The sequence below is a fragment of the Colossoma macropomum genome, unplaced genomic scaffold (assembly GCF_904425465.1).
Source record: "Colossoma macropomum unplaced genomic scaffold, Colossoma_macropomum, whole genome shotgun sequence".
Taxonomy (NCBI): domain Eukaryota; kingdom Metazoa; phylum Chordata; class Actinopteri; order Characiformes; family Serrasalmidae; genus Colossoma; species Colossoma macropomum.
The window spans coordinates 18513007-18657185 of record NW_023494805.1 but is presented as its reverse complement, the minus strand read 5'-3'; the positions used below and the strand labels follow the sequence as shown (position 1 = coordinate 18657185).

At 38.4% G+C, this 144179-nt stretch overlaps 7 protein-coding genes and 2 non-coding genes across 11 annotated transcripts in view; 5 read left to right on the top strand and 4 right to left on the bottom strand.

Moving 5' to 3' along the window:
• Positions 1–4511, bottom strand: part of ranbp9 (RAN binding protein 9) — a 21228-nt gene extending 16717 nt beyond the window's left edge. For both annotated transcript variants that reach the window (XM_036596169.1, XM_036596170.1), the window contains exons 1-3: positions 3883–4511; positions 1390–1501; positions 1163–1215 (exon numbers count right to left, since the gene is read on the bottom strand). In XM_036596169.1, the coding sequence (XP_036452062.1) occupies positions 1163–1215; positions 1390–1501; positions 3883–4099 (382 nt within the window). In that variant the 5' untranslated portion in view covers positions 4100–4511. The remainder of the gene's footprint in view (positions 1–1162; positions 1216–1389; positions 1502–3882) is intronic.
• Positions 4512–8906: 4395 nt separating this feature from the next.
• Positions 8907–10069, bottom strand: rnf182 (ring finger protein 182). The gene has a single exon (XM_036597460.1). The coding sequence runs from the start codon at positions 9944–9946 to the stop codon at positions 9194–9196; it is 753 nt and encodes a 250-aa protein (XP_036453353.1). The 5' UTR covers positions 9947–10069; the 3' UTR covers positions 8907–9193.
• Positions 10070–15906: 5837 nt separating this feature from the next.
• retreg1 (reticulophagy regulator 1) lies at positions 15907–32894 on the top strand. The gene is made up of 9 exons (XM_036596783.1): positions 15907–16105; positions 17814–17920; positions 19185–19215; positions 29142–29268; positions 29359–29443; positions 29772–29894; positions 30721–30791; positions 30898–31021; positions 32424–32894. The coding sequence occupies exons 1-9, from the start codon at positions 15936–15938 to the stop codon at positions 32852–32854; spliced, it is 1269 nt and encodes a 422-aa protein (XP_036452676.1). The 5' UTR covers positions 15907–15935; the 3' UTR covers positions 32855–32894.
• Positions 32895–49809: 16915 nt separating this feature from the next.
• Positions 49810–56959, top strand: and2 (actinodin2). Its single transcript, XM_036596628.1, has 5 exons — positions 49810–49909; positions 51097–51180; positions 53112–53156; positions 53903–54054; positions 55115–56959. The coding sequence occupies exons 2-5, from the start codon at positions 51117–51119 to the stop codon at positions 56432–56434; spliced, it is 1581 nt and encodes a 526-aa protein (XP_036452521.1). The 5' UTR covers positions 49810–49909; positions 51097–51116; the 3' UTR covers positions 56435–56959.
• A 7521-nt stretch (positions 56960–64480) lies between these two features.
• On the top strand, positions 64481–102751 carry LOC118825875 (RNA-binding Raly-like protein). Its single transcript, XM_036596726.1, has 9 exons — positions 64481–64547; positions 78284–78557; positions 93498–93573; positions 95830–95877; positions 98282–98457; positions 99578–99691; positions 101367–101524; positions 101655–101692; positions 102184–102751. Exons 2-8 carry the CDS (start codon positions 78302–78304, stop codon positions 101685–101687), a joined length of 861 nt encoding a protein of 286 aa, XP_036452619.1. The 5' UTR covers positions 64481–64547; positions 78284–78301; the 3' UTR covers positions 101688–101692; positions 102184–102751.
• Positions 102752–103881: 1130 nt separating this feature from the next.
• On the bottom strand, positions 103882–103953 carry trnad-guc. The gene has a single exon. It is a non-coding gene; the product is annotated as a tRNA-Asp (tRNA).
• Positions 103954–104626: 673 nt separating this feature from the next.
• trnad-guc lies at positions 104627–104698 on the bottom strand. The gene has a single exon. It is a non-coding gene; the product is annotated as a tRNA-Asp (tRNA).
• Positions 104699–104762: 64 nt separating this feature from the next.
• lrrcc1 (leucine rich repeat and coiled-coil centrosomal protein 1) lies at positions 104763–124756 on the top strand. 2 transcript variants are annotated; one of them, XM_036597391.1, is made up of 20 exons: positions 104763–104874; positions 106061–106116; positions 106522–106727; positions 106813–106878; positions 107066–107233; positions 108713–108882; positions 109587–109799; positions 111530–111726; positions 112327–112501; positions 112597–112745; positions 114825–115029; positions 115964–116103; positions 116939–117140; positions 118998–119150; positions 119284–119458; positions 120477–120640; positions 120731–120939; positions 123122–123259; positions 123346–123481; positions 124303–124756. In XM_036597391.1, the coding sequence occupies exons 2-20, from the start codon at positions 106073–106075 to the stop codon at positions 124411–124413; spliced, it is 3021 nt and encodes a 1006-aa protein (XP_036453284.1). In that variant the 5' UTR covers positions 104763–104874; positions 106061–106072; the 3' UTR covers positions 124414–124756. The 2 variants fall into 2 exon arrangements, with proteins under 2 accessions (XP_036453284.1, XP_036453283.1); XM_036597390.1 differs by having other exon boundaries at positions 118965–119150.
• A 146-nt stretch (positions 124757–124902) lies between these two features.
• Positions 124903–133445, top strand: e2f5 (E2F transcription factor 5). The gene is made up of 8 exons (XM_036596707.1): positions 124903–125209; positions 126300–126409; positions 126614–126775; positions 127614–127722; positions 127833–128118; positions 129927–130103; positions 130228–130266; positions 132275–133445. Exons 1-8 carry the CDS (start codon positions 125021–125023, stop codon positions 132382–132384), a joined length of 1182 nt encoding a protein of 393 aa, XP_036452600.1. The 5' UTR covers positions 124903–125020; the 3' UTR covers positions 132385–133445.
• Positions 133446–144179: the final 10734 nt, after the last annotated feature.

Below are 144179 nucleotides of genomic sequence, written 5' to 3'. Positions count from 1 at the left end.
AAAATGGTTCCATTTTTCATTTTGCAATACAAACAAGGAGCCTTCATAGGAAAGTCCTCCCAAGAACCCACCTTTCTTGACTGTAGCCTAGTTTTTGGAACACAGCTGTAGGATGCTATACTGCCAAAGCCACTGGACTACCCCACCTGACAATGTTTGCTGGTTTGTGTGGGGCATTTTGGTGAGGTTGCCAGTCTTATGATTTCAATTACATGTGCAGGAGTTCTAGCTTAGGTAGCATATGTAGAGGTGGGCGATGGCAAAAATCTCATATCGCGATACTTCAAGAAATGTTCACAATACACAATATGTCAGTATATGACAGTATTAATTTTTTTAGACATATGATCAGTTGGAACAGAGAAAAAGGAACCAATAGTGCTGCATTTTAAAAATTACTATCAAGAACTGTGAACGCAGTGATACTTATTCAGTACTAAAAGGGACCAATTTTGCTCAATTTATAATAAAAAAAAGTTGGTCAGTGTTCTACGAGTACTGATGATGTACACGATACATTCAGAACTAGTTACCTCTTAAGCAGGATTTACAAATGTTGTATTTATTGTATTGATATTATTGGTTAATATTTTTCTATATCTGCTGGCACATGGTGACAAACAAAAATCAGAAGGCACTTCAGAGATGGGACAAAAGTTACTACACTTCAATCAAAGATTATGAGAAAAATTTTGAGAAGAGATTATAAGAAGAATTCTGAATTAACGAATACCGACACAAATATCCCATTTTAGCTACTTCTCGTATCTCATATTTCAAATAACACAGTAATGTTTGAGGGAACTGTCCATAGTATAAAACATACAGTCTTGAGAACTTGTCAGATAACTGCAAAGCATGATGCAAGTGATTTCCAAACACAACCAGACAAAAACAGCCTAGAACCTGTACTCACCCTAATGCTTATGTCAAACTTTAAAATGACAGCACGTCCTCAGAGGCAGGCCACAGAATAGGACGTTAAACATAACAAGAATGCAAAGGAAATATGCAGTCTTGCTCCCTTGGTCTTAAAACAAAAACTGCATTTCTGGCCCTTTGGGAATTAAAGAATCCAATACAACTGACTATGTTTCAGCTAGACAGAGGCAACTATCCTGTTCAACCAGACAAAAGTTCCAAATACAAAAACCTGTTTTACCTGGAAGTCTGTTCATGTTGACCCCCTGGGCAGAGAGACCAATTCCCATGTACCTGAAAATGAGAGACAGACAGACATTATAAATCTACAAGAGCGGTAAAATGAGTGATAATCACAAAAAGGCTGCATTAGACAAAATACACTAATGTACTGTGACCGTTACATATTCTTGTGTCTTGGTGCATTCCAGGTCAGGATGTGCCCAATAAACAAACAAACTTCCTTACCCATCTCGTCCTTTACTGATGATTTTCACCTCAAAGTAGTAGACCCCACAAGCAGCCGGAATAGGGTGTGTTGCACGAACAGATGCAGCATCTTTAGGGGTCTTTCCATGACCTACAAATTAGCAGAACAAAGACAATCAAAACCACAGCAGATGAATTTTACTGCTGACCAGAAGATGGCTTAACTGTTAAAAAAAACCTTATATGGGTATCAGCTTGATATGCATAAAAATTTTGATGCCGTGTTACTGATCACATGTTCAGTAGACATGTTTCTTGTTTTGGCCAACAAGTTGAAGTGCTGATGATAATTTTTATATATGACAAGGTCTGTTTTTATCAATCCAGTAGCAGCTCGGGGTTACGTTTGGATATTAAGCACTTAGATGGAGACAGAGGAAATATTATGAATACTATATGTTTATTTGTGCTTACCCCTGATGGGTATATAAAGGGAGTCTAAACTATAGATACTAGTACCTAAATGCACATTTACGTCTGTGTAATGGCTATGTGAGATTAATTGTAGACCTTATCAACATGTGGGAGAACCCCAAAGAAAGCTAAGCATCTAAGTGACTACACTATTATTTAATAATAATAATAATGATCATTTTTTATTCATATAGCACCTCTCTTATACCCAAATGTGCTTTGCAAACGGCTGACAGTTTCAAAATACAGAAACGTACAAAGTCAACAAGTAAAATATAACCAAAGACACAGAAACAAAGAAACTAATATAACACAGATGCAAATGAATGCAAGGTATTTTATCACACAGTAAGTGGAAAATCAATTAAATCAATTAAATCAATGAGAAACAAGAAAACTGAGAAAAAAAAATACAAGTACATATAATCATAAACAGAGAAGAAATATAAGGGAAGATTAGGATTAGGAGAACATTAGGAGAACAAAAAACAGGGAAAGTACTGGGTGAACAGGGACCTATTGGGCTGAATTCTGAAGGCAGAGAAGAAAGAAGCAGCAGTGAGGAGATACTGATCCAGAGAAAACTGTTTTATAATTGAGGGCCAATGACACTGAAAGATCTGCCCCAAACGTGGACAGTGTAAAGGTAGGCGACCACAAAGAGGTCAGCCTCTTGCTCGAATGTCTGTTTTCATTACTCCGTTTTACTGTTTAATATCTTGCCGCGCCACAAAAACAACTAACCTGTGGTCAATTTAAACCTGTATGCCAACAAAATGTTCACTGCCTCAGCCTTAATGGCCTTTACTGTATATAGCTATTTTTGGATGCAAACAATGGGATAGCATTTACCAAGTGGTCAGAGCTCAACTACTTAGAATTAGTGAAGTAGTGTCAAACCTGTTTACAGTAGCCTGTAGCAAAAGGCAAAAAGGTCATTGGTCGCCCAATATATGAGTCTCCCCTGAGGCAAAAATATCTTACCAAAATGAATAAACATAGACTTCATGTAATTACTACTGAGTAGCTAAATAAATTGCCTCAGCTAACATTTTGCGGCCTCCCTTGCTGACTGACTGAGTTGAGGAAAATGGCTACAGCCCATTTGGCACTTGAGCGAGTTGAGTACACTGAAAACTTGTTTAGCTGGTTACCTTGTTAACCTAGCGTCTAACCATAACGCCTTTAACCCGAGAGGGCCCACATAAACCACCACCACCATGTCCGTTTCTTTATACCTCTTCAACACATAATAATAAAACAACATGAGCGAGTGACAGTCAGAGCCAGAGCAGGGCCCTGCTGAGCTGGTGGGCTACTGTGTTCAGTCAGGCAGCTACAGCGGATCATCCGCGACTTTGACTGACTGACAAGCTGTTATTATGAGCAACGACTCTCAAGTCAAGAAAAAGTGCAGGAAATTGACCTAGAAATCGGCAGCTAACAGAGGTGGAATGACTCATTTAGCTTAGTGCTACTTCCGGAATTCATTGAAGACTCTGCTTAGCTGAAGTTAGCAGGCTGGCTAACTCTGAAAACTTGGCTGAAGCTCCTGTCCAGCCAGAGACTGCTGTCGTAGCGTTAGCTAACCTAGCTAGTAATCTCAAATAATCTTCACCTTGATCAGTTACATTGACACAACGTAGGCTGTACCTCCCTGACCAGACATACTAACAGATTCGTTAGCCAAACGAACCGTTTACTACATAGTTAATGTTGTCTTGTCTGTTTTCTACCAAGGTAGCCTAATATGACAACGCTGTAGAGGCAGTAATACCTCATAAGTTACCTATAGTAGCAACGCTAAGCTAATTTTGTGCTTTACTTCCACTGACTTGGTAGCTAATTTAGAGGCAAACTAAGACTCGGTCATGTCGCAGTACTAGTTATCCAAGCTTAAGAGGCTAGCGTTAGCGAGTAAACATTGTGACTAGCTGGCTAACGTTACTTGAACGCTGGCGAGGAACTTGGTTTAGCTCCACTGCTAGCTAAGTTAGCCATCCAGCTAACCAGCTCTGTTGTTGTTGTTGTTGGTGTTGATGATGCGCCGGAGTTTACCTTTGTAATGCACCCGGAGATTGTTCTGAGAGAGGCCGATGTAGCTGAATTTGTCCTTCGGGCTCCACGATCTTGGCAGCGGCGTCTCTTGTTCGTTGACGGCCGGATAGAGGCGCCTGAGCCGCTGGTTTAGCTCTTTCTCCTGCTCGTTTAGAGCCGAGTCCCCGTGAACAACGACCGACATCAGAAAGCCGCAGCCCGATGACGGTCCGGACATCGCGATCGGATTCCTCCCTTCAACACCAACCGCGCACCAGCTACTCTTAGCTGGACAGCTCTCCAGCAGTAGCCAGCGATTAGCTGCGTCTACTGTCAGCCGCCACAAGACACGAACAGACTGAGGGTTTCTTTGCCTTTTTATTTCTCTATCCGGTCCGCTAGCTCGCTAGCTGTGAGAGCTAGCAGCAAAGCAAACAGCTCCCTGGCAGAGACTGGCGAAGCGAAGAGGCTCCTCGGTCCGTTACGGCGGAATGTCGATGCTACGAAGGCGACAAAATCCAATCCAGAAAGTTGAATCCAGCTGTCTAGGACGACATCCAGCTAATCGATGAGTGTCATTTAGAGAAAGACATGGAGAAAGCGCAGTGGACGTCTGAGCCCGATCTTTTGTTTGTTGTTGGTGAGAAATCCGCTCATCTGATTGGCTCTCGCAGAGTCCAGTCACACTTCTGGAGGAGTTGATAGAGGAGCAGCCTGTCAGTAATATTATGTGCTAGCGGTGGGCGATGTGGCAAAATTAATCACGATACTTCAAGACATTTTCTCGATACACGATATGAATCACGATATTCACTGACAGGATGATATATGATATGATAGATACGATATTTTTCCTGAGCTGGTAAGTTGTAACAGACTAAAAAGGTGTGTACTCACATTTTAAAATACTATTAAAAACTATTCAGTACAATTATTTTCATTCAGCATTTCACATACTATACTGAAATCAACATAAAAATCACATTAAATCAAATTAGGTAGGACTAATAATGCTCTCTTCAATCGTATTAAATCAGATTGTCTATTTTCTTTAAAAATACTGTACAGTACATACACAACGTCACGAGTAAAGCCATCTGTGGCAGGGAGTCCAGAAGAGCACAACTGGCCTCGCTCTCTCTGGATGGGTAGGATCAAGGTGTGAAATTCAGGGGCTCATTGTTTATCCTGCTCCACCCACAATCGAGAAACATCCGTCTGTTCTTAACTAACTACAGATGCAGCTCTGGTCTGCCTCAGGGTGGTGTTGTAGCAAATTTGTTCCCCCAGTTGGTCTTTCATAGCCCAGCAACTGTAACAATATGCTTGAGATTCCTCTGAAAAATTGTACAATATGCCGCAGCACGTTGAGTTTTCAGCAAATCTGAAAACTCACCCAATTTCTCAAGAGACTGGTGTAAGTGTTATTCATTTCTCAAACCCAAGACATTACAGGAGATGAGTGTAACTAATTTGAGAAAGAGCGCATTTCCAAAAGAAGAATTGTTAAACCAAGCGTTTTGTTGCCGCTGAAGCTAGCATCAGCACCACTATGGTGAGTGAGTTAGCAGCTAGCCAACACTGGAGTAGCCAGCCAAAGTGGGAACATGGGAACCCCCAAATAGCAGGGGGTATTCCGCAAACTGGATGGCCACTGTAAAAGCTGGTAGTAACACACACAGACACTCTAGTACCCAGGATTGTATTCCTGTCTTTGTGAGGTATTTATTGTATTACTGTATTACTGCAGCTAAACGGCTCTTTACTTCTAAAGCCAATCCAGACATTAAGCTCTGAAAATGATGCTTCTTTTACTTCTTACGAAATAAAATAAAAACATAAAGAAACTGTTCTCATGGTGAGCAACAAAATGTCCTTGCAGCAGCATTTTTATGGTTTCCTATCACCCTGTGGACATGCCAGATATGCTGCTAATAAAATATTATCTTATAAAAGTTATCCAATGTGTCCATTTTTTTTAAGTAAAAAATTTGTAATAGTTTGCTGCAATGTAAAGTTAGTTATTACTTAGCAACTGAAGCTCATTTGTTATCACTAAAAACAGCACAGGTAGATACTTGGCACAAAGATGATTAGTTAGGCGGTAGAGCGAGATCACTCCGGACAGTCTCTCTACAAATTAGGATAATCTTGACACTAAAACGCTTTCAGAAACTGAGCCCCGATTGTTTTGGCAGAAATAATGTTATATAATTAACAACAACAATAACTAGAAAAGTGCATTTCCTGAAGAAAATGCAGAGTGATGGTGCAGCTTAAGCAGTTTCCTTGCAGTTGCTAGGGTGTTGCCAAATGGTTACTATGGTATGTTAGGTGTTTGCTATGGTATCCCAGGTGGTTGCTAAGGCAGGGGTGCCCAATCCTTGTCCTGGAGATCTACCACACCTTGCTCTAATATTTGAATGCCCTTGATGGGCTTCATCAACTAGAGCAGGTGTGTTAAATTTTAGATGGAGCTAAACTCTGCATGGTGGTGGTTGCTGTGGTATCCTAGATGGGTTGCTAGGGTGTTCCAGGTGGTTGCTAAGGTGTTACAAGATGGTTGCTGTGATATTCCAGGTAGTCACTATGGTATTGCTTGGTGGTTGCTAGACTGTTGTTAGGTGGTTGCAGTTGTTTTGGTTGCTAAGGTGTTGCTAGGTGGTTGCTATGGTGTTTCAGGTGGTTGCTATGGTGTTGCTAAGTGGTCGCTATGGTATCACAGGTGGTTGCTAGGGTGTTGCTAAGTGGTTGCTTTGGTATCCCAGGTGGTTGCTAGGGTGTTACTAGGTGGTTGCTGTAGTGTCCCAGAAGGTTGCTAGGGTGGTATGGTATCCTATGCTAGGGTGTTACTAGGTGGTTGCTATGGTGTACCTGATGGTCACTAGGCTGTTGCTAGGTGGTTGCTATAGAATTCCAGGTGGTTATTAGGGATGTTACTAGGTGGTTGCTATGGTGTCCCAGATGGTTACTGGGGTGTTGTTTGTTGGTTGCTAGGGTGTTGCTATGTAGACACTATTGTCTTCCGTGTGGTTGCTATGGTGCTATGATATCCCAGGTGGTTGCTACAGTGTTGCAAGATGGTTGCGATGGTACCCCAGGTGGTTGCTAGGTGTTGCTAAGTGGTTGCTATTGTGCCTGAAATGGTCATTAGGGTGTTTCTAGATGTTTTCTACAGTGTTGCTATGTGGTTGCTATGGTGCTTCGGTATCCCAGGTGGTTGCTATGGTCTTGTTAGGTGGTTGATATCACCATGTCCCAGGTGGTTGATATGGTGTTCCAGGTGGTCACTAGGTTGTTGCTAGGTGTATGCTATGGTCTTCCGAGTGGTTGCTAGGTGGTTGCTAGAGTGTTGCTAAGTGGTTGCTATGGCATCCCAGGCGGTTTCTAAGGTGGTACTAGGTGGTTGGAAAGATGTCCCAGATGGTCACTAGGGTGTTTCTAGGTGGTTGGTATGGAATTCTAGGAAGAATGGATCATTATGTGAGAATGAATCTAGGCAGTTTCTGTTGCTAGTGCTCTTATATTATTGTAATATAAGTGGAGTGCACAAACATTTACCCACCCAATTATTTTATTCATTCCTGTGGGGGAAAAAATGTAATAGCTGTTTGCAATTCACTATTCCTGATCAGATCGAGTTGGAACGGTGCCAATATCTTGAAAACTGACAGATGAGTTAGAGAAAAAAATCTGGCAGAAAAATGGCGATAATAATAATAAGAAGAATATACTGTCATATAACTATAGTGTTGTGCATTGCTTTGCTAAGCGCAATCACCAGTAATACCTTCTCTGTTTCAGCTGTTTATGCTTTTTCATTTTTATCCCCACTTATTTGTAGCCTGAGTTGGTCTCCTCTGTATTCTGGCTAATGCAGAACAGACCACTCTATAGGCTGAACTGTACAAGAGACATTTCACTCCTGGGTCAAGTAGGTTTTACATTCCAGCTTTTATTTATCTCTGAACATTTAAAACATTAATATAAATGCCATGGAGCCTTCATCTTGCTTCCACTTATCTGATTCTTTTAGATATTTTATTTAGAAAATACGAACAAGTGAACATTTTCTATTTATGGAAAAAGCGAACAATGCCTGCATTTAACTTTGGTGTGGCAACCAAACCAGGATTTTTTATAAAGTGCAACCATACATCTTATCTTTTTTTTTCTTTTTGCACACACACACAAACTTTTTTATTTTATCCCATTGCTCTTTCACATGTTTTGAGAACAGGTGGTATTATTTGCATGGTAATCGTGATTTTACAATCAACACTTAACAACAACCAGGATGTTACCAGAAACTACAAGACAATCTATACAACTATAAAAATGTATCCCTTCAACCAAAACCAATAGTAAAATTCTCTTTACAAGAAGACTGAAAGACTCAAATAGAGGTGGAGTGTCCTTTTTATGACATTGACTATTTCTATTTCCTCTAACAACTCAATGTTGTAATAATAAGGTTCAATAAAGTAAAATCAACTCATAAGTCCCATTTTTTGTACAATAAATGCTTAATTTGTTAGTTCATTACATTTTTTATACTAAAAAGAGGCATAGTATGTTTATGAGTTCTAAGCCTGGTAAGTTAAGGATAAATACTTTATTACCAGAATGTTCTTGACCAGCATGTGATGTCCCTTCCTCAGTGATACAGCTGAGTGACTCAGACTAATTGTTCTAGTGCACATAAGGTAAAGTCACTGTCTAAATGATTTACATTGCTAAATTATTTATCTTTCATGACACTAAAGGGAACACAGGACAATGAAAACACACAGACATTCTTGCATTTATATTTGGTGAATCATTTTGATAAAGTTACATATTAGCAAGAGAACAAATGAAGTGGTTCTGTTGAAATTAGGCTCTGTAATAATTTGGACTGCACCATATATCATTTGTTAATTGTCATTGCAATACCAGCCTTTGCAAGACACTAAAAAAATTGCCAATATTTTACTGTGCTGTGGGTTTCTGTGGGCATTTACATGAATGAAGGCACTAATTTTGGTCAAAATAATGCAGGCAGATTGTTAACCATGCTAAATCAAGGGTTCACTGGTGTGCAGCGATCAGGGCATCTCGCAATTGCAAGCAACATAATTACAATATGGAATTTCTCAGATCTTTGTATTTTTTATGAAATCTATTGCTTTTCTTCTCAGTCATTTATGTACACGCTTCCTTAAAACCCAGAACGAACCGTGAAAGTGTCCATAACTTTCCACAAACCTGTCGGACCACTGACACATCCAGACTGCGGTCAAGTCACCCGATCATGTAACATTTGGGCAAATGGCCCTCCTCCCTTTGGTTGTTAAGGTGGCACACAGTTCCAGAACTCGTGGCACATGCACTGGCAGAGCCCATACGCCATGATCACAAGCAGACTGACGGGCACCAGGCTGACGAGCAGCACACCCGCCATGGTATTCTGCATGATGAGCAGGTAAACACCAAGTGGCAGGGAGCTGAAGTACAAAAGCCCGAGGAGCCACAGCAGGGCCCGGGCTGAAGTCTGGCAAAGCAGGGCTGCGCAGTTCCACACCGTCCACCGACGAGTGACCGAGGCCATGGAGTCCAGACTGGATGAGCGGTGATTCCTTCCAGCCCGGCCGGTGACCGCTACAGGCTGCTGTGGGGGCTGCATGATGGTGATGACCACGTAGTTAGAGCGTATAGATGAAGGCGAGGCAGATGCAGAGTGAGCCACCAGAGAGCTCAAGCGCCTCGGGCTTAGCAAGATCTCACCCTGGTGGTTCTCGCGAAGGTTTGGATGATGACGGGTCCGGATGGATAATGCAGCCACCAGGTTGTAATCGTCCGGCAGGCTGGCCACGGCCTCTCCAGGTAGTGCAGTAACATAGCGGCAGAAAGGACAGACTACTGCGTTGGGAGGTGACTCACCTAGGTCGAGGATTTTAGCCAGGCACTTGGCACACAAGCGATGGCAGCACTCAAGCACTTTAGGTCGTCGTCCAGACAGGTTGTAGGGGCAGTAGCAGATCTTACACTCCAGCTCTTCGGCCCCAAAGCCATCCAAAACTTCCTCTGGAAGCTGACCCATCATGCCTTTCTCCTCTTAGTGCTGTCGCAGGGGATTGTTGTAGTGAGGAACATGGTTGAGAGATTCCTGCTACACCACAGATAGGGTCCAGAGACAGAGTGCCATGCAGGCCAGGGCAAAAGGGAGCAGCGGCTGCATGGTGCCGGACTCATTCGTGCTGGGCACTCTTTCCCGCACTGTGTGGAAGGGTGGGGAGAGGCAGACAGAGAAAAGATAACTGTTAACACAGCACTAGAGAACAAACGCGGCAACAACAAAGCAGGCCCTGTGAAACCAGGGCTGGAATTTTCTAGCCAGGCCTTTTTGTTGCCAGTCAGATTCAGTCCAATTAGTGCCTCCACTCCGCTTTTTCTGGTACAAGGGTTTTTATTTACTTGTTGCAGGGCCGAGAAAAAAAGAACCCACTACATATATTTTCAGTTAAAAATATTTTAATTGAAGGATGTTAGCATGTCCAATGCTAGCATAAAAACATCACAGTTTTGGTTTTGAACTCGGTAGGTAGAGCTGGATTCCACATTGGAAAATGCCCTTGACATTCAGCCAATTCATCAGTGTCCGCTCACTGCACAGGAGAAAATGGGTTATGGCTTTCTCCCTCTGTCTTCCGCTCTGACTCTACAAGACAGCTATTATTCAGAATCTTCCATGTGTGATGGTTTGAGGTCCTGGTTGTAGGCATAAAATGATCACAAATTCCCCTTCGCATATGTGGCCCCTGGCACAAGTCATCCTTTTAGGAAAATTTGCTTTTAACAATGCTTCTTCCTTTTCTATGCTTCTATAGTCTGTATGTATTTTCTTTTTGTTTTTTAGTTAAGTTTTGCTATCTGAGTGTTAGCAAAGTGAAGGATGAGTTCATAAAATCCAGTTTCACACATCTTAGTGCAACTAGGCTGGATAACATTAGCAAGAGGCAGACAAAGAAGAAATATATGATGAATGGCTTTTATCACTGAGCCTTTTTTATACTGTACTTTCTTAGACTAAACTACTAATGTAGGATCAAGGTGACAATTCATTGTGAAATTATGAGGATATCTTATTGGAAAGAAGCCAATTGCATTAGAAAAGATCACTTTTCAAATTCAACGGCTTGAAAATGTTAATAGCAAATGAAGAAAAATGGATTTCATATCACAGGAATGAAGAAGTTTGCGCCATTGTGTCAGCTTTACAGTCATATAACACTGATATAAAGCATGCCTCCTCCCTCAGCACATACAATCTAGTTTAGTGTAGCCTTAAATGGCTTTCAGATAAAGTGGATATAAATAGTCTGCTCACCTTCATTGAAATTGCAGGCTTTTGTGATGTAAAGCCAGAAATTAAGGTACATGATCAAATTAATGATCATTATTAGGGAAAATAATTAAAGGCAAATTACATTACCCTGGTGGAATAAGTGTGCACAACCCTGCAATGAATGAGTACTTTTTGCATTTACTTAAGCAGTGATTTTTTGGAAATGAGTCTTTTCACCTGGGCTTAGCAATTTTATCCCACTCTTCCTTGCAAAAAAGCTCAAGCTCCCTCAAATCTCTGTGAAATTCTAATTTGGGTCATTGTACACATATTCTGACTGGGCTTTTCTAAGACATTAATCTTCCTTTTTGAAACCAGTTCCTTGGTTGACTTCATTAGCACATTGGGAGGGGAAATTCCTCTTCATCTTCAGCTTTCTGACAGAGGCCAGCAGATTTTGTGCCAAATTGTCTGGATGTTTTGATCTAATCACTATCCCATCTATCTTGAATAAAGCCCCTGTCCCAACTGAAGAGAAGCAGCCCCAAAATATGATGTTGCCACCACTATGCTTCACACTAGGTATGATGTTCTTTGGTTGAGCTGTGTTGTCGTTGCACAAACATCTTTTAGGATTCAGACCAAAAATGTCAACCTCTGTTGCATCAGTTGATACTGAGTGATTTAGAACATGGAGGGTTGATGTCACATCCAAGGAGTGGCCATTACCTGCCAGATATTCCTACAGCTTTTTTAATGTTGCCGTAGGCCTCTTGATAGCACCCCTGATAAGTTTTCTGTTTGTCCTGTCATCAACTTTTGAGGATTTTCTGAACTTGACAATTATGCTGCGCTAGTGTCGGAAACTTGGAAATACCATTTTTCCTTCCTGTAAATTGCACACAAACAGCCAACATAGTCTTATTTACAACTAGTAAACTCAAGATTCTGGATCATACATGGGTTTACAAGATATAACGTGACCTTACACATTGCAGTGAATGTGAAAAAATATAAACCCAATGCACTTCTATTAGATCTATGTGCTTTTTCATACAGCAAAGAAAAAACAGAATATGTTTTCTCTGGACCTCCATGCTGTTTTTCTATGTGTTGTGGGTGTATCTGTGAAGAAGCACCTCAACTCATATTTACTAGTTTGCCATCTGGTATGTACAACCTTCTGATAAACACCCGAACAGAGCATTATTCCAATGTGCTTGTGGTGCCACATTTTTCCACCTGTTGTCTTTGGTCTATCAAATGCATCTGATATTCTTTCATATCATTCTCCTGATCAGTGCCTTTTTACAGATAACCATCTGTAGATTGTTTGACAGCTCTTGATTGGCCATTGTTATCCTTGAAGGGTGTAATAGTGAAATTATCAGGAGCAGCTACAGGAACGTCTGTTTTTTCTTTTTGGGGGGGGATCAACCAGAATTACTTTCGCTGATGGCAGGTGTATGCTGCTTATCTGTGGACATCATTTTGATAGTGATTTGTATACTTTGAACTGCACTATATACTCTACCATTAGTTTTTATAAAAGGGAGTATTGGAGTATTGTAAATAATCTTTCCTAATAATCATCTATTTCTTTTTCTCTTTAAATTTGTAGGTTGGAAGGTCACATTATTGATGAAGAAATGTCTGACATGATTTATCTTCATATCTGGCTGTATATAACAACAACCAGCAATTTCAATCAGGGTGTATACACTATTTTGACATCATAAGTCAATTTTCCATCCAAAAACGCATGGCAAAATAATAAATATGACAAATGTACATATAAAATAACAAAAGAGCTTATCACCTACACAGACTCTGAAGGACTGAACCAATCAAATGTCAGCATTCCTTCATGAATTATGCAAATACGTTTCCTTTTTCACAACAGCAACAATGTATGTAATTAACGTGGACATGTAAGTAAATAAGAAACTGACAGTCTGAGTGTGTATGAGGGGCTTAAGTGTGTGATCATCTAAAAATTAACTTGACATGAAAAATCTTGTTCCTCCCTGTGGATATAATGTGCCAGTGAGGCCTAAGGACAGCTTTTATGTGGCAAATACTGTACAAAGATACATTTTGCTGTTGTTAGCCAATCTTCTAACCAACAGGATTGGATTTGATTAAACTGTTTTGGGCCACTCAGATGTTCCCTTTACTTGACATACTGTGATCCCATCAGTAGGGAAATCCTGGTTTCACCTGTTTTTAAACCTTCTAAATAAATCACATTCCTGCACCCCAAGTTCAATTATCAGCAATAAACCAGCCATCTGTGGTTGGAAATCCATGTGAACACAGATTTAAGGAGCAGGGGGGATTTAACCAATCACAGGTGTCTGTTTGGGAGATTTTTGGTTTGTTACATAATCTTCTCAGCTGTTTTGTCTCTCGGTTTACAAGCTCATTTGGATGGGAAAACATCTCTCTTCTTCTGATTTGATGTTCTTTTTGGGAGCTAACGCTGACACTCCGCATTTTCTACCAGAAAACTTCTGGACACTGGTGTAGTTTATAGTTGGTTTCTGAGAATGACATGTTGAACAAGTTTCTGCAAGGGTCCTGAGTTTATCCTTTTAATGTGCTTAAACATAGCCATGTCCAGAGGGGTTAATACTTCACTGCTGGGTTGCGAATAATCCTAAACCCAAATTATATCTGATCTACAATGGGTCTGTGGTCAGAAACTGACCAGTGAAGAATGGAGTAGAGGGTGATATATTGTGCATGATAAAAGATAACAGATGGGTTATAATCCATCGGTATACACTGATATAGTGGAGCTATGCAGTAAGGATTTCTAATGAAGTGGATGGTGAGTGTAGTGCTTCAGTACTCCTTTATAAATTCAAGAGGGGTTACAGTTTTTCAGATTATGACTCATAATGACTTCCTGCTCCACTGCAGCACTTTTGGTTCATTTAAGTTGAACATCTTAATTGTTGAACATTTTAATCTGTTTTATTGTTACACCTTTAATGAAATGCAAAATAAAAAATGTAATCAATGAAAAAAAAAGAATAAAAATACACTAGAAGTGTATTAACTTTGTATTAGAATCATGTGGTACATATACCTTCAAGAAAATTGTTTTTATGTTATTAAGGATAATTAAAGACAATATTAAAGGCAAAATTTTGAAAAAAAAAATCTTTTTATATTTACTTTATGTTCATCAAATGTTTAAATGTGTCTCCATATTATTATTATTATTACTATTATTATTATTATTAGTAGTAGTAGTATGCTATGGTATAGTAAAAAATGTATATCATGGTATAATTCACATTTCTGAGAGATTTGGTGTATATCATCGTGTATGTACATATTTCTAAAAACATGGTGCTAAATGTTGTTTCACATCTGAATGTAAAACTTCGCTTCTTATTCGTCAGCTTTTTGTTCTGACTTTCTGATCCACCTTAAATGAAGCAGCACTTACAGTCTTGCACCTATAGAGGTGTTTCAATGTAACAAATTCAAATAAGAAGCCAATTTCAGCTTTGTTGACTTTTCAAGTAATTTCTCAAACTGTGCATCCCACTCATTCCTCCGACCATCACACACTGCTGGAATACAAGAAATATTTGTCATTCACGCTTCAGTACAAGCTGGTCCACAGCTCGTTGTGGCACGGACAAGGGCCTGACCCCGGCCTCGTCTGGTGCAGCTGACCAAGTCAAGCGGCTTATCAAACGGTACAAGAGGAAACAGAAGAAGACAATCACTCTAGTGTCTATGTTAGAGTAAGGCTAACCCCAAAAGACTGCCCATCTTTTATGTCTGCTGCCTTGAAAACAAAATGGACTACCGCAGCAGGAGGTGATCGAGGGTCTGCTGTGTGCTCATTTCTGTTTGAAATGTGACTGAAACGGCCATGTCTGTGTCTAAATGTAATAAAGCAGGAAGCAGGAAAGCATGCAGTCATTTGTTTGCATAAAACGCGGTCTGCTGTAGTTACTACGTTCAACCATTTTTGAAGGATCCTTCACTACCTTACGTATCCCATAATCCTTTGTGTCTGTGAAAACACCAGCACTGACAGATTGGATAGCACTGCCTTCAAAAGACAGCACAGGCAGCAAGGCATTGAGATGACTGCCTTCAGTTTCGCATGACTCTGCCATTCAGCTAAACGGAACAACATTAGCACGGTTTGCCTGTACCAGCCATCATCTGTGCTTATTTGTGGCACTTGTATCCCCTCCACTACTAAATATTATGTTATTATAGCAATACTATTATTAGCAATGATACAACAATATTTTAAATAATATTTGATTTTTTCACATTATCTTTTTAAATTTGGTATTAGTATTAATATTGATAATATAGTTTATTATTATATTTGAATTATAAAGTAAAGTAAAAAAGAAAAAAAATAGACAATACATAGAAATATTCAACAGGCAGGATGTCAATGATTACAGAGTCTTAACATAGCTAATGGCATCAGTCCAAAAACAGACAGTTATTTACATATACATTTACATATATTTTTTCATTTAGTTTATTTTTCAGAGCTTAAATCCTCCACTCAGCTCATTCCTACCTTCATTACAGTCAGAATCGTGATGACGTGGGCGTTCCCATGGAGCCACCGCGGGCAGTCACCGGATGACGTCGCCGCACAACAACAACAACACCAGCAGCAGCAACGACAGCTCCAGCAGCAGGAGCCACCGGCCGGCGCTGTGGAGAGGGCGAGGCGGAGCGCGGTGCTTTGGCCATGGCAGCAGCGGCGGAGCCTGTACAGGAGAGCCGGAGCTCAGACACAGAGCGAGGGGCTGCAGAGAGCGGGCAGCGGGCTGGAGGAGGAGGCGGTGTCCGAGCGCTGGTGGACTGGAGGAAACCGTTCAGGACCACCGCGCTGTTCACAGCCACCAACGCCGTGTTCTGGTGAGAGACATGACGCAGCGTTTTCCTTTCACTTCTCCTCCTGATGTAGGAGAGACGACTTTAATTTGCCCGAGTGCACAACATGCAGCTCACACCTCGTTTTATCACTGAGCTCCAGTCAGCTGAGTTGTGCGCTAATTTAGCACAACTGTAGTTTATCTGTTAACCAGGGGAGGTGTCTCACAAAGCTGTAGGTAGTTAATTTCTCAGTATAGCTGGGCAAGTTAAGCCAAAAGTCAACACTATACAGCAGAAGCATCCCTTACTTCTTCTGCTATTTGATAGGCTCAAGTTATCTGGCTAAGCGGGAAATCCTGCTTTGTGAAATTCCTCACAGGTCAAGCAGGCTGGGGCGTTGATGTATAAGAAGCAGGCCTTTCTCTAGGTCATGTTTGCCTGCCATCACACCTGCTGTAGCACAGAGCTTGAACATGACCTGAAAAGATTAGATAAGGCATTTACAGCTCACTTTTTTAATATTGCTAAATCTAGTTCACTGGCTGTGTTGGTGCACATATAATAGGCATGCAAGGGAAGTATGACTGTGCAAACTCTGGATTTAGGTTAAGAAACAGAGCGTCCCCCCTTTGGAATTATATAAATACCCTTCACAGGTTATTCCTCCTTGTAAGTAAGCTGTGGCCTGGATTTAAAATGCTGGAGATTATGCACTCCCGCCTTCTGCTGAGAGCCAACTGTGCTGGACAGTAGCAGCCAAGTGCACACGAAGGCTTTCCTGCTTTTCCTACACTCTTTAAAAAGATGGTTCTGCAAGGGTTCTTTAGTAAAGGCAATAGTTCTATTTAGAACCATGAGTTCTGTATAGAACCATTTCGTGCTTAAATTATTCTTTGCATGGTGGAATGGTTCTTCAGATTGATGGAAAATGTGTTGTGTATGGCTCTATATAGCACCAAAAAGGGTTCTTCTATTGTTACGATGTAAAGCTTGTAACTATAGAAGAACGCTTTTTGGTGCTATACAGAACCATATACAACACATTCACTCATGGTTCTAAGTAGAGCCATTGCCTTTATTAAACAAAAAGAATCATCTTTTTTAAGTGCGTCCCGGCAGACTTCAAGAGGTTTTGACGTAGATGGAATTTTTACTGACTGTTCAATGACATCCAGAAGTCTGAGACCACATTGAAATTTAGTTTTTTTGACATTAAAACCTCGAAAGTAAACAACCAGAAGTTTGAGAAAGTTTAAGGTTCTGCACTATTTTTAGGTCAGTATTCAAATGTAAGATACTTTGTTACATTGACCATGTGATGGCCTTTATACAAAAAGGTCAGAGTCTTATCTCTGCCATGGCAGCACGTGTTCAGGTGTCTCTTAGGTGGATTTGATCTACTCATCAGAGGCTTTTGTACAAACTTGTGGAGTCTATGCCAACTTCAATGCATGCTGTCTTTGAAACAAAGGAGGGAACAAATCCAAATTTCAGAAGAAATTCTGAAATTCATGGAAATATTTAAAAGGTTGTACTTCTTACTGAAATGTTTATGCTTATAATATTATTTGCAACGGAATACGTTCAGATAGAAGCGTTTTCAGGAGTGGATGCAGATTTTAGGACCCTAATGTATGTGTGTGGTTTGGAAAGTGCTGTGCTTTCCTTCTCATGTTGGTTTGCAGTTGAGGCTGCTTTCTCCCTGTTGAATTCAATGGAAAACAGCTTTGTTGTTATTTTCCCCATCCAGGTTTGTGTCCCTGAGCCCCTGTAGAGTGGTTTGTCTTCTCGGCTTGTGTCTGGCTCTCTTGATGCTGGTACAGCTGCTGAGGGATGTCGTGCTTCCCAGGTCAAGAGGTGTGGATCACTGTCTAATGCACTTAACCACCATATCATTACTGAAAAATATCAATCTAATATTAGAATGAGCTTTGCAACTCACATGAATCATGTGTATCACCATAGCCATACATTATCATTCAATAGTTTGGAATCACTTGTCTTGTTAATACTGTATAGACTGAAATACTAAAAGCTACATATTATAAAGTATTTTAAGATATTGTTTCATTCAATATTGAACTTTTTTTGGACCATAAAGATGTTATTAAATGACAAGATACTGATAAGATACTGATTTCTTCATTTTTAGAGCTTTGTACAAAAACCTGTGAAATTGCAGAGTAGTAGCATCATAATAGAATTGTTTTATCCATGTATCTGCTACAAAATTGGTTTTATATGATCAAAAACAGTGATTTTTAAACTTCTGAACAATAGTGTACGAGTAGACATAGTCAGTAGAGTTACCTGACGAATAATCTACAAGCAAGATATATATCAGAATAATATCTAATTAGTGAAGGATTGTGTGATTTCAATATGTAATAATAATATAATAATACTTTTAATTTATATAGCACCTTTATTCATAACAAGTTTACAAACAAGCTTTAAAAATAAACAAAATACAGAGGAACGAAAAACTGAATTAAAAACAAAAAAAAATAGTAAAATACAACATACAGAGGGAAAAAAACAATAAAATATAGTAAAACACAGAAAACAATACAATAAAAATACACAAAATAAAATGGAAAGGGAAAAAAAGCAATGAATTGCAGATAAAGCAAAATAAAATTGAACTGAAAATTAATAAACAAAAAAGTATAATTCAAGGAAGTTGCACTTTCTTGAGGGCATGATTTATTATGATTTACTGCAGGATTAAAATGGAGGAAATAAAAAAAAAGAAAAATAAAAGGCAATACACACAAACAAAAATACAAAATACAGAGAAGAAAAAAAAAGAAATGTACCTAAAAACAAAAGGCGAAAAGGCTTATAAAGGCAAGACAATTGAACACAACAATAAAAGAAGAGGTTTAATTCCAGGACAGTCCACGTTCTTTTCCTTAAATTAAGCAACTCACTGGAGTAGACTCAAACATAAACATGGTTTATTATAGCTTCATAAGATTTTATGCAGAATAGTGGTAACACATTCATTAGGTCCTTGATGGAATGCAATACATTGAATTTGTTCACATTGTATTAAGATGGAATTGAAAGACTTGAGAGGCTCAGAACTGATGTTTTGTTGGTTGTTTTTCCCCAATAGGTGCCAGTTTATGGCGTAGTATGACCAGCAGGTATGTTTAAGCTCCTTATCTTATCTAGTTCTGTAGAATGTGTTTTGGTTTACATTGTATCACTTTTCTAGTTTGACCTGTTTTTCTCCCCGGAGCCACACTGAACACGTGCAATGTAACATCTCACCACCAGCGGGTGCTTCAGCACCTTCGCTGCATTATTGATAACGTGCTGCAATCCATAAAGTCCATCATGTGCACTGATGGCATTACGCTGCCAGATGTAATGTTCCTGTAGAAGCAGGACAGGATGTTCTGCCAGCAAGGCCACTTTTACATGATAACAGTATAGCCGAACTCAGAAAATAGCAGTCATATTAGTTGGTCATGCGTAAGCACAAGCATACAAACATCTAGTATGGCCATATTTGCTTATAAAGAGCTTGTACTCATACATGCAAGAAGATGCTTAAGTTTGTTAAGATATTTGATTACAGTAAGGGCTGATGACTTTATCCAGTGTTACTAATGGTTGGCCTTCAGTTCTCCATTATTTTTGATCTTGTTGCCTGGCCCTGTGCTGTGACCGCTGTTGCGCTGCAATTGTTTATGTACTTATGGTGAAAACAAGCCCAATGGCACCATTGTGCTCTAGTGGGGGGGTGGAGGTTTGGGGGTGTGCCAACGCTGTAATCCTCAACACAGTGTTTATGTGGGGCAGGACTTGTTAAAGCCCGCCCAGTTCCCCCAGCAGCTGCTGCATTACTTCAGCCTACCCATGTTCACAGGCCGCTGTTGATCTAGGTCATGCTCCAGCAGTTGTCTTCACCCTTTCCCAAACCATGACCCTGAGACCCCTATATCCTCATTCTCACATACAGCATACTCTTTCCCATGTTCAGTGAATGTGGTTTTGACAGTGGAGTATACTGCTTTGCAGCCACTGTATCAATCAGTGGTCAACTCTGGTGACGAGGCTTTGTAAGAGCTCACATACATCAGATATTAGGTTTATAGTAAAGCTATTGTTATTAAGGCTTAGTTTACAGAAACTTATATAAATTATAAGTAGATTATATGTAGCATGTACAGTAATAAGTGTGAGTTTATTTCAGGGATATTTTAATAAAAATTTGACATAATTTTTCCACCTTATTCCAAATGTACTTCATCAGCCAAGACATGTTTGGTGTCTGAAGTTTGCTTCTTAAGTTTTGCACTTGAGCTACAAGGCTAATATAGCTAACAAGTAAAAGAAGTTTAGCCACTAGACATGATTTAGCAAACTGTAAGCTTATATCGTCACACAACTGCCTCAAACCATGTTGAGTTGTTAAGTAATCTCGAAAACACTTAATTATCATCGCTGGCATAACACGACCTCATACCTAAGATATGGCAGCTGTCAGTGGAGGAACCCTCAGGACCTTCTACGCCTTCACAGATGGCCTAATGATTTCTGTGAAATAAAATAAGTCTGTTTTTTAGTACATTTTTATTTAATATAATCATCATGCTTGTTGTATTGAAACTCTTCAAATGTTGTAGTAATTCTCTTATTTCATTGTCAAGTTTAGGTTGGAGAAAAAGAGTTAAATTCTTGAAGTACTCAAGGGAAAATTATCCAAGCAGGATTTCTCTCTTCGTGGTATCTAGGTAGATACAGCCAAGCAAGCTCTCCCATTGGTTAGGACTTAAGTAGCTGAACTGAAGACATAATGTTTCAGATCAACCACTTCATAAGGAACTGACAGTGGAAACAAATCATGTTTTGATTTCCAATAAGGGGGACCAATTTTGTGAGAAGAAATGTGACCCTCACGTACATCACTAGATGCATCACTGACTGCAAATATAAGGGTAACCTGACCACTGCGTTTCAGTCAGTTCCATTAGAAATGGAAAACAGCGGCAGCTGAATGCCAGGGCTCTTTACTGAAAGGGTCACTGTCAAATTGCTACAAGGCAAAATATTTATCTTAATATGTCTGTATGATTAAAATTAAACATTCAATGTCTTAACAACTTTAATTTAGAACGGCAAAAGAATGTTCATATGAATTGTCGTTAGCTTAGCGCTAACATACTACTAGAATCCCATAGGGGCATTATAATAGCAATATTAGAAATTAGCGTAATCATAAAGTGTTTTGACATTTATGGCGCAAGGTGAAGGCCTAGTTCTGTTAGTCAGGGTTTGCCACTGATAACTTAAAAGAAGAAAGACAAAACATCCTTAAAGGGGAATTCCACAAAATTCCAAAAAGTCTACATTATCCAGTTGTTAAGATTTAAAAAAAGTTATTCAGAGTGGCTCTAAAATGCTCCAGTCTACTGAGTCAGAATTATTCACAGTGGTTTAGTTTAACAACTTTAAAAACTCAGAAGGAGTAGTACAGGTTCACTGCTCAATCTGAATAGGAAATAAAACGGCTGTATTTGCGTGGAAGACAGTACAACCCCTGGTTCCTATCAACAGCAATGTAGAGAAATCTGAGGTTTCTCTATAGTGCAATATTTCAAAGCACACCACTATAAATGTTTACATTACAACGTTTGAATTATACATAAAGTATTTTAAAAATCAGTGGAATTTCCCTTTAACTGTAATGTAGATAAATGTAAAAAGATTTGATTAAATCTGGGCCATTACTATTGGTCCATTCATTCATCAACAGTTGGTGTTAAAAATTAAAATGGAGTTACCAGATTTTCATACTACAACAATGATAAGAGTTTTAGATGCTAAATTATGTACTCTTATCTGTATTTTAATATATAACCATGGAAAACTAAGTACATTTTAATCTATGTACTACATAAACTATTTAGTAATTTTAACAGGGTGCTGTATTGAAATATAATTGTCAGATTCTGGTACACTGTAAAAAATGATTGGCTGTTTTAACATTAAAAAGAGTAACTTTGCTGCCTTAAAATTTTGAGTCCTCTGAACTTGTAATAGTAAATTAACAAAACAATAATCTGTGTTTTACACTCTGTTAACTTATATTTGAAGTTCAGTGAACTCAAAATTTTAAGACAACCAGGTTACTTACTTTTTTAAATTTAAAACATTGAGTCAGTTTTAACAGTGTGGTATTTCATTGAAATGTCCATTCAGGGCATATAGTTTTATGCAAAAGTTTGGGCACCCTTGGTCAAATAAAGTTTTGTTTATTTTGCAAGTGAAAATAAGTTATATATATATATATGCAAATAAATAGAAATTGTGCTCTAGAATTTTCAGGAACTGTCATATTTATGTTTGTTCTCTGTAGAAGATATGTACTTGCGTTCACTTAGAAAATCAACAAAACGGGGGCCAGGGGCACATAAGATTACGAGTGTGTAGCTGGCCAGGTGTTGTTTGTTTCAGAGTTTTATCTGCAGTGTTATGAAACCTGAGTTTGTGTTCCAGTCTTCACCATGACACTGCCGTTTCTGTCCTGCAGCAGCTACCCACACTTCCTTACTACCCTTACTGGAGAGGATTTACTACCAGCCCTCTAATCACACCAATCAGAAACATGCATACTGATGGTCAGAGGGTGTGCTCATGTAACGTAACCTGCTATTAGTGTGGGGGGTGGGCGATTGAGGACATCTGCTTGGTCATGATCACTCCAGTCATAACTCTACCGTCACAGTCATATGACCAGCATATGTCACTTTGATTAAAATAACAAGGAGGGCGTGTTTTAATACACTCAGTATGTCATGGCAAAATCCTGTGTTGTGGCAAATATTGATAAATTAGGTAATCATAGGCAATACAGCAGATATGCATTAGCTTCAGCCTTATATTAGACAGTGTTACTCAATTTACTTCATGTTTACTCTGAAGGAACAGTTGACTGTGTAATCTTATGAGCCTCAGGCGTCACCTTAACAGACTAGAAAAAGCCAGACTGAGGTCATGTAACTTCTAGGAATAGTTTTCTGCACAGTCCTGACACGTGAGCAAAACATTGGAACAAAATATATATACATATATATATATATATATATATATATATGTGTGTGTGTGTGTGTGTGTGTGTGTATAACAATTAATCGTCATTGTTATACACACATACAAAATATATATATATATATATATGTTTTGCTTAACCCTTTATCTTGCGGCTAACAAGGGATACGCTGTACTCTAAGTAACAAGTGTCAGTAACACAGTCGAGCAAAGCTTACAGAAACTGAAAATGTGAGCCAAAAAACACTTGTTTTGCAAGCCCACATGCTAAAATTTACATTTCCCCAAATGCCTTACAACACACAGTTAAAAATCAGAACTAGTTAATTAGAGATAGAAAACTGATTAATTTTATTTGTATTTATTTGGCTCAAGCCAACTAATGAAAATACATCTGGCTCATATTATACTTGTTGCAAGACAGTGAACGAGTGTGAAATGTTTAGATTTGATCAATATGTCAACTTGAACAGCAGAACATTTAGGTGATGCTGGGCCTCTCTGCTTAGTATTTGGATTTTATTCATTTCACTGCATTTGTAACACTATAAAAATAAATGTTGTATTTGTCTGAAGTGTTAATCCAGAAGAAGTATAAGAAGGCCCTATTTCTGCATTTTATAAGTGGTTGTATATCGGCATTGGCAGATGTACGTCAGATCAGTGGATCCATACTATATTATGATTAAAGCTACCTTTATTAGAGAAATAATAGTGTGTTTTTTGACAAACTGTGTTATATGGCATCCTTTAAACCTTTTTATATCCAAAATATACAGCATTTTGGAACATAACTTTACAAATGTTCACATAATGTAAAGGGTAGGGTTTTCAAATGAAAAGAAAAAAACAATAAAGATACAAGGTTCTGGTCTGACAGTGATGCTATATTGAAAACACAACACAATAACAGTGACAGCTTAGCAGATAAGATGTTCCTACGCTGAAGGTTCCACAGATAGCATATAACACAAAGCCTCACAAAGGCTGCCTCCTGTTTAAAGGGAGTTGTTTAAGAAGCTATACTCAGCTGATGTGTCACACTCCAGCACAGTTTGTGTGTCCCACGCCAACCCCAGCACATCTGATGTCTGCCTGTGGAATGCTGTGTGGCTCTGGTATTTTTAGACCGGACTGGTTGAAATAGTGAAGCTGGGGCCTTGGTCAACATAAACACTGGAGACTGTGGCTCGGTGTGGCATGCTGAGTGGACTGTGAGGGTCACTGAACAACGGATACTGCGGCCAAAACCTAAGCAGATCTTAGCCTTGCCTTGCTGAGAACGTTCTACATGGTAAAAGCCTTTGAGATGGCCTCGGAAGACCAAGGGTCAGGGTTAAGGTAAAACACTCCTTATCAGGGTATGGAAAATGTGTGTTGTCTATGGAAAGTGGACGGTGCTAATAAAGGGTGGAAAGATGGGAAATATGGGCATTATGTTAGGTTTTTTGGAAATTACACAACAATAGTGGAAGATGGTGGATATTGTCTTGATTACTTGTTTTGTTCCAGAATTTAGGTGAATATTTTAGTAAATGTTTAGATCCTTAGCAAAGGTATTGTGTTTCAGATAGTCTGATGGTATTAGTCTTGACTTATTTTTGTTTCCTGTGGACTGTGCTATCTCCATGACAAGCCTGTCATGGAATGCCCCACTTACTTGGCATCAGAGTTCAGGGGTATTGTCACAAGGCCTTTATGAAGGTTCCTACGTGCATGGAAACTACACAGCAATGAAACCCATGAGAGTCTGTACTTGCTTTATCTGGCGTCTTGAAAGCATCACCTATAGCGTTTGAGGAACGTGTGAAAGAGATTCACTGGTGTTTCTCAATTTCTTCCCAGGTTGGGAAGATAGGCAGAAGTGCTAACTTTTTCACCACCATTCCTTAAATTGTTCAGCTGTTGCTTTCAGGCTATTTCTGGATCCTGTCACTAGGCTTGTTAGGTTCTCAGACGTGTTGCTTTAAAGATTAGTATGGGAGTCGAAACAAGCAGCTGTCTGGATTTTGGTCTCTAGGGTCAACAGTTGTTGGCATTAAACAAGACACAGCAGGCCTTCTCACACATTTTAACAAGCCTCCCCATCACATATTATCACTAACTGAACAATGAAAGCTATAATAATAGAGGCAGTTGCAAGACGGGACCTTGAAGTCATTTATTTGACAGATATTAATGTGATGTTATGCAGTGTATCACACTGACATAGTTGGCCTGTTTTGCTATAAGCCACCAGTGTGGACCATATGTGGGTTTTATATTTTTTAAGTATGGAATACCATGTGGTAGCAGGGAATGACCAGCCTTTTCCAGCTGCCATTTCCTTGTCACAGAAGATGACCCCTGCTAACGCTTTTATGAGCCACACGGGATCATGTGGGGATCACAACTCATTGAAGCCCAGCCACCCGCTTGGCTCTGTGTTGGGCAAGCCGCGTTCTCTGGTGCTAACGCTAATCTAGCACCGTATCAGCCTCCCTCCGAATGGTGAAATGCTATGTGAGCCAGGTTGCCTCATCGTCACATGCGCTGTTTCACTCCATGTGATCAGTTTCTCAGGAAACTCTCTTCATTTGGTGGCTCTTGCTTAGAATGTAATAAGTAACAGGCATGTGACCTTTCGTGGAAGTGTCTCCAAGACACTCACCTCAGTGGTTTACTACAAGTTGTAGGCTTGTTTGCACTAGTACTGCTAGCACTCTGAGTGCTACCATGTTAACCTAGTGAGCAGAAGATGAGACAGCTGTAAAAGGACAGCGTAACACCCAGATAAAGGGCATTGCTTGACTGAACGTCTGTTAATAGATACTCATCCTTTGCCAAAGAATCCTAAGATGCCCTCTTCTGAAAGCCGGGCTAATTCATTGAAAGCTAAGCCAGGGTCATCGTATGAAGGTATGACGTGAGGGACGTGTCCTATCCTTCTGAGTGATTAGAGCACCATTCAGACTATCTTGGGTTCAGTGATTAGAATAAAGCTTTTGATGCCACACTGAAGCTCTCAGTTGTATAGTACGGTATAGTGAGGCAGTTTAGAGACAGTCTCTTCATATTTGACCTACTCATATCTTTAGTTTTGGAGCAGAAAGGCTGACAAGCTTTAGAGTTGTAACAGTGGAAGCATGTTTCTTGAACTCAGCTGTCATCACTGAGGGTGTTTAACACTGCCATTACAATCCCATCATAAAAGACTCCACAGTACACCTCACATATGACTGTCAACATACTTTTGGAGACTGGAGGAGAGTTGTACCCTAGAATAGTAGAAGATCTGAAACAACTGATTCTGAGCTAGAATTAGGCTTTGTCATGTTACCAAGTGTAGTTTTGCAGTTTTTGATACCAAAATGATACCAAAAAATACAGTTAAAGTATCTCAAGAGGTTCTAGAGACGCTACAGAGGAAAAACACTTTTCATCTATTTGTGGAGGTAAATTTGGTGGTTTGACTGCTTTGCATTGGAGGAAATAAAACAGGTTTTCTTGTGTTTGTCTGCTGGCTGTCCCCATTAGTAAGGGAGGCAAAATATGTCTAAACCTCACTCTGTGACCATATCCTTTCCACAGTAAACTTCAGGTAGTGCTTCGTTTCTTTTTGATGTAACCATGCTAGACGATGTTTCACAAACTTCACAAGTAGCACCTTTGAATTCCTTGCAAGTGTCTCATCTGAGTGAAATAGGAGTGTGCAGTTTGATTTGCCTATAAAGAGAATAGTAGTGTAAACGTAGGGCCCGTATCATAGAAAATCATGATATTGTATGTAAATATTGTTAAAGTTTCAAAATGTGAAACCAACACAATGGACCTGTTGAAGTGAGAAGGCGTATTTCAGCCTGGACTGGTTATTGATTGAGAAACAGTACAGGGTAGCCAATCAGAACAGAGGTCATTTCATATGTCAGTCTTAAAGGCACAGTAATAAAACAGTTTAATTCTAAGAGATAAAAGAGTTATAAACTCTGTTTTTAGTACACAAAACCACACAAATGTCATAAGTGGACCTTACAAGAAAAAAATACAAGAAAATGTGGGACATTGGCCTTTTAAATAAACAATGGAAATATTACAGTATTTAATTCTTTACCACGTTGTAGTTTTGAAAAAAACATTACACATTTGATGCTTTATGCAACCCTTGCTAGAACGGTACGGTTCTACCTCTTTACATTTTCTTCCTGTTAAGCTAATGTTGTGCTAAGTTAGAAGAATCCTCATCTACATGGCTGTAACTGGATTGCTGCTGAGACTGTAAACTATTTCACACTTCCAGGTTCCAGGACAGCTGGAAAAGCATCAGCCTTCCATTGCGCACATTTTAATATATCAGTCTACAGTATACATGGAGTGTTTCCTTTGTGTATGCTACTGCAACTGCTACAAAGTCAGTGTTAACTACTGGGTGCATTGCACATATGGTACATGACACATGACTTTATTGAACACATGTGCCTATACACAGCACTGCCCTGAAACAAGGTCAATGGGAGAGGCTCATTAGCGTGCCCTCTTTCAACCTCAGGCTTTATGACCTTATTGACCACAGTGACCTTCACTTTTTGCTTTTTATGTGGCAGCCATTCACTAACCTTCTCTTTACAACTGGTGTAGGAGAAGATAGACAGTAATCCACTCTGATTATGGATGGTGCTTCTAACACTGTTTACGGTTCCCACAAACATTTCAAAGGGAGCTTTAGGAAGTTCCTCCTCTCATAGTTGAGAAAAGGTTATGTTTGAGAGACATGTTATATGTGGAGCACTAAATGTTTAAACCATAAATGTGCATCCTGGCCTAGTTTCACACGTGCGTAACTTTCCTCAAAGTGGCATGTTAATGAGTAGTATTAGCTGGATGCTGTTCCAAAAATGCACTTAACTAAGCTGCTCTGGAAGCTACAGCTAAGCTAGCATATAGAGAAAAGTAGCTGAACTAAAACAAGCAAAGAAACTAAAGGTAAAGTAGCCCAAACTACAACGAAATATAACTAAAACATCAGCTTAGTTAGTTGAAATTGAGTGATTCTCGTACAGAGTTTTAATTAGAGAAATTGTGAATTAGCATCACATTAATAGTGACTACTAGCCACCCATTTTAATACTGATTTTAACAAGCCTTCGTCCACTTGGACTTGTCATTTTCTCTCAGGGACATCCTAAGCACGATCTTAAGGGGCTTTATTAGCTCAAGTGAAGGTTGGGGTGGATAGATTAAACACAGTTGTGGACTTTAGCAGCAGATCTTGCCCAGAAATTGTGACGTGACATATTTCCCTGTTCATAAACCACAGCAGTAAACACTTTAAAATGCTTAACATTTCAAAACCATAGCATTTGATTTGCAGCGCTTTATGTAACTACTCCATCTCTTACACATAACTGCTGATACTTCATTACTTTACTCTGCAGTCTGTCTAGCTAGCATGCTAAAGGCTACATAACTAACAAAAACAAAAACAAGGGCACTACAGCACAGATCTACACCATATTTACAGCCAGACAAAGCAAAAGTATTCATAAATTATGTTCAGACTTCTCAAGAAAACATTTTGCATTGCAAAGTTTGTGTGGATAGCCTGAGGCTAATCTGCCGAAGGCCAGTGTATTCTGTTTGAATAATTGACTCCTTGCTGTCTACTCGTCCTCTTCTGCTGTGAGCGGCCATTTGTGTAGTGTAGGTGTGATGCATAGCCAAGTAGTGATTCGAAGTAGATGAGCTGATGTTAAAAAAGAAGATTGTAAATGGAGCCTAGAGGTTGTGAATTAGCATCAGCTAAATGGAAGCTACTAGAAGTCAAGAATTAGCATTACGCTAATGATGACTAATAGAAGTTGTGAATTAGCATCACGCTAATGTTCTGCACTAAGTATGCACTTGGCCAGTGCTGGGCCAGTGCTAGGCTTGTGCTAAGTGCCATGTCAGTGTTTTTGACTCAGGCTTAACATTGATGAGTGTTACTCTGATTTCAGTGATAAGAAGATTAACTCATGGGTTCTTTATCTGTCCGTAGCTGGGAGATGGTTGACTCAGGCCAGGAGGGCAGGTCTGGAGAAGAAGCTCAGTTCACAGACTCCTGGATGAGCTTCAAGCTGTTTCTCGCAGAGACCTCGTCTTTCAAACAACAGAATCCAGGCAAGGTACTGTACAGCCACTGGACTTAAGCTGAACTTACTGAGTCTCTGTTTTGTGCAGTTGTATTTGAAGTCTGTGTTTGTTTCTGGTTGCAGTTCTGTCTGCTGGTATGCAGCTTATGTTCTTTCCTGGCAGTGCTGGGGCGTTACATTCCAGGAATTGTTATTTCATACATTATAGGTAAGTATGCTAGGTCTGACTGATTTCTCTCCAAATTATGTGAAGTTTCAACCTGTTTATTCATCTATTAGAATGTTATGAGATGATTACCGTTGTTATTGGCTAAGAGAGACTTTTCTAACCTGGGTTTCCATCCTGCATCATTCTCAATATCACAGTGAACACCAAAAGGCCTGACATGTGATAGCACATTCCCAGTAGTGTAATCATGACGGCATTCTCACTCATTCTCTGCCTTCTCCAGTTCCTTGCAGTCAGCAGGTTGTGAAACATGCTGGCAGACCCATGACATGTGTGTGTTAATGCTCTGTCCATCTGTTCACTCCAGTGCTAGGCATTTTCCTGTGGCCTCTTGTGTCGTCACATGATTTTGGGATGTGGTTGGATCCAGTTCTGCAGAAACTGGATTTTGGAGTGGGAGAATTCCTTCAGAAGATCAAGGAGAACCATGGTACTGTAATTTATCCTCTTTAAACACCAATACACAATACACACTTTTATGTAGTCATATGTAAAAATTTGAACATCCCTGGTCAATCATTTACTTGATTTTTTTAAGTGAAACTAAGCACGTATCCTCAACAGTGTTAACTAATTTTCATTTAGAAAATCTGTACAACATGTAATTTGACCAGGAGTGTTCTAATTTTTGCATGCGACTGTACGTTGTCAGGATTTTGGTCATACAGTGGGATCCAAAAATCTGAGGCCCATACATCTTATACAATATATATGCCAGACTGTTAAAAAGTTCACTGTTTTCAATAATATTATAATAACCAATTTTATTTCAGATACTTTTATAAAATGTTTCTAATATGATGTTAATATTCTACAGCTTGCAAACAGTTTGTAGGAAGCTATAAAAATAAGACATTTTCTATTATGATCTGTGCTGTAGATGATTTCATAAAATTGTTTAACCCTAACTTTAACCTTAGTAAACAAAAAGAAATCTATTTGTCCATGTAAAGTGAAACATGTAGCCTTTTTTAAAAGCACTTTAGTACTGAAAAACTGTGTTTTTACACGTACATGTAAAAACAATACAATACGTTTATCTAAAATATATTTATCTAAATTCATTTCAGTTTCTGATAGCATGAAGGAGGAAGACATTGAAGACATTTTTTGTGTTTGTTTGTTTTTGTTTTATTTTATTTTAATTAGTAGCCTACCTGTCTTCTTACTTTCTGTTTCTGCTGCAAACTGATTGCCCTCAGGGCTTATAATAAATAAACTTGAACTTGAGTCCTGTCTCCTTTTCTTTTCTCCAGAGAAGAGATTGCTGAAGGCACAGACTGAGAAAGAGAGCATTGAAGCTGATCTTTCCTCACTGTTCCCTAAGGTGAGTGAACATTTCACTTTCTGCTCTCTTGCTGCAGTACAGCCAATGCAAATGTTCGCTTTCAGTGTGAGGTAAGAGGGTAAGTGAAACTGATTCTGTGTTTCAGTTGGACTCCACAGCATGTAGGGAGCTGTCTGTATCAGACACTGAAGTCTCTGAAGTAACGTGGACAGATAACGGCACCTTTAACTTGTCGGAAGGACACACACCTCAGACAGAGAACTCAGAGGGTGAGCTTGTGTCCTTCTGTCTGCTACAGTGTTGAGATATCCAGTGAAATCACTCCATGACAACAAGAAGGGTTGTTAGAATTGAGCTGTACCAGAGCTCCATCCTGCTTCTCTCTGGTTAAATTCACCTCAAAGTCATTGGATTTTTTTAATGGCCAGGTCCCAAAGTTTTATTACAAACTTCTATAACATAAGCCCAACGAGTTTGCACTGAAGTCCGTGTAGTTACTGAATAATAAGCCTCAGTATGTAATAAGCCTGGGATTTTGAGGGGTTAAGAAACTTACCAACTTACCATCTCATATTTTCTTAATACTTTCAGTACTACAGTAGATGATTTTGTAGTCTAACAAAATGTTAGACTGTTTTTTCATTAGTTTCTGAGACATAGATGCTTTAAAAATGGATGTGGCCTTAAAATAAGTTAATTTAGATTTCCAGGCTTTATTCTTTAGTTTAAGGTGAATAACCTCTAAAACAATACATTTTTCTGACAATCGTTTTTTTGTGCACTGGAGTCAAATTGGCCCTCTATGTCTGTTCACTGAAGTTCATCTGATCTTTCAAACTTTGGTATTTATTAACTATGTTACAGCTCACCTTGATACAATAGGTATTTGTCTTAAAGTCATAAAAATTCTAATTTATGATCCTTTAAAAACAAAAACCACATTACATACATAATGCATATAAATAAGTATATATTGTTCATGTATGACAAATAAGTGCAATGGACAAAGGTGCAAGCATTGATTAATCATTACTTTGCAACTTTTTGTGCTAGATTTAAAACATTTTTTGAGCATTATTCTTTGGTTTATGATAACTTACCAGTGCATGATTTATGTATCAGAGCAATTTCTCTGTATTTTCACACTGAAGTATAACAAATCTTTCAAACTTTGGTATACATTATCCATATTACCGTAGACTTTTGGAACCGATTTGTATTTGTATTTGTATTATGGTAGCAAAGGATTCAGATTCATGAACCATTAAAAATGAAAATTTAATTGCACATTGCTCATGACTACCACAAAACATTTTATAGCATTGGAAAGAACACTTTTCACTTAACATATATACCAAATAAGAAGTTCTTGGACCAAGCTGTATTTCTTGAAGTGCCAGATACTCCACGTTTTCCAAAAGACAGAAATTTAAATACAGACACATCACATCTGTACAGCCACAACACTGTATTAGAAATCTTAGAAATTAGACACTTTTATTACTTTGAGAATAACAGTTAATAACATTGACAAAAGGGCAATATGATTTGAGTAATTAATACTAACATTTGAAAGATCTGACGTCCCTCAGAGTCAGTCAGGAGGCCTTTATTATTATTTTTGCGTTATTTTGCATGTATTGACCCCTCCCTTCTCTCTGGTGCTACCAGACTTAGACCGACGCAGTGAAGAGGAAGTCTTCTCCGGTGGGCTCCCTGACTTTCCCTCCCTGGATAACGGTCTGGGGACTAACGGCGATGATGATGATGACCTGAGCATAGGTCTGCCCACACGAGGAGAGCGTGTGGAGGGGGAGGCAGCAGCACAGGCTCTGGGACTGATTCAGAGGATGGCTGGAGATGTGATTACAGCAGCAGTCACCACAGCCATGCAGGAGCGTCTACAGGCAGTTGGGGCACCAGTACTGGCCCAGGCTTTGGCCGAGGACACAGACAGCGAGGCAGAGGACTTTGAGCTGCTAGACCAGTCTGAGCTGGAGCAGCTGGAAGGGGAGCTGGGCCTGGAGAAGGCCAGTGGTGAGGCCCAGCCCAAAGGCACCAAACAACCAGGCTTTTTCTCCAAACTGCTGGGACACCACTGATGCGACTCTTCTCGAGGGCACCTGGTCCTCCCTGCAATTGAGCAGGAGTGCGGGACGGAAATGGTTGGAGGAACTGGGAAAGGTCCAGACTAAAGATGGTATTCCATTGTTTTTTTTTTGTAAATTCACTGAATCACATTGCAATAATCTGCAAATCTGTAGAGGAAGAAGGCATCTTGTGCAATTGTGAAAAAGTGTGGGAACGACAATGTATTTGGAGTTCAGTATGTTTCATATAAAAGTGACGGTTGGCCAGAAATCTAATTTACACAATGTTCTCCTCAGACAAATGTAGTCAATCAACCAAGACATATTTGCTTTGTGTTTTGAGACATGTTAGCGTCATGAGTCTTGAGGCTAATGTAACTAACAAGTAATTAAAACTTACATACACTCTTAAAAAAGATGGTTCTTAAAGTGTTCTTTAGTAAAAATACTCCAAGAATCCTTTGCACGCTTAAAGGTTTTTTTGCGTCATGAAAGAGTTCTTCAAATTGATGGAGAACCATCTGTTTTAGGAGTGTACACCAGTTAGCATAAATCGTCACACAATTGCTTTAGACCTTAATGAATTGCCAAGTAATCTCAAATAGACTCACTGGTTTCTAACACTGTGTGACATATCTATAAACAGTGTTGGGGTACCCTATTAAATACATGCTTTTTCAAGGGTTCTTTAGTAAATTCTGCTAGTCTATTGTGATAAGTTTGACATTTTCAAAAGGTGCTATATAGAACTATCTACAGCACATTCTCCATTATTCTGAAGAACGCTTTCACGATGCAAAGAACTATTTAATCATGCAAAGCCTTCTTTGATTATTCATGGTTCTATATACCATTTTCTTTACTAAAGAACCTTTGAAGAACCATCTTTTTTAAGAGTGTTGTTACTCAAATAAAAGTAATCCATCGCAGATTACTTTTCTCAAACTATAATAGGATTACTTTACCCCTTTCTTCCTGGAAAATGTAATCTCACTACTCATTACTTTACTGCTGTGTTGAAACCTAGACAAAAAATCTAGACAAGTGGAAAGTACAAGAGAAAACCCAGTTGTCCTTTCAGTTCTTTATTTAGAAATACTAATAAAGAAAAGCCAATCACAGTAAACATATAAAAGTCATGTCACTATTCCTGCTTTTACTGTTAACACACTTATACTTCATGAAAGGTATGAACTGCTAATGCTCAAAACAGAACCTTTTTAAATAAAATGTAAAGAAACTACAGAGCTGTTTCTGAATTATAGTGTAGTTTAGCTGAGGTTGGGAATTGATAGACCTTATCCCATCTGATGGGATCTGTATCCATTAGTTGATATATGACTGTGATTAGACCCTTAGTGCTTGTGCTGCACTGCTCACATTCACAAAGCTATGCAGTCAGCTGTCAGGTAGCAACACGTACAGGCACAGATAATATATACCGAGAAAATGTATGTTTTAAATGTGTTGAGTGTAATTAATGCATTTCTCCTAGAGACATATTAGTAAATTAAGTCAGTTGAAACCTGCTACGTAATATTGACATAACAATACCATAAACATGTCATGTGCTGTCATGAATAGAACAGATTTTGTTCAGTAATAAAACAGCGATGTTACCATCACCTGTAATTGTCATGAGAAACACCAAAATGTTTGACATCAAGACTTATCAAGTCTTATCAAGACATCAAGCTTGTATCACATGCTAATTTATATTAATTGTACTCTAGTTAGCCGTCATGACATCAAACATTATGACATATGTTGCAGTAATTAACAGTAATGATAACATTATAACTAAAACACTATATTACGGGACATAATCTGGCATTAGAACTCATGACAGCATTGACATCTGCGATGGCATGTTAATGTTATATAGCAGAGTTTAAGTAATGTTTTACTGTAAAGCATTGCTTTGTGCCGTTTTAACCCCAACACTGTCTGTAAAAATAAATAACTCATCACATAGCTACAACAGTAGAAGTAGCCATTTTGGAAGTCTGAATCTTGTCTGTAATTACTTTTCTATTTTTATTGATAATGGTTGTACTTAATGTGGTTTAAAGTGTAAGATAATTTAGGCATATAGTTTGCACAGTGCTAACTGGTGAGCTGTAAACTTTCATTCCTTGTTAGCTACATTAGCCTCTCATTAGCCTGTCTTGGCCGATTAGCCACATTTGTATTAAGGAGAAAATAGTGTGAATGTAATATTTTGCTCAACTTTCACTTCAACTTGATTTACCAACTGAATACGTAATCACCAGAGGGGTGCGGACCAGGGCAGTAGTTTAGCTATTAGGGGGCTGGGAGATGTACAGGATACTCCCCATGTTGCTGCCAAACTTGCCACTTATAAATGCCACAGAATAGCACGCACACGATCTCCTCTCAGCTCCTTCTTTCCTGATATTTTACAAAGCTAAACGGCCAAAGAGACAAGGCCGTTTTCAAAATGACAATCAATAAGGTTTCCACATGGATGAGTACATCATAACCCAAACGAGAAAGAAAGCAATTTCATCTTTAAGATTATGGTAATTATGGTAATAAAGTATCCACTTTTTATGATGCATATTTTGTTTTCTAATTTTTTCTATTTTTTTCATTAAGCATTTATTGGAAGCTGAATGTACCTAAACACAAGGCTTTGCATGTGTAGTCTTGTTTTAGACTGTTTTATTTGTATTTGCACATTTTTTGGAGTGATACAACTAAGCACTAGAGCACATTGACACCTGCGTTGAGCTGGACTGAGTAAAAGTTGTTCAAACGTCATAAACTCTTGATCTTTTGAAGAAATTATCAGTAATTTTTATGATTTTTCTAAACAAAAAAGGACAGCAAAAGTGATTTGGTGGTCACATATTGCTCTTTACAGCCACTTCAGTTAGAAATGAGGTTAGTAAGAACACAAGTTAGTAGACTTATTAGTAGATTTGTTCTATTCGGAATGACCTCTCTTCACATCTTCAGCATTGAGGGTCTTGCAGGTCTAAAACCGCAGCTGTTTTTATTCTGTGAGGTGCTTGATGTCTTGATGTCTAAAATGAGTGTTTCTACTGATGTATTCTGAATTGTATTATGAACTATTTAAGCAGCCTAACCTCTTCAAGTAACACGGTGGCTTGACATGGGCTTTTCTAATTGGCTCTTTTCTTCTGTTCATTATGAATGTTATCCAGAAAAACAAGAGGTTATTTTCAGCGTCAGTGTGATGCCTTGCGCATTTGAATGTAGTATTTATAACGTTGTTTTCTCTCCTGGTAGATCGACACCACATACATATGATTGCCTTATATGCCTGTCCGAATTGTGTGTCAGAACGGAAGAACATATTACGAATATATAGTCGTATGTAAATAATCTCAAGAATGTGATTAAAAAAACGGATTCAAAGTCAGCTGTGTGAGTGTTGTCTGTCTTCAGAATGATGTCAGCTTACGTTATACTATGATGGTAAAATTCAATATCATATTTTCCAAATATATAATAAAATTCAATGATATTTAAGTTAACATTAATAAAAAAGTTAAATGGGAATATCACTGTTTTTTTTTTTAAATAGTTGAGATGTAAACAAATCATAGAGAGTAGTTTGATGTGAAACGGTTCACTGTAGAGAAACATACAAAGTCTGATTTCCTTACAGAGATGGGAACCAGAGCTCACAATGTCTACACAAACCACTGCAATGAACCCAGGCTTTCTAAGCACTGCTATATATCCTACAAACCTGACAGCGTGACTTGATTGAGCCATTTTGTTCTGTTTTCTTCTCTTTTTCCTGATAGGAACCTCACACAGTGTTGTAAATGTTAACTCCACAGATTACATGCACTTTCCAGAAAGGGAACTTACTATTTATTTCATTTTCATGTATTTAGAACTATTCTTTCAAAACAGTATGCAAAATACATATACAGTCATATGCCAAAGTTTGAACACCCTGGCCAAATTATATGTTTAAATTTTACTACACAATTTCTATTTATTTGTTGAGTTTAACATATTGGAAAAAATATATGTAAGAAAAGTGCCAGAACTTTTGCACAGGCCACATTTAATGTTTTACTTATTTCTCCATCATGTTAAATTCAGCAAATAAACAGTAATTGTGCATTAAATGTGCAGAAGTGTGTTCTCTGTAGAGGATGTGTAACTTATTTTCACTTAGAAAATTAACTCGTCATTTGACCAGAGGTGCTCAGACTTTTGCACACGACAGTTTTATGGCTAGTTATCAGGCGTAAAGTGCACAAAACTGAGTTTAAAAAGTCCTTCAGACTACTTGACAGGAGGCTTGCTCTGAGAGTCCTTTTTGCACATTTAGCTGTGTTGTGTAGAGGATGTTAAAAGATTAAAAAATAAATACATAAATAATTAAACACTCCCTGGTCAAAATGGAAGTTATGTTGATTTACTAAATGAAAACAAGCTACACATCCTCTACAGAGAACACACTAAATATGGTGTTTTTCCTTCAGATTTTGCTGCTCAATTTCTATCTATTTGCAGAGTTTAACAAAAAATGAGAAACATAAAATACAAAATGTGCCATAACATTTTGACTTTACTTATGTTAATGCACTCCAGTCTGTTAAATTCAGCAAACAAACATTAATTGTGCATTAAAATGTGCAGAACTGTGTGCTCTGTAGAGGATGTGTAACTTACTTTCATTTAGAAAAGCAACAAAGCATGATTTGACCGGGGCGCCCAAACTTTTGCATACGACTGTATTATGGCCAGTTATCAGGTGACTTAATAACAGGCACATCACTATTTTATGAAATAGAATGTTGTCATAGATATAATCTCTGTTATCTTGTTAAACTATCAACACTGCAAAAGCTGACGATCAGTGTTTCTGTGTGAACACCAGTGCACTGTAGGTGATGGATCACCCAGCACTATTTAGCAGCGAAAAAATAATAAAAACTGTCTGTCAGAGTCAGTGGAAGTCAGAAGATCATGGGATACTGATTCTGCTCGCAGTTCTTTAATGCAATTAACTGTTTTTTTTTCTTGCTGTAATGTGATTGAGATGAAAGGCTGCTATATGAAGGCTACTTTGTTGCTGTTCTGCTGTTTGGCCAGCAGGGGGAGCTGCAGGCTTCTGGATCTGAATTGACACAGAGCTATTGACACAGAGAGCCTTCATCTTCTTCCTCTCTAAAAGACCACAAGCACACTCACGCTCCAGCAGCTGACTGTCAGAGTGTGATTACAACCATCATCATCTACAGAGAACAAACTTTAATAGGATGTTTATCTGCATATTTTAGTGCATAACTTTTATTTATATGCTGAATTTAACATATTGGAAAAAAAACAAAATATAGAACATAAAATGTGCCATAACTTTCGCACAGAATACATTTTATGCTTTTTTCCTCAGTAAGTTAAATTTAGCAAATAAACAGTAGTGGTGCATTAAAATGTGCAGAAGTGTGTTCTCTGTAGAGGACGTGTAAGTTATTTTCACTTCACTTCAGACAATCAGCAAGACATGTCATTCGACCAGGGGTACCCAAACTTGTGCATGACTCTGGTTCAGAATATAAAAAACATAAATATCTGCATTTAGACCAAATATTGAAACGCTTTTTAAAATGTGATAATTCAAGCCACAAGCTGAAGTTAAAAACCTTAGCTGGTAAAACTGATGTCACATTTAATGTCTTGTGATTTCAAGATAATATTTACTTTATATGGACTTTAGAGGACTTTATCATGTAAAAGATCAGCGATGGATAAAATGTGTTTTTATGAAGTTGCGTTTTAACACATTTTAACAAAACAAAGATTCAGTTCAGTGAAATAATGACTGTAACATTTCTGAGAAACAACTTGAATTAGCCTAATAGGACATCTAAAATCTACTTAAGTTAAGTGAATAAATTACAGAACTGCAGTGGAACTTCTAACACATCCAGCCTCGATTAGCAATGGAGGTTTGCTGGAAAGTTTTCTATTATTCTCTTTTTCAAGCATTCTTGGTCCAAAATTTAATACTAATGCTTGAATATCAGTGTGTGACCAATCACAAAGCACACTTCTAAGAGTATATTTGAGTGGACGTCAAAAGTGTAAACATTTAAAAATCTCCAAGTAAGTACAAATCCAAAAATGAATCTAATTAATTGCTACCCACCTTTAATAATACAAGCTTGAGGAAAGTTAATACTGTTGAAAAATGCTGTTGAGGGAAATTTTCAGCTGAGATTTAAAAGATGAAACGGACGTGCGCTCTATCGTCTGCTGTTTAAAAAAAGCATAAAGACATTAAAGTATAAAACTAAATATTGACCCTTCCTTTGAAAATCGAGGTTTAGTGAAACCGTCTACACAACTCAGGTATTGAAATTCAGCTGAATTTACTGAACTTGCATGAACACTATAGGTGCTAATTCAGCACGGGGGATTTTGCCATGTACTGTGTGTGGTGGATTGTTTATGGCTGGTACAGTAGAAGAATGCAAGTAAGCACGTACCACATTGGATCAATTAACTGAGAGTGAAAAGGCCCTTGCAGACACCCTGCTGTTGCCTCCACTTGCCTCCACATTCTGCTGCTGCAGCAGCGGGAGATGGTTTACTGTGCCCCAAAACCCTTCCATCTCTCTGTTAAAGGGGATCCATAATGTAGTGTGATAACTGTCCCGAGGCCAAAACCACACCAGCCTAACACCAGCACGCCACACAAATTCAGGAACCCCTCCCCGTTTAACTTCTAACTCTGAGTGTGATTCTGTTTGTAAAATGAGGCTGATTACAGCACTGATAGGGCAGTCGTAGTGTGTTTGTTTTGGGAAAAGTTTCTGGATTCCAGGGTCACGAGGGTGTACTAAAATGTATGCTATACAGATTAGCTGTTAAAAATATAACCTGTAACATAATCCAATTACAATTTCAACAACTTTCAGGAAATCTGGAGAAATGTCTGTGCATGTACAAGGCTGAAAACCACACATGATTGCATGTGATCTTCCTTCCTCCTCTCAGACAGCTTCAGCATTAAAAATGGGCATGCTTCTGTGATAGATATCACCACATCGGCTCAGGAATGCTTTGAGAAAGCATTGTAAATAAAAACGGTTCATTGCTGCATCCACAAATGCAATTCAAGATTGTACTATGCACAGCAGAAGCCATATATCAATTAGATAAAAAAACACCTCCAACTTCTCTGGGCTCAAGCTCATCTGAAATGGACTGTGATCTGCTGAGTCAATCTTTCAAATTGTTAGGGAAGTAATGAATGTAGTGATCTCTAGACCAAAGAAAAAAAGGACCATCCAGTCTGTTACTAGCATAAATTTTAAAAGCCAGCAACTTTCATGATAACGGGGGGTGTATTAGTGCCCATGGCATGAGAAATGTGCACCATAAATAATGAATGATATAACCTAAACATGTTTTTAAGCATGATGCTGCCTTATAGATCTTTCTCAGGGACATCTATACTTATTTTAATACGAGAATGCCAAGCCACATTCTGCATTGTTACAACAGTATGGCTGGGTAAAGAGTGCGGGTGCTAAACTGGCTAGACTTATCTCCCATTAAAAGCGTGTGATGTGCAAAATATGACAACAAGGGCTGCGCAGTTAAAGAGCTATAATATAAAAGAATGGCAAAAAAATGATTTCATTCCCAGATTAATTGATGTCTTGGGTCCCCAAAAGATGATTCATTAAGTGATGTTGGTCTAACACACTGGTAAACATGCTCCTGTCCCAACTATTTAAAAACTAAATAATAATAAGCATATATTTACCAAAGAAACTCAAGGTAAAACATTAATAACGGTCAAACAGCGTTTACTAATCCAGACTTTCTGTTTTTGTTAGCGTTTCACATGCTGTCCTAACTTTTTTGGAATTGAGATTTGTAAGATACAATGGTGCAAGTGTTTGCAGTCACCTGCTCATCCAACGTTTCTTCTGAAATCAAGGGTATTAGCTGGAGTTTGTTCTGCTGTGCTACAGTAACAGCCTCTACTCTTCTGGAAAGGCTTTACACTAGATGTTGGAAGATTGCTCTGAGGATATAATTGCGTTTAGCCACAAGAGCATTAGTGAGGTCATCAGCAAATGACAGCTCCTGTTAAAACCCTTGATTTCAGAAGAAACGTTGGATGAGCTGGTGTCTACAAATTCCTGCATCATCATACCCAAAGGTATTAGATGGAGCACCATCACACAAGAGAGTACAGTTCCACAGTGCTGGAACAGTGCTGGGGGGCTTTGTACAAGCTGTGTGCAGTTGAGCATCTGTGTCAGCAAAGGGTGCAAGAAGTAGCTGAATTCACTACCATACAGTGTGCAACCAGAGGCTTGCATGTTTGGTAAGAGCAATATATATATTTGGTACAAGTCTCTAATTTTCTGTGAAGTGCAGTTTGCACTATGCACTGTTTGCTTGTTTTGGAGTGGCTGTGCTTCAGCATTGGTATTTGCAAAAATGCTGGTTGTCTGACTGATGACAGTTTTAGAAAAATACACACGTGAGCTTTCATAATCAGACTTTTTCTTAAGACAGAGTTCTGCAATTGTTTGGTGGTGATGGAATGTATGATTTTAGGGGGATATGACTATGCAGGCCCGCACCATTCACATGCATACACCCCGTATGACCTCTGACCTCGCAAACACCAAACACACACGCAGGAAGAACACTGCCGGGCAGCAAAGTTTTATCACCTGGACCTTCCTGACCCACTGCTTCTGCCTCCAACTTTACACAAGAACCCATCACTCGTAAAAAGCTGAAATACTGCAGTGACACCTGAACTTGCAGAAAACTGAGAGTGCAGAAAAAATGAGTTTGCTTTCCCAGCATATGTAGCTGAATCTAATCAATTAGAGCCAGATTTCGCTCATTTTAATTCACAGATGTTACTGTCAAGGGGAACTTTAATAAATATATAAATGCTCAACCAATAATCCCTCTTCCTGCTAGTTTACTCCTGATTTGCCTGAAAGAACGTACAAACCTAATTTCTGGAAAAGTTGGGACATTTTTGTAAAATGCAATAAAAACAAGAATCTGCGATTTGTTAATTTTCTTGAACCTTTATTTAACTGCGAAAAGTACCAAAAAATGACTTTTAATATTTTGGCTGACCAAGTTGGTTTGTAAATATAATCTAATTTAGAATTTGATGCCTGCAACACATTCAAAAAAGTTGGAACAGGGCAAAATGAGAGTGAAATGTTTACAGAAAACAGTTACTCTGTTTTGAAATATTCCACAATAAGCAGGTGAATTGTTAACAGGTGAGGGTATCACGACTGGATATAAAAGGAGCATCCACCAAAGGCTCAAAGCAAGCAAAGATGAGTCATGGCTCACCACTTTGTGGCAAACTTCATGAGAGAATTGTCAAATAGTTCAAAAAGAACATTTCTCAATGCAAGACTGCAACAAATTTAGGTCTTTCACCATCTACTGCATATGATATTGTAAAAAGATTCAGGGAATTCAGAGAAATGTCAGACCGTGTAAGGCAAGTCTGGAAAACCCTGTTGAATGTGTGAGACTTTCAAACTCTCAGATAGCATTGCATGAGAAACTGTCATGCTACTGTGTTAAATATAGCCACATGGGCTCGGGAGTACTTTAGAAAACTGTTTTCGCTTACCACAGTCAGCCACTTTAATGAGAAATGCAACTTGAAACTCTATCTGCAGATAGAGTCTGCAGAAAATTCCAAATAAAAACACCGCCGAGTTCTCTGCGCCCGATCTGAGATGGTTCGAAAGACAGTGGAAATGTGTGCTGTGGTCCACTTTTCAGCTTCTTTTTGGGTGTCAAGCTTTCCATGCCAAAGATGAGAGGGACATCCAGATTTTCATCAGAAAAAGGTGCAAACAGCAACACCTTGCATATGTGTGAAGGTACCATTGACACAGAGGCGTAAATTGGGATTTTAGAGAGAAATATGCTGCCATCAAGACAATGCTAGGGCTCATTCTGCACATACTACAACAGCATGACATTGTACTCACAGAGTGCGTGTGCTTGACTGGCCTGCCTGCAGTCCAGATTTGTCTACTATTGAAAATATAGGCTGCATCATGAAGAGAAGGATCAGGCAACAATGACCAGGGACTGTTTAGCTGAAGTCTTGTGTTAAGCAAAAATGGGCTTTCCACTTGCAAAACTGCAACAGTTAGTATAGTAACTGCAATCAAAAGGAAAAGTGATGTAACACAGTGGCAAACATGCCTTTCTCCCTCAGTGAGTAATTTGAATCAGTAAATCAGTCAGATTTCGCCAAGATTGGAATTACTTGCCTCACGATATTTACATCATAAAATTCAACACACATTTTTGACCAAAAATCTGCAGATTCCAGTCTTGGCCAGATCCAATTGTGCTTCATACCTGTATAAACCTGGTAGTGGCCTCTTTAGGCCTACTTTTGGCCTGTAGAGCCTGAGCTCTCTGGCCATCTGCAGTAACGTAGAATTTGAATGCTGTAATAAAGTGATCTTCACAATTCAGTAAGATAAGAAGACTTTCTAAGATGTTGAATAAGGTTAGTGCTAGAATTCACCATTGCCAGTGTAATGTCTGTGTCTGCTTATTTGGAATGAAAACCTTTAATGACTTTGGCCTTTTGCAGATAAGGTTGAACACCCTGGACTGGAGGATGGCCACAATGACACTAATAAGGTGGATCTACAAGCAAGATGCTGTGAAGTGAATGGTGGGTGTAAACTTTTATAAATACCTATAAATACCTCTGGGAATAAATGTATAAGCTTTTCCTGTTGGACGTTCATATTTCTCTCAACAAATCAAATGATATGTAATTTGCTGGAAATGAGTGATGCATGGCCTTCTTTAAGTGATTCTTAAAAACTCTGCTTTGGCTCCAGATGTTTCAAAACTCAAAGAATCCTTGGCATTCCACTCCATAAGCTATGTTAAAATTACGAGCCTGCATCATGTTTGTGTGTTTGACAGCTTCCAGGCGGGATTGCAGGGTTGTGTGCAGGCTAGAACACCTGTTTACTGCAGGTTTGGAGCATAATTATATATAAGAGAGCAGAGCAGCTGATCCAACCAGCACTGAACGTGCAGCAACAGATGATGAACGGGCCTCAGGGAAAATACTTATGTAAACTGTCCTCCCAAATATGAATAAAATATGAGTTATTTTTGTCTAAATAACCATCTCCATGTGACCTGGATTTACATTGTCACATTTTTATTGGTTTAACCTCTTGTCCCGTGAAGAATATCCATGATATATGATGGTTTGAATGATTGTTTATAGGATAACTGACATGATATACTGATTGACAGGGTGCATTTCATAACCATGATGCTGTACTCATAAAAAAGCAGGTGAATAATGTCTATCAACCTTCCTTTAATCTTTAAGGGTGCCTTATTGCTGCTAGGCATTTTGTCACTTTTTCTCTTTCTGTTTTTATTTCTATAGTGGACATACAGTATCTTGCAGTGAATTTGGAAACTCTAGTGCACAAGAAGTAGGCAAGGGCATTAAATCCATTGGAAAAGCTGCAGACAGGGCAGAAATCTGCTTGTTAGTGAATGTAATCTTTCTTCTCTATCCTGGTTTTTAAATTAGGTCTCATCAAGCATTCTTCAGCTAAACATAATCATTCTTTTATTCAAGGAGAATGCTCTGTATTATTTACTGGAAGGACCTGTTCAAAATCAACAAAACTGAAACAAATAAAAACAGATTCAAATACACTCCACACAGATTAAGAGCATGACTATTTTTTGTTAAAATAGTATATCGTCGCTGACCAAAGAAAAACATGTATCTCCATTTTTGCCTACATGATTTTCTACATCATTTGAACATGGCAGATATTCTTTAAATTGTGTGAAAATATCATGATGAATGGATCAATAGAAATGCTTCAGAAACACTTGGAATAAAACCTTTTTACATTAACTTTCATTCAAAGTAAAGAAGGTTTTTGCCCTCTCCTGTAAAGTTACCATTTTGGAGATACTTGTTTTTCTTTGGACAGCGACAATATATTGTCACTGTCAAGGCAAAACCAAAATGGTAATTTCACAGGAGAAGGAAAAAACATCCTTAACTTTTGTAAAATTTTACAAGATTGTATTTTGGACCACGCCATGTTTTTGTCCAACATTGAACAAATCATCAGATTTGTTTGAATTACAAATGACTCACAAATTGTTTGTGAAGTCAAATATGCTTTTAAAGACAATTTTCAGAGTCAGAATTCATTATTTGTCAGCAGATCTTTTAAAAAAAATTGCAAACTGAAAAATGCTGATTGGACTGATTGCAATACTAGTACTTGATAGAACCACCGTTTGCTGCAATAACAGCTGTAAGTCTGTTGAGGTAAGTTTCTACCAGCTTTGCACACTGTTTGAGAGATTTTCACTTATCTTTCCTGGCAGATTTGCTTCAGGTTGCTCAGGGTGGTTTATGCCACTTGTGCACAACAATTTTCAAATAGTGCCACAGATTTGGACTGAGATATGGACTTTGACTTGGCACTGAGGAACATTCATCTTTTTGTTGTTTAGTCCCTTCTGTGCTGCTTTGACTTTGTGTTTGGGATCATTGTCCTGCTGAAAGGTGACGTTTCTCCCATGCTTTAATTCTTTAACATATCATAGCAGGTTGTCTTGAAGCATTTATTTTGTACCATCTATTTGGTCTTCAATTTTAACAAGCTGCCCAGTCTCTGAGGAAAAGAATCCCTACTTGATGCTGCCACCCCTATACTTCACTATTAGGATGGTGTTTGTTGAGGAATGGGCAGTGTTAGACTTGTGCCACACATAGCATTTTGGCCAAAATCTCAGTTTTTGTCTCATGTGACTATAAAAACTAGGCATAAGCATTTTAGCTGGGTCACTTTGCTCATTTCTGATTTAATGTGGTTTTCTTTAGTGCTTTTCTTTCTTTTGCTTCTTTCTTGCATGTCTATACCTTTAGACTTTTTTCTTAGAAGTATGTTTGGTTTTCAGTTTTACAGCTTTCAGTCAAATTCACAGCCTGATCAATGGTACTTGAATTAAGAGGATCTAGAAGAGCTGAACTTTTTTAATGATTCATGAGTAGAGCCCAATTGGAAGCCAATTATCTCCTTGTTAGGGCAATATCTTTCATCTGTGTAAACTTGGATCTTCCATAGCACAGGGGTTGAATATTTATGAAAACAGCATTTTTTAGTTAGTAATTTTTGTCACAGAAAAGCACCATCCAGATTGCTTCCAGTGTGAAATTCAAAAGCCAGCGTCAGTCGGTATGTGGGTAGCTTTCACATCTGTGAGGCCATCATTGTTGCTGAGAGATACATACACATTTTGAAGCAACATATGCTGCCTTCTAGATGACGTTTTTTAAGGAATGTCCATACTTGTTTCAACAAGACGACACCAATGCACATTCTGCCTGTGTGACAACTGAATGGCTACATAATCAGAGAGTGAGGCTAGACTGGCCTGCCTGCAGTCCACAACTGTCTGTCATTGAAGACGTGAGGCACATTATGAAACACAAAACACAACAACGAAGGCCCTGCACAGCTGCACAGCTGAATAAGTATAACGGAAGAATGGTAAAAAATTCTCCTTTTAAAACTGGGTCAGTTAGTGTTTTCAGAAGTTATACATCAAATATTGTGTTTTTATTTCATTACAGTTCAAACAGAATTTACTTATTACTGCGTTTTACTGTGTTTTAGTTGCATTTCACATACTGTCCTTTTTGGTATTGGGTTTTATACCAAATACCAGTGGTCACCAACCCAGGTCTTGGAGATTTACTTCCCTGTGGACTTTATCTCCAACCCAAATTGATCCCAACTGATCCATAGCTGAATGAGGTGTGGTAGATAAGGGTGGAGGTTAACACCTGCAGGAAGGTAGATCCCCAGAAGAAGGTGTGGTGACCACTGCCATATACTGAAGGTACAATTTGCAGGTTTACAATTGTTTAACATCTGTTGCTGAACAATTTATCAGCCCTCCTTTACCTCACACATCTATGGAAACCACCATAGGACCACAGCTAACCATTAATTGGTATTAATTGTGCAATGGCAGTGATACCAGTGTGGTAGTGGTATGGTAGTGTGTGTTGTGCTGGTATGAGTATGTCTGTTGTCTGGGTTTTTGAAACTGTGAATAGTATAAAATAAAACCAGGCAAACCATGCAAAATCAAATAATACAATGATTTAGGCCTTTAGTTTAATGGTATTAAATGTGTTTGACTGCTCCAAAAATCTGCCACATTCCATTGACAGTGTTATGGATCTCTCATGAAGAAACAAACATTTAGACCATGAAATGAATGACTCAGTGATAAATAATTGCAGATTATACATTACAGACCCCAGATTATTAAATCATTGTGTGAAATATGAATATACAGCAAAACTAAAACTTGCGTTTTATTGGCAACCAGTTGATTAAAGACTGAATTCAGGCAAAAAATCTATGAAGCCATTAAATATTTTTGGAAAAAGTGCACAAACAGCAACAGTAATCAATAACGTTGCTGAGAGTACACAGCAATGACAACTTAATGTGAGACAAACTCCACAAATAAGTTCATTAAGACATTTTGACTATGAAATTTGAACAAAATCCATAATTTCTGGTTGGAGGTCATGGGCGAGATATCTAAGATTCTGGGCTTCGCCATCTCCCATCTGCTCTGCTGTTGCCCTACCTAGTGACATCTCCTCGTTATTAACCCAAACATCTCAAACTTCTCCAATTAATTTTTCTCACCATTGATAAACGAATTATGGAGAGACAGAACCCACGTCTCCATAAAGCATTGGCTCAACCTCCTTACAGATCACTCCAATCTGACTTACAGCAAATCTAAAAAATAACACTAAATCATTTAAGGACACTTAGTAATACTTTTGGCAGCACGGTGTGGCAGTGGGTAGCGCTGTTGCCTCACAGTAAGAAGGGCCTGGGTTCGCTTTCCCTACCTGTGGAGTTTGCATGTTCTCCCTAAGTGTGAATGTGTATGTCTGTATGTCTGCCCTGTGATGGACTGGCAGCCTGTCCAGGCTGTTTCCTGTCTTCCACCCAATGACTGCTGGAATAGGCTCCAGTACACCCTGTGACCCAGGAGGATAAGTAGCTTAAGAGATGAATGATTGAATGGTAATGCTTTTTATAGTCTATGGAAAACTAATTCTTTCCATTTTCTGTCTGTGAAAACATTAAAAACAGTCAATGGAAAAACAGAGAAGCACATTCAGTGGCAGACTGTTACAGCTGCACTGTGTTAAAGAGCACCATGTAAAATCTTTTACCCACTGCTATACGGCTCTACAACGAGTCTCCGGTACTGACCTCCTGCTGTCTGAACTGTGCTGAATCACATCACTATATCACCTCTCTTGTTAATACACACTGTGCAATACATCATAACTGCTTCTGTAATGACACTCTCACTGCACACTTTACACTGTAAATACTGCTGATATTCCTAGTTATGTTTGTACTCATTGTGCTCTTAACTGCCTCATACCAGCCAGTGCAATACCTGCTCTCATGTAAATCTATCTAAAATATGTCAATGTCCAAAGAAAAACAAGTATCTCCAAACGGACAACTTTACAAGAGAAGGTAATTTTAGAGCATTTCTACTGGTTCATTCATCATGAAATTTTCACCCAAAGTTAAAGGCAGCTGCTGTGTTCTGCTAATAGAATAGAATTTCATATGAAAATGGAAGAAAATGAATTTGTTTTGTTTTTTTTTTTTGGACAGTGAGGATACATAAAATTTGACATTTACCTACATCGTAGTCATGTAAAAAGGGGTGGGGGGGCGCATCTTCTCCCACATACAGCAAACTCTTTTTTTCTCAATGACACAACACCTAATATCCATTAAAATCCTTAGGAATATATGTACTTTCAGAATGTGCCTGTCAATCTGTTCTGTGTTCTTCTCTCAGCTGTATCTGGTCTGCTGTCTATGTGTCTGTCTGGCCCATCTGTCTCTTGTTGTTGTTGTAATTACTTTGTCTTCTTTTTCTTCTTCTTTTATTCCTTTTTTCTTCCCTTTTCTTCACCACTTGGGATGGGTTTGGTGTTTAGGGTCTTATGGGTGGGTAGGGTACACGGCTTCACTGTTACTTGTAATACATCATATGATATCCTCACTGTTATGAAGTGTGAATTGAACGACAATAACAGTAACAGGGCTGCTGTTGTGGCCAACAGATTTGGATCATTCGGCTGAACCAGTACAAAGTCAGAGCTAAAAACTTATTTCAGACTTCTAACTGACTTAGAATTTAGAATATTTTGCTTTGAGTGACCCTATACCTGAATTATGTTCATTTTATTAATATTCCATATTTATTAATGTTCCATTTTGTCTCTAACAAAAAAATCATAACACTACCGAAACTTTACCAAATGCTTCAGTAGTGACTGTTTCAGCTAATTTTGTGCAGAACCCAAAGACTCTAGCCAGTACATGACTAGCAAACACAGCTTTGAACGGTTGTACACAAATTAAACCATAATATTTTTATTAAAACACAAAAAGTTTACTTAATTGCAGAAAATATGGGTTTCTGTAATTTTAACTAATTCAGTAGAATGGTTCATACTGACCTGGGTTAGTTAGTTAAATGAGTGAATGAATGAATGAATGAATGAATGAATGAATGAATGAATGTAAAAAAGACATTTTACATTTCATTTCCTGGCTCAGCAGAAGACATGGCAGGTCTGAGTGCCCGACCATTCATAGAGTGTTTTGTTTCTTTGATTCTTTGATTGTGTCTAAATGCTCCTGACTTTTTGGCAACTAGAGCCAGCTTCACTTACACGACCCTGATTGGTGGGGAGCCTGTTTTGCATGAGCCAATCCCAGCAAGGACATAGGCAAACCCCAACCACATGCCACGCTTTTTTGCTTTTTAATGATCAAGCAGCTCCTTAAAAATGTCGCTCTCCACAGCCGCCCCTCAGCAGCTCTTCAGGGGAGAGGAGAGTGCAGAGCAATCGAGTCCAGAGCTCTTCTGCTGAATCAGGTAAGTGTTCCCAAAACCCAGTGCTGAAAGATGCTTTAGGTCAGGAGCAGAATTCACTTCATTACTTCACAAATCTGCACCACATCAACTGAGTTTGAACTGTGACTTATGGCAGCTTTATTCTTACATCAATTACTGCATGACTGAAATGACCTGATCCAATTAAACCAAACTGATGACAAATGGCTAATTATGGGGAGGAAATGTTGATGCATATTTGAAAAGCATATATGGATAATGGGTCAATATATATATATATATATATATATACAATATTAATAATCATTTATTTTGTTTCACTGCTATACACTTTTATTTTTTTATTATAATGGGCTTATTTAGGAATGATAGTGTGAAGAGGCCTTGTTCTGTAATTATGCTGCTTCTAAACTGTGCAACATTTGAAAGCATATCTCTTTAATTTATGTTTAAATGAAATTTCTACCTCTCTTTCTGTGTATCTATCTTTTTAATGTTATTTCATTGTTTCAAATGATTTAAATTAATACCCATAACATGTTTGTCCTTATAATGCTGTAAAAGAACAGTAACTACACTGTAAAAATGGTTTATTGGCTTAACCCAAAAATTGCTTCATACGGTAACATGTAAATTAGCTAGTTTTATTCATCCTAAATGAATACTTTGAATGAATCACCCTTTTAATCAAAGTATTTTCAGTTGAATAAAACTAGTTCAATTTCGTGTTACCACATGAGGCAATCTCAACTAACTTAAGTTTGTTGAACCTGAAATACTAGGGTTGATTTAACTAATGTTGGTCTATAGATCTGGTTTTAAAGTGGTCACTGTAATACCCAGTTAGTTTAGAACCCCACTCGGCAATAGCAAATGTGGTGACATCAGTAGTTATAATATGAAGCCATTTGACCAAAATAGCATGAGCACAAACGAAGATGCTCAAAATGTCTATTGTTTTCAAACTGTTCTACGCAATGTCATTATCACAGCAGTTTTACTGTCACTGATTTTCTCAAGCTTTGGGATTGGAGGGGCAGCTTTAGCTTTGGTGGGGTAAGTGGAAAATGCATTGGTGCACTGCTGATGGATAAGAGTGGTCATTACCAGTGCTGTGTCTCTGCTGCCTGGAAGCTCAGTGAGGAGATTCCCTCCACTTTTCTCCATAGGTGTGATGTTCACAGTGTGCATTCTGCTTGTTTCTGCAGGAGTTGCTGAATGCAGAAAAATGGCTAAACTCAAGCTGTCCTTCCTCTTTACCGCTATTGTGCTCACAGCCATCTTCATGCCAGGTGAGAACCAAGATCTTCCAAAAACCTGAGAGGGTATTATCTTCCTTTAATCATACAGCCTGTGGAAGGTTAGGGGACACACCTAGCTTTTCAAAATGCTTCTAATATGTTCTTTCTTTGTTAGTCGGCAATAACTGAAAGGGCCTGAACCCTACATTTTGTCTTGTATTTTATTTTTTCCCTTCAGATCCACCTATAACAATTGTGTGGTTTCATGTGTACAAAAGATCGACATGACCATTTTCCAACCTCCTATTATCACTTACAATTAATCAAGCTGTTTTTGTTTGATTATTTAAATTGGCTGCTCTGTATTGCACTTCATTCAAAAAGCATTCAGAGCTGAAACACTCCCAATAACCTCAGTGTGAATGGGCGGAGCTAAACTGCTCTATGCTGAATAGATGGATATGTGTAAATGTGTAGGTTTTCATGTCATTATAGAGACAGTAATATTAAAACCGACAGTGAATGGTATCAAAACTTTACCAGTGTTCACATACAATTGATTACAAAAGTTTGAATGCCCCTGATTAAAATGAAATACTTTGTTGATTTTCTAAGTAAAAATATATATAAGTTACACATCCTCCACACAGAACACATTTCCGCCCATTTTAATGCACAATCACTATTTATTTCACTATGGATCACTATGGATTTTAACAAACAAATAAAACAAAACGCGACATTCTACTGGGGTTGTTTAAACTATTGCATAAAACTGTATTAAACACCTGTATTTTTAAAAAAAAACGGAGGAAAACAGGGTTTTCCATGATGGGCCCTTCAACATACTAAAGGCTGATCAGGTTTATTTTGGGGGAAACGACTGTAAAAGTTGTTTTCATGTAAGTTTTGTGACAGTATTTGTGACAGCAGGGAATGATGTGATATCATCAGCACTGAAACCTTTCAGCTGTTTAAACCACCTTTAGAACCAAAAAGTTTTTCAGTATGAGCTTTGAACGATAGTTTGGAAAAGAAAAACTGTCAAAATATTACATAGGTGAAATCTACACTTCATAGCAAGGAAGTCACTTTAATGATCATGAAGCTGAGTGTTGCAAACTATACCCAAATATATTAGAAAATAGTTAGAAAATAGGTCAAAACATCTGCAGGAATTGCAAGAAAATTCAGATTTCAAAAGACAAAACATTGGGTGGGCAGAGTACATCAAACACACTTAAAATCATAAAGTTTTACATTCTCCCTTAAAACATATTTTTCTTCATAAACAACTCAAAAGAACTCAAAGAAGAGGCTGAGTTTCTGTAATACACAACTCTGTTCAACAGTAATGTATATGCAGCAACAGTGCATTTTTTTGCAGTAACGAAACAATAGGCACCAGAAGTCCTCTCATATTCTGCCGACTCTGCTCTTTCCCCCAAACCATAAACATCTAAAGGCACCAACTGGTGGTGCAGACGTATGGCGCGCATAATGTTAACTGTACAGAACGTTTCGACCCCCTTCATCTTCTTTTACAGCGGTGTGGTAATTAATGTAGCAGCCTTCAGGCACACGGCCCGTGCTCTTTGTAGTTTAATGGGTGCCCTCGCAGGGGGCCCCAGTAGCAGTAAGCCCACGTCTGACAGCTCTCAAAGCCATTAGCGTGGAGGAACTGGCATTAGCCTGTTAATATTTGGGATTAATATTCGGCAAGCTTAAGGCTTACTATTTAGTAACTACTATAACATATAATAACTACAAAGAAACTATTATAAAGGTTGTGCAGTTATGAGAGCGCCTGCGGTTCTTTGGAGTTTAAAGGGTTAATTTGCAGGATATGGCGTGGGTTCCAACAGTAAAAGTTCCTTCTGCTCTTAAGGGCTTATTAGTGGGTCAGTTTTTTTCCTTGCTTGTGCTATGGGACATCTGGTTCTTCACAGTTTATGTTGTTTCGTTGTTTTAACGTCTGTCAGATTTTCTGGGGGCCGGTCCAGTCGGGCACCAGGAGAAAGAGGAAGGTGAATGACTTTTATTTTAATTACACAGCAAACCATAATGGACTGATTGGTGGCTGATCACTATTACTAAAGAGTGATCAGTAAAGTAAACACTCATCTTATATGTGTTATGTATATGTCCAAAAGTTTGTAGACAACTTTTTTTATCCTACATTTCTTCTGAAATCAAGAGTCTTAATAGAGATTTACTTCCGCCAAAGCTTTACAGTAGAAGTTGGAATATTGCTGTGAGGCTTTGATTGCATTCAGCCACAAGACCATTAGTAAGGTCAGCTGCTGATGTTGAATGATTAGTTCTGAATCACAAATGCCACTCCAACTCATCTCAGAGGTACTGGATGCAGCACCATCACTCCAGAAAACACAGATCCACTGCTCCACAGCCCGATGCTATGGGACTTATACAGCTTGGCATTGGACATGGTGAACACTGGCTCATGCACAAGTGTTCCATTCTATTGGCAGTTCTTTCTTATGGAGACTATTCAAGCTGTAAATGCCTTTGTTAGCAATGAATGCACCTTAAAGTAGCTGAATTCAGTAATTAGAAGAGGTGTCTGGATACTTTTGGACGTATAGTGTATGTATAAGATGTATAATTTCACACAAATGCAGCTTTATGAATCATCTTTAGACCACCTTACAAAACCACACATTCTGTGACTTACTAATTAGAAACTTTAATTAATTTATTTCATTAATTAAGTAAATTTTACTTCAATTAGAAATAAACAACTTCTTTGCAGGTTCAGTGGCTGAAGCTGCTGAGGAGAAGCTGGTAAGCTCTTCAGCTCTGAAAAAGCTGAGCCGTCACAGGAGGAACGTGGCATATTACAAACGCCTACCAGAATTCTGGGGCTGGTACAAGTACTTCATGGACACCCACAACCAGGAGGGCGTGAGTAACCTCACACAATTACAGATGGCATGATACCACTTTTAACAATTTGGAAACCTTGATCTGATATTTTTTTTTAAATCTACTGAGCTATAAAATTAGTTATTTTGAAATGAAGCACTTCACTTGAGCATCTAAAGGTCAGCTATCATCCTCAAACTACCCAAACGCTCTACCACCCCAAAGGGAGAAATGCAGCTAACAATATAACAGTGGGGAACTTTTAGTTCATTTTTATTTAATATCATCATTATGCTTGTTGTATTTAAACTCGGCAAGCACTGTAGTCTTATCTCATTGTTATGTTTTGGTTGAAAACAATAGGGTTAAATGCCCAGTGCAAAAATGATCCAATCAGGATTTTTTTTCTCTGTGCTATTTAGGTAGATACGGCCAAGTGATCTCTCCCATTGCTTAGGAGTTCAGGAATTAAAGTTCTAACATGTCAAATTAATCACCACCATAAATAGGAACTGATAGTGGAATCAACAAATCACGTTTTGGTTTACAATAGGTAGGACCAATTTTTTTTAGATAAAACATCACTCTACGCCTTCTGGAAGTCCTTGATACATCACTGACTGTGAATAAAGACGTAATCTAATCAGTGTGTCAGAGTTAGAAATAGAAAACAGCAGCAGCTTTATGTCAGGGCTCTTTGCTAAAGGAGTGACTGTAAAACTATTCCAAGTGAAATATATATGTTTTTTTCCCTTCTTTTGACATTATGGCCAAAACTGAAGGCCTATCTCTAACAGTAACACTTAAGCACAGTGTAAGTGTGTGTTATTTCAGGGTCCATTTGTTACAGAAATAAATTGTATTTGTTCTTTTTTCCTCCAATATCCAATTTTCTGCAGATAATAACAGAATACCAATACCCATCGATACTGAAATGCCACCTACAAACAATCAATAATGAAAATGAGAAGTGAAGATGTGGCTGCCGCCATGCAAACAAACCATTTTTCTAAGTTTATATTGTCTATTGATATAACAATTGACATACATTGATTTGATAACCTTTGATAAACATTAATTTCTGCTTTTACATTGACAGGTTGAGAATCTGGATCGGCTCTATCGGACCTACTTGCAGAATAAGCACAGGGTGGAGGATGGCCGTTCATACAACCATTACCTCAACCACTTGAGTGAGATCTACAAGGCCTGTGCCAACTCAGATGACCCGGACTGCATCGCAGAGTCCACCAGCAAGCCTACAGCTAAGATCGTCATGCCTTCTGCCATAAAGCAAGCTGTAGTGAAGGTGTGCAACCCGTACCTTGATCCGTACTGCATCTTTGCTCATGGTCCACAGGCACCATCTGAGGAGCCTTCTCCTCCTCCTGCTCCAGTCAAAGCTCCAGCTCCCATCCTCACCCCCTTGCTCCCCATGCCCTTGAAGGCTCCGTTGGGCTACTACTATGCCCCAGTGATGGAGCCTTTCTTATCGGCTGAGCAGAAGTCCGAACTGCTGCGGATCTGCAACCCTTCAGACGTTCAGTGCCTGCAGTACCACTTACGTGCTGCCTATGGTTACAAACCTGCTCTGGGCCCAGCACCTTCCTATGCTCACTTAAGCTGTGACCCCTCTGTAGACCCCTACTGCATGCCTACTCTAGTAGCCAAAGCTCCGTCAGGTCTGTACCATTTGTATCCTAACTGCAATCCTGCAGTTGATCCTCTTTGTATCTTGAATGTCGCTCCAGCTGCCCAGACAGCAAGCAGTGAAGAGGCTCCCAGGGAGCAGTATTGCAATCCGCTGCTTGACAAAGGCTGCAATCCACTCACTGCTACCAAGCTGGCTTCACTTACCAAGCCTGTGCTGGACTACACCCCTCAAGATGAGCCTGCGCCCCTCAACCTGGCTTGCGACCCCCGCTATGACCCATATTGCTTGATGGGCGGAACAGCTGCCCTGTTGAAACCCCCACCACTCCTCCCCCAGTTCCAGACTCGGTCCCGTCTGGGTGTCAGGGGCAAGACCAAGGAAGGTTATGACTGCTATGTCTTCTACGATAAGGACTGCACCCCTCTGGAGTCACACGACTTGAAAGCAAGTGCTCCTAGCACCCAGTCAGGCTGCCACCCCTATGATCCTAACTGTGGAAAGATTGCGCCACAGGCCTCTACTGGAGCACTGGCTGCCAAGACATTGCGGGATGGTATAATCGAGCCCCATCCCGACTGTGATCCTGAGATTGATTTCAACTGCCGCCTGCGCCGTGCTGAGCCTGCAGCCAACAGCAAGCAAGCTGAGGAACCCCGAGATGAGCCGTCCCAGCAAGAGAGCGGTACTGCCAATGTAGCACCTGAGTACCCAGTCCCACGATTCGAGGATTTCCTGAGAGGATACATGAGTCAGTACAAGAAATAAGTGGCTATACCAGTAGCAGGGAAGTTTTGAGGTGCTTTTACATGAACTCACCAACATGCATATAAATCCATAGTCCTCAAGTCAGCACACACCTGGTGATTAGGTCTGCACTCTCAGTTCAGAACAGTGCAGGGGGCCTATGCTAGAGATCAAATCAAAGGAGGACCATTTCAACCTCAGACAAGTCTTTTGAGAGACAACTTTCCTTTCTGATAAAGTTAGCAATACACAACTTATTGTCTGCCATCTCTTCAACATGCGTTAGGATTAATCTTGAAAATAGTGAAATAATTAGTGTATTTATGTATGTCGCAGAATAGATGTAGTTTATTTGAACATTGCTTAGTAGGCATTTATTTTGGCATAATAGTACCTACCTGTTTTGTACATTGTCATTTTTATTTCATTACGTGACGATTTCTGATAAAACTATTTAATTTTTTTTAACAACTATTCTCAAGTCAGTATTTTCATCTGTGTTGTACGCTTATGTTTTGATCCTAAAATAAACAGCTTTGGAAACAATAATGTTTTTATGTGGTTTCAACATGTGACAATATGTATTGTATTGTACACAGACAGAAACTGAAGAAGACTGAAGTGTAATGTGACAATATGTAGGTGTATGGAGAATTTGTAATACAAAATGATTAACAGGCACTACTTAATATTTCCATTACTTTCCAGTACAAGAATGAAAAATGGCTGTTACTGCTGCATGATTTTGACCCTATTTTGAATTTTTTGTAAATTCATGTTTGAAGATCCCTCATCCCCAACATACATCATTTTTTCATCCCAAACCGAAACTGGGAATGAATGGACAGACAAATAAATAAATAAATAAATAAATCTAGATACATTATGATACATCTCAGATGAGGTTTTTTCATTGTGAAGGCACAATAACGGGCCTCACAGAGTTTACAACTAAAACTATGGGCATATATGGAGCCACATTAGTCTAGACCTGTGTATGGGCATACCTTAAGACTCCTAAAGATTTATTATTCAGTTACTATGAATGATTCAGTAACTATGTGTTATTCATAGTTACTGAATAATAAATCTTAAAGTTAACCTGAAATCAAAATCAATTTTTTCATGTTCTTTGTTATATTAAGCATGACTTTTAAGCACAACAAAAAAGTTTTCCTTGAATCTTTGATTGAAGTGTTGTGGCTTTTGCCGCATCACTGTGAATCTGCAGACAGGGAATAATATTAATAAGCAATAATGCCATGTTCCACGCCCCCCCCACCACCACCACTCCCACCTATTATCTAGAGAAATTATCAGCGAACTCTGAGACTCTCCCCAGTGCCATGTTTCTCACAGAAATACTTTACAATATGAGTGGAAAGTGCTTTACAATTCCTGATTCACCTTGACTTTAAAGATTAATTACTCAATAATAAGCCAGCAGGTTAAGAATAATGAGGAGTCCTAAATATTTGATACTAGTCCTACACTGTGAAAAACATCTACAAAAAGTCCAGCAGCAGGAGTGCCAGACAAAGCCTAGTAATTAGCAGTAAAAGTATGATTTCGCAATGATGGTGAACATCTGTAAAATGCAGTCACGTAATTTCTTAGAAATTCTTTTGCTGTAATTCAAAAGTTTCACTAGTTCAACTAGTTATTCTGGAGTATAGTATTTTACCATAATTACAATATTATATAACAATCATTACAATCAATACAAATGTCTGTGACATAAATTTGTTTTTTGTAAATTTACATTTCTATTTCTGTAAATTAAAAACAGCAGTGATAAAATACAGCATATGTATGTTTTGCTTTTTTTTCCCCAAAAATCTCTGTTGACCACTTGATTTTACAATGCAAATACTTTTTTTAACAGTAGAAAAAATGTACAATGTATTATGTCAACAACATATTGTAGGCTTTAGCTTAACACAAACAACCCACCCAACATGATGGAAATAAAGACAACAGTAAGAAATTAGCCCAGCTGTACTGATGCCCCAGATCAGCATGAAGTTGAGAAATAAATACTAACTGCTGACTTTTCTATGGATTCCCATTAGATGGACTATAAATAGAACTGTGTACTAACAAGCTGCCTGCCTTTGTCTTTCTTGCACAGTGCACAAGGTCTAGAGAAGTCAACTTAACGGAAAGAAAAATAGAGGAGATGAGTCAAGAGCAGCTCGTGTTCACATCTAAGCCTCGTGTGAAGCATCTGCCTGAACCCTCACCACAAACATTTGTCCAGCAGTTACTTGTAAAACAAGGGTGCACTCAGTGACAGTTTTAAAGGAGAGCGGCACGCACCACACTAATGAGCGCTTATGGGCTGTAGGATGTGGAAGTATGCAGTAATTGCAGGAGTGAGCTTGAAACTTGGATTTGTGTGAACTTGTGTAAAGAGGAGTCAGTCTAGCATAGAAAATGGAGCAGCTAGTCCTTAATTAATAAACTGTGCTTAATATATTGGTGTAACATTACCAGTGGTACAATATTCATACTGCATGGATATGTAGGATGCAGAATATGTTTTTTTTTCTCTTTACCAGCATTCTGTGTGATGTAGAGACATATATACAGGGGTGGTCTTTGCACCAGGCAAAGGTAGCACTGTATGGTAGCGCTGTGTGGTGGAGACATATGGTGATGTCATATGGTTGAGCTGTATGGTTGAGTTGTATGGTGGAGCTGTGTGGTAGAGCTGTGCAGTGGAGCTGTGCAGTGGAGCTGTATGGTTGAGCTCTTTGGTTGAGCTGCGTGGTGAAACTATAGGGTGGAGCTGTGTGGTGAAACTTTGTGGTTGAGCTGTGTGGTTGAGCTGTTTAGTGTAGCTATGTGGTGGAGCTGTACACTATGTGGTGGAGCTGTGGTGGAAATGCATGGTGTGGCTACTGTGTGGTGGAGATGTATGGAAAAGTCTTATGTTAGAGCTGTCATGGAGCTGTACGATAGAGCTGTGTGGTGGAGTTGCATGGTGGAGCTGGGTGGTGAAGCAGTATGATGGCACTGTATGGTGGAGCTGTATAGTGGAACTATGTGGTGGAGCTGCATGGTTGAGCTGTGTGGTGGAGCTATGTGGTGGAGCTGTATAGTGGAGCTGTGTGGTGGAACTGTATGGTGGAGCTGTGTGGAGGAACTGCATGGTGGAGCTATGTGGTGGAGCTGTATGGTGGAGCTGTCGGTACTACAGGCTGTGTGAACTGGAATTCAGGATGGAATGCTTCAGTCAGCACAAGTTGAGTTTGTGCTGACTTCACCCTCCGTGGCCTGAGCTCCCCTAGAGACAGGCGGAATATCATTATCTGGATCAGAAAGGGGCCGTGAATGGTAATGAGGGTAAATATATCCTCCGCATAAGCAAACTGAAATTAGCCATATGTTTAGATTACTCATACGCAGTGGTGTTACAGGCTCTCTCGTCCAAATATAGTCCATGTCCACAAGCAGATCCCTTTTATAAACGCAATGATGTTGAAGAACATTGGGTATGGCCATGTCTTATAAATGATCATATATACAGTCAAATAAAAAATTAGTAAAATGATTAAAAAGCAAAATCCAAAAGAAACATTTTCTCCAGAAACACACACACACACACATATACATATATATATATATATATATATATATATATATATATATATATATATATATATATAGGGATGTTGATATATCTCAAGCTGAATTGGCAAAAGTGGACATACAAAGTTTTTTTTTGTATGTTTAGTGTTTGTGTTTAGTTACTTACAGCATGTGTATAAAACATGTGGGGTCCAATTAATTATGTTTCAGTTCATGTTTGTGAAACAGAAGTTTGTGGTCTTTTTCACAAAAACACTTGCCAATCATTCTGGAGGCTCACTGTAGCCTTGCAGAACAACAAAGAGTCAGGAATAGCATCCTCCTTAAAGTAGCCATATCTTGCCCGCCCCAGAAAAGCCCTGCACAATCTGCTGCAGTAGACACTACTCATCTGCTCTAACAGCAATACAACCAGCCCTAACTATAAGAACAGTGCATATTCATGACTCTCAACCCAAAAGAAGAGACTTTATGGTCAGCATCTTTACTGATGTACCCCACTGGCCTTGCCGATAAAAAGGGTGCATTGCATTTTCTGGAAGAATTTCTAAATTTCTATATGATTAAGTTGTTAACCAAAGTCACTCAGAGTGGTTTCATGTAAAATGTACTGTTCTAGAGAAATAAAATTGTTCACATTAGTGGTGATAGGAACCAGACGTCTGAAGTCTTCAATGTCTCTAAAAGTTCCCTCACAGAAAGTTATCACATTAAAAGTGTGGCAAATACATTGATTGATGTCCGAGACATTGTTGTATGATAGTCTTCACATAAGCGTTTTCAGATAAGCGTCATTTGTAAAAGTCATCCAGGACGAAGGGGTAAGGTCACCTTAAATAAGTTTTTCCCAGTGGAAAAGTAGATATTTGTACCGTTTTGTAACCTAATGTTTCAAAACAGAACAATAAAGTAAAAGCCTGGAGACGAGACGGGGTGTGTGGAGTCAATACAGTTTAGAAAATAGAATTTCAATGGATTATGGTACAATTATGTTCCCTGACTAAAGGTACTGAGAGGTACCACCCCAGTGACAAAAGGGGTACTGCCCCAGTGAAGTCTACTACCACCACTGTGAATCTGAGTCGAAAAGTCTACAATGCATCACTTCACATCAAAATCTGAATAAAATCTGAATATTTACTTATCTCACTGTGCAAAAATTTTTAAGAACTTGCAAAATTTCCCTTTAAATATGTACATAATTTCCACATAATTAAAATATTTCACATCAACACAATCACTGTCAAAAGTAAATAAATGGCAAAAAACAATGAGTAGATGCAATATGCTTAACCCAGTCAATTCAATGCATTACTTTTTTTCAGAGGGAATATTTTTATTTATTTTTAAATTAAATAGTAATCAAGATCATTTTAAACAAATGAATGACTAACATAAAATATTCAGACAAATAATGTGATCACAGTGGCTTCCAAAGTCCTGTATTTTAACACAGATCACATCTTCAACTGCGAGTGAGATTGAATCTTACATCCAGATTACTCTGTTTTGCTCTCTGCCATATGCTCGATGTCTAAGCTGATATTGGAGGCTTGTGTCCGATGTCAGTTGCCATTTCTGCAGGAGAGAAGAGCTTTCAATCTCTCAGCGTTTCACGGCCCGGTAGAGCGCTCACACCATCACCATCAACAACAACCCTGCTGAACACTCCCTTCAGAAGAGCCTCAAAAGAGCAGCTTGACACCTCCTGAAAGACATCCCTGAGATTTCAGTGGCAGATGTTGGCAGCTGATGGGCTGTAGATTCTTCTGAAAGATTCGGTTAAGAATAGGAGCTTTTTTGATGAAGCCCTGTCAGCTCCCTCAGATCTGAAGGGAAAAAAGACGGCACTGTCCTTGTTGGTGCAATACACTGACCACATGAATGAAAGATGGACACTGCATAGTGTTTAAAATTACATCAAAGGTACAAATTAATGTGTAGAGCTTTCATAAACAAAGTTTAATAGTTTTCTGAATACATTACAACCAGAACATGCATCTATTATCAATATTAAAGCTAACTAGTCTCGATTTTCTATATTTTATTTAGAATACAATTTGGTTTTGAAATATCCCAGTAACCCATTCAACAAAAACTCAAACTATACTGCATTTAAAGATATTTCTGTAGCTCATTTTAATTATGTATCTGTCAAACAGAGGCAGCACCTAGCTCAAATAAAACTGCCTTCATTATTTAAGCAATCCAGAGCAGTAATGTGGAGCTCACTCACCCTCAGGTGGTATCTGTAACACCCCGTTTTGAACCAGAAACCCGATTTGGACTACACATGTGCAGCAAAGTTATGTCATTTCTGATATTGTTCACTGTTGCAGGTGTACAATGTTCATGTGCAGGTGTAGTCCAAATCGGGCTGGTTAATTTACATTTATGTGTAGCTATAGTCCAAATTCTTCAACAGAAATGAGTAATTGACCTATCCATGCTCTGCCCACAATGCATTTTTTTGTAGCAAATCTTGCAAAGTTTCAATGTTGAGCATTTAAGCAGTAAGCAGGCTGGTCTATGGTTGAAAGCTCGGAATGCCCAACATGTTTTCCAACTGTTTATGGAGTTAAGTCCCGCCCTTTAACATAAGAGCCAATCAGTTTGCTGTTTAATCAGTTTTTTTGCATGTCACTGAGCCAAACGCTACAAACCACTTAAGAGGTTGTGACAGATTATATCATTAATTTCAAATATGTTTCTGAAATGGTAATTTGACCTTCAGTTTCATGTTTTTAGTCTTTCTCCTTTCAAAGAGAGAGGACTCTCGTGCAGTATGGCTGGAAATAACTGCCCTGCGGCATTGCTAAGATGGCCGCGGAATAGGCTTCGGAGGTACGTCACATTATGCAAATTAGTCAGTCAATTTTCCCGCCCTTTGATGATGGCGGCGCCTCCCGCTGCCGAAGAAGTGAGAAGTAGTCTGCGAGAACAAAGTCCCACCAGTAAAAGTAAGTTGTTTTTCTTATTCCCCTACATAGTGTTTAGGTTAGCTGTGTGAGGAACTGCCACAGCAGACCACACTAATGAACGAGTCCGTTACTGAGCTACTTGTTGTAGCTAATCAACTCTAGTCAACTTGGAAACAACAAGGACGGGTTAGCCACCATGCTAACGTCGACCACACAACAACAATAACTAATTACAGTATGACATTTCAGACAAATACACATCCTGTGACATATATAGGCATGTATAGGCATTTTTACAAAACATGGACTTGAGTGTTACAAATATTCTGTAAAGACTGCCAACCTAGCAACCGTTGCTACAAAGAAGGCAGTTGTGAGCGGGGCGTGGAGAGGCCAGTTCCAATGCGAAGTTAGTTAGCTAATACAGACGGGTTTATGACGTAACAAATCAACTGGGACGTTTTGCGTTATCGACTAAAATATCTGGGGCCGTGAGTTCATAATCTTATCCAGCTCCAGATGAGAAAACAGTACCGTTATTACAGAAACATCCTAACTAGACAGAATTTTCTAAATAGTCCTAACTTTAAGACAACTCCTGGTGTCCCTACTTCTGTTTTAACTGTCCGTTTCTATCCTTTTTAGGTAGCTGTAACAGGCAACATAGTTCACTAGCAAAATGACATTAGTTTTTTATATAGCAAAATGCCGGGTTCAGTTATGTGTTTATTTTCTAACTCGCATTTTTAAAACTCAGACGAAATATCCCATCTCTGTACCCTCTTATTACCTTCAGGGTATTAATGTCGTGAAAACTCGTCAAATACAATATTATAGTGGTGGTGGTGAATAATGAGGAGACCGAGTTGAACGTGTGGTTGTTTATTAGGAGGAATAACGTTATATACGAACGCTGCCGGCCAAAGCCTTTGGGAAATTAACGTTAAACCGAAACTGAAGAGCGGCGATGCTCTGGTAAACAGCACCTGCTCTCACAGTACTCTGAATTTACAGTTTATTGCACTTTAGTTTTGTTTTGATTTTTTACATAGGTAACAGTAGCGACAAACGTACATTTGTAACATTGTTTTGGATACGTGTTTACGTTTCAGCTGTGCGCCTCGGGCGGTTGCTTGTTAACAGGCATAATAGCAGATTGTCGATTTCGATCGAGTAGGTTAAGATTTCCTAACTGGAGATAAGATGCTGTAAGATAAGATATAATTCCCAAATTAGGATAAGATGTTTTTCTGTAATGCGAATTTGGGAAAAATCTGATCTTTACCTGTAAGATCCTAACTTAAGACAAAAGATAGGAAGTTTCTGTAATACGGCCCCTGAAGTCCCAAAGCGGACATTTCTGCTTCAGCAATCATTATTCACTGAGCGTGATTTTCTAATCGTCTTATACGGCAGTGTTGCTGGTGTATGAAGGCGGTGAGCCGAGGCTTTTAGAGGTGAAGTGAGAGCAGCACTGAGTGCAGAGTGAGTTCAGTCACATGACGGACTGCCGGAGCTCAGCAGAGCTGCAGGAGCCGGACGGCGCTGCTGTATCGGTCTGAACTGGATGGTTTATGTAGACCTGAATCTAAGAGTGCTGAGCTTGTGGCTCCGTTGGGGTGAGTAGTTTTCCTCTTTCTTGCATGTGCGTGTCTTATTCGGGTCTCCTGCTGTTTTCATCTGAAGCTTGTGCTTCTTCCGTTCAGTCGCAGACTGAGATGAGAGATTTCGCTGAATTCACTTACACGCCGTGGTTGTTTGAGATTATACTGAAGGAATCTTTTTGGACTTTTTGGAGTTTTCTAAGTCATAACACATTTACATTTTACATCTCCGTATTTATACAAGGCGATAAAAATCTTTCTTTTTAGTGTTTTCCCAACTTACTGCTGATGGTTCACGTTTGATTTGCTTACAGTGCAGAAATAGTTCTTCTTTAATGCAAGGACAACGGTGGTAAAACTCTCTCTCTCTCTCTCTCTCTCTCTCTCTCTCTCTCTCGCTCTCTCTCTCTCTCAGTGCAGTTTACTGTAGCACAAATTTTGGTAGCACAAGTACTTTGAAAATCATCTTCAGCACCATGGACAGATGCCATTCTATGGGGTCACATAGCCAAGCTGTTACATATTAATCCAATGAGTCCAGTCAGTGAATTATTTCTGCTTAAGTGTGCTTGAGTTGCTACTGCCTTAAAAAGCAACAAGACGCTGAACAGTAACGGCTCCAGCATCTTTATCTAGCTTTTTAAATTTGCGTTTTCAGTCAGCGTCCGAGGGAATGTCTGAAAGGTGCACAACAATCTTATTTTAGAGAGAAGAGGAAGAAAGGATTTATTATTCAGACTGCATCAGTCAAGAGACAGGTGGGAGAAGCCAAGCGTGAAATATCCTCTTTCCAAAGATGGCTTTTTTTCCTCATTGAGCAAGAGCAGTTCCCAGGAGAAACAAGGAACAGCTCTTCAGTCTTTCTGTGAGCAGGACCTTGACTGAAAACTCCTGTGGGCACCATTTGTAACACTGAAGTGGACAAGTTGCTGTAGAGTTCCCAAACTGACCACTGTCGACTAAGGATAGTGGAAATATAACTGCCCAGCTATTGAGTACACACTTTAAAATGATGGTTCTTCAAGGGTTTTAGTAAAGAAAATGGATCAATGTAGAACCTTAAACACTCAAAGAACCCTTTGCATGATTAAAGGGTTCTTTGCATTATGAAAGATTGCTGGAAAATGTACATAAACGTGCTGTAAATGATTCTATACAGAACCTTTCTGAAAAGGGTTCTATATAGCACCCAAAATTGTTCTTCTATTGTTACAAACCTGACATTGTAACAGTAGAAGAACAATTTTGGGTGCTATATTGAACCATGTTCAAAAAGGGTCTTTATAGAATCATTTACAGCACACTTTCCATCAATCTGAAGAACGCTTTCATGACACAAAGAACGCTTTATTCATGCAAAGGGTTCTTTGAGTGTTCATATTTCTATATAGAACCATTTTCTTTACTAAAGAACCCTTGAAGAACCATCTTTTTTTAAGAGTGTAGCATATACAGGACATCTTGGCCTTTCAGTCTTCAGAGCTTGATGTAGGTTAATACTCTGAGTGAGACTGTTCAAACAGTTGGTTAATATCCAAAATGAATAGCGAACCTTCATGCCTTTGGAGTTGGTATATGTAATGTTGAAAATGGTGAAATAGTGGTAAATCTGGAAAAATTGGTTTTCTTTGGGTACTACATTGCTTTGCGATGACCTGCATGTACCTTATTCCAAGAATACCTTTAAAAAAATACTCATCATAAAAATAATCATAAAAACAAACAAACAAACAAGAAAACTATCAGCCAACAATGTCTCAGACATCAGGCAGCTTATTCATAATCACTTAATGTAGCTTAAACACTTAAGATATCCGGTTCTTATCACCACCATTGTGAACTGTTGGCACAGTTTCTCAAGAATGGGACGTATCACATCAATCCACTCTGAATGATTTGAACCATTTAAGTAAAAAAATCAGTGGAACTCCATGTGGAATGGTAGCAGAACCACTTTTGGTTCCCTAAAGAACCTTTCAGTGGATGGTCTTTAACCCTTAGAGCCTCAAGCCATTCCCAGGCATGGAATCAGCAGAATCTAAACTAGATATAGGGATGATTTACACGTTGGTGGGATGCAGTATAGCACACTTTTTGATGATAATATTAATTTTAAAAACAGAAAATAATTTTGAATAGTTCTTTAATTTATTTAAATCTGAACACATCAAAGTGTGGAAATGTCTTGAAACACAGCATGGATAAGTGCCATGAAGTGTCTTGAAGCTCTGAAAAAAACTGAAGCCTACGCATGATTTTTAGCTAACAATGTAAATGTGTTCGTATTCGGCTGTGTATTCACTTGTCACAGGAGTCTGTAGGGGGCAGTAAAATTTAGTTTTTCCCTCTGCAGTCTGCTGCAGGATAAACTACTTTTAATTCCCATTAGCTACTGAATCCAAATGAGATGTTTGAGTGTGATGAACCTTTTTGACTGTTACGATGACATCCTTATTAAGTAATTACATGGAAAACAGTGCAATTCAATGTTACTCTTAAGTTGTAAGAGAGAGGACTGGAAGCCAGGTCCTGGCCATAAGTGGTTGAGGAACCTCCAAATAAGGTAATGGTTTTACACCAATTAAAGGCTTTTCCTAGCCTAGTAACACAGCTCTTCTTCTTATGAAAACATCGGAAGTTTAGAATCTGCACTTTTGACAGAATGTCTGTGTTTGCTTCAGTGAGCTACCACTGAAAAACAGTTAATAGAGAACTACACATTTTGTTCTCACTGGCAATAACTATTGCTTCTTACGGTTAAGATTTCCTAGATGAAATTCAGCATGAAGCTTCAAAGAGATCAGTTGAGGTGCTGTAGAGCTGCTGGTGCTTGTCAAATGTGTTCACTATGCTGGTGTGCAACTTTTAGTATTTGTAGTTGGCAACCACAAATATGCCGTTAGAGTCTCCATTCCACCCTCACAGAGAGTTCTAGAGAGAAAGAGCGGGCAAAAACTATTAATATAAAGCACCCCATTTCATCCCTTACTTAAAAGCACACAGCCAATTAGTCGACACACCAAAAGCACTCTACTGTCGCATCCCTTCTCCTCACAGCACTCTACTGAGCTTTCACTACTTCAGCTTGATTAAGAGCTTCACTCAGATAGAGTGTGCTGAGCTAAATGGCATCAGAGTCACTCACTTTTCCACTTCTGCTTTCATCGTATGCAGACCTCATTGATTTTCAACTTTTAGGTCTTGTTTTTCCCCATTTGTCACGCCTTTTGACAGCTTGTGAACCATTCAGCAGTATTTTAATCTGCCAGTTGAGTCTGAATAAAAAACAACTTTCAATAAAACATTCTTCTTAGTAAGTTACTCAAGATTTCCAGCTCATTCCAAACTAGCAGTGAGCACTTTAAAGCTCTTCTTTTCATACTTTTAACAGTCATGAGTATCATTGCTAGTTCTGTCTTTAAGTCCAACCATCAATGAATATTTATTGCATCTAAAAAGAGAACTGTTATAATCAACTATGAGTATAGAGCCCTTCTTCAGATTGGAAAGGGAAATGCACTGATGCACCAAAATCCTGCACAATAAATCATTGAGATGTAAACAAAGTCATTCAGAGTGGTTTCAAGTGAAATGTTCCATTCTACAATTTAGTTATTTAAGTTAGAATTGTTCACAGTGGTTGTAATAGGAACCAGACGTCTGAAGAAATGAATTCCTAAAAGCTCCCTCACAGAAAGTTGTAACATGAAGTGGTTGTTGATACGCTGCCTCATGTCTGAGACATTGTTTTATGATAGTTTTGAGATCTGGTTTTGGTCTAAAATGTGTTTTTTAAATCTGTTCATGGTTTAGAGGTACCAGGAGGAAGTTAAGAGGATAAACAGCACCCAAAGAAAACCTGTTTTTTCAGATTGCCCAGAACATTAAATATAAAAACTCAGAAGACAGTTTTAGATCTTTTTTGGACAGTAAATAAAATGGCTATATTTATGTTGTAGACATCACGACCCCAGTCCTCTCACCACTATTTTTAAAAAAGAAAAATCAGTGCTCATATTGTTATAAATGTAGTAAGTTGTCAGGCTGGGTATCATTCAGAATTTTAATTCCCAATACAGATACTTGGGCTTTGATAAGTATTTCTGAAAATTTTTTCCCCGATACCTTCTTTGAAAATACAAAAAGAAAAAAGATGTGGCTCAAAACGGAAAAGAGTGTGAGGTGCAGTAAGTGGGTGTATTTACTGACCGCAAAGGTCTGCAGACCAATCAAGAAGAGCCATTGGTAATAATATACATGCTGAATGGATTTTAGACAGCCAATCACCAGTCCAGACTTTGAAACAAGAATGTTTATTTGCTCACTGACCTTGGAAGAGTAATCACTGATGAAAGTAATTCGTTGTTTAAAATAATTCAGTCAATATCGTAAAAAGTATTGAATTTCAATACCCAGACCTAATCATCAGTACTCACTTTTACGCCATTCATTTAATCTTTTACAGAAATCCTTTATTCATGATTTTTTATGTCATATTGTCATATTGTTTTCAGTACATCAGTTTGTTATGAGATTTGCTTTTTTTTTAATTTGAAAAAAAAGAAGAATAATCTTGCAAATCTGTTTTAGCACTGTGGACAGCCTCCACTCTAGCCCCCAAACTGATATTGCCTTTTTTTTGGTAAGTCCGACATTAGATGTTACAAGTAGGGCTGTCGCGGTCATGAAATTTTAGCTGATGATTAACCGTCATATAAACAATTGTGATTAAGAATTTATTTGTCTTTTCTTGTTCATTGTTTGCAACTATTAAAATACAAGCCTGAAGTGGCCATATTGGCTATTTAGCTATCTTACTTATTAACTGTGTTTACTTAGTAACTAATGCTGTTTGTACTTTCGAATCAATACTGTTCACACACTCATACAAATGTCTGCAGTTATACAGATTAAGCAAAGCCGCATGTGACATGAGACTGTAATATAACACTCTTTCTGCAAGCATAGATACTAAAATTGTTAGGATTGACTACATAGCTAACAAATAAACAAACATTACTCAGTGCTGTCCTCTAAAGATTTTAGACGTTCTAACTTTTTTTTTATAAGACCCTTAACATGTTTCAATGAATACATTTGTTGCTTTAATATATTTACATTTATTTGCCTCAGCCTAACAAACACTCCATATTTTGTTTGTTGCAGCATAATATGACTGTGAAATCTAATGCTGTAGAAAAAAGCTTAAATAATTGTGATCATTTCAAATAACTGCGATTAGGTGATTATGTAATATTTGTGACAGGCCTAGTTACTGGTTCTCCACCTCTATTCTTATCACTGCTGTTTTTTGTTGTAGCAGCAGCTAATTATTCATGGTCCTACTGAGAGACCTTCTCAGAGGAATCAGTTCTGCATCTGGTATAACTACATGCAGGAGAATACAGAGCCAAATGTATGTTTGTCTGAAGGAATGTATTTGTATGCCATGATTCGAACTCCATTGCCTGTACAAACACAGAGGCAGAGAGTAAATGATGTGATGAGATGTGATGTACTGACAAGAATTCCACTCTGTGTGGAGGAGGGTGTTTTTATGGAGAGAATTACATTTAGTCCTTTAACATACAGAGACAGGCCAACGTTAAAGGAATAGTTTGGCAAAAAATCCAATTTACCCAAACCACTTTTTCCAGATGTAGTCGATCAGACATGTTTGATGTCCAGATTTTGTCTCTTTAGTTTAGTGCTAACATTGCTAACAAACACTGGAAGTCAGTACACACCCAAATCCTTTCCTAAATCTCCAAAACTTTTTTTTTAACCTGCTCCAAAAGCATGCAGGTCTTCTTTCAGGTTGTGCAGACTTTGTGCAGTTGTGGTTTAGGACACAGTATGACTTGGTTTGAACTAAACAAATGAAAACTTTACAGTGAAGCCAAACGCTGCAGCCAGACATTTTATATGTCTTGTACCGAAATCCGACTTCCCTGCAGAATCTGACTTCCCATCTCATGCATGCACATCACACAGGCATATCTACTGTAGATCAGTGGTTTTCAAACTGGTCCTCGGGGACCCCTAGATGGTCCACATTTTTGCTCTAACTTGTGCAGAGCAAAATATGTGGACTCTCTGGGGATCCCCGAGGACACGTATGAAGTGGACGACATCTGCTTGTGCCCCTTGTTCATCTGGAGAAGTGATGCAGTGTGGGAAGAGGACCAGTCAGAGGAGTGTGATGGTCTGGGCAATGTACTGCTGGGAAACCCTGTGTCCGGGCATTCATGTGGACGTTAATTTTGACCTGCCACATACTTAAACATTGTTGCCGACCAGGTAAACCCCTTCATGGCAGTGGTATTCCTAGATGGCAGTGGCCTCTTTCAGCAGGTTAATGTTCTCTGGCATACTGCCCATATTGTTTAGGAATAGTTTTGGGCACGAGCCGAAGAGGTGACGGTGTCTAAAGAGTTGAAGCATCTGTGGGATGTGCTGGAACAGCAAGATCGATCTGTGACAGCTCTACCCTGCAACTTACAGGAGTTACTTACTTACTTAACCGATCTACTGCTAACCTGTTGGTGCGAGATACTAGGGCACCTTTAGAGGTCTTGTAGAGTCCATTGGCTTGGTGGTTCAAAGCTGTTATGGCTGTGTGGGGAGGACTGACTGCATATTGGTCATAATGCTTTGGCTCATCGGAACTCATGGGACTACGCAACCTTCTTCCATTGCTCCAAGGTCCATTTCTGATGCTCTCTTGTCCATTGTAGGCACTTTCAATGGTGAACAGGGCTTGGCACGGGCACTCTGAATAGTCTGTGCCTACACAGCCCCATACACAATAGGGTGCGATGCACTGTGTTCTGACACATTCCTGGGACACATTTAATTTTGATTCCTTTAACTTCTATTTCAAACTGTACAGACCGGTATAAAGAATTCCATAAAAGTTCTTTAGACTTTTGTTTTTATTTAGGAAGTCTTCTAGGAACAAACAGTTCAAAGTCCAAGAGGGGACACCATACATCCAACTACTGCGTGAGGAGAGTTGGGGAAACCAGCTCAGCATCTAAAAATAAACACAGGGAGCAGTAGGAGGCCTCACAGTGAAAGCACATTGTTCTTTGATGTTTGGAATTAAAGATAGAATGACTTCAAACAACTTCAAGAGAGTTCCCACAGATCATCACAAACCCAAATAACCATGAAATAAATACACTGCAAATACAGTGCAAAATTATTCACAGGGATAAATGAATAAAAAGCCAAACAGAAGCAAAATACAACAAAAATACCAATACAGCCAAAGTCAATGCAGTTTAATATATTTTCCTATGTGGTTATTAGGTGTGGGATGCAGTCTTAATTATTATGGAAGTGGGAGTAGTAAACAATACAAACATAGAAAATAATTGAAAGGAAGAACAGGTGCCAACAGAACTAATGGTTTGCAGTACTGGTAAAATTCAACATAATCATATCACAGTGTCAGATGATATTTAAGTTAGTATTAATAAAGCAAATGAACCCATGCTTCCTGAGTGCTGGTTATTTTTGAGTGACCTTTTGAAAACTTGCAGTACTTTAAATGTTAACCAGATGGAAAACACTTTTCCAGAAAGGAAAGTAATTAGATTCATATATTTTGAATAGGGCTGCTTGATATGGGCATAATATGGACAATAATCAGTTTTCCCAGAACATCTTTTTCTATAAACGCTATCTATATATATATATATATATATATATATGTATATATATATATATATATATATATATATATATATATATATATATATTTTATAATTATAACTTTGAACTTTTTTATAAGTATTATAAATATTATAAAGGTCCACAAGAATGAGTAAAATATATTTAATTTCTTAAAAAGCTCCTTATAGTGATGCCAGAGAGAACCAGAGAACCGTAGTAGATGACATGTGGCTTGAAAAGTTACCTCAACTCACGTTACGAGTCGTAAACACCTCATATTGATCGGAAACACACAAAAAGTTTGTAAAGCGGGAGTAAACTGATACCAAACATAATAAATACTGTTGAACGTTTAACTTTATTAAATATATGCAAGTTTAAAAATGAACTTGAACTTGATGTTTATCAGTACTCTTACTGTGATGCATACTACAGCGGATACATCCAGTGTGTACTGATCTTTACGTTTTATTCCTGCCACTGAATCCAGTGAGTGTAATTACGTCACTTTGGTAACTTGATCCGTTCTGTCATTGCAGCTCTTAATGATGTGTATATTGTAGAAATACATATGACAATAATAAGCCCTAATTTTCAACTGTCCTTTCAAAACAACCTGAAGCACTCTGAAAATGACATACATTACTGTACAACAGTTTCAGGTATCTGAGATAATAACATGCAAAGAGTTCTTTGAGAATTACACCTGTGTTCTTCTAACTGTATTTTTCTAACCAACATATCTGTAATTTTTTTAAAAACTAAAAAATCAGGTTATGTTTTACAATATGTATTTGTGTTTATTCTGAAATTATGTAGTTTTAATGGCAAAAACACACTCACTGCCCAGATAAATAATTTTAAACAATTTTCCTGGCTAACTTTTACACAGTACTGTAAGTTACCTGTCAGAGACCATGGCTAAAGTGCAGCAAATAAAAAACAATAATAAATAAAAAAAAGTAATGCTGTTATTACGTGGAATAGAAGGTTGTCAGAGATGTGTCCCCATTGTTTATCAAAATTACTAGAATTGAAAATAGATATCATAGTTTGACACCAACACCAGTATTCTAGTCATTGTGTATCGCCCAGCATTAATTAGAACATGTTTGGGTCAAAAAAATCAAAAGGAGCTTCTTCTAATTACACAAAAATGTGCTGCTGTGAATCCAGTCTGTACCAGCAGCATTACTGGATTCACCACTAGCTCTAGTGTTATATGTATGCTCACTAGCCACTTTACTAGAAACATCTACCTTGTAGCACCGCCTTAATTGTGTACACCACACACCATTGAACTACCATGTCAGTGCCACTGCTGTGTTGAGAATGATCCACCATCCAAATAAAATCTGAAAAACAGTAGTCCTGTAAAAACAGTAGTCTCATGTTGAATGAGAAAGCGGGTGATAAATTGTGCAACACATAAATTGTCCATAGTTGAACACTCTTATAGTGAAGCTATAAGGCAGAGATCATTAGGTGGACATTGTGTGGAAGTGAAAGGTGTTTCTAATAAGTGGACAGTGATTGTATAAAAGTATAGGGATTGTGAGGTAATAGTTTTGGTTGCAAAATCAATACAGTTGGTGTTTCAAATCAAAAGGTGATCATGAAGCTAATATTTTTGTACAGGTGACAGTTTGAAAACTGCATTATCCCCATAAATATAATTTTTGGGACAGATAAATAAAAAAGAAGTTAAAACTCTGTAAACTTTTATTCAGTGAAAGTGTTTAAGTAATGGATGCCTCAAGTGTGTCATCACCAGGGTTATTTTGGTGACTAGAACTATTACAGTAATGAAAAGTAGCTGTGAAAAAATGTGCTTATTAACTGTGATAAAAATATATTTTTTTAGTGTGTCCCTTCTGTGTTCGGCTCTCTTTAAGAAAAGCTGAAGTTGAGCTGAGCTCAGTCTACTGTTTTAGTTTTATTCTACCCATATAATACCCAAATACCTACTATCACAGCATTCATCATAATATTAAAAACTAAAACTGAAACTAAATAAAAGCTAAAGTTATTACTTTTCTGAAAATAAAAACAAAACTATAACTATTCATGTACCCTAAAGATTAACTGAAACTAAACTGAAAAATTTAAACTTAAAAATTAAAAATGTTTAATGTATAATAATCTTATTATGGTGCACCTACTCTACAAGTGCATAGGTTTCATTTTAGTAGGAGGCTCTAAAAATGATAGATAGATCACTTTATTAATCCCAGAGGGAAATTCTTCCAATGAAGGATCTTGAAAATGAAAATGAAGGAATCTTACATGTTTTCAGAATGATGAACAGAAGCTATAGATAAATCCATAATAATTCAGAATGCTGCATAACAAGAATGAACGTAAAAATATTTAATATAAAAGTATTTGGTTGCATTTCCGCTTCAGTCTAGAGGTGTATCAAGTGTGTAACCTGATGACATCATCAGACTCCGATGCTTGCTGTCTTCCTTTGAGACAAGGCTCTACCAAGTAGCCTCTTTCAGCTGTAGCTTGTTTTAGAGGTTTTCAGTTTCCAGCTGTTCTGTATCATTTTTGTAATCCTTTGTAAATTCCAGTGTTTCTGTTCTTGTTTTTATTTAGATGTTTAGTTTCTTTATTTCTCCTCTCAGAGTCTTCTGCAAAGGGTGAATTGTGATGTTTTTACTTGTTTCTCTGTCTACAAATGTTTCTTGGGCTGATATTTTAGTTTTTTTCTGTAAAGCTCTTGTGATTTTTCTGTTGCCAGTTGCTTGCTCCTGCTCTGCTTTCTTTCTACTTTCAAGCTTTTCTGTTCTGTTGCGTTTGCAATGTCCAGCCTCTTTGCTGTTGTTTTATCTGATATTTTTTGTTCTCTAGTTTTCATCTTGGTTTAGGCCTTTCACCGCCAAAATACAGACAAATAGCCAAACTCTGCCAATGGCTACAGCCAGTCCAACACCGTCACAGCTCCTGGGCATTCCTATACTCACACTGAGATGTCCGTCCGCCGCCTGAGGGATCAGAGGTCATGGGCATTCAGTTGTGGTTTGCGGCCTTACCCTTTACTCATCTTCAGATTCCCTAAACTGTTTTATGATATTATGCACTGTAGAGAGTGAAATACGTAAAATTCTTGCTTTCGCTGTTTGAGGAAAGTTGTTCTTGAAGTGTTGTATCATTCACTGCAAGCATTCTTAGCAAAGTGATGCCTCTTTACACATCCTTGCTCATGAAGGGCTATTTTTCATAAAGGCCCTTTTCTGGATGTATATATTTCAAGCAAATATGCTGCACAGATAAATAGCTTTACATCGTATTTTCTCAGATGGCCTAAGACATTTGTACAGCGCTGTATTTTATTCAAGTGAAAATGTTGTACACATTTGAGTCAAGTCAAAATCAAATCGACCACTTTTTTCAGTGCATCAGTTGCTGTGAAGTATCCATAACGTGACCTGTGAAAGAAAACGGGGGAGTGTGTATTCTGCATTGTGTGACTGCCTGTCTTTCTGAGTGTGAACTTCACACCTCTCAGAAACCCCAGCCGCGCCACGATCCGCTCCGGTGTCAACACATTAAAGCTCACGCAGCCTGGGTGCCAGTCTCCACAGCAGTGCAGGCTTACTCAGGAAAGCACTTTTCAAGCCTGTGACATTCAGAAGGATATAAAAAGAATGTGAGAGGGCCGCTTGGGGGGAAAAAGGTTTTATTCACTTATTCTCAGTGAAAAACAACTCAAGAACAGGTGGAATTCCATTTGTGCTCCTGACAGCACAGAGCAGAAATTCAGAAAGGCACCCTACTTTGTTTGACTGGTTATTGGCATGGCTACATCAACTCACTGTGCACTTAGAAACACCTGCCTTCTACTTCCTCTCACCGACTGCTTTATGAGCTCCATGTACCTTATAGCTCCACTGTATAAGTGAACAATTACAGACTGTACCATGTTGGTGAAGGTGAATGCAAGTGAATGGTGCTGTCTAGAGTGCAGGGTTGGATAGCTACTGAAAAATTAGTAGTTAGCTACTTTGTAGCTACTTTCCCAAAATTTGTAGCTAGCTACAATTTAGCTAGAACAAGTTGTGGCTACTTTTTAGCTACCTTTTGAAAAGTAGTGCACTACTTATTAGCTACTTCCAAAGTGCGATTGTCAGAATGTTTGTGAATCTCCACCTGGCACACAAACGAGCCCAGCTGACAGTGTGAACAAGACACTGCATTTAATCATGTGCCAGAAAGAAACATACAATTGAAAAGCTGCAAATATACAAAAAGATCACCAAAAGTAAAGTTTAAGTGTAACCAACAATCAAACTTGCACAACCAAAGGCGTGATATACAACAAAATGTAGACTAAGTAAAGGCAAAGTCAATCATTCCTAGCTTCCTAGTTTTTCCTAACAAAAATCAACAAAAATAACCGTAAACAAACCAAACAATTTTTCTCCAATTTAAACTTTTCAGCAAGATATGTACAGGCATGACATTCAGAGCCCTTTGTTAAACTTCAGCAACACTTTAGCCCCATAATTTCCATCAGTGTCTCTGGCTCTGTGCAGTACTATTAGTAATAACCTATTATGAAAATGTTTCTTCCACTTTAGCTAAGCCAGGGGTCAGCAACACACTGCTCTCTTACTGCCCTGTTGCGGCTCCACAGCAGAATTAGATTTTTAGGTAAAATAATCCTCCTTTACTGTAAAATAAAGCTCTGCTGATCGTTATAACACACAGTATCTAACACAGTTTTCACAATAAATGGTCTTAAACGCAGGAGTTAATGTATAACTGCTAATTCCCCTGCCTTTAATGCTGAAGATTGATGCGCAGACTGCTGGTCACAGCAACACAGACAACCTCGCCTAGCTAGTAGCTAACGAAACGGCAAAGAGAAAGATTTAAGACGAACATCGATAATTTGGAGACGAATGGACTTACCTGCATTTATAATCACTCCAGCTGGTTTCCTGATACGTTTAATCTGCAACGAGAAACTGTCAAACACTAAGTCACGAAGGTGAAGTCGCCAGCTTCTCGTTCGAATTTTCCCGTTCCACCTTAAATGGCGCAGCAGTACATTCTTGCACGTCAGGCACCATTTAAGGTGGAACGGGACAATTCGAACAAGAAGCTGGTGAATGAGAAGCGACTTCAGCCTCACAAAAAGTCAAACGTTGAAAGACATTTTACAAGAAACTCTACTTTCGTGGAAAGGTTTCCTGACTGAGGTGCGAGAAAAGTGGCTACAGCTGACCTAAAGCAGAGCAAAGTAAGTCTCTGTTTTCGTTTATATCATATTTTAGTCCATTTTAGTACCTTAACACACACTGAGACTTACTTACAGCCAAGATAGTAAAACGGACATAAAATGGTGTTGCTCCCAAGGAGGTTTCATTTTTGTTGAAAGGACAAAATGGCGCTTCTTACATTTCAGTTGCCATCCCCTGAGCTAAGACTGCTAGTAAGGGGTGATGAGTGTGTGGGGCCAGCGCATGACCGTTTTTCTTGAACTGTCCGTGGCTTAATCTGGATTGCACAGTCGCCACCTGCCCAGTTAACAGCTGCGTTCTGTGGTTCAAATTTTGCGTGGATTGCCTGAAATCTGTAGCAAAATTGTAGCGAAAATTATCACTATAGCTACACAAATATTTGTAGGCGCTACATCTATTAGCTACGTTTCATGAAACTGTGGCAGCTACAGCTTTTAGCTACACAAATTTGTAGTTCTCTACAAAAGTGGTGCACTACTTAGCTTCTCCCCCACGCTGCTAGAGTGCCAGATAAACCCTTAAAAAATATGTGCCAGAAACAATTCTTTGGAGCCATCCAAAGATCTACTTTTAGTTCCCTAACAAACCTTTCAAGGGGGTGGTTCATTAAAGGGTCATTTCTTCTAAATGAGTTGTAAGCATTAAGAACATTTTTAAACTTTAAAGAACTTCCACATAATGTACAGGTACTGTGTCATTGTTTTCCTAGAAGCCAAGAATCGTTTCGGAACCTTGCATGAGGGTAACACTTAATTAACTTTGTGGTTAACATTAGCACATAAATCTCACCTGGCTTTTCTATGTGTGTGAGTGTTTCAGGACTCCACAGAGAGGAGGATGACTGGCAAGACTCAGACCAGCAACGTGACAAACAAGACAGATCCTCGCTCACTCCACTCCAGAGTTTTCATCGGTAACCTAAACACCACCGTGGTGAAGAAGTCTGATATTGAGCTCATCTTTGCCAAGTATGGCAAAATCACAGGCTGCTCAGTGCACAAGGGCTTTGCCTTCGTCCAGTACGCCAGCGAGAGGAACGCCCGCTCTGCTGTGGCTGGAGAGAATGCCAGGGTCATCGCCGGACAGCCTCTGGGTCAGTGAGTAAACTAGAAAGTGTGGTGTTTTTGGCTTTGGTCAATAGAATCAAATCAGACATTTATATGAGGCATATGAAATGGCATATCCATGAGTACTTGTACTGGGCCAATATCAGCAGAAAATGCTGGATCCAGTTGTATAGTGTCTGGGTATGCATGGTATGCATTTAGGGGGCCTGTGAATTCCAGCTTCTTATGTTATGACTGCGTAAGTGTGTCCCAACAGCATTTAGACTCTATTGGATGGCGTGGCATGCCTTGGTAACTCATTTGAGACATAAGACATAACAATAACAAATTTACATGCAAATTACATTGTAATGTTTATATTAATTTAATGTACTTTTGTATGAGGGGCCCATGAGATCATAGTCCACTGAGCAGAGGAGCTACAGTCTGTAATTATACACTTTAGTAAACTTTAGTACAGCGCTTTAGTAAACTGTTTCTAATAAAGTGGCCAATAACTGGAAGTACAAGGTAAGTGTTCTCAATACATTGGATGGTGATTGTATATTGTTGTTGTTGCAGTTATTATAAGGCGTTCTCCACACAGATGGTTGACTTGAGAATCCACTAAACAATTGTTGCCCCGCTGTGCATTTTAAATTAAACTTTTGCACCTTCCCATGTGTTCACACACACACACACACACATGTTGGGGTCACACAGCACACTGAATCCTGTCATATGCATTGAAATGTCAGTTCATTTTAGTGCTGCAGTCGCACACATGTTAAACCTCTGTAGACTGCAGTCTGTCTGAGGTGTGCATATGGTGCACTGCTGCATAATGTGTTTTGTCATTTCGGACAGCAGGTGAGCAGAGATTAATTAATGCCTGAGGCCATATCATCCTCAATGAAAGCTGCACTTGTCCAGTTTAGTGTACAGTCAGTGGCTATAAACACCTCAGAACAGTGACTCCACTGGTAAAATCCATTCAAACAGGACACTGTGCAGTACACTCTTTAGTACACTTTTTGGGGGGTTGTCTCCTGAATTTTAGTCATGGCCTATTCCCACCTGTTAGCTAGGTCTCGGCCTATTACCACAGTGCTACCACGCTGAGAGAGTGAAGGCTAGCACGGGCTTCCTACGTGAAGTGCCACCACTTCTTTTCAAACAGCCGCTCATGCTTCTTTAAGGTGCAGGTGGGCAGTAGTTTTCTCTGAGGAGGAACTCGTTCACCCAACGTCCTTGTTCATATGGTTTATGTGAGAGGTAAATTCTGAGGCAATGAAATGGGTGTTGTAGCCTATTAGCTTGCTAGCATCTGTCGATTTTCGCCCTGTTTTACTGGTGCTTCGAATAGGCCTGTTGCAGTTATTACATGATCACCTAAATTACAGTTATATAAGATGATCAGAATTATTTAAACTGAGTGCAGTCGTTCTCCATAGCCATTAGATTTCACAGTCATATTATGCTGCAAAAAACAAAATGTCAACTGAGTTTGTTGGGTTAGGGCAAATAAATGCAAATAAAAGAAAGCAGTAAATGCGTTTGTTGAGACTTCATAGGGCTTATAAAAAAGTTCAGACTTCTAACTTGGTGTTTAGAGGGCAGTGCTGAGTAATATTTATTTGTTTGCTATGTAGCTAATTCTAATGTTTTTAGCATCTGCTGTCAGAATGATTTTTTGCTGACATTTTCTCTCTGGTGAAGAACATTAGCTTGACTCTACACATAATACTGTATAGACGTTTGTGTGATTCTGTATGCAGTATTGATTCAACAGTACAATCATCATTAGTTACTAAGTAAACATAGCTAACAAGTAAGGTGGCTAATCGGCCAATTTAGCTACTTTAGGCTTGCATTTTAATAATTGCAAAATATGAATAAATCAGAAGGGCGTTCAAGTATGCCCCCTGTGGGCAACTTGTTTTTTCATTAAAACTGAGACCACTAGAAAGCAGCATAACACATCATCTTCAGACTGCTCAGCATGCTTGGAGGAGAATTCTGTTGCATCAGCTAAAGCAGGGCCTACACTACCAGAATGTTTGCTTGATTTTAACCCTGCTTTTCCTCCTCTGACAAATTTTCACAGTCTAAAGCGATTTTTCGGGTCGGGAACTCATTCCTGAGCAACTGACTGCTCGGACGATGTGCTAGTGTGAGAGTCAGTCTTTAGCCTTCATCTTGATATTTTCAAACATGGTTTATTATTACAACTCCACAAGTCCTGTAGTGTGAGATGGTCAGCGACATAATTGAATGTGTGGGTCAGGCAATGGCAAATCAAAGCACAAGGAGGAAAGAAAAAAAGACAGAGATGTGAGTGCATGCCACATGTTCAGCGGAGCACAGAGACAGAGGAGCCGCCTGTAAGACAAGCAAAGAGTCACTCTCTCCCAACTGGTAATAAAAAATTTCTCCACTCTCACCATCACTCTGTCTCACTGTGATAGCTGCGTTTCTCAACCCCATCCTTATTCATCCTCAGTTTATGTTTTTGCTATACTTTTGCACAAACAGACACAGAGCAGGTATTATTTGGGTGGTGGATCGTTCTCAGCCCCTGCAGTAACATTGACATGGTGGTGGTTTGTTAGTGTGTGTTGTGCTTAAACAAGTGGATCAGACACAGCAGTGCTGCTGGAGTTTTTAAACAGTGTGTCCATTCACTGTCCACTCTGTTCGACACTCTTACCTTGTTGGTCCATCTTGTGGATGTAAAGTCAGAGACAGTAGCTCATCTGTGCTGCATAGTTTGCATTGGTCATCCTCTAGTCCTTCAACAGTGGTCACAGGATGCTGTTGGCTGGGAATTTTTGGTTGGTGAACGATTCTCAGCCCAGGAGTGAAATTGAGGTGTTTAAAAGCTACTAGTGCAACACACACTGACATGCCACCGCCACCCCAGTGTTACTGCAGTGCTGAGAGTGATCGACCACCCAAATAATACCTGCTCTTAGGTGGTTCTGGGGGCCCTGACCAATCAAAAACAGGGTAAAAAGGGCTAACAATGTGTGCAGAGAAACGTACGAGAGATGTGTGTGTGTGTGTGGTAATGAACCTGCTCTGAAAATGTATAGAATAGAAAGTACTGATTTTTCTTTTGCAATGTAGTGAGTAAAAATAAAAAAAAAACATTAAGTAACAGAAATACTTTTTTGTGATTGTTTTTATGTAGTGAATATGCTGCTACCTTTAGCTTTTATTTAACGCACATCTGTCACACATCATGTGCAATTCAGCGCACTCCCTGCTTTAATAAATAACCTTTTTTAATTATTCCACTCTTCATCATTTGAGTACACTTCAGAAACAAGACCCTCAATGCAGTTCTTCAAGCCTCTACAGTGTCTACCTACTCCAGTCCTAGAGCCCCCTCTGCTCTGCATAGTTTTATGTTTTCTTTACTCTAATCTTCTGTTCTCAGATGCCCTGTACTGATTGATTCACTTGTGGTCTTGCAGCCTTGCAGTTCCGGAAACATCATTACTACAAACGTTTGGCAAAGGTTCACATCAATGCGGACTCAGCAGGAGCCTCGCATACCAGCAAGAATGCACTAGTTGTTACGTTTACAGCTGCTTGACCAACGTGCCGGAGAAGACAATATTCAGGTGTGAGTTAAAATGCATTTATTTTTTAATTTACCTGGTCGTTGAGCTGCATTATGCCTCTAATCTGGATCGAGCCATGGTAGATAGACATATTACCTCATTTAAAAAAAACAATATGAAGTATGGTACATGTACAGCCTGTACGTCTCACGAATCTGTCCCAAATGCAGCCTTTTAAACCCAGTTTCTAGTTCTGTAGTCAAGACTACTAGAGGCGAGTCTGAATCAAGACGAGACCTGAACACATTGAGTCAAGAAAAAGACTTTGTAATAGTCGAGTCAGAGTCAAGACCGAGACCAGGAGTGGCCGAGACCATAAAAAGACAGAAACCAGATTTTTACAGCATATGAAAACAAAAAGAAGAAAGGGGAAAAAAATGTATTCACTTGCAGTTTCTTAGACATTCTTTATCATTCATTATACATACTATATTAATAAATAAGATTTTATATTATGATTTTTTTGTAATATATAACATTAAATGTTATATAGCCTAAATTATTAATTATTATTGTTATATTGTCAACTTAGTCCAACTTTGCATTGAAACATCTGTAAGCAGTTGAAGGTGAGGTTATTCTCTCTCTTCTTTTCTAAAGCTTGTGCATAATCACCACCTAAAGTCAACTGAATGAAAAATAAACAACATACATCCTTTTTTATTAATTAATGTAAAGATAGTTATAATAATATTCTGATATCCCGTCAGGGGGTGTTTGAATTTCGGAGCCATTGGACATCAACAAACAAATAATGCCCTTTTAAGCCATCATGGAAAGATCAATTAGACTTATAACCAGCATTTTTGCAGCAGGATTATATTTAAACATATAGAAAAAAGAGTGTTTTTTTCTGTTTGAAGGTTTTGTTGATATTCAATAAAGACAGAAAGAAAAGTTCAGGTTCTAATTACCTCAGATGGAGGCATCACAATCAAGGCTGGTCTCAAGAACAGTTTCCTAACCTCGAGACTGAGACATGACTGAGACTTTAACTTACTCTGAGACCAGACTTGAGTACCTCAACACTACCTAGCTCATCGTTGACATCAAGAAGTGCAGACATGGTGGGGGGCAGCGGAGCAGCAGGGCTCCTATAGCATCTGTTGGGTTTCGTCTCTCAATGAGGCCAAGAGCTGTCTGCTTTGACTGGTGCTATTTGAGTGGTGTGCAAAACAGCCAATCACAAATTATTGTTTTAGTGTGACATTTATAGGCAGGGAAAAGATTTAGAGCAAGGAAAACACAAATCTGTGCATTGCAGCAACTAGATTGAAGTTGGGAAGCTCTGCTCTGGCAGTGAGGTTTGAAGCCTCTTTGTGGTGCTGCAGTGCCTCTTTGTGTTCATAAATGTAACTGACTTCAAGCAAACCGCACGATTGTGAGCAAACAGTTTTATTATAATAGACAGGCTTAGCATATTCAGGTGCTGTATTTAGTGACTGTTCAGTTTGTTATTTAAGCATAATTATGCCTCTGTGATTCTCAAAAAGGAAATTTCAGTTCATTTGAAATGAACTGAAAAATTTAGCATTTTTGACAAGGTATCAGCACAAGTAGTTTTGCAGTAGAGGTGGACAATATGGCAAAATGTAATGTCACAATACTTCATGATATTTTTTATAAGCATTGTGTCACGATATATATTTCTTCTGACATCTGACAAGTTAGAACAGGCTAAGTAGTGCCACATTTTAAAAATATTGTCTAAAACTATGAATCCATTTACTATTCAACATTTCACCCACTGTGCTGCACTAAATCCAATTAAACAGAAATAACGATGCTCTCTTAATCAAGCATGCAGTTGGGAAGTGATTTTTAGTTACTGACAATATCCATGATAAACTTAGAAAAGCTTTTTGTGACATATTGTGATATAATTTATCACGATAACAATACATTTTGTCATATTGTCCAGCTGTGTTTTACAGACCACTTATGAGCAACACAGAGGCAAGAAATGAAGAGGAACCACAATTGATAGTGGAATTAATATGCAAAACATGAAAATTACCTCCTTGTATGACCGGCAGACACTGTTTGATTCTTTTGCTGTTGTAAACGTGCTGTTGACGATTTGGAGTGCTCATGCTTTGCACTCGTTGACTACACAGCACAGTGCTAGTCCTCAGGTGAACACTAGGTGGCGGCAGAAGTGTAGAGTTTGTGTTGTTTTATTCCCGCTGTAGTAAATGAGGTTTGTTCAAACACAGTTTTATGTGATCACTGGACTCAAGGTTTAGCTGTTTTTCATTCAGAGCACAAAATGTTGTTGTTCTGTCTGATACAGTTTTTACACAGTTTTACAGTTTTTTATCTCCGTTTCCATGTTTCAGAGAGAAGCTGTTATCTAAGCAGGAAGCAGGAATAAAAATGTACACTCCTGGGTGAAAAAATGGGCCAAGCCCAAAATGGCAAAACATTAATTTTTAATTATCAAAGCAACAAATCATTAAACAAATAGATAAAGTAACTTAACGTGGGAGAGCTTTTCTCTTTGATTTCTTCAGATGTTGAAGTTTTGTCTGTGTATTTGAAGACACTCTTTAACAGAAAGAAGTCAGTATTTTCCCCACTCAGCACTGATGGCTTCAAACAGTTGAAAAACATTGCTGAGCTAGTTTGTGTTTAATGTGAGACCAAATATCCTCTACAGGGTTTAAATCTGGACTCTAACCAGGCCAAAATCATCAGTGAAAAAACATTACATTTTGCACTTAGCGCATTGTTTTTGCCCAGGAGTGTACAAGTGTCAGCACAACAGTCTAGCAGCAGAAAGTCAAGTTTCACCGTTATATCAGCCAATATCAGTTTTAATATTAAGCTCCAATAGACCTAAAGTTGTGTGTCCTTCTGATAAAGCAGATTATTAAGATTAGATTAAGTGACCCTTAGTCCCACAACGGGAAAAGTTCACCTCCGTGCAGTGAAACACCACATACACTAGGGGGCAGTGAGCACACTTGCCTGGAGTGGGTGGGCAGCCCTATCCGCAGCGCAGTTGGGTGTTAGGTGCCTTGCTCAAGGGCACTTCAATGATGTACTGTTGGCTCAGGGGATCAAACTGGCGACCTTCTGGTCACAAGGCTGGTTCCCTAACCTCCAACCCATGACTGCCCCAGCAACTTAAATGAAGATTGTAAACAGATGTTAAACGTCCGTGTGGAGCACCAAAATACTCCACACAAACAAGCAAACTTTGTCAGATGTGGTAGTGAAATTTCTTTGTCAATAGCAGCTTACAGTTTGAGTTGCTGGTGGTGTTATATAATAGTGTTAAACCACAGTAGTAGACTTACTTTAATGTGACTTCATTTTATTGTGCAGGAGTGATAGCTTGCTAATAGCATGTGACATTTTTTTTTCCCATAGAGAAAAACAGCTTTAATCCAGAATTCCAAATATGGTAATGATGCCAAGTACAGAATGACATATGACTTCAGATGTCAATTGGAGTCTAATATGAAAACATAAAATATAAATATAAAATTATACCAACCGTTAGTATTGGTTATCACAATGTCTGTCCCCTTAGATTCAGTCTTTTTAATGGCCACAAAATTTTTATGTTGTTCAGGCCCTCGTGCTAATTACATATTTGTATTAAATTATGCTACAGAATTAGCATCAGAAAAAAGGTATGCAGTTGTCCTCTTAAGTCCTCTTCCCTCAGAAGCCTCATTGATTCCTGTAAATCAAATGTAAAATAAAAAAACATCTTCATCTCAACTGTATCTTCATTGTAATCTATCATTTAAGTGGTGTGACCCGCATACTGAATATTTTCAGATGTCTTATTGCTTATGAAGTGTGGAAACTGGGCTACTCTTGCAAAAGATTACCCAGGAGCACTGAGGAATCGAGCATAAACCTCCTTAAATTTTAACTTTACTCCCATTTATAATTCATAAATCCAATTCATGTTGCTGAACTGAGCAACTTCGTTAATGAAGATCTCCAAACCTGAAAAAGGGGACAATGAAAAGAAGCCCTTTCAGCAAATCTCTAAGTGCACAAACACTTTAAAGGGTGCTCTAGGTTCAGCCAATGCCTGATTGCCAATTCGCTCACTTGAATTATTTATGAACAGTCTATTACGGATCTGACGGCACCCCTACTTGCAGTGCCAGTGGTACAGTCTGGAGTGGTGCGCGTCTACATCTTTACCTCTGTTCAATCAGACTCAGAGTTAGTACCTGAGACCTGAGTTCTAAGGAAACTGACACTTAGCTCTTTCAGTGCAAAGAATATGATGCAAATAGCCTGATGGATATGTACGGAAGAATGACCTATAAGGGCAAACGGCGCAGTCAGAGATGTAAGTAGGCTATTTAACCCAATACTGTTTACAGATAGTATATAGCAGACTTATTTTAAGCAAATATTCAATGACCAGCAAATGTCAGAAAATAAAATAGATGTGTTGGTATATATAGATACTTAGAGCCTTAATTTTTCAATACAGTAAGCTTTATAGCTGCACTGTTTTTGTGTTTATTTGCATGTGTTTTGTTATCTTGTAAAAAACAACCCAAAAACAAAAAAAAAAAAACTTTGTCTTGTGTTGCTGAATGACATATTAAAAAAGATAAGAAAATAAAAAACAAAAAAGCAGCATGCAATTCAGGAAAAGTGGAGATAATCTCTGCAGGATTCCAACAATAAAGCGACAGTTATCAGCAGACTGGAATATACTGGTGTTTTCTGAATTAAACATGAGTCTAAATTTGCAAAGCTAATGCTGAGCCAGTGAATTCAAGCTCTTTCAGAACTAATTGCACCACATTATAGTGCTTTCAAATATACCTTCTGAATAATTCATGCATCATGTATTCACTGTATCCTTTACCTTGATCACACTATGTTTTAAATATCTAATGTGGCCAGTCATTTTTGTTCGTGTATGTTCTACATTATAACCATCAGATGTGCTACAGATTTACTATGTTACATTTTGTGCTGTCGTGAAAAGCACCCCTGTTCCAACTGTGTTTAATTGAGGCAGGATCAAAGTTGCCACTGGTTCAAGCAGTGTGTATACGGTGCAGCAGGATGATATGGCACTCTGAAAGTGAATGTGATGGTCCTCCCCGAGGGTATGAACTGTTGCAAATAGTTGCATGCTCCAGTCTCTTGGTTACATCATGAGGACACAAAAGGGAAAAAAACACGGCGTAATGTATGATAATTAGGCCCTCATTAGGGAAATGAACTGTTCCGTCTGCTACTGCGCCTGATACGATGAGGAATTTGCAGATGGTAGAATGCATGCTGTTAATAAAAAAGAGTTAAAAAGAGTGCTTGATGACTTCTTGATGGGGTTGAGGGGGTCATTATGGAACCATTTAAAGGTGAAAAAAACATTTGTACCTTTTTTATTTAAAAATCAAATTCTACAGGGGTACTTAAACACTGCAGTCAGCCTGCCAAACAGTGGTTGAAGCAGAAGAACTCTGCATTTGTCAAAGTCCCAACCTTAATCCATTACAAATGTTGGGGCAGGACTTGAAGCGTGGACCTTAAACAAGAAAGCCCACCGACATCATTGAGTTCTGTCAGAAGATATGGGGCAAAATCCCTCCAAACCAATATGAGGACTGATCAACAGTTACAGCAAACAGCCTGTTTCCAACAATTACTTGTTCAATAGATGAATAAAAACTATATAACTGCTTATGTTATTTGTTTTATTAGGTTCTCTTTAGCTCTTGTTCTGACCTGAACACATTATAAGTCAGAGTTCTGCAGAAATGTATAAAATTCTGAAGGATTCACAGACTTTGTGTGACCCTTTTTGAATTTGGAGAGCCATAATGAATTAGAGATATAATACAAGTTAAAGCTTTAACAAGTTGCTTAGTATACTAAGAAAGCATTAAAGAGTGTGAGACCCACATTATGTATATAGTCGCCGGTTTCGGTCATGTGACATTTTTCATGCAGTGGCCATGTTAATGACCACCTCTTGCCGCGGCTCAATGGGAGCGATGGTGATGAATTAAAAGAAAAGTGATCTCCAGTCTTGAAAAACAAAACATTGGTATGCTCAAACAATAACTGGTCTTGATTCATTAATTAGTTCCATTCGATTACAATTAGTTACTGATTTAGAGTCTTTGCAGTCAATGGACACACTGCCCAACACATTCTGCCCTATTTATTGGTAGTTCCCTACCACTGTATCAGAAAGTGCTACCAGCAGTAAAACTTCAGATAGGATATTGTGATAGCCTAAATCACCTTATCAAAAATACTACCAGCATTGAAATGTATAGCTAAAATATTTTAAAGGCCTAAATCTCTGTTTTAGAAAATGTTACTAGGATTTAAAGAATATTTAAGGTATTTTGATAGTCTAAGTCACCTTACCAGGGTGTAAGTAGTAATATTAAATTAAGTCTGTACAACAAACTTGAGGCGAGGCTAAATGAACAATAAAAGCACAAGTTGCTACGCTGCCATGCTCGCTTTTATAACTCCTGTTGTTCAAATGTCCATTGTGACATCACAATGCAAAACTGTGGCAGGGTGCGCCGTGGAGATTAGGCGTTCTATTAACTGTGCCATCTAATGCACTCCAGCGCATATCCTGCCTCCCAGCTCTAGTGCCATTGGTAAGTAGTGCAACACCATGATTATAGCCATGTTTTTTCTTCTGCATCGTGAAGACTACATAGTATTGTGAATTGAATCAAATTGTGTACTGAGTGTTTTGTTACCCTAATATATTTATTTATCTACAAGTTTGTAGACACCTGCTCATCCAAGATTTTTTCTGAAATCAAGGGTATTAATAGGGAGCTTGTCCTCTTTTGCTGCAGTAATAGCCTCTACTTTTTTGGAATGCTTTACACTTGATGTTGAAATATTGCTGTGATGATTTGCTGGCATTCAGCCACAGAAGAATTAGTAAGGTTAGCTACTGATGATGGAGGATTAATTCTGGATCACCAATGCCAGCTCATCCTAAAGGCATTGAGTGGAGCTCCATCACTCCAGAGAACAAAATTACTCTGTCATCTGATGCTGGTGGGCTTTATACCTTTCTAGCTGACACTTGGCATTGGACACGGTGACCTTAGACTCATGTGCAGCTGCTCTGGAGCCTCCCATTCTATTAGAACTGGAGATTATACACGCTGTGCTTGCGCTATATATATATATATATATATATATGTTTACAATCATATGCAAAATTGGCTAAAGCCAATAAAGCCTCGTCCCACAGCAGACAGTTAGTCAGAGATAGTTCAGTCTTGTCTCAAGAGTCCCTTAGCACTGACAGTACACCTGAACGTCCTCTCAGCCTAACCTCCATCACCTGCACTCTGAGAGGACAGCACTGAGATCTTTCTATCACAAGCTGACAGCTGACAGGCAGGGCGATACTGAAAAGAGAGAGAGAGATAGAGAGAGAGAGAGAGAGAAGGATGATGCTGTCAGTGAGGAGAGAGATGAGGTATAGAGAACAGTGGTCTAGTCCACTGTTTCTGAATCCTAACCCTAGATTTTTCCATGCCTAAACACACTTTTTCTAGCTCGCTTCACCCCATCACACCACCATATTTAGTGACAAAAACATTGTACTATCATAAAGTGACATGATATATAAGAGCAGCATTTTCAAATTCAGTTAGATAAAAATGGAGATTCAGAAGGGAAACTTAAAAGGCTGCATCTCTTTCTTTCTGCCATTTGCATGATGTGACTGTTCAGTGTGTATGTGGAGTGGAGGGAGACAATAGAAGAAAAGTAGTTCCTATTTTAACCAATTATTTGCTGCAATTATTTTTTCCCACTTTTTTAACCTTGAAAACATTCCATTTCACAGGATTGAAATTGGAAGTCACCCATCACCATCTCTTTTTATAATGTCTCTGCTGAGACTTTGTCCGGCCTGGGGTTTGGTCTGCAAGTCTGCAGCTGCATGTCAGAAAATGTGATTTGCACCATGAAACGAAACCCTACGAAAGTACATTCTGATCCTTTTACCACACAAAAAGAAACCGTGACAGAGCGTTCTAACACTTTCCCTTACAAAAGAATTTTTGTCATGATGTTAATTCTCACCTATAGTCTCATATCAGTTGTCTTGAGGGCGTTATATTCACTTTTGCAGAAATAACGGGCACGTCATTTGTCTCACTGCTCCACAGTCCTGAACGTCATGGCTTCAGGAGGTGCAAACCTGAATATAACAGCTAATTAAAATTCCTCACACTTGTTTTATAGAAGAAAGATTTGAATCATACAGGCATAAAAGCTTACACAAAAGTCCAAAGTCCTCAGTCGTCTCATATTCTACAGGTGAATAGCAGTAGAAAATTTGAATAGAACCTCACCTTCACTGTATTGCATAGTCTGTAGGCTTTATTCTTCTTTTTTAAAACTCTATTACATATTAAAGCTGTTCCCAGGTAAAGATGTAAAGACTATCGACCCAGTCTGGCAGTAAATATCAAGATGTGTTTTTTTCTGCAGCTTCAGGTATATTTCCCTGCATTAAAAGAATCAACACTGAAATCTCCTGGAAAGGAAAGGCAGCAAAAACTCTGAGCTGTGATTGAGTTGGCAGGGTGCACTGAGCGACCTTGAGAAGCACTCAGGAGCGATTGTGTGGACGGGAGTGTTGTGTGTGTGTGTGTGTGTGCTCAGAGGCAGAAGCAGTAGCTCTGATATCGTCTGTCTGTGATGAGAGAGAGCTGAGCTATCAGTCAGTCAGACAGCAGACTGATGCATGTGTCTGTGGAATCACCCCAACCGCTTTCTGCTGCTGCGCAGCCTGTCGTTAGCACGCTGGATTTAGTCCTGCACATGGCTGTCAGTCTTTAAAGGCACGTTTTATTTTCCCCGACCCCAAATGTAGTCGTTCAGCTGCTAAATGTTCACCGTCTGAAGTTTGCTTTAGTTATTTCATTGTTCTATATATTTATAGATAGCAGCATGTCATACAGTGTTGGAAACAGGTGGCGAACCGTGAATATTAGACCTAGGCCTTCATTTTAGGTCATAAGGCCAAAAACATACTCCACATTAGTACACAAACATAACTGCTGACATGGTGCAACGCAAGTACAAGCTACATTTTGAGCATTACTGCAAGCAGCGCTAGCCAATCCTGACCAAAGCTGGGCAATATGTCAATAATTAGTCATTATTGCGATAAATGCTTTTGGATATGTTTTCTGGATGTATATATATATATATATATATTTGTGTACCTAGCATTTGTAATATGTTACACTTAAAAAACATGTTAGGGTTACAATTTATTTATATTTTAAAATAAAACAATAAGTTGTTTTAACAATTACACCTTCTTCAGCCATCAATTTAGCAATATTGGTTTTTAAATCAATTATATCGAATACCAAGCACCACAGAAGTGCTTGTCCCCACAGTCATGTGTAAAGGGTGAGTGCCATATTTCGAAGAAAAAAACATGTTTTTCTGCAATTTTAATAATCTATACATGAATATACAAATTAAATGACATAAAGAAAACAAATGTCAATAAATATTATAAAATATATAATGAAAGTTGTGGTCCCCAGGAGTCGTGTCACTGGTGTTACTGTGTAAATTGAAATGAAAATCACACTGATGGCATCACTTGACTTCTTTTTACCTATTTTCTGAGAATCTATGAAAAAAGCACATCTAATAACTTTTCAGTTATTGGAATTTTTTCATTTAGCTCATGATTTCATACGAAGCTTTTAGCTGAAGTCTCTGGTGTGACCTCCTTTATTCTTAGGTAATTGTGAAAAAATAGAATACAAATGGATTAAATTGCATATTTTAGTGGATATTCATTGATTGACAACATGTGGTTTGATGCTCTGTAGCAGCCATTTTGTAAAATGCATTTTTCATTAAAAATGTCACTGGTGTTACTGTCTCTGGTGTTACCTTTCTTATGTGTAACACCAATGAGGACTGGTAACACCAGTGATACCTATGGATAGATAGAAAAGTGGACGTATACACACTATATATACACGAACACACGCACCTGGACATCAGTTTATTTGTAAAATTTAGCATAATACAGAAAAAACTGTAAAATATGGTCTGTACAAAAGTTATGGCATGTTATATATTTTATGTTGTATTTTTTTCAGTATGTTAAACCCTGCAATTAAATAGAAATGATGCACTTAGATTTGCAGAAAAATGCCATGTTCAAGATGTCTGTAGAATATGTGATAACGTGTGCACCTGAGAAAATTAGAAAGCTATTTATGTGGACAGAGAGTATATATAACAGGTCAGGTAACAAGGTCTGAAGAGAGGACTGTGGAGATGCTGGGCTCAGTAATCCCACTTAGAGAAGTTGTGTGAAATATTTGCCACATTTTGTACACACTGACCTTGTGGTAAACAAGAACTTTTTGCCAAAAAGTCAAAATACTTAGAAAACCGTACAATTTTTGGATGTGATTTGTATTTGCATGGCTGTTAAAGTCAGTGGACTAAATAATTCCACTGCAATTACCCTTGTATTTTAGTCTCAGAGTGCATGTGTTTTCATGTTAAAAACATTTTCTCCTAGGAACAATGCTGCTGGACCCCTCTACAGGAAATTGTTTTTTTAATGTTACCTTTTTCACTGCTGATGAGTTGTCATGACTGAGTAACGTATATTTTACCTTGTAGCAGTTTTACAGTTACTCCTTCAGTAAAGAGCCCTGGCATAGAGCTGATGCCACTGTTTTCTATTTGTAACTTCTGAATGAACCACATTGGTCTAGCCACCACTCATACTTGCAGTCAGTGACATGTCTAGGACTTACAGAAGGCCTAGATAGACTATTTCTTTCACAGAATTGGTCCCATCCATTGTAAATCAAAACATGATTGGCTGATTCCACTGTCAGTTCCTAATTATGTTGGTAGTTAATATAGTGTATAAATCCATAAATTACAAGCAGTCCTAACCAGCTCCTGATGGCCTTATCATTGGGAGAGCTTATACTATTACAGTAATACTAAATACTAAGTATACTAAATAAGAGTATGATTATTAGTACTTGCAGAGCTGAATGATTATATTAAATAATATACTAAAAGACAGACTTTATTTGATAGAAATCATTAGGCCTTCTCTGAAGGCCTAGAAGGCCCTGAGGGTTCCCCACTGATAGAAACCACATAAGCAAGTCTATATGAGATTAAATAACAGCTCAAAGCTGTCTGAGGCAAGTGTGTGATGATTTTCAGAAACCAAGCGTGTCTTGGCAGATGGCTACAATAGGAGTAAGGAGAAAGTGTGTAAATTTGAATTGTTGTTCCCAAGGATTTTACTTTTACCTCTACCAAGTCTGAAGCATTCAAATTATACTCTTCCCACAGATATCAACATGGCGGGAGAGCCTAGACTGTACAGGCCGAAGGTAGGCCTAAAGAGGCCTCTCTCAGCTTTGTACAGGTGAGAACCATTATTCAGGTCCATTTGGTTACCAGTGCCCTGCTAAAAACAGCCTATTTGGTGCTCATATACGCATATAATATTATTTAATTGAAATTTTACAGTACTGTTCTAGGACCAGTGCTTATAGTTGGTGGCCACTTATTATTCACAATGTTATTATCTTGTAGCTTCACCTTGCTGTTGTACAGTTATAGGCTACGCTCACATTGCATGCCTTATTGCTCAGTCCCAATAATCTTTTTAGCTTGATGGTTCACATTTGCGGTGGTAAGTGACTCAGATCTCGCATTACAGTTAAGGAACCTGCATCCTGAAATGAAATGCTCACATTATAATCAATAATGTCACGTGAATGAACCACATGCGTCATGAACAACAAACTAGTAGAGCAAGTCTTTGTCGCAAAGATAATTTATTCTGAACAGCTCTCAGCTGTTAATTATTAGAGCAAGATGAAGGTGAAAGAAGGTCAGACGCATTAGTTTTGTGCCATTTACTGGCATTACCTCCAGTTAGTGACTGGCTGAGAGCTCAGATCAGAGGAAAAAATTGAAATTGAGCAGTGAGGCTTGTAATATGAATGTAGCCAAAGTAGCTCAGGTCTGATTTGAAAGAAATCAGATTTATACATCCACATAGCTCTGAAAAAATCAGATCTGTGTCGTATTAAGGCAGAAAGTCAGATTTAAGGATGGTAATGTGAACGTAGCCTTAGAGATTGCAGCTTGTCTATTGATGCACAATTTATGTTAAGCATTCTCTAGCTCAGGGGTTCCCAGTCCCCATCCTATGCTTTGCACATTTTTGTGGTTTCCCTACTCTACCAAAGAGGCATTTGGTAATTAATTAATGAACTGAATCAGGTGAGCTTGATAAGACTAAGGGCAAAAATTAGTTCTAGCTCTTAATTAGTGGTCAGTTTCTAACCACAGAGATCCTCTTTGCTGGATATTTTGGGTGTGTCAACCTATCATATACAATGATGTGTGTAAAACCTCAAGCAAGAGGGAGAAATGTTTTGTTTAGGGGTATAGTAATTAAAAATGAAGAATTAGATTGGACACAAAATGATGCTGTCTTGAATTAATACATTTTTTGATATGGCAAAAATATGGAGTAGCTGAAAATGTGCCTTACATTAACATGTTAATGTTTCTATTTTCAGGTTGTTAGAGCATTAAACATTATAAAAGTACAATATTTGAAACAAAATCTATACTTTATAGAGATCTAATGCACTAGCCACAAGCTAATTTGCTAGTTATGATACAACAATACAATACAAGTTTTATTGTTGCATGTCTAGTTTTGTCTTCAATTGACTGCTTCATAGCCATTCGCAATCTTTAAAATGAAACAAAATAAATTAATAAACATTTTAATGGCAAGATTTAAGCCTTAAAATAATCCACAGCCCGGTGCCAGTGGTTGGGAGCGCATTAACAGATGATCTACACTTATACAGGGGCCCTATAAGGTAGGTGGACATCATAAAGTAGTCAGTTGTATGGAAGTACAAGGCCTTTCTAATAAAGTAGATGGTTTATGAAAAAATGAGATTTGATTATAGATCAACATTCCAAGACACTTCATAGAAATTGCCAAAGCATAAAAAAATAAATCATAAAGAATAACCATGTAACCACGCAAAGAGCCGTTTATGCATTAATGTGGTCACGGTTCTATGTATACCCATTGCTTTACTGAAGAACCTTTGTAGAATCATTTTTGGTGTATTTGAAAGCATATTTGAATATAAAATCATTTGATTAATCAATATTTTCACCACTTATGTAACCCCACAAATGAATGAAATATGCATTGTTAATTTCTAAAGGTTTTAAAGCTCAAATTCTAAGTGACAATATTGGTCATAATGCTAAGTGCAATCCAAAGGGATAAAAAGAGGTGGGAAAAGATTATGTAAAATTGCATTGAGATCCTTTTGGGTACATAAAACCACAAAAAGAAAGGAGTAAAATTAAGTTTTAAAAAAAAACTCGAACAGGGTTCCCACATGGCGCAACCATCTAAGCATTGGCCTTCATCAGGGCACCACAAGTTCAATCCCTGGTGATGCTACAGCCATCCGTCGCTGGGAGTCCAAGAGAGCACAATTGGCCTTGCTCTCTCTGGGTGAGTAGGATGGCCCTCCCTCTCCCCATCACTCAGTGTGATGCTAGCCAGTGCAGGCATCTGTTAGCTGAAAAAAATGTAGAATAAAAGTTTCACTTTTGCCTTTTTTTGTCACAGCGGCTATGGGTTTGACTATGACTTCTACAGGGATGATTTCTATGGCAGGTGAGTCTATATGTGTCATAAATTAAAGCTTATGTGCTATACATCACCATCATCTCTTTTATATATATATATATATGTAATATATATATATATATATATATATCCTTGAGCTTGAGAAAAGCACTAAATATATAACAGGAGGTACACAGTTAATAACAAAAGACATGAAAATCATGTATATATTTAAGCAATAGAACACGAGAGGGACTGTGTTATTGCGAAATAACATCACGGCTGTAATTTGGTCGTAGGCGCGAAGAATATGGCTGGCTGAGCTAAAGAAGTTCTGTAAGAAAGAATGGTCTGGTTTTACTTTTGAACATGCAGGTCTGATCCACAGCTATCAGAAGCTGTTTGCTTGAGGTTATTCCTCCCAGAGGAAGTTCAGTTATTAAATGAAAGCGTTCACTTACTTTTTTCACCAGCACTGAATGCTTAATGTTTAATAGGTGTACACATTAAAGACATGAAAGATCGTAAATGCTTGTGTGTCATTAGCTTTGGCACAGTGTGTTTGTCTATATTTATGACTCAGATGAAAAACAGATCACATTTTCTGCGATAATTGGTCATAAAATGTGATCTGTTCTTCATCTAAATCATAAGTAGGTAATTCCAAAAGGTTCACATACTTTTTTCTTGCTGCTGTATTACATTAATTTTTTTAGTTTATTTTTGGCAGAAATTCTGTTGTATTTTATTCATGTGGAAATGATCTTCATAAGTGAATCAATCAATTAAATTTTCAGTGAATGGGAAGATACGACATGATCAATTTAATGATGTCATTCTGTGACACTGTGCTAATTTTTATATGATCACTGAGTGACATGATTTTTAAAATGTCACCTGTTTGGTGCTTTAGCGTTACTTCATCCTTCCCTCTTGTCCTTTTCAGCATTATGAAAAAGGAAAGAAAGGGTACGCCTATTAAAACCCATCTAAATGAATATGAATGGGTTGTGATAACCATTATGAATGTCCCTTTTATTTGGTTGTACATTGTGCTAATGCCAGCTATACAGGCCTCTGGGGAGGTGGTGGCTGAATGTCAGATGGCTCTGGGGGTCGGTATGGGGCGTCCATCCCGTCTCTGACATTTTCATGTGTTTGTTTTCTTCTCTTCTTCGAGCGGGGGCCGAGTTTTTTATGCATCTCGCCGGAAAATAAATCTGTCTGTGGCGACAAACGCAACCCCGCCGGGTGCCGTTACGCAATAATTATGGAAGAGAAGGGAAGATAATTATGCGCGTCACTTTCTGAAGTTCTGTCTTCAGGGGGAAAAGGACGGCGAGATGATTAGGCCACATGACGTCATGCAACCTGCTCGTCTTAGCAATGCGCTGACTTTATCGCTGTTGCCTCATTAGCAGAAGGAAGGCACAGTGGCATTAAAGGGCCTTGGAGTCTTATTACAAAGCTTGTTTATGAAGTTCAGTTCATTGCGCTCTCTGTAGCAAAATCAGTAAACTTACCAATAACATTCAAGTCTGTAGTTGCTTTTAAAAAGAAACAAAATCAAATTTACAGAATTTTTCCCCTATCCCAAATTAAAATTAGATCTTTTGACACGTTTGGTGTGTGAAGTTTGCTTTAGTTTGTTTAGTTTTGCACTGGAGCTGTGTTACTATTGTAGCAAACAAGTGATGGAAGCTTGAACTCTTAACAGTTTGCACTGTGCAAACTGCATGCCTAAAATCATGTCGACCTGGGCACTTTAATGGGCTCTCTGGGCAAACTGAAAAAATTAACCATCACTTCATCTGTTGTAACCATGGCTTCTGGCATCCTACAGTGGTGCTACAGTAGTTGCTATGGAGAGATTTGCTGGTTATAAGACTACAAAAACTCCCTTCTGATTATGTGTTTTGAAGGTAAAAGGAAAAAGTGCAAGCATTTTAGTGTAGACACATGAGGTTGGGCTGTTTGAAATGTTTTTTTTTCCCCAGCTAGCTAATGAAGAAAGAATCCAGATAGTCAATGTTACTGCTAGGAAGCCGAATATCATGTCTATATTTGTTAGCCTCCGCATCAGTGTATTTCTCTATTTGGGGGTGGGGGGATACAAAGAATATTACATAATATTCAAGACAACATGTGAAAGGCTAGTTTTAGGCAGGACTGCCCCTTTATGTAATCTCAAATAGACATTCTAAAACAGTGTATGACATTCTGTGTTCCATAAAAGGGTGAAAGTGCTTCAAATGTCTGTGACTACTGTGTTTATCTATGATCTACTTTTATATTTTTGTATGTAATACTGTAGTACAGAGTTAGAAACACGTAAACAAGTCTGTTCAAAAGAATGTAATGTGGTTTGAGGCAAGTGTGTGCATGATGCAAACCAGACAGCCTCCTAGAGCAGGGTCTAGAGCAGAGTCTAATGGATGAAGTGTCTCTCTAGGCTGCTGGACTTCCACGGTCGAGTGACAGTACCCCCTCGGGCCGTGGTGCCTGTGAAGCGTTCCCGTCTACTCATGCCCTCGACACGCAGGGCGAAGCCTTCTCAACCTCCTAAGGGGTCTTCCTGCTTTTCCCCCACAAGAGCACTCACCTCTAGCTCCTGCTCTGGCACCAAGGGTTTGTGCAGCATATTTATTCGTTATCAGATATCATCTTTGTCAAGACGCTCATACACTGTGTAATTGCTAGTGGTGCACATATTATTTACTGACAAATCAGATCATGTAATTATTGGTATTTTCTACATTAGAATTACAAGCAATAGTTACAGCTGATAACCCCGTTTTTGTACAGTGGCACTGACCGATGTATAGTACAGATTGAAAATGTCAGTTGTGTCAAGGTTTGTCATTCAAACCTTTCAGCAGAGGACAACAGAATTACAGTTTGCAGCAAACGTTAAGCAAAATGCTAGACTTTCAAAACTACTGATTAGTCATTTGAAAACTAATTCCAGTGTTATAGCCTAAAGCAGGGGTCATCAGTCCTGACCCTGGCAGGCTGGTGTCCATCCATCCATCATCTAAACCGCTTATCCTTCTGGGTCGCGGTGGGGTGCTGGAGCCTATCCCAGCTGTCATTGGGCGGAAGGCAGGATACACCCTGGACAGGTCGCCAGTCCATCGCAGGGCAGACAGACAGACATAGACATTCACACACACTCACACCTATGGGCAATTTAGCGTGTCCAATCAGCCTGACTGCACGTCTTTGGACTGTGGGAGGAAACCCACGCAGACACGGGGAGAACATGCAAACTCCACGCAGAAATGACCCCGGTCGCCCGGCCGGGAATCGAACCCAGGCCATTCTTGCTGTGAGGCGACAGCGCTACCCACTGCGCCACTGTGCTGCCCTGGCTGGGGTCCAGCACAGTTTAATTAATTTGCTGTTTAAACACACCTACTAAACCAGATAATTAACTGATAAATTAAATCAGGTATTTTGAGGAGGAAAATCACCAACCTCTGCTGAATTAGGGACCTCCAGGACTGGAATCGATGACCCCTGGGCTGAAGAATAGAAGGCAGTGAGCATTAGCATATGTGACTTGCGATGTCAACTTGTTTGCAAACTGCAAAGATGTAAAGTCATTAATTATTGGGAACAGTATCAGCCACAACAAGACTTGATTGAAAATCATTATTGGTCCAGAAATAATATATCGGAGCATCTCTAGCAATTGCACAGTGACTCTGAAAGTGGCACAGTTGATTAGACCCTTTTTCTTCTTTAGTAAAATCGGACCAGCTGCTGACCATCAAGCGAGAGCTGTTGCAGATCAAGGCCAAGATAGATTCTTTGCTTGGCTGGCTGGAGAAGATAGAAAGGCAGCATTTAGCAGAGACAGGTGAGGGTCAGCTGCCGAGCTGTGTGGTGAATACGTGAGAGCCACCCGCTTCCACTGTTTTCACTGACAGGCATAGCATCATTCTGAAATGTACAACAATGCTGTCTTTATGAGTCCTCAGTGTGCTCCTTACACCTAGCCTATGTCCAAAACATATTCACTATGCAGTACCTTTGGAGTCTACTTTTATGACTTTGATGTTATATAGGTTTGCTTAGTACTCAGTGGTAATCACATTCCATCATATACAGCACAGTGCATTATGGGTATTCAGCGTTGGCTAGCGTACATTGTTTGTACACTTCTTATTGCAGTGCATTGGGGGATGACAAGAGCGCACTGGATATTCTGTGCTTTGTTTTTGGAAACTGTTACAAGACATTGCTCCCAAAATAGTGTACTGTATAGTGAATAGGGCATAGTTTCTTACCGAGCTATAGTGGAGAATATCCAGCGCACCCTGGTGACATGGCAGGGTTTAATGTTTGCATCAAAACGAGCCAGATTTGGTTCTGGCACCTATTTCAGTGGATTTTGAATTCATTGTTCTGAGAGCACCAGCAACTTCTTTGTTTGAATTTTCTTTCCCATTAAGGGCTTCTTCACAGCTAAACATCCTTTCAGTCTCAGTGTTAAGTTGTCTTCTCACAGTGGAAGGATTTTTTCAGATCCGAAGCAAGAATGGAGCTTGATTTTCTCCTCTCTCTCAAAGATGAAAACTTTAAGTGCTGTTTATCTGATGGTATCAGTTTGGCGATCTCTATATTTTTAATTTCCAGTTTTGGAAACTCTTGTATTTTTCACTTATTTTGCTTTGATTATTTCCTTCTTTATGCAAGTGGATTTTCTTATATCTTATCTCCTCCTGAAAAAATTAATAACATATACTTCATTGTTGTTTTGACTAAATTAAATGAATGAAGGGTGGTGTCTGACCTTTGCACAGTATTATACAACATACCAAACTGTGGAAAAGTTCACCAAAAAGTAACACAGAAACTTGCTATTTGGGCGCACGCGCAGCAGGAATAGTAATAAAAACAATATAGATGCTGTTTATCACTCGCAAATGCACCCACTATTGCTGTGACTGCCCATTCCTCAAAAGAACTTGAAGCACTGAACAAAAGCGCTGACTTAGGTATGGATTTCTTAACTACTCATGTATTAGAAGCTGTTCAGTATAAAAACCCATATTTGGGTGAAAGTTCAATGCTTTAGAGTTTTGTTAACGCACTCGTAAGATCCAAAGTTATGTAGAAACCTCACACTAAGCTGTGTGTTGATGTACCTTTTTGTTGTTGTTCCAGGATGTCCGCCAGCCACATCAACCTGCCAGATACTCAGTGTTCCAGGACTTTATCTTTTACAAATTGAACCCTGGGACATAGAATATTATAATACAGTATGTTTACACAATGGACTGTGACTACTGTTGAGTACTATTGAGTGCTTTACTTGAATCACTTGTGTGTGAAATCTAAATGAATCTGTTAACTTGAATCACAAATTATTTTTCCTGTAATAGTGCTCTATATAGTGTTCCTGATTTTCCAATAGGGAATAGTGAATAGGAGACCATTTTCAACACAGTGCTAGCCTGTAATGGAATAAAAACGTCCTCCTGCTCTGTCCGCTTCTCCGTACCTTCATCATTCTCTCTCTCTCTTTTTAGTTCCCCATAGAAAGTGTGATGATGTCTATCCATCTCTGCATAATGAAACAGCGCATCGTTCCGCAGAGGAAGCAGACGGGGAGCATTTGGAAGGAGAGTGTGGTGAAATGACAGATAGAGATGAGGATGACTATGATGATGAAGGCAATGACAAACTGGTGAGGCACCACTCATCCCATCTGAGAGCGAAAGCATCTCTTACCGGTAGCATAACTGAAATCCATTGAGGGCTGAAATTGTGCTGCATGGCTGTAACTTACATTTATTGCTACATTCTTTTAACCACAGATGGAAAACCACTTATCTGATGTGGACAACTGAATACGGTTCGTATGCTCCATTTATTTGTTAGTCTGTATAAAGTTCTTCTGGGAAGGGCATCGTTCAGGGCATGTCCTTCAAAATCAACATGTTTGTTTAATGCACCGATGGAAGAGGAGAGGGAGAGGAGAATAATGGGAGAGACTATCATTGTGCAGCGTAATTGACTTCACCCATCATTTCCCAATGGCCCGTCATTCGCAACGATTTCGCTCTGAATGCAATTTGAGGCGTTTTGGGGGATGTGCTCTGCCTTGTCCTTCACTGATAGAGCACCATATGAACCTCCAGTATGCGGCAACTACTTTTATGTGTTTCAGTTGTCACAAAATATGCTATTTAGGAAGAAAATATCTAGGACTATTAAAGTTGCAATTACAAAAATACCCTGTCATGTAACACAGGATGAACTTCCATCTTTGAGGTCAAGCTAATTACTCCTGTTTAAGGCCTAGATGATACTACAGTAGTTTTCTGTTTTGTGTCTTTTCTTAAGAGGTGAAATTAATACGGACATTTGAAAGGACCTGTGACAGTCACCATTTCTCAGAAGGATCGTTCTTACTGGCCCTAGAGGACGTACAGATGGCGTAATACACAAGCTCAAGAGAAACTGCAGCTCTACATGATGATCTCTGATATGGCATGTATTTGCGACAATGTGCTTTACTGGTATTTTGTACACACCTAAGACTGAATGCTGTCAGAGGGTAATTGTGAATACATTTTGTAACTAGCCTATCATCTTGTAAGTATATGTACTTTATTTGCTACCACAAACATTTGTACCATTCAGTGCTATTATGCAGGGGTAGAAAATATACAGAGAAATTGTACGTAATGACAGCCTGATATTGAAACTGAGCTTTTTTACCTTGTTAGTTCAGGTACCTGGTGATATAAAAGGACCATTCTGACCAAAATGAAAAATGTAACCATTATTACGTCTGTTTTTGAAAAAGCTTAGTTTCATCCTACAGTGGTGCCAAAATGAGATTTTCCAGTTTAAAGACTAGGTGAACCCCCTTCTGATGCGTTTTGAAGGGGAGAAAATGTTGAAAAACTACAACTGTTTTGGGGAGGAGTTTTTTTTTTGGTGGTGGGGGGGGGGCGCTGTTTTGACCACACTAATTAGCCTCGTGCTATCCTTTTACTAAATTTGGTTGCACCATAAATCCCTAAGTCATGCCTGAACTAGTACTAATGCGTATGTCACTAACATTACAATAACATGCCCAATCCAATCTGTGAATGCGCTACTACTTTATGGACGGTCCCTAAACAAAATATGAATTTGTATAGTTGTGGTCAGTTTCATTTTTAACTTTACAGTGATTTGAATTGGATTTGATTGGGTGCTTTGATAAAAACTAAATCAAATACACAAGAACTTGACTGATTGTCTAGAGAAATGTAAAAAAATAGAAAAAAAATGTATCTTGAAGGTCAAACATGAAAATGTAAGAAGTAAAAAGTATGTTTTTTTTTGGAAATGTAATGCAAGTGTTCAGTTTCAGGAATACTTGAGTAGAGTACAAAGCTTTCAAAAATACTTCTTAAGAATTAATGGAGTACAATCACCTAAGTATTTTCCACCCCTGCTATTATGTCTGTTTACATGTTAATTGGTTTAACTGCTGTATTTTTGGATTTGCTTGCTGTTTGTCAGAATAGACACTCTGAATGGATTTCATTTTCTTATAACAGGGAATAAAACACTGGAGCAGAGGAGGAAGTTTCATTATTAGACCTTTTTGAAGAATGTTTATTGTATGCCAGGTTACTTTATTGCTATTTATTATGCCATTACACAAGCCCAAACTGTGTGAATGCTTTTCAGTATATGTTTAACCAAGAAACATTTATTAAATAAAAGTTCTTACAGATGATGTGGAAGCAGCGTAGTGTGTGATTTGTAACATTAGCTTACTTATCGACCACGATTTAAAAAAAGAAACAGATGTTTCCTTGATGCTGATACTGGTCATCCTGGTGTAAAGCTGTTTCTTTTGGAGAACGAGGGGAAGGGTGTTATGAGAAAAAAGTGAATTAGGGTTTGGACGTTATGAGCAAAGTGAATTGGGGTAGCGTGTGTACGGGAAAAGTGAGCTACTGTTATGAGAGAGGTGATTAAGGTGGGAAAGGTGTTCTGAGAGTATTAAACCAGTGGGAGGCTGTTATGTAAAACGTTGCTCTCCCCGTCGGGGAATCGAACCCCGGTCTCCCGCGTGACAGGCGGGGATACTCACCACTATACTAACGAGGAGTTGCGTGATGATTGGTTGCTGGCGCTACCATTTAAAGGTAAATCAAGTGAAACGTGTACTGGTAGAATTTGGCGGTAGAGTGTTATGAGAAAAGGGCATTGGTGTAGGGTGTTACGCGAAAAAATGAATTAGGGGTAGTTATGAGAAAAGTGAACTGGGGTAAAGATGTTCTGAGAAAAATGAACGAGTGGTAGGCTGTTATGAGAAAAGTGAATTAGGAGTAAAGGTGTCACGAGAAACGTGAATTGGGGTAACGCTGGAGTGTCATGAGACAAAGGAATGGGTGTAGGGTGTTATGAGAAAAGTGAAATGGGGTAAAGGTGATATTTTGTACACACGTAAGACTGAATGCTGTCAGAGGGTAATTGTGATTACATTTTGTAACTGAACTATCATCTTGTAAGTATGCATATTTTATTTGCTACCACAAACATTCGTACCATTCAGTGCTATTATGCAGGGGTAGAAAATATAAGGAGAAACTGTACTTAATGACAGCCTGATATTGAAACTGAGCTTTTTTACCTTGTTAGTTCATGTAGCTGGTGATATAAAAGGACCACTCTACAAGAGTAGTGAATTAGAGTTAAGGGCGTGATGAGAGGAGTGAATTAAGGATAAAGGTGTTCTGAAAAAACGATCCAGTGGGAGGCTGTTACGAAAAACGTTGCTCTCCCCGTCGGGGAATCGAACCCCGGTCTCCCGCGTGACAGGCGGGGATACTTACCACTATACTAACGAGGAGCTACGTGGTCGGTAAATGTTGGTTCTGCCTTTTGGAGGTTTTCACACGGGGTCCCGCCCCTTAACGCGGGCTCTTTGATTGTCGAGCTGCAGATTAAGAAGAAGTAATGTTATGGTAATAGCTAGCTAGGTGTCTCCCTGGACTCTCGGTGAACAACTTCGTTTACCACAGCAGGGTAGGTTCAGTTTATCATATTCACATAATAAATATAATAGGTTTTCAGTTATTTTCCATAGCAGCGTTTATTATACGTGATGTTTATTTGTTATTTTTAATAAGACGTGTGGTTAGTTCACGAGTTAGTAGCTAAGCCAGACTGACAGCTAGGTTAGCTAGCGTTAACTGAGCTAGCATACCTTTTCTGAGATATCTCCTCACAGGCTTAACCTGTGGTGATTCATAGCAAACGTAGCTAAAGTTTTACAGTGATTCACCAAAGTGAGGTTTTGGATAACGTTAAAGCTGAAATCTGTCTTTAATCAGTGTATTTACAGGGACAAACTCGGACGCACATTGAAAGCTAACGTTAGCTCTTTGGCTAATTCACCTCTGCCCAGGAAACCTATGCGAAACAGTCCTTGCAGTTTTATGTAACGTGAACTAGAATTAAACAAGCCAACTTTAGACAGCAATAAATTTCCAGTAATATCTAACCTCATCTGTAGGTTTTCTAAGAGCTACATAGGTTAGCTAGTGACAAAAAGTAGGTTAAGCTTTGTCATCAATTAACAACGTAACGTTAGCTAGCTGTGTTACGTTAACTTACAACGTCAAACCGTTCGTGATAACTGGCTTTAATTCTGTTTTCAGTTCATTAGAACTTTCTTAGTATGGCGCTTTTTACAGACACTGTCCAACAAAGTCCAAAAGTAGCTCATGTCTCCTGTTCTGAAGCAAGTAGCCGCCTAGCAGACGGAGACATGATAGCTCTGGCTCGGCTAACGTAGCTAACTAACGTAGTTACTAAGCGCTGCTGTCTTCGCCTTGGCGACGCGTCTCTCTGAACAGGTCGGTTTCCCTTTCTGCTGGTTTCAGACGGAGTGGTATTACAGAAAACCCCTTTTTAGGCTTGAAATATATAGTGTACATCTCAGCACTCACAGTAGCTTATTAATTATCCAGTAACATGCTATTTCTGTTTTTAAGACCAGTCTTAAGTGTATATTAAGTATAGACATATTTTTATATGTAAAATAGGTATTTACATATAAAAAATGTGCAGCTTTCAACTTAAAAACTTAAGTAACTGGGTTAACCTGAAATTTTGAGTTCATTTAACTTGTAACATTAAGCCAAAAGAAGAATAATTTGTGTACTTTATAGCCTTAGATTGTCTGTTTTCACTGTCTTTATTCAAACAGGTAACACATGTCATGGCCGTTGGAGAGCTTTGCTTAATAGATAAAGACATTTCAAGGTAGGCTTCATGTGTCTTAACCTGAGTCTGCTGAAACTGTCTAAAAATGCTGTGTCTGTTTGGATTGCTGTGGGTCCAATTCCAGTGTTATCACAATTTTGTGATTTTCCTGCTCAAACAGACCTCAGTAGTTACTAAGTCAACTAAAGCAGTTAGTTACTGGACTCTAAAAGTGCTTAGCACAGTAGGAGTACTGTAACTTGCAAGTTTTGGTCATAGATGGTATTATTATCAATAAATACTTATTAATAAAATTGCAATATTATATTCTTAATATTTTTTTCTCCCATCATTGGAAGCTGATCACCCCTGTTGTACAGCTATGTTTTCAAAAATCTTTTATTTTCAGATGTTACTTTATGCACATGTTTATGTTTCACTGTAAATAAATATCTCTTTTCGTAGTTTATTAGAGGTTCCACTGAAGTCCAATATCACATCTCTAAATCTCCACTGTAATCGACTGTCAAAGATTGAAGGTCTGACAACAACATGGCACATAAGACATCTGGATCTCTCATCCAACCATATCTCTCGTATCGAGGGCCTCGGCTCTCTCTCTTCATTACGCACCTTAAACTTGTCGTGCAACAGCATCACCAAAGTGGAAGGTAAATTGGTAATATTCCTACATCTGCTTCTGTGGCAGAGCTCTGCAAAAATAATGCACAGATAAACTAGATTGCTTTTGTTTAGGTCTCAATGGACTTGTAAACCTCACAAGGCTGAACTTGGCTTACAATCAAATCAGTGACCTCACTGGTAAGTTAACACTTAGAAGAAGTGTATGTGTGTGTGTGTATGTATACATATATATATATATACATATATGTATGTGTGTGTGTGTGTGTGTGTGTGTGTGTTTTTTGTATATGTATGTATCTATGTATGTATGTATATGTAGCATGTTCATATATTGGTATATCCTAACACTACTGAATGTGCACAGGTCTTTTACATCTGCATGGAGCTGAATACAAATTGAAACACCTTCAGCTTCACAGCAACTGTTTGGATAGCATGAACCATCTACTGCAGTGCATGGTGGGACTGCGCAATCTGAGAGATGTTACTCTCAGTATGGATGGTGCGGATAATCCAGTCTGCAGTCGTCCAGGTTTGCAGTATTTTAAAGTTATTTTTTCTAATTCTTAGTTTCTCATAGTAGGTCCCTCTGCTAGTCCACAGATTCTTTTAGGTGGTTGAAGCCATACACATGTTTTGCCATGAAGATTTGCCACTACGTACTCTTACTCCACTGATCACATAGCACCGTCAAGAGCCTTAGTTCCACAGATTTATGATTACATTTTCAATGCTTTTGCATAATTCAGTAGTTGAGATTTAAACAAAGTCATTCAGAATGGTTTGATGTGACATGGTCCATTATAGAAAAAGTTACACTCATTTATTTATTATTATTTTTTTTTACCGTAGTGGTGATAGGAACCAGGGATCACAATGTTTACACTACAAATATAGCCATTGTATTTACTATACAAAGCAGTGAACCTACACATTTTCTGAGTTTTTATAGGTATTGTTGATAATTAAGAAGCAGTGATAAATCAGAAATAATTTGTGTCTTTGGAGACTATTTTACATTCTTTGGAAACTATTCTGCATGTACCTCTGCTCTGTGAATGTATTGTAAAAGTACATTTATGAAACATTTGTTTTAAGCATCAGGCAGCATATTCATAACCACTTCATATAATAATTTTTGTGACATAGCATTTAAAGGCTTTAAACTTCTCAGATGTCTGATTCCTATCACCACCACTATGAACAGTTCAGACTCTGTAAGTTTCTCTACAGTGGACCATTTCACATCAAAATATCAGCATTTTTCCCCTAATTGAACAGTTGTACATTTTGACGAAATCCAGTTTGCATGTTTTTACTGCTGTGTCAAAGAAGAGTGGTCCCCACACACCGTTAGCGTGGATAGTAGCCCACCAAGTTCATCGCATTTTAGTAAATTATTACTTTAAACATACTTTTGAGTGCTATACAAAGTGGAAGTATTATTTGACTGGGATTTCTGTGGAGTTCACATTTTACAATTCTAGTTGCTTCTCTGAACTGCTAAGTAAGTGCTTTTTCTAGCTGCCTCTTCAGCAGTTAAGAATTAAGAATAGACCATTGACACATGGGAGAAAACTTATGTAGCTATTGAGGATCTTGAGTGGCGTGTATCTATGTATTTAGAAAAAAAAAATTACAATATTTTTGTTTTCCTAGTCTTCATTCCTCTGAATAGCCACCTTTTATTTAATTACAGCTTCAAATAAGTTTCTGTAAAATAAGTATTTTGAACCTAAACCATTATCTGCTTAAATGAAAGACAAACATTATATAATGAATGTACATGCACTTTAAAGCATATATGATAATAACAAACTGGTTGTGTATATTTGACTAGTAGTGTGACTTGCGTATCTATAAAGGTTTTCAGTCACCCAGGTCATTGAAGGACTAGTCTTGGGTTATGTATCACAAGTTCAGTCACCCATTGTTTTGCATGGTTGTTATTTATGTTTTCTGCTAGACAAGGTCCATTTACCCCATGCACTAAATGTTCTCTCTTGTGTAGGCTACAGGGAGATGGTCCTGCAGACCCTGCAGCAAGTCTCTATCTTGGATGGAGAAGACCGGCTGGGGAACCGTCCTCCTTCAGGAGATGAAAGCCCTTTGGATGTGCCTGGCCTTGAGGATTTTCTGGAGTTTCTGATTCCAACAGACAGTAGTGTCAGCGCAGAGCTGGTGCATATTTCATCTGTTTTTAAAAGTAAAACAGTAGTGTGTGCTCTTTAGGACTGCAACAAGTATTTGATAAAATTAAACAAACTACAGTCTCAGCAAAAAGGGTTCTATGACTTTTAACAGTAGCAGAATCTCTTTTCATGCTATATATGACCATTTTTTAAAAAGGATATTTAAAAGAAAATATATACAACATGTTTTCCATAGTAGAGAAGAATGCAAAGAACTGTTCATGCATTCAGGTGTTTTTTTAAAATGTCATAGTTCTGTTTATACCAATGTCTTTACCAAAGAGCCCTTGAAGACCCATTTTTATCTGAATATAAAATAATTTGAATAATTAGTACTTTTTGACACTACAAATGAATTAAGTATACATTGTTACATTTTAACGGTTTTAAAACTCATAATTGAAACGACAGTATTAATCACAATGTCAAATGCAATCCAAATTAGTTCACTAATGCTCCAGTAGTCACTTACTGCTAGTATGCTGAAGGTGCAAGTTAGCTAATTTTTCATTCAGTCATTAAAAGGAAACATGTCTTGAGCTTTACTTGTCTTTATAGAATACTTGAACATTCAAAATAGAATTTGGTAAAATAGTCAAAAATGAGCCCTCATGTACTTTACTGTTTTTGTATTTGAGTCTTCACTCACAGGGTTGATAATATCAAGGCTCATTAGGTTTCTTTGTTAAATAGGTCCAGCCGGATGCTCCTCTGCCCACTCCCCGGATTGATGAGGTTCTTACGCAGTTTCGACACCGTGCCAGGGCTCTAGGGAAGGCCAATGAACTGGCACTGCAGGACAGCCCTCAGCTCATCCCACAAAAAGGAAACTCAACATCAGATAACCAGACAAATGAGCTTCGCATTAAGAAACTGGAACAGCAGGTGTCCCAGCTCTTCCACAAGGTACAGCAGAGGCCTGTAGTCCAGATGTGTCCAGCTGTGCTTCTGGAGGGTCTAAGTTCAGCACAGTTTGGTGTTTTTGTTTTTTTTTAAATGGCAATTAAGATGATCTTAACACCAAGATGCTTTTAGGAAACTGGGACATGATGGTCTCAAAGCTATGTGAACACAAGACCTCAATTTTTTTTAAAAATCAGATTTGAGCCACTTTCATTTGTGCTCCTAGACAGGATGCAAACTAATATGTTGCCATATGACTGTAAAGAAAATGGTCTAATTGGAATTCATGCCCATTTTTCCATGCACTGCGTATGCACATATTACAACCATCATCCAGTTGGCAGTGTTTCTGCAGCGGCTAACTTAGATCTATCCTTTTTTCGCCATCTTGCATGACACACATGGATTACAGATGTGGGTGTCACCTGTGCACTCAATTTTCCAATAATATAATCAACTGTACCTCTACATATTTCACTCGAGGACATGGAACTTCAAATAATGCAATTTAGTAGCCTAATAACTTTGCAATTATGAGTGTTTTCATAAAATATATTGTATTTCTTTTACTGTAAATTGTTTAAAAAAAGACTATTTTCCAGGTAGTCATAGGATTTTGATCCAGGGATTTCAAAATTGGTCATGAAATAATCGCTGGCATCTGTAAGTAAATAATTATATAAAAAAGGTTGACTTTTTGTCTATCCATAGTTACCACATATTAATTAATCACTGTGGCCTTGGCAATTCTGAATTCCATCACTAAAACTCAAAAATTGTTAGCCTCATTCTCTCAAAATTTAAACCATTTATATGAACTAAGATTCAGATGAGGCATGCAAAATTTGACCCAGATTGGCCTTCAGGGGGAGCTACAGCACACAATAAGACTTAAAATAATTACATTTTTAATTGCTGTTCTTTTCTTCTTTCTACAGTAGCAAGTCTAATGTGATTCAGGTTCTTTAGCTGACTGAAATGTAATTGAAAAGCTAACTTTTCAATTACAAGTTATGTCAGAAATTGGAATGCTTGTTTGGCATATTGACTTATTTGTTCGAAGTCTTCAACTTAATATACCAATGTCAAAAGGTCAGTCTGTACTAAACTTCATCTAAATCATAACATATGAAGGATTTTTGTGAAAGTCTGACTCCCTGTCATTTATCCTCTGACTTGCAAAAGGGCCCCAGCCTGACGTATTAGACTTCATTTAGCTCTTTGGTGCTTGAACTGTGCAGATTGCTGCTTGTGGCTGTATTCTTTGATTTATTATTATTTTTTGGTCAGAATATTCAGCATTTTTTCTCTTTCCCCACTTCTGACCATTTTGGGTTGAATATTTTAGTGGCTGCAATTTTAGTGCATCCCTAAATGTAACAGAACATTGAGAAATCATACTACTAACAAAGAAAAGCAGATTAACCCCTTAAATAGCCAGGGCCCACTTGTGAGCTCAGATTTTTATTACACACTTCTATAACTTAAGAATAGCTCAGCCAGTCTGCAGTCCCTGTTGATACTGAATAATAAGCCTTAGTATGTATAAGCCTGGGATTTTAAGAGGTTAAATTGTAGAAATAGAGTTTTTTTTGCCCTGACCTTAAAGGGCTGAAAGCAAATTCACAGCACTGTGAATTTTACCATTACAAAAAGGTAACAGCCCACGATTCATAAAATTGAGGTCCTGGCAACTTCAGAACCTTCTGCTTTTTCTTTTTTCCTCATCCCAGAGTCCAGCAGGCGATGGTCCTGATGCAAGCGCAGCTTCGCAGTCTGTGGTACGGAAAGCTAAAAGGGACACTGATCAAACATCAGAGAGCGAGTGTGACAGTGGGAAAGAGAACCAGCGATGCTCAAGAATTCCTTGCCCCAGAGGCACCTCCGGGAAGAAGCTGGTGAAAGACACCAAAGGCAAACGACCAGACAGGTGCAATCCTTTACAGTATACTAGCACTATGAAGCGTTAGTTACTGAAGTCTCTCAGTATTTCTTTTTCTAGCAACTTTGTATGGTTCAAAGTCATAAGAGAGCAAAAGCATAGAGACAAAGGCTTTGATCTGGTCCTGTAATTAATCTAGTCCAGTAGTTGTCTTTGCTCCTCCCTATTTGAGATTGCTCTCAGACATAAATGATTACCCTGTCACAAGTTCAGCTCTGGTTCATTTAGCTTCAGTGGAGCAAACATAGTGACACTTACTCTGCTTCTGCATTTTAATGATGATTTATTGTTTTGGCAAGCTGTAAACATTGAGATTTATTCTTCAGCAACACCATGAAAAATAGAATGCCTCAAAAATGGTTTTATTGTACAACTGGAACTGGTCAAACTTTAGTATGGCTAAGTTTACATTTGTGGTTTAGAATCTCTATAAAATGGTCTTGGACCATTTTAGTTGATACTTTATTCGCAAAGAAGTCCACAAACACTTTTCGTTTAGTCTTACTAGACCTTGTTTGGTCTTTGTTAATTTTATTATTCTGCTTCATTAATTAAGCTTGTTTGGAATGGTGTTCGTTTTCTTTCTAGTGAAGCAGGCACACAAAAGCGGCAGAGCTCAAAGCTTGCCGCTGGCTCCAGGCGGAGGGCAGCTGTCCAGAACCTGGGGTACACAGACACAGCGGCCTCAGTGAAGAGGGGCCTCAGAGTAGGCCGGACCACTCCTGACAAAAGCCACCATCAAACAGAGGAGGAAACCTACAGGGTGCGCAAACGGTCTTTGGCAGTTCAGAACGTTCTTCAGAGGCACTGAAGTGGTCACGCTTGTGACGAGAGAAGATGTGTGTGGTGTGTTTGTAGGCGATAGTGGAGGAGCGGGACCAGGAGCGGGAACGGCGCTGGAAGGCAGAGCAGGCTGTAAAGAAGCTCACAGAGCAGGTGAAGGGCCTGCAGACACGTGCCAGTGAGGAGAAAGAGCTCCAGAGTATGGCCTTACATACAACTGATAGGTGAGGAAATGAGCAAAACGGGTCCTCAAGTGCTCACAACAGACAGCGCCCATGTGTGGTCCCACTCTGCAATTCTTTGTGCTTATAACTACATACATTATATCATAGCTGTCAGATCAAAAGTCTCAAACAGAACTTTTTCAATACCTGCTGCACCAGCCCTTTAATAAATCAACTACTTTAGGAAAGAAAAAAGTCTAGTAATTTAAACAGATGCCTAATTTTGATCATTAACAGTGTTTTCATGTTCTGTCAAAGACAAAAAAGATACAGTTTTGAATTTCACTTCACTATTTTGGATGTTTTTTTTTCCACTACTATACTGAAATCGTTATACCCTTAGTAGTTACTACATAGTATGTTTTAAGATTAATAACTGAATAAAAAGCCTGCACTTTAAAAATGTTAAGACTATTGTTAACATATTCCTTTTAACCCCTAGAGTTGGATGAATGTCTGCAATGTATTGTTAAAGAAATAGTTTTAAAAATATTTTTAAAACAATTTACTCCAAATGTAGTTGATTAGCCAAGACATGTTTATTTATGTTATCTACAACAGTAGTATCAGCAACCAAAGACTGAATTTTGTCTGTACTTTTGTCTCTGTTTATAGATAACAGCATATTATACAGTGTCAGAAACTGCACATGCCGGTCGATGATTACGTTAGTTGATTACGTTATGTGTGTTGTTTTGATTTAGGTGTGCAGATTGCACAGTGCTACTTGGTGTACATATGCGTCCGTTACTTTTTAGGTACATTAGCTTCCTTGCTCCAGTTGAAAACTAAAAAGGTGAACTAATGGCACCAAACGTGTCTTGGCTGAGCAGGGTAATGGTAATTTTTTTTTTTGCCGGATTATTTCTTTACATTATAAGTAATGTTGATATAATCTGACTCCAATAAATCTGTCCATTGAATAGAGGAGATGAGACATTTCTTATTAAAGCAAATGCTGTTTGATAGCACTAAGAATTCTGTTATGGGGAAAAGGAAACAGCTAATGATGCATGGAGTGTAGATTCTGGAAACTTCAAAACCTTTTTTTTATACAATTAATCAAAGTCTGTGTTTGTAGGGAATATTTGAAGAGGAGAATTAAAAGAACTAGGGTGTTGAGTCGAGTACCACTGCAAGCTCAAGCTGTGTTGCTAGACTTGGAGGCTTTTTTAGTATGTTTATGAATAATTCAAATTACACATCACTGAGCTTAGATAGTTTAAACTGCAAGCATCCATATGGATACTGGATGTGGAAAATGGCTCATGCACAGGTCTCTAGTGTTTCAGTCTGCTCTTAATTATAATTAAGCAGCAGACTAAAGGTGGGTTATCAGGCATATGTCTTGAGAAGCTCATCCATCAAACTTTGCTAATGACTCTAACCTTACAGAGGTCAGAGTGAAGTCCCTTAACTCTGCCCAAAACCAGAGTGATGAAGAGAATTTATTATATATTCTGTTATGTGTGCTTAGTTTGCTGGGTGATTAAAAGGGAATTCTACATTTTTTTTTACAAAATTTGGCATAATTAAATCATTGATATTTAAACCAAGACATTCAGAGTGGTTTGCTGTGAAATGGTTAATTGTAGAGAAAGTTGCTAGCTTCCATCTGGTTCAACGAACCTAGCCATTTTATTTACTATTCAAAACCACTAGTGAACCTACATGTCTTCTGTTTTTATATGTAGTTTTGATCATGATATAATAGTGACAATTTTATTTTGCCTTAAAATACCCTGCATGTATCTCTTTGCCCTTAATGTATTTAGCAAATAATTTTAAAAACTTTAAGTAAGACCTTTGTAAATATTAATATTTAATAATAATAGCTTTCAGTGTTGTAGCTTTTGGTGGCAGTAAACACTTCAGACATCTGGTTCCCATTACCACCACTGTGAACAATTCTGACTGTAAATTTATCTAGGATGTACCATTTCACATCAAACCTCTGTTAGTGACTTTTTTATATTTTGTAATGTATAATAGAGAATCAGGGATATGCCTAAGAGAGAGATGTTTCTCTTCAGCCGAGTTGTCAGTTTTTCCTATTACTATCACCTGTCCTGCACACAGACTGAAGGAGCTGTTGCTGAAGGAGCGCTCAGACCGGGCAGTGCTGCAGGCTCGGGTAGAAGAGCTGGAGGAGAGGTGCAGCACTGCAGCAGAACAGCTGGAGCAGCTGCGCAGCCAAGAGGACCTACACAAGAGGGCGCTGCGCAATCTGCAGGAGTGTGTATCTCAGGAAGAGGCGCTCAGGGCCGGGCAGAAGGCTGAGGAGGTAAAGCTGCTGGTTGACAGAGCTTCTGTGTAGATGCTATAAGACAGAGCAAAGGAAGTTTTAAGCAGTTGTTCAGCAGTGCCTGTTCTTTCCCATGTGGCATAAAAATTTGACCACCACACTAAGATGTGAGAGTTTAGTAACACTTTATTTGGAAAGTTCTTTGTAAATGCTTTTGTAGGTGCTTACCTTGCCTTTAGGATTAGGATTTAACTAAATATATCGTTACTGTCCAAAGAAAAACAAGTATCTCCAAAATAGTAACTTTACAGGAGAAGGCAAAACACACTTACCTTTCAATGTAAGTTAATGTAAAGAGGTTTTATTCCAAGTGATTTTAGAGCATTTCTATTGGTCCATTCATCATGAAATTTTCACACAACATATAGGACAGCTGGTGTGTTGAAATGATGTAGAAAAATAAAAATCGACAAAAATAGACATGCATGGTTTTCTTTGGACAGCAATGATATATTAAATTCATCTCACTTTTTCCTGACTGTAAACTTGTCACTCACTCTAACCTTAACCTTAACCCAAAACCCTGGTCCTAAACCTATTGGGTGCTAATCCTAACCCTAACACTATTAAAGTTTGGTGCTTTAACAGCGTTAGGGTTAGGATTAGCACCAGTTAGTTGCACTAGTTTGTTAATAATTTGGACATCTGAAAGGAATCACCTGTCACATTACTAATTCTTGTTATTTTATTTGATAATAAGTTACATAGTGTAGACTTAAATATTATAGACACTAGACCAAAAGGCAAGTTTTTGATCCTTTATTCAACAGACATTTTTGGTAATGACGGTGATATATAAATGATATCCAAGTAAATGTAGTTCCCAGTACTACGTTTTATAAATAATAATGTATCAGCCTGGCAATATGATGTTCTCTGTGTTTGGTGGTCATGAGCTTTAATTCTCCCTCAGATGAAAAGGAAGCAGGAGCTGGAGAACAAGTGTGCTGTCCTCAGGCGAGAAGTGGAAATACTCAGGGTGTCACTACGGCAGCATAAAGACAAACTACAACAACTGCAGGAGCTGCTGACCTCCAGGGAGGAAGCACATAGGTGCCAATTCCACTCCACACACAAATGACTATAACAAAGACGCACATAAAGTAAAAGAAAAATTAATATAATGGAATATAATATACATAATATAATGGCAGCAACGATCATTTGAAGCCTGAATTCTGTCCATGATTTTGTCCATTTTTATAGATCACAGTATGTCATACAGTGCCACGACCCACATAAGCAAGTCTATTTGAGATTACTTAACAGACAGTATGATTTGAGGCAAGTGAATCAAAGTCAAGGCAAGATTTATTTACGCTTTTTAAGATTCAAGATTTATTTACGCTTTTTAAGATTCAAGATTTATTAACGCTTTTTACAGTGGGTGTTGTCATAAAGCAGATTTACAGAAAATCCTTTTCCAAGTGCCAAATGAGCAAGTCAAGGGTGACAGCGGCAAGGAAAACTTCCTCAGAGCAAGAGGAAGAAAACTTGAGAGGGCTTAAAAGGGGAAACCATCCTGCTCTGGTCCACGTTGGATTGCAAAACAATTGTTGTTTTTGGTACTGGCTGTTCGCAAACTTTAGTGTTCAAACAATGCGTTTACATTGGATGGCATAATTAATACAATGCCTACTGTCCATAATGTGTTGTTACATCTCTACAACGCACTGTTGCTGTTTTGCATTGTTACACCACAGTATTTTGTTGCATTGCTAGATTCCTACTAATTTGCAGGGTGCAAGCTTCCATTGTTTGTTAGCAACATTAGCCTTGTAACTCTAATGCAAAAGTGGCATCAAAAGTGCCTGATCAGCTGCATCTAGGGTAAGGAGCTATGATGGAATTTTTTGTCGACCTTTGTTCCTTTATTTGTGTTGGTCAGGAAGGAGCTGTCTGCGCGGCTGGTTCCTGGTGGGACTGAGTTTCGGGAGGCCGTGGGGACAGAGGTGGCAGCTGTGGAGCAGAGGCATGCTCAGAGACAGGCTGAGATGGAGCATAAGCTGGCAGAGGCCAGAGAGCAGCATGCGGCCCTGGAGGATGAGTTCCGCATGGCTCTCACCATCGAAGCTAAGCGCTTCTCTGAGGTAGGCTTTGGTGAACTTTTCTGTCTGATTAATATAGCTATATCAGCACTGATATTAACCTTATTAAAAAGAACATATATCAGCCAGATGTGATGATCCACATTCAAGGTGCACAACTGCCACAAGCGAAAATTATTCACCAATACAATAAGATGATTTTACTACATAACTGAAATATAGAAATATACTCAAATAGTATTTTACAAAGAGTACATCTACTTTTAAAGAGCAAAGCACAGAAGTACTGTGTATCATCCACCCCTGCTTAAAACTGCCCCAACACACCTGATCTGGGTTAACAGGTATTAATCAAGCTCTTAATGAGCTGAATCAGATGTGTTGGGGCAGAGAATAGTTGAAACTGTGCAGAACAGTGGGTTTGACTTCTACTATTAAGAGCCACTGGTTTAGAGACTAATTTTCCAGGTAAGGAAATCTCTTGAAATGTAAAGTGTTCTGGAAGTTGTGAGTGTTACAGGTATTTGAAGCTTATTTTTATTTAATGTGGTTTTATCCATACAAATAAAGTTGCTGCCAATGATGGCATGAGGATGTTTTGACATGCTTAAGTTAGTTGACACAGCACTGTCACCACATTGAGAAGGGGTAGACTTAAACTCGCTAAACGTGTTGGATTTGGCATGGGGCAGGAAAATAATCACGCCCAAGTTATGAAGAACAAATCTCCTTAACAGAACTACAGTTTGTAGTCTAAATGCCCTACTTACAGTATCGTAACCAAAAAAAACTAAATTAATCTATCTTTTTTGTGCAGTATCGGTCAGGTGCAGTGAGATATGAAGTAGACCTCAGGTCAGTGCCTGTGTTTTTGTAGGAAATTTTGATGCTGGCAGTAAGGACAGTGATGATGTAAACTACTATTCAAAAGTTTGGAATCACTGTCAAATTAAAGGGGAAGTGTTTCGAAAAAAATAGTGCAAAAAATGCACTATTCTAGAGAAATATTTTGACTCTAATTTCTTTACAGTGGTGGTGACAAATCAGAAATTGTGAGGTCTAAAACACATATATAACCAGTTTTTTACTGTCTAAACTAGTGAGTGTATATGTGTCGTCTGAGTTTTTATGTGTAAATTTGATAAGGTAAAATAGTGATAAATCTAACAAATTATGTTTTTTTGGGGATTATTTTGCCTTTCAGCATCCTGCATGTACCTCTCCACCATGTATAAATAAAAAAATATGTTTTCTGCCAATAGCTAATCAGAAAACTATTGTAAAATAATGTCTCAGACATCAGGCAACGTATACCCTAACCATTTCATGTAACAGCTTTCTGTGAGGGAGCCATTTAGAGGTGTTAAACTCTTGAGACGTCTGGTTCCTATCACCAATACTGTGAACAGTTCTGACGCTGTTTGTTTCTCTAGAATGAAGCATTTCACATCAAGCTACTCTGAATTAGTTTATTTAAGTCTTAACAATTTAATTGAGCAGATTTTAAAAATTGGTGAAATTCCCCTTTAATAATTGCTGTTATTTTGTTCATTACTAATTATAAGTGTACTGCAGTGTAGTACTGAAATACTATAAGCTAGGTATTTTAAGATGTGTATTTTGTTTTTTTTTGGGGGGGGGGCATCATAAACTTAAATAATATATTGTAAATATTAATACTAATTAGTTATCTGCCTGAGATTTTTTGAAAAGCAGTCTAGATGTTAATTTTATTATAAATTCATTCTCAAAGTTATACAGCTTTCTTTGGTTATTACAACATGATCTATAGCCCTATTCATCATTCTGGATCATAGTATTGCTGCAAAATAACCTAGAAAATGACCCCTGTGTGTGTGTGGCCAGGTGAAGGAGGGCTTTGAGCTTGTGTCTGCTCAGCTTTCAGAGGTGAAGGCAGTTCTGACTGAGTCTCAGCAAAGAGAGAAGCAGTCAGGCTCTCTGGTACAGGAGCTCACAGCTATGGTGAAAGAACAGAAAACTCGCATAGCTGAACTCATCAAAGCTAAACGTGATGCTGTAACAGAATTGAAGGTAAGGAGCAGTTTAGTTTCACAGTTAACACAGTCAGCATATCAGCCTACTTAGTTTTTATTTGACCTTAGCAAATATGTTACCCTTTGGGGATTCAATTCTGTATTGTATTAACTGTGAGCGTGTTTTCTAGACGCGAGTTCGGACACTGGAGTCAGGGGCAGAGGAGGACAGGCGTCTGAGTGTGCAACTGGAACTCCTGAAGAAGGAAAAGACTAGGCTTATCTCCCAACTCGCTGCACAGGAGTCTGTCATAGAAGGGCTTCGGGCAGAGCGACGGCTCTGGGGGCAGGAGCTGGCCCAGCAAGGTACCACCACTGTCACTGCATTTAGGAATAACTCATAATTTAGTAAAATGGAGGGGTGTATGGCATAATGGTAGCCAAAATATTATTTGCCAGTAAATGGGAAAATGTAATTATTATTTGTCTGATACTGGAATTATGACACTTAATCATGCAGTGCCATTAATGTAACATTCTTGTTTTAAACTCACAAGTGGATAGCATAATGGACAACAAATGAGAGGAGGGGATTCGATTTCCCCCTTACGATAAGCACACAACTGCTATACCAGAACAGAGTGCCACAATGAGAGTCCTTGGGTAAGACTCTTAATGGCACTAGGTAAGATCGCTAAAAAATGTGTTAAAGTTTGCAATAACTGATCGTGTCATTACTATGCTATATAAAAATTATCGATCTTTAGTTTTATCTTCCTATATAGATATAAATAGATATAATACATATAGATATAATGGGGAGCAAAATGATCAATTGTTTATCAGTATTAGCCAGATCATAAAATAGGATGTACGAGTCACCCTGTAAAGTCTGAAATAATTTAAAAGTCTGATGTGTCAGGTGGGATTTCGCAGGAGTTTTTTTAAGACCATGTCGTACGTGTTTATGTATTATCTTTGCACGCACAGGCTCAAAAAGAAGGTCCAGCTCAATGTTTAGGTTTCAGATACAAAATCAACATTATTCGGATGAAGATATGATGACGATAGTAGATAATTTACTTTTACCCCCAGGAGACACGTCCTTCAACAAGTTTTGACTGCGTGCTCTTTGAATACTCTTTCAACGTGCTCGAAATCATCAGATTCATCTGCTCGGGGAAGGGGACTGAAGCACAACCGACGTTACAAAATGTTTTTCCACATGTTGCATACACATTTTCACCAGAGAGGTCTCAAAATCCCCAAAACGTACATAGTGCAGCTTTAAGACTGTGATTTATGTGTTATCATATTGGCCCAGAAACTCTGTATCAGTGCATCCCTAGTAAAATGGTAAAGGAGCTGATGTCGTGTTTTGTAGGAGCGTCACTTGCCCAGGACCGAGGTCGATTGGAGGCCAAAATTGAGGTTCTGACTACTGAGCTGGAGACTCAGAAGAAACTGAATGAGAAGGACAATGACTCACTGAGGATCAAAGCAAAGATAGTGGATGATCAGACGGAGACAATCCGCAAGCTAAAAGAGGTGATTTCACCGTCATTTAATATGAACTTTAGTGTGAAGCGTATTCATACATAACAATAAAAAGAAACAGCTTGTCATTACCTCTTTCAGGCAGTGCAGGAAAGAGACGAGCAGCTTCGTGTTGTGCGTGACGAGAATCTGCAGGTCCAGAGGAGATTACAGCAGCAACTAGAGGAGGAGATGGCCTCAATGACCGAGCTCCGAGAGACAGTGAATAAACTCAGCCTCAGGAAAGAGGAGCTTAAACAACAGCTTCTCGACAAAGAGGCTGAGATGGATGAGCTTAAAGAAGCATACAGGTACCTTTTCACAGGTAGCCTAGACTTAGAACTAGCACAGATTCACTCTGTGGAAATCGTGATTTTAAGTGCTGCTGGACTTTTTAAACACTGTGTCCACTCACTGTCCACTCTATAAGACACACCTAGTCCACCTTGAAGATGTAAAGTCAGAGACAATAGCGCATCTGTGCTGCACAGTAGGGATGCAACAAATTACTAATTTGATAGTTGAATAATCTATCAGTTACTGAAACGATTAATCGGATTATGAATCACTACATTACCAAATAACTTATGTAGCTATTAGGTTTTAAATTTAGCTTGAGGTTGCTTTATGCATTTACTAACTAACAATGAAGACAGTATAGATGAATAACATTTAAGAAATCACTGTTTTAATTCACTTTTTTGCTGATACAAAAGATAAAAAAAATAAAATTCTTAATATATTTTTCCTGTAAAAATTTATAACCAAGGATGTGCAAAGTAGCAGCAATAAAATAACAAAACTAAATCAGTTTTTCTCTAATTAAGTAAATAAAAAAAAATCAATCTAAATTTAAATGTTAAATTTAAACAGTGCAGTCTGTGCTCTGCGCATTCTGCTGTCTGTCTGCACTTTGCTGCAACTAAATTCTATAGTAGCAGGTCTTTACTGAAACGAAGTCAGTATCTCTCAGTGCTCCTGTGAGAGTCTCGCCCTCATCTGAGAGCGGATACTCCCCGCTGCAGAGGAGATGCGCTCTGATGGAGCGGATGGGAAACTGGCGAATGTCTGTGGCAAATTTCTCTATGAACTGTCAAATTAACGATTTTGTGAAAATATTTCACTTCAACGGTAACCCTTTATCCAGCTACCTAAACTGTTAGCGAGTGGTGGCCAGCGTTCGCGGAGAACAGAAAACTGTTTGTAAACGCTCTCCTATGTTCGCCTAATCTGATCGCACCGGTGGCGTCGGCGTTAAGACGGCGATGCAGTGTTTAAACGTTATCTGGAAAGTGAAGGTCGCTGTAAATAATAATAATAATAATAATAATAATAATAGTTACATGCTTCTCTGTTCCAACACCAAGTAATCGACTACTAAATTAGTTGCCAATTAGGTCGTCGAATAATCGTTGCACCCCTACTGCACAGTTTGTGTTAGTAATACTCTAATCCTTCATCAGTGGCCTAAGAATGCTGCCCACAGGACATTGCTGGCTGGATATTTGTGGTTGGTGGACTATTCTCAGTCCAGCAGTGACACTGAGGTGTTTGAAAAATCCAGCAGCACTGCTGTGTCTGATAACACTCATCCCAGCGCAACACACTAACACAGCACCACCACGTCAGTGTAACTGCAGTGCTGAGAATGATCCATCACCCAAATAAACCTGCTCTGTGGTGGTCCTGTGGGGGTAGTGACCATTAAAGAACTTGGTGAACGGGGCCTAACAAAGTATTCAGAGAAATAGGTGGGATACTGTCTGTAATTGTAGAACTACAAGATTCCCTATATGTTAAGTGGAGCTGATATGTTACATGTTAAATGGAGAATTAGTGTAGAAACAAGGAGGTGTACTTAATGAATTGGCCTGTCTGTGTGTGTGTGTGTGTGTGTGTGTGTGTGTGTGTGTGTGTGTGTGTGTGTGTGTGTGTATTTGTAAATTGTAATATAATAGATTAATACATTCTGATTACAGTAATACACCATTACAATGTATTAATTGAATAAAAGGATGTGTTTTATTGCCATAATGATAATATAACCTCTATCTGTTTCTGCAAATGAGCTTTTTAAATCTTTATGCAAATTGTATTATAATATTTGTTCAGTGTAAGTATCTATTTGAAATGTCTTTGTCAGCTTTATGTAGCCACACATGTGCCTATTGCTGGGCATGTACAATCAGAGGCCTATCTCAAGTATATAGTGTATGTTAAATGTAAAAAATAAATGAATGGGTTATGTCTGTAAACAGGTGCAAATATGCAAGGTTTAGCAAGAAATACATATGCCCATTATGTAAATTCAATGTACAAGGTATTTACAACAATGTAGAATCATTGTATGATAATACTGTAACATGCAAATAAGGGCATGTCAAACCTTGCATGCAAGATGTAAAAGATATTTAAAGAAATCTGAGTCTTGGAGTCCTTCAGTAAAGTTTATTGCTATAACCTGTTGTTGTCATTGTTGTTAAACCGTGCCAGCACTTCAAGCCGAAAATGGCAGGACAAAGCGGAGCTGCTGACCAGGCTGGAGAGCCAGGTGAAACGTATGAAGGAGGGTTTTGACGCCAAAGAGAAAGCACTACTGGAGGAAAAGGATAAAGCATCCCAAGCACATAAGTAAGAGCAAAGAGATGTCACAATGTCTCAGTATGGTCAGCGTCACCTTTGCATTTGATATCTTTCTAACATGTGTTCTTGTTTAGGGCAGCTGTTGAGAAGCTTCACTGTGTGGACGATGCTTTCCGTAGACAACTGGAATCTCTTCAGGCTTCTCACCAGGCTGAGCTGCTACGGCTGGCAAATGACAAACAGAAACAGATAGAGCAAGCCAATCAGAGGGTACTACAACAAAAAAGCTATTTCCTTTCTAGCCTCACCTAGAAATGTCATTTACTTTACCAGTCAAAAGTTTACACCTAACTGTATATGCACTTTTCATAATGATAGCCATTCTGATCTAAAAACTTAAGCTTACAAGCATATGAAATTTGTTTCTAAGACAGATACAAAAGTTTGATTGCCTTTCAAATTTTTTCACTTAAATTCAAAAATTGAAAAAATAAATGCTCAATACTCAAAAATTTAGAATTGCTTGTCATATAATATTCAATAATAACTTGTACAGTGTAACTTTAGATTACATTTTATAATGTTATATAATAACTAGACACTAAAATGTAAGCCAGTGGTGTATTTACAGTTTAAAGGATCTTGGCAAGAAGCAACATTAGTAATAAAACTTCTCATGAAACTGCTTGAGAGAATGCCAAGAGTGTGTAAAGCTGCATCATGACCAAAGGGGGCTAATTTCTAAAAAATACTAAAAAAAAAAATTCTTCATGCAGTGGATGAAAGGGTGGATACATGTTTTTTTCAAAAAGTCTCAGAACAGTTGTGCTTAACCGTTACATTACTATGAAATTGATGTTGCTCGCCTACACTGGACAGCAACAGTAGACAGGCAGTCCACTCTGCTTTATTTTATTTTTAACCTGTTGGCCCTAACTGAACAGTAAGAACAGCAAAAAGAAAAACATTGAATTAGTAATATCATAGTATAAGTCCAGATTAGTTGTAAAATGAGCTCAATCTTGAGCTTTTTAAGCAATCTGTCACATGCCTTTGGCTTCACTGAATGGCTTTCCTGATTTTTCATGCAGGTGTTCCAGGTGGAAGAAGAGATGAGGCAGCTGCTGGAGGAAACCGAGAGCAATAAGAGGGCAATGGAGGAGAAAATGAGACGCCTCACCAACGTGCTCAAAGACTTCTAACCATATAAATGCTGTTTCCATTGAATAACCTCAACAAAAACGTCAGGAAGTGCCTTGGCAGTTTTAGAGGATGTCTGAAGTGTGGAGTAGAAGACTTTTTGGTGGGGTTGGCCAGGCTGACCTACCGAAGATGTAGTTTTAGTAATATTTATTTTTATGTGTTGCAAATAATATAATATGTAGCTGGCTAAGTTACTTTAATTATAATGGTTCAGCTCAGATTTGCTGTCACCTAGTTTGACCTGTTATGTCTGTGGTGCGATTTAAGATCCATGTATATTTTGTACTGGGAATTAAGGCATTCTTTTAGCCCAAAATATCTTTGAAAACCATTAAACAATTTTCCAATACCGTTTTGTTTCCTTGTGTTTTTTCGGGAGTTGAACCCAAGATCGTATATAATGCTACACTAACTGCTGAAGCAGCGAGGTTGCCATGGTAACAGTAACTCAACGTCATTTCCTTTCATTTAAAATCCCTGGAGCTCTGTGGAGTTGTTCTCCCCTGAGGTGAAAAAAAAAAATGAACAGGAGGGTTTTCACAGACTTTGCTGTGGGTAGCCAAACTAACGCTAGATAGCTGTTTTCAGTAAGTCTGCTAGAGCTGAATGGTTGGACAGTATTGTGTTTTTCAAGAACAATCTCAAGCTGTGGGGTTTGGAACTATGAGCAGCTCGAGTCGCTCCCACTCGGTTCCGAATGGGTCCAGTCGCCATGAGAAGAGTTTGGGTCTGCTCGCTATCAAGTTTGTGACACTGCTGCAGGAGGCGAAGGACGGCGTTCTCGATTTAAAAGTGGTACGTTAAGCTCGTAAACTATCTTTCCTTCCTTCTTGACTCAGTCACAGACCGTGTAGCTAAGTCAGCCCGTCAGTTTGTAGTTAACTTGTTGAATGAACAAACTGGCTGAGACGAGGCTGCCGTGGGATTCTTGTTCTTCAGCTTCTTGTACTTAATTTTCCCGTTCCACCTTAAATAGTGCAGCAGTTCCATTCTGGCGCCCTGTGGTTTGAGACGCCAGAATGTAACTGCTGCACCATTTAAGGTGGAACGGGAAAATTCGAACACCAAGCTGACTTCAGCTTCGTCCGGTTGAACTGAAGAAGTCTGGCAGCGGCGACTCCACAGAAACAGAAAAACCGTTTCAAATTGCTCCACAGTTTGTTATTTCTAGTTGACCAGTTTAATTGCTAGTCAGCTGCTGTGAGAGTCTAGCTGGTAAACTGTTAAGTTTGGTGTGTAACGTTAATGCTTCAGAGTTTCAGTGATTTATTCCGACTTGCTTGGTTTACAAACGACTCGTGCTGTTAGCTTAGCTAAAACGTTAGTTACCTGAGGTAAACATTAACGTTAGTTCATTAACATTACCAGTAGAGGGTCGCTTTCGTGGCAGGTGGTCGAAATACATGGGTTAACTTAGTTAACATCACTAAAACGAAATTTGAAAGCATGTAAAATAACTTCAAAATGAAATTTGGCCCGAAATAACCTGCTGAGTTCATGAGTGGACAAGAGAGCGGGCGCTGAATGAGTAATTAACCACAGCTAGCTAGTGGTTAATTTGCTAGACCTTCAGTATTGGGGATTCCAGCACACTGAGGCACTGTGGACTTGTATACCCCAGCTCTGTCTGTACCTATAGAAAATAACATTACAAATTTATCAGATTTAGTCATGGCTAACGTAGACAAATGCCTGGTTTCTGGCAGGTGTAAGGTCTAGAGATCCTAAAGATTTCCTGTTGTGTCCCCCTCCCCCTCCTCTTTTGTGTTGCCCTACCTCTAAGCCTAATTGCTAATCCCACACTAATGTTCACCCTGTGGTCTCTTGTTCTGCCAGCTGTTTGTGCTAGTGAAATGTGAACTTGTTCCTGTGGTTCTGATTGCAGGCTGCAGACAGTTTGGCGGTCAAACAGAAAAGGAGGATCTACGATATCACAAATGTTCTTGAAGGAATAGGGCTCATTGAGAAAAAGACCAAAAACACCATCCAGTGGAAGTGAGTGGGAAGAAAAACTTTGACTTGGTTAAGCCATATCTCTTAAAATATATGATTTTTGGTATATGTTAACAGATGAACATGGTCAAGTGTGTTAACCTATACACACAATGTGCTTTTTTGCCATTACAGAATACATTTACAATACTGTACTACTGTTAGTGGTGGGGGAATGATAATTATTTAAACTGTTTAATCTTTAAGGGGAGAAGGTTCAGACTGCCAGCCACAGGAGCTCTTGGAGCAAGTGGAACTTCTTAAGGCACAGATATCTGAGCTGGAGAGGCAGGAAAGGGAACTGGACATGCAGAAATCATGTCTGCAGCAGAGCCTGAAACACCTCAAAGAAGACCCCAGCTGCTGCAGATATCCTTTTAGGCAGTTTTTCCTGGATGTAAAAGTAACAACCTCCTTGCTCTATGCATTCACTGTTCATGTCTGAAAACAATGGCTCTAGCCAAGCATGACTGAGTTTTGGAAGTCTTAGTAGATAATATTGCATATCGTGCCGACGGCTCATTCAGTAACTACCTGAAAAGAGTTCCTTCCGCATTATCAGGCAGGACCTGTTTTTTTTTTTTTTTAAATAGCCAAATTTGGCAGACTTTTATGGTGGTCTAAATGAACACATGGAACATGCTATCACATTTCCACTTTCTATTAGCCAAAGTTGAACTATAATAATATTATTTGCTTTTTTATAGGACAGATTGGCTTTAAAATTCTTATATGAATATCAATTGCCTATCCAGGATGGTACCATTGAATTTTGATGGCATCCTTCAGAAATAATCTATGAAATAATTTAGTTAAAGTTTAGGACTTGCTACATCAGGAGTCACAGCAGTTGAGTAGAGAGGAAAGTTTGTCCTACAAGTTGCAGTTAAGTTAGTCCTGACAGTTTACCTGCTTTGGACAGTCTCTGCCCTTAAGAGATCTGAAAACTGTGGAATTCCAGGGTAATCTCAACACCATTGTTTGTTCAAGTGCCGTTAATTATATGAGTAACTGCTTAACTGTGGCTGTGTGCAGTTGTTGTGAGTCCAGTTTTTCTGGTCTGTAGTTGAAGTATTTCAGTTTATTCTGGATTATCAGGCAAACTCGCTACTATTGATAAACTAAAGACTATTTATATGCAAAAAAAATGTAAAAAAAGTCTGTTTTTAAACACTCTTTTGTCAGCTTTTTCCTTTACCTTGCACACATATAACTATGTGACACATGAGGATATATGTGATGTGTTCAGTGGTGACACCCTCTTGGCAGTAATGGCACCGGCAGGGACGCAGCTAGAGGTTCCGGTGCCTGAGGTGGTAAGCAGCATTAAATCCTCAATCAAGGAAAGCCAAGATTGAGCTGGAAAAGGAACACTGATAATTAGGGAATACATTTTCTCTTGTTTGTGTCACATCTGTTATATCAGGCTCAGAATGGGCAGAAGAGATACCAAGTGAACCTGCGGAGTGAGTCGGCTCCCATTCAGGTGATGCTGATTAACAGAGAGACGAGTGGCTCCAAGCCTGTGGTGTTCTCTGTCCCACCCCCCGACGATGTGTGCGCTATGCCCACTCCCCCCAGCACACCAGCGGGCCTGCAGAGATACCCTGTCTCCTCCTCAGAACCCTGTGGTTTGGAACACAGCCAGCTCAAGAGCCCAGCATCTGAGCACCAGCTCACACCCTCCTCCTCTCCTCCAGATGTTCATATGGGTAAACATCTCATTCCAACCTGTCTACTTAAAGCTTGGATAGATTGCATCACTTTTAGATTATAAAAAACTGGGCATCTCACACTACCTAACTGATTTTGAGACTGGCTTTATAAAGAAAAAGAAAATACTTTCCTGTTATTGGGAGAAGACTTTCAGTTTTCAGCTGCATTGCTTGCCAACATTTATGCTTCTCATTAATGTTCATTAAAAGGAAATAACAAAGAATGCAGTGCATGTATAACTCAGAAAGCCCAAAATATTTCAGCACTTCACTTTGGGAGGAAAAAAAAAGCTGTTTTATGTACATGTAAAACCAAGCTTACCTGGCACGACAGCATCTTAGAGAAAACCAACTTTGAAATCTGTGTCTGTTTTAATGTCATAGTTTTAGGCTAATTACAAGTGAGCGTTCGGAAAATGTTCTACAGGGTGCAGATTTTTAAAGCTTTTCTGTGTCTACCCCCCACAAATGACAGGTAAAATATTACGACATAAATATGTCTGGCGTCGTTGATAGCTGGGCTGTTTCTGTGTGCTCTGTTTTATAAAATTTTATTATAATGTTACCGACTACAGAAACCATTTTGTTAAAACTAAAAGAAGCATCATGAGGGGAAAAAAAGATCATGTTAATATGGTATGTGTGTGTGGCTGTGTGTCACCCTATTAAGCCTGAAATAGCAACTTAAAAGGTAGAGGCTCAGATTTTGCTCGAGTTTTTTGGACCACGTCATACGTTTTTACATATTAACATCACACGCACAAACTAAAAAAAGAAGGTCCAGCTTAATGTTTAGGTCTCAAAAGCAAAATCAAAGTTATAGTGATGAAGACATGAAGATGATTAGTAGATCATTCCGTTAAATCCTCGGAAGATACGTCATTCACTATGTTGTTGTTTTTAAATATTCTTTCAACATACTCAATCATTAGATTCCTCAACTCTGGGAAGGGGTCTGAAGCACATCTGCCGTTACAAAATGTACATTGTTCATTGCATGCAGTTACACATTTCCACTAGAGAGGTCTCTAAATCCCCAAATCTCCAAACCTTACAAAGCTTTAAATTAGCTTTGCTTTATAAATAGTGGAAAAATAATTTTAATTTTCATGTTTCCTACTGATTAAAATTATGTTTTCAAGAGTAATGCAGACAATCTGTTGCTGGGCCTATGGTAAGGCATTTTGTTTTTTGATAATTCTGATTTAGAAAGTAAGGAAGAAAGAGCTTTGTTTGAAAAAGGCTGTGTTCAGTGAAGTAATGCTTGTATTTGTATTAAAAGAAACAAAAAAAGACTGTGCATAATAAATTTTGCAATACTGCGATTGTCCTCTTCGATTCATTGAAATAATGGACTGACTAATCAGTTATGTAAATAATAGTTAGTTGCAGCCCTAGATGACATCCTTTCCATTCTGAATTGAGTGGTTCATAAGCAAACTTTAATATATTGCATCCAGGTTCCGGTCACATAAATCATACATGTTTAATATTTTGTAACTGGTTTGAAGTTAAATTGAAAGACAAGAAATTAGTCTCTGCCCCACTCAGACACCATCAACTGTGGCAGAAAATCTGCAAACAATAGGACTGACCAGCTTAGACTGTGAATCATGGCCCTAATCAGGATAGAACTTATAATGTAATCTCTGCTTTGCTTATGCACTGATGTGTAGTCTTAATGTGGTTCTGGAAACATTAATTATTTAGCAGAGCTAAACACACCACTTTACATAATTGCTTTCATTGACATTGTTCATTTCTATAAGTTGTTTTGAGGCTTTTTTTCTCTCTTCTTTTTTAAGAGTGCCACTCTGAGTCTCCTGGCAGCCAGTGCTTGTTGATGCAGGGGTCCCTGGTTGGCACTGAGACAGTAGTGCAGCCACATGGAGCACTCGGTGGGCAAGATATGCAGTCCATGCTGGACGTGGGGGGTCTGCTCCGACTTAACACTGTGGACCAAATGAAGGAGGAGAGAGAGGGTAAGAATAATTCTTCAAAGTAGTTTTTACTCTTAAATTGGGTTGATCTGTTAATACTGTTAATCTATTTTATAATCTTTGTGGACATTTACCAGTTTTTAAATTGTTGTTATGTGTCTTCTAGGTGTTGCTGACCTCATAGATGAGCTCATGTCATCAGATGGTAAGACAGGATTCAACTTTTTTAATTCTTGCCCAGTCAGACAGGGGTATGGAAAGTTCAGTGTGTACAGAATTTATACAGTTCAGAGTTTCTTCTGTCCCAAAAAGATTTTTACTTTGAAAAACAATTTTATATATTATAGGTGACATTTAATTCTGCCAAAGCTGTGAGCACCGATGCAGCATGCTAATTTATTTAATTTTATTTTTACATTTACCTTGTTGTGAAGGTATCTTTTTCTCTTCACAAAAATAGATGGGCTTCTTTCCATAGTCAAAAACCATGGAGAGTGTCACCCCTCATGCAGGAGCTAAAATTTTGAGTATTGTCTGTAGTTTTTGCTGATTTTGGAAATGCAGCTTCATATATGAGGAATCAGAGGACAATTTTTGTATATTTATTACAAGTTGCTACAATACAACCTTAAGGTTAACTTGGTTGTTATGCCCACCACGGGAGACAGCAGTGATTGGTGGAGTGAGTTCATGCTGCCTGTGACTGTTTGCAAAAATCAAACATGGAGCAGTAAAATAAAAAATATCACATTTAATAACAATTTGTATAGCGCCTTTCTCAAACCTAAGGTCGCTTTACACAGGGGGGAAATGGGGTTGGGGTGATCATAAGTGAAGAAAAAAATGAAAGTGCTGAGAAAAGAGGTAGGTTATATGCTGAGCTATAAAGGTGGAAAGTGAGGGACAGTCATGGAGAGATTGCGGTAATGTGTTTCATAGTTTGGGAGGCCATGACCCTGAAAGATCTGCATCCAACAGTGACCAATCTAAATTGTGGGACAGCTGGACATTTGGTGTACATGAATGGTTTTGAATGACACTTCACACTACAGTAAATTAACTAGTATAAATAATGTCATTGGCTTTTTTTTTCCACTGATTTTTCTAGATTTCTGCATAATTAAATTGTTAATGTAAACAGTTACTCAGAGTTGTTTGAGAGATTGCATTGTAGAGAAAGTTTTCTTTACAGTGGGTGGAGATAGGAACCAGGAGTCATAATGTCTAATAGTATATAATAGACAATAGTATAGCCATTTTCTTTACTATCCAGAATAACCAGTGAACCTACTGGTGTCCTTTTAAGATTTTCTTAGGCATTTACATAGTATGCTGGTGATGGTAAAATGATGGAAATCTTAAAATTGGCCTTAATGTACCCTGTATGTTTCTCCCCACTGGAAGTAGCTTTAAAAAATACATTTTAGGCCAAACGTTTATCTCATGTTCATCTCTAAATGATCAGAAATTATCATAAAACAATGTCTCAGCAACAGAGCATTTCATATCAAACCACTCTTGGTTAATTGGGTTTAGTGGGGAAAGGTATGTGAAATATTGAATAAAATCACTGTGCTCAGTTTTTAATAGTTTAAATGCAATGCGTCTAGGTTTTTTTGTTTGTTTGTTTGTTTTTAAACCTATCCATCTACCTCAGAAAAATGAATATTGTGATACATACTATGTGTTTCTGAAAAATTGTGGAAGTATTATGATACATTTTGGCCATATCGCTCACCCCTAGTCTAACCTTTAGACTGTTTTCTGCTAAGAGGTAGTGAATACTATTGAAGGCAACGTTGTACCTAATGTTCACTGAATGGATTGTTAGCAATTTGTAATTTTCATTGCTGCTGTCCTGACTAAGTTTTGCGTGCCTCAGGTAATGGGGCAGTCGTTACTGTCAGACCACGTAAGGGTCGTTGATCATATTAATTTATGAATATCTGTCTGCTTTTGGCTGGTTTCCTATGTTTCTCCGTGCCCAAATGAGTAAATTCCCAGCCATCTTTTTCATGAATGTTGTACTTGCGAGCGAGAAGCTCTCAGAAAGAGAGGGTCTAAAGATTCTGTTTGCACAAGGATTAAGGAGAAGGCCTAAAACCTCATAGTAACCTTATCTGAATAACAGTAGATCACTCCTTACAACGGCCATGTAAGAATCTCTTTTGTGTTTGCATAGTTTCAACACTAATTCATTTCTGTCTCTGTAGTTTTCCCCTTGCTGCGGCTCTCGCCCAACCCGGGTGTGGATTACAGTTTCAACCTGGATGACAATGAGGGAGTCTGTGACCTGTTTGATGTACACATTCTAAATTATTAAGAAAGCCTGATGCTTCAGTGGGTTTTGGCTCGATCCACTGTATGACTGTTTACTCTGAATAGAGATCCAACTCATCATCCTTTCCATGGTAACATTCCACAGCACTGCCACTGGCCAACGCCAACAAATTACATTCCAGACTTTGTGACATCCACACACTCCACCCTCGCGTATATTTACATTAACATTAAAACCCATCCTCACTGGAATGCCCTTCAGTGTGTCTGTGTACAACACAAAGCTGGATGTTGTGCATATTTACTGGAATTTGGATTGATAGCTTCAGGCACTAACCTTTTTAAAGTTTAGTGGTCATTAATGAGTGGGGTAAGGCTTTGTTCATCAGGGATGATTGTTAACTTTAACGCTGTTTGGGGGAACTACATTAAAGTAGGTTTTCTGTTTACATACTACTAAAACGTGCCTTAGGATGCCCTTCTTGTATATATGTCCTTTCAGCAGAGATGTGAAATCGTATGGGCTTTCCTGTCATATATATCATACATCTCACAGAGTGGATAATCATTTGTTTGTATTTATATTCTGTTTTTGGTTACTGTTTTGATGAAGAATTGCAGTGCTGCCTTATTTCAACCTCTGAAGTTTACTTAATTTTGGAAAAAAAAAGTATTTAAGGGAATTTCTTTTGTGAAGTAATTTCATAGATAGAGTTGCATCTAATTTAAATATCACTTCAAGTCTTCCTAAATGAGGCAATGTTATGCTGTTAAGCTGCCTTTGATAATCTATAGGTCTTTCTAACCGACCAAATGTTTGTGCCTTTTGTAGCACTTTTCGAATGTCTAGTTTTGTTTGTCTAATCAAAGCAGTGATTTATGTTAATTGTTTTCTTTTTGCACATTTTTTTTACATCAAAGTTTTTTATAAAACACCATTGCAGATGTGAGTATTGTGATCTTTCATTTGTTTGTGTGTACAGAAGAGCCAGTTTTATTTGGTGATGTAACAGTGTTTAATGCTGCAGCTATGCAACTACATATACCTGACAAATATGTCATTTATGTGGCATCTTTACTAACCTCAGATCTCCCTCAGGCTTTGTCTAGACAGGCAATCACATTTTTATTTGCTTTTGTGCTAAGCATTCAGTCTTTTCCTGTAAGTTGGGCACGCCTGTTTTAATTTCAAAACATGCTAACACGGTTGTTTAAGGCAACATACAACAGTTCAAGAGAGTGAATGGAATGTTTCCAGCCTAATGATAGACTAACTTTTTTTTAAAGTAAAATTCTGTTGGTGTTTTTAAATTGGTTTACAACAGTTTGTTCATGTTGCACTGCTGCACTTCTTTGCATTTTGAAAAGTATTAGTACACAGATGTGTGTACATATTAAATGCCTCTAGTTGATTTGTAGCGCCCAAGTGAGAAAAGGTGGTAACTGTAACTGTAGCAGTCCAAAGGAGGCAGCCGACAAACATGCAGAAAGGCGTCAATTCGGCCCATGTCGTAGATTTTTAGGTCCACTTAGATTGTTTGTGTGGTTTGATGTACCAAAAGCACCTTTTATCACTGATCGTGGTTTTGCATTTAATCAAATTGCATAGGCTTGTCAAAAGGCTAATAACAACAAAAAAGTTTATAACTAAGATAATGAAAAGGTTTATTAGCTATTTTAAAAATAAAATGCTTAAAAGTAGATGGCATGTGTCAGTATAAATAATCAGTAAACCTATGAACAGTGTGCAAGGATTTAAGACTAGGAAAACCCGCTTGTGATGATGTATTTGGAAAGTTTGGAGGAACTTTTGAAAAACTACAGCTGTATTGGGTGGATGCTTGGGGTTGTGTGGCTTGTGTTTGGTTTGCTGCTGAATGCCAAAGGAAGCCAGATAGCTCATGTTGCAATTGTGAAAATCTTATAGCCACCAACTTCAAATCATCGTTACAATGGGCAGAATGGATTATTCAAATAACGCAAATGACTTGTCAGATGAGGAGGACAAAAAGCCAAAAGCTAAACTTGTCTTGCAAATGTGTCTAGATACCTTTAGACAGTTGGGCTTTTTTTTTCTTTGGCTGAAAGAGTAAAAACTAGCATTCATTTTGTGCTAAACGGTGGTTCTGAAATTGGTCCTCGCGGACCTCTAGACAGTCCAGGGTTTTGCTCCAACCAAACTTGCAGCGCATAAGAATAGAGTAAAATAGAATCGCTGATTATTTGATTTTTGTTAAACAACTGAGGTGTAAGCACTGAATTTACTAGCTTTTAGCTCAGTGGCTAGGCTAGCAGTCAGGATTGGCTGACACCACAGAGGTTCCCAGTGGTTGTGTGATGTATTTGCATAATTTTTGTATTGTAGTGAGAGAACATTGAGGAAAGAAAACAAGAAAATAATCTAAAATAGTGACGGTGAGGCTGAGTGATATAACGCTGTGCTACAGAATGCTGTCCTACAATGCGTGACACAACAAATGCCATATTAAGCGCTGGTTTTAGGCTGGAATACTGTTTCATTTTGTCCATAGCAGCTCGTTGAGGTTGAATATTTGCTACAGGCTAAAACACTAGTGCTGCTTCAGCTTGATGAGCATTTTCTAAACCTGAATGAGATGAACTGAATTTAAAAATTAATTTGCAAAACATGCTTCAAGAACAAAACACTCCTGGAAAAACTGGAGCATTTTTTAGGCCAAGTCAATCCCCTCTGACTTCATTGTGTTGTTTGTACAGGCAAACAAAATATTTTCACTGAGAGGCGTTGCTCAATGCTTTTTGTTTGATTGAGCATGCTGGTAAGCAGGAGGAGAAAAAGCATTCTTGGAAATACAGAGGAGTGCGTTTTGCAGATGTCATTTTTGGCCAGAGTTTTGCGGGACACATGCATTTTTGTGAAGTGCTCAAATTTTTTTTTTCGTATCCTTTTTTTCTTTAATTCATGACACAATCAAGATTTGATTGGATGTGCTTAGATTTCTCCAATTGTGTTTGCTGCTTGACTTTAAAGTCAACCTGAATTCAAAATTAGCATTTTTTTTTTTTTACCTGTCAGGACATGTTCCTGGTCATATTGAGCCTGCAATGATGCAAATTGAAGGAGAGGATGGGGAAGAGTAAAATGTCGTCTCCACTTTTTAAAATTATGCATTTTTTTTTGGGAGATTATGGGATGGTCATTGTAAAAAGTTCATAGCTGAGTTGCAAAAGAGCTGTCTGATATCATTTATTATCTAGCAGTTGGTTTAAAACTCTAATCAAACCCAAAATAGATTGTTTCATTTAGTTATAGCCAGTAAGGACAAAACAGAAGAAGCACCGCTTCACCACACTTCTTTGCTGTACTTTGTTCATTTGTTGTGTTGTAGCAGTTATTAATAGGTATTTCCTTTTTCTTCTTAATTATCATGTTTATTATTATAGATCACACTAATAATTTTAGTACGCATGTTAACAGGCAGCAAAAGTGAATCTCAATATGTATATTACTCCTGTTAATGATAGTTTTGTTTTAATATTGACATATCAAGCACAAGATGTTAATATGATAAATGCAATTGTAGGTGTACTTTGTTTACAGTTTTACTTTCGAATTCCTCTAAATAGACAATCTTACCAAATTAGTTTTTACAAGGATTATGTTAGATCTATTAAACCCAAGGCACTGAAATAAGCTAAGCTAAATGTATATAAAAAAAAATCATAATTTGTAGCGTCCCTTCTATTGGGAGGTGGCTGTCCCAAACCCTAAGCCCTAAATTTCAACTTATGAAAATAATACCTAATTTTTTTTTCCATGTCACTACTGAAATACAAAGTTTTAGTCCATAGGTGGAGGCTTAATGTAGCCTGAGACTGCATTCTCTGTCCCTCATGGTCACATGGGCAGGCATTAGATCTCATTGTTTTGAAGAAATGTGTCCCCAAGAAGTGTACCAAAACACACATTTTCTGCAATTAAGTACATTTGTTTGTATTATAATGAAAATTATTATAATTTTATGTGTACAACTGTTCAAAGCTGTGTTTGCTTTTCATGTACTGGCTAGCATTTCTGAGTTCTCAAAATTAGCTGAAATTATCACTACTAAAACATTTGATAAAGTCTCAGTAGTCTTATGATTGTATTGGTAGATGGTTCAATTGTTTATTTTATTAAAATAAACATAATTTAGGCATAGGGTTATTAAAAGCAACATGACCTTCGTCTAAAAGTCCAAAATATGTTTTCAGTTATAGCTTTTAATTATTTTGTGGAATGATCCATATGGGCTTTAGCTTCCTGACATTGGCCACCCTCTAGTTGTCAGACCAAATTTGCACCCCGTAAACCTAATGCATCATGTTTTATATATATATATATATATATATATATATATATATATATATATATATATTTAAAAGACAAAGTTATTGATTTTCTGTAATATTCCACCATAATGTAATCACTTTTTTGCTTCCAGATTTTGATTACACCATGCACTAGCAGGCAGTGGGAAAAATATTTACTAATAATTTCATGTTTCAGCCTGCTTGTCTAAGCTGTTAACCAGCAGGTGGTGCTAAACTCATTTTGTATCCTGAAATCCACATTATTAGGGAATCACCTTTTCCCATTTCCAGACTCCTGACATTTGCCAAACCAGTTTGTTTACTTTCTCAATCACAATCACATGAATCGAGGAAGATTTCTCCCTCATCAGTGATATCAAATAATCCTACACTGTATCCATTGCAGAAGACAGTTGGATCTTTAGGTGAAGTTCACATATGGTAGATGATCAAACTGTTTCCATCTTATAAAACTGAACAATGTCTACCCAGATAGCAATTTTTATAGTAATCAATATTAGCTGAATTGAAGTTTTACAGAGGTAGATTCTTTTCCAGTCGTGTGCCAAAGTTTAAACACGTTTTGCTGATTTTCTAAGTCCACATCCTCTACAGAGAACACATTTAAAAATAGCATTTTATGCAGGTTGTAGTGCACAGTTTTTAGTATTTGATGAGTTTAACATATTGGAGGAAAATGTACAATGTACTTTCAAAAGTATTCAGACCCCCCCTTCTAATTATTGAACTGAATTGAGCATAGTGTAAAGTCTTCCCGAAGAGTAGAGACTGTTACTGCAGCAAACAGATGCTATACATATAGTCAATATTATATAAACCATATTATATAAAATATGACATGGCTCATCATTTCTCAACCCTGGCCCTGGAGGTCAACTGCCCTACACTGTTTCGTGTTTTCTCTACTCCCAACACACCTGATCCAACTACATCAGCTCCCCAACAACCTATTATTGAGCTAATGTGGCTGTGTTAAAGCAGGAAAAGAACTAAAATGTGCAAGGCAGTGGGCCTCTAGAACCAGGGTTGAGAAACACTGCCATAACTTTGTGTTCTCTGCAACTTGTTTTCACTTCCAAAATCAACAAGAGGTAAGACTACAAGGTGACAACGAGAGAAAAATCTCTGCTGAAAGCACAGTGAGTGCTCATTTTTTATCCAAATTAATATGTGAATGTGAACAGAGGCACAAGCCTTCACCATTTCATCCAGAACTGCATAGGTCTGATTCACCTGCGATTTTCTCTTAGATATAAAATAATCATTCTTAGTCAGTTCATCTTAGATGTTGAACCTACTGTAAATGTAGGCAGCAGAGCACATTCCTTCGTGTTTAGCCTATGACTCATTCACTGCAGTAAAACACACTTAACTGTTGCTGTTTGAATTGAGCACAACTGCAGCATTTTGACATTTTTAAATTGTTTATTTTAACCTTTACATGTCTGATGTTTTTGAACAGCTTCAAGCCTTGGGCGGCGTTACTGGCAGTCTTAAGCTGATCGCAAAGTAACTTTGTTTAGCTTGTGTGCTGCTGATGTTGAACTTAAATTTACTTGTTAATTCAAGTAAACAGACATATGAGAGAAGAGATGTAGATTATCTCCCTTAATCAAATTTGAGTCTTTTTAATGCAGAATATATTGTTTAGGAATATATTTCTTAGACCTACGAATAATAGATCTATGGCTTTTGTGTGTCTGTGAGGCCTGTGACCATGCTGCTTGAGCAAGATGCTGTGAGATGAGATAAGGACTTGTTTATACCCATCTCCAGTCTATCCAACCAGACATGGTGGCGGCCTGCAGTGTAAACTTACATTAGTGGAGTTTACTTTAAAAAAAATCATGCAAACTAATTGCCTTGAACAAGTTCAGGCTTAAATAAGATTATAGATGAGTTATAGATAGTCTGTAATGTTCAGTGATCCATACTTCTACAGCACGTAAGGTTAACTCAAACAGACCAATAATTATAAATGGTTTCCCTTGAGCTGGCAGTACTCTACTTTTACATTTCCTGCTTATTTTTGAATTAGTAAGGTGAACTTGAATCAAATATTCTTCTGTGGGTAAAGTATTGACATCAATCAAAACAACTTTATTATATTAAATGGATTGTTTTGTACAGTAACAAATAAATGGCTTAGATAAGATTAGAATCACCCATATTCAAGGATTCTACTAGCTTTATGCATATTTGCCATTCTGTTAGCATTCTTGGTGATAGGCTGAGCTGGTAAACCTGAACACAAAACAGCATCACAGTGGGAAATAACAAACGTGTAAAATACATCCAAACTTCATGTTTAACTATTTGAACTATTGCTGTGACACAAAAATATCATTTTTGCAAAGAGAATTATATTTATAAATTAGAAAAATAAGAGTTAATTAACAGAAACCAACAAAACTGCTAAAAATGCTGGGAACCTTTTGGGCAAAAGACTCTTCAGTCTGTAGGACTTATCCAAAGCAACTGATCTTCACTAGATATACCTCGGTAACTTTGGATCAGACAAGAAATAGTGAGTGTTACTACATTTGTATTAGTAAATTTAACAGGTTAGTAAAGTAAACCAAGAGAAATAAGTTAGGGCAATGATTATGTTATACAGTGTGTGGTACAGGACCTGGAACTGGGTATTTACATCAGTGTTTAACTGGGTAAAAAGTGACTATTCTGGAACTTTCAAAGTCTGACGGTGTCTACGTTGACTGAACCTCGCCAATGACACTGTGTTCAGTTTTGTTACTGAGCCCATTCAAAACTGCATTATAATTTTTCTCCACCCCCCACTTAGAGCTTTAGCCTGCAGATTTTTTTTCTCTAATAAAACAATTTTAGATGCCTAAGTATGCTTATTTTTGAAAGTTAACAGTTGCTTATTATTCTTGGATGTCCTTTTACTTTTAATAAGCACTGTTTTTAACAACTAAAGTGAATCTAAAATACTTTCATTGTGCAAAATAGTAAGAACAAAACTGAAAAATACGTAGATAAACCTATGTCAATAATGCTTTCTTACACTAGCCCCACAGGCCTGGCAAAAATGATGCTAAATGTTGCTTATCATCTGAATTTCTACACAATTGAAGTTTGCTTCTTATCTATTCTAATAAACACTAATCTCCGCAGCACTTTGGCCTTGAAAGTCCCCAGTTTGACATGCCTGCCTTATGTAAACCTCTAAGGCAGGGGTGCACAACTCCTGTCCTGGAAGGCCAGTGTCCAACACGGTTTGGTGATTAACTTGCTCAAGTACACCCGATTACACTTGTAAATTTGTTAATTTCCAAGTCTGTTGGGTGTGCTTAAGTAGGGAAATCTCTAAACTGATGCACCTTAGTCAACGCACAGTCTTTAGCCTTATATAGCGATGCTGAAACGTCCAAGATCTTGCTGTGTGTTGTTCAGTTTCGGTCCTGCTTTTCCAGCACTGTAGTGTCCTGTGTACACTCTTTTATGCAGGCTAGTCTTGACTGGTATGTGAGTCATCCTGATCTTAATGTACCTACGCTATATATCATTTGGAATGCAACACCTGTACGGATAACCACACTGCGGGGGATTTAGTGGAAGGGGCCCATATGTTCAAACAAAAGCATCTTTGTTAAGAAAGTAAACGAAACATCTTGCTCACTTACCTGGGTGTGAAGTTGTCTCTGGACGATTATAGTTCAGTAGAGCTTTATTCTGTTTGGCTAGCTATTAGCAGATGCATGATAGAAAAGTTTCTTGAGCTTGAGTTAATGTTGAATTTGACATAATTTCACTGTGGAATTCATGAATCAACCCTAAATGTCAAGTTTCTGAGTTTATTGTATGTACCAACCAGTAAGCCTGTCACAGTCATTTTAGCAGAACATTTAGCTGATAATTAATTGCCACATAAATAATTGTGATTAAAAGTTTTTTTTTTCATTGTGTGTAACTATGAAAAACTAGTGATCAAATTAGCTGATTAACCTTGCTGTCAATATCTAGTAACTCCCCACTGATAGAATCAGCTCAAGTTAAAAAAATTACTCACTACTGCCCTCTAGTTAAGTGACCCTTATTAGACCCACAACGATGAAATTTCACCTTTGCATTTTAACCCATCCGTGTAGTGAAACACCACATGCAAACTAGTAAATGCACACACACTAGGGGCAATTAGCACACTTGCCCGGAGCAGTGGGCAGCCCTATCCACGGTGCCCGGAGAGCAGTTTGGGGTTAGATGCCTTGCTCAAGGGCACTTTGGTCACGTACTGTCGACTCAGGAGATCGAACCGGCAGCCTTCTGGTCACAAGGCTGGTTCCCTAACCTCCAGCCCACAACTGTCCCCCTACCCCTCTAAACGTGATATTAACAAACAGACATTACTCACTGCTGCCCTCTAGAAATGATAACAAACATCAAATAAACAAACATTACACACTGCTGCCCTCTAAAGATGTTAACATCATATAAACAAACATTACACACTGCTGCCCTCTAAAGATGTTAACATCATATAAACAAACATTACTCACTGCTGCCCTCTAAAAATGATAAACATCAAATAAACAAACATTACACACTGCTGCCCTCTAAAGATGTTAACATCATATAAACAAACATTACACACTGCTGCCCTCTAAAAATGATAAACATCAAATAAACAAACATTACTCACTGCTGCCCTCTAAAAATGATAAACATCAAATAAACAAACATTACACACTGCTGCCCTCTAAAAATGATAAACATCAAATAAACAAACATTACTCACTGCTGCCCTCTAAAGATGATAAACATTAAATGAACAAACATTACACACTGCTGCCCTCTAAAGATGTTAACATCATATAAACAAACATTACTCACTGCTGCCCTCTAAAGATGTTAACATCAAATAAACAAACATTACACACTGCTGCCCTCTAAAAATGATAAACATCAAATAAACAAACATTACACACTGCTGCCCTCTAAAGATGTTAACATCAAATAAACAAACATTACACACTGCTGCCCTCTAAAAATGATAAACATCAAATAAACAAACATTACTCACTGCTGCCCTCTAAAAATGATAAACATTAAATAAACAAACATTACACACTGCTGCCCTCTAAAGATGTTAACATCAAATAAACAAACATTACACACTGCTGCCCTCTAAAAATGATAAACATTAAATAAACAAACATTACACACTGCTGCCCTCTAAAGATGTTAACATCATATAAACAAACATTACACACTGCTGCCCTCTAAAGATGTTAACATCATATAAACAAACATTACACACTGCTGCCCTCTAAAAATGATAAACATCAAATAAACAAACATTACACACTGCTGCCCTCTAAAAATGATAAACATCAAATAAACAAACATTACACACTGCTGCCCTCTAAAGATGTTAACATCAAATAAACAAACATTACTCACTGCTGCCCTCTAAAAATGATAAACATCAAATAAACAAACATTACTCACTGCTGCCCTCTAAAAATGATAAACATCAAATAAACAAAGCATTACTCATTGCTGCCCTCTAAAGTTTTTAACAAGCAACAAACAAACTGTACTCACTGCTGCCCTCTAAATGTGTTACAGCACCAACACAAACATTGTAACTTATAACTTATCTCTTAACATTTGTTTCCTGCTTGTTTTATTGACCCGAGTTCGCCTTAAGCCGACAGATGACAACACACCCAGTTCACATTCAGTAAATAAAGCATAAACGCTAATAACTGTGGAAAATAATTGCAGTTGGCTAAAATAATTGCAGAGAGCTCAAATAAGTGTGATCAGGCAATTATGTAATAATTGTGACATGCCTGTCTACCAGTACTGTAAACTATTAGTTTTGAAGTAGGCTTTTTGGTGATCTGGTTGTTTTAACTAGTGCTACACTCAATTGTATGCTGACTTGAGCAGTACTTTAGATTGATGTGTGAGATTTAATGTGATTTTGTTTATGTGAGCTTGGCCACCTGTAACATTGAACACTGATAATTTAACAAAAAAACCAAGAGAGCAATATCTTTATTATTACAGCTTAATGGTATAAATGTCAGTTTAGGTAGGGTTTTAGCTCTGACGCGTGATAGCTTTACATATTAAAAGAGATTAACTTGAAAATGGCTACTTTTCCTTACTAGCAATTCTAACACTATAGTATAAAACATGACTTAGAATCTAAATAATTACTTCACAGACAATAGAATTTATTGTTTTACACAAATCTGCAAATAGTGCCACACAGCCTTTACTATTATTATTTTTTTAAAGACTTTTTAAAGAGAAGGCATGACTTTTTTGTATAACTGGATTGGTGGGAAACTGACATGGGCTGCTTTGCTGCACTCAGTGATTTAGAAAAGGCTCTTGAACTGTAAACACCAGCAGTTTTAAGGTTCCTTTTTTGAAACACCCTTTCTATCCTGATTACCGATACATATAAAAACTCTTTCAGACAGCTTTAAAAGTCACCAACGATAAGTAGCCATAAAAGTATAGCTTTTTGCTATGGCATTTAGCACCCAGAGCACTTAAACCTGTTACAGGGCTACCGTTAGAAACTTGATATTTGACTCAGGAATGTATGTCATTGTTTCACCATTCATTTGAGTTCAAAGGCCAAGTGTGGAGTTTCTTCAGATCCTGCTGGTTCAACCAGTCTATTTTTTAATTTCCTGAATGAGTTACTTCCTTTGTTGATTTTGTGCACATGTATCTGGCTACAGTATGATACAGCTTCTCTTAAAGGGCCCACGTCATGAAAAACTGAAATTTCTTTGCTTTTGCTCTTTTGGAATATGTAATGTGTATGATCCATTCATTAAAATGTACTGTTCACTCCTCAATCCATACAGTGCATATATGGAAACTAATGCTATGAATGTGTCACAACTAGGAACACATTTACATATGTCCATTCACGCTGCAGTGATAAGGAGTGTTGTTACAGCGGACAGTCTGTAGCAGAGTTGTTAGAGCAGATAATGTGGGGTAAATGAATAAACCTGGCTGTCAGGCAGCTAATGTATCACTTCAACCACTTGCTAATGTCTCTCCAGTGTGCCTGAAGATTTCTTTTGGAATTTTAAAAGTTTGGTTTGTACATTTTAGTCTGAGCTGCTTTTTGAATGTGGTGTACCTCAATTCACTTGACTTGTGAAGGGGTCAGCTAATCAGAGCTCGTTTACATAAAGCACAGAAATGAGGATAAAACCATGCAAATGTTATATGTATAGATGATTCCACAATTGGGGTGTCATTTATCACTTAAAATGAACCCTTATGTTCTTTTTTGGGGTCCCCGAGACCCCAGAACCTCATCACCTCACAAAATATAATTAGCATTTTTAATCAGGTTGATACTTAATGACCTTTTCCTACTTTTATGGAAGCTGTAAATGAATCAGATTTTTAGACTGATATTGTGTTCTGAACTCCCCGTAGAGAAATGTATATACAACTTCTGATTAAAAGCAGTAGATT

Excerpts from the sequence above, each read along its gene's own strand:
- rnf182 (XM_036597460.1), bottom strand. The coding sequence starts at position 9,946 with ATGATGGGTCAGCTTCCAGAGGAAGTTTTGGATGGCTTTGGGGCCGAA.
- retreg1 (XM_036596783.1), top strand. The coding sequence starts at position 15,936 with ATGGCAGCAGCGGCGGAGCCTGTACAGGAGAGCCGGAGCTCAGACACA. Across the intron at positions 17,921-19,184 it reads CGTGCTTCCCAGGTCAAGAG|GTGCCAGTTTATGGCGTAGT; the intron begins GTGTGGATCACT and ends TTTCCCCAATAG. Across the intron at positions 30,792-30,897 it reads TTTCCTCACTGTTCCCTAAG|TTGGACTCCACAGCATGTAG; the intron begins GTGAGTGAACAT and ends TCTGTGTTTCAG.
- and2 (XM_036596628.1), top strand. The coding sequence starts at position 51,117 with ATGGCTAAACTCAAGCTGTCCTTCCTCTTTACCGCTATTGTGCTCACA. Across the intron at positions 51,181-53,111 it reads CACAGCCATCTTCATGCCAG|ATTTTCTGGGGGCCGGTCCA; the intron begins GTGAGAACCAAG and ends AACGTCTGTCAG. Across the intron at positions 54,055-55,114 it reads ACACCCACAACCAGGAGGGC|GTTGAGAATCTGGATCGGCT; the intron begins GTGAGTAACCTC and ends TTACATTGACAG.
- LOC118825875 (XM_036596726.1), top strand. The coding sequence starts at position 78,302 with ATGACTGGCAAGACTCAGACCAGCAACGTGACAAACAAGACAGATCCT. Across the intron at positions 98,458-99,577 it reads CTCCTGCTCTGGCACCAAGG|TAAAATCGGACCAGCTGCTG; the intron begins GTTTGTGCAGCA and ends TTTCTTCTTTAG. Across the intron at positions 101,525-101,654 it reads ATGAAGGCAATGACAAACTG|ATGGAAAACCACTTATCTGA; the intron begins GTGAGGCACCAC and ends TTTTAACCACAG.
- lrrcc1 (XM_036597390.1), top strand. The coding sequence starts at position 106,073 with ATGGCCGTTGGAGAGCTTTGCTTAATAGATAAAGACATTTCAAG. Across the intron at positions 112,746-114,824 it reads GCCTTACATACAACTGATAG|ACTGAAGGAGCTGTTGCTGA; the intron begins GTGAGGAAATGA and ends TCCTGCACACAG. Across the intron at positions 120,940-123,121 it reads GAGCTTAAAGAAGCATACAG|CACTTCAAGCCGAAAATGGC; the intron begins GTACCTTTTCAC and ends AAACCGTGCCAG.
- e2f5 (XM_036596707.1), top strand. The coding sequence starts at position 125,021 with ATGGTTGGACAGTATTGTGTTTTTCAAGAACAATCTCAAGCTGTGGGG. Across the intron at positions 128,119-129,926 it reads TCCTCCAGATGTTCATATGG|AGTGCCACTCTGAGTCTCCT; the intron begins GTAAACATCTCA and ends TTCTTTTTTAAG. Across the intron at positions 130,267-132,274 it reads TGAGCTCATGTCATCAGATG|TTTTCCCCTTGCTGCGGCTC; the intron begins GTAAGACAGGAT and ends CTGTCTCTGTAG.